Here is a 144,179-nt window from a genome sequence, read left to right on the forward strand (position 1 = left end):
TACAAAATGCATACAGGATGATACAAGAAATAGCACATAGTAAGTAAATAGTTTATATGATTAACTCAATTTTAAACTCATCATTCCTACTCCACAGCTGAGAAGAGACACACACACACACACACAGGTATCTGCCCTCCCAACATACACACCCAGGTAAAAACCTTGAATTACTGTCCAACAGGTCCTATGCATCTAAGAGCTGAGGAAAGACTTGGTACTGTCATGTGTGAATGTGTGGGGACTGAGCATTCATAAGATGATTATTTGCAATAAAATTTGAAAAGCCACTGAGGAAGAAAAAAAAATATTTTAAAAATACCTCCGTCACATGCTCTTTTTTATTTTTGTTGTTTGTCTTATTGATTCTCTAAAAGTCAGACTGTTCAGAAGGCCTAAATGACTCCCCACAATGCCTAGAAGAACTTCCCCCACATGATTTGTTCCTTAGAGTCAGCTTTTACATGACTTTGACTCATAGTATTACCTCAGCTTCATGTTTTTGCAATCTGACATTTAAAGAGGGTTTGAATAGTGAATTATGCAGTTATTTCCCAGTGTGTGCCTGTTGGAATTATGTGGAGAGTTGACAATGGAGACAAGAGGGGATTCACTCATGAATAGATGATAATTATTTACTTGGCAAGTTGTCTTTCATTGCAAATTTGAGGGAATATTCTTCTATGGAGTCAAATTAGAACCATTTTAACAAAGTCTACAACTATTTTGAAAATAGAGAATGGAAATTATGGCACTGGAATGTTGTATTAGTGGAATTGAGGAAAAGAATTGCAGGGTGGAAAATATGAAAAAAGGCAAGACCCAGAATTTCCAAACACAAGGCCTAACTCTCTTTAAAGACTTAGATCAAATTTTTCATTTCAGAGGAAGCTGGCCTCAAATTTTCTCTGGTGTAGTTTTGGACTGTCAAGACCAGGGTGGATAATTTTTGGTTTTCTCATGACTTTTGACCTGTGGCAGCATGGGCAGACAGAGACTCCAGTACCTCCAAGATGATGTGTCAGTGTCACCTATGTTCTTTCCTGGGGAAATGACCCTCCCTTCCTTGACTCCTTTCTGCTACTGACTTTAATATGTAAGCATTTTTCAGCTTGGAAGTCTTCCAGTTATCTAAGCATTCAGCTTGTCACCCTGTAAAGATATGGCAGTCACTCTCAGAGTGAAATAGTTAAGAAAGAGATTTATGACCAGAGGTAAATTGGAAGCTTCCTATCATCACTCTCACCATCATCATCAACATCATCATCATCATTAGCAGCAGCAGCATCACCATTGTTATCTTTGTCTGGTCCAGGATGGCAGCAGTTCTATAGCAGCCACGGGTCTAGCACCTTTATTTTAGCTGGTAATTCTTTCTCAGTGGGTCCCTTGATTGTATTCTTAATTTGTAGGCTCACTCTACCAACTTTGTGGTTTATTTTCTTGCATTGACATGTAGAGTATCCTGACCGCCCTAGTTTTGTTTGGTGCTTTGTGACCCTTGAAATGTTCTTTGTGTGCTTGGTGGTCAAAACTCTGTAGAGCTTAAACTGAACATTGTTTTCTGTGATTTATAACAACATGGGGAGAAGATTAGATCTTTCACATAAATTATTTATGATTTGTAAGATTCCTGAACTGGGTTTTAAATTATTAGAGAAAAAAAAGCCCCCCCCCGCCCCCGCCTTTTAAGGGCCACACCCTCGGCATATGGAGGTTCCCAGGACAGGAGTTGAATTGGAGCTATAGCTGCCGGTCTACGCCAGAGCTACAGCAACTCCAGATCCGAGCCACTCCTGCGACCTACACCACAGCTTATGGCAATTAGCTTGTGCCTTAACCCACTGGGCAAGGCCAGGGATTGAACCTGTGTCTTCACGGATGCTAGTAAGATTTGTTTCCACTAAGCCATGTTGAAAACTCAAAAAAAAAAAAAAGCCCTTTTTGAGCAAAATACTTTTGCACTCAGAGCAGCTAAAATATGTATGTAAATGTATCAAGGAATCCAATATTTCTGAGCTTTTAGAAATCACTTCTTATTTCTCTTCAGCTTTTGAATAAGAGTGCTCCAAAGGGTACTTGACATGATGCCTGGACACACAACTCTAATCCTTAAAATATTTTATGCACTCCAACAATATTCTCTTTTATCACCATGAACAACTTTGATTTCCTTGGCCTCCACTTTGAAATTTTACAACAACCCTAGATGCAAGCGCAGTTGGTATCCATCTAATTGATGAAAAAAGTAAGACTCAGAAGGTGAAATAATCAGTCATTTTTGTCTTCAGAACATACGCTTTTAACTACTAGCATCTCTTACTCCAATCTCTAAATGGGTACAGTTATAACTAAAATGTTAAGAACTGGAAGTTTTTGTTTGTTTTTGTTTCTTGTTTTTTTGTTTTGCTTTTTAGGGCTGCACCTGCAGCATATGGATGTTCCCAGGCTAGGGTCGAATCGGAGCTACAGCTGCTGGCCTATACCACAGCCACAGCAACACAGGATCCGAGCCTCGTCTGTGACGTATACCACAGCTCACGGCAATGCCAGATTGTTAACCCACTGAGCAAGGCCAGGGATTGAACCCGCAACCCCATGGTGTCTAGTCGGATTCGTTTCCAATGTGCCACAACAGGAACTCCAAGAACTGGAAGTTTTTAAAAAAAATTTGTAAAGCACCTAGTGTAATGCCTCTGATATAGTAGGTACCTCATCAAAAAATAGCCATAAAGATCTTTATTGATATGAAAAGTTCTCTGGATTGAGTATGTTTCCATAGCACTTAAAATGAAATAATTGATTGGCCCCTTACATATTAGGTTTTGAAAAGCCAACACAATTCTGGTTTTAGTCTCTTTAAATCAGAGTTACATTCAGCAGGAATTAGGCTGTTAGCCTTTATGATGTGACTATGTGATGCCAATAGGCTAGAGCCTTTTACTGAGCAATATTTTACTTATTTTATAGCTTCCTATTTCCAAGATTGAAGATTCAGTGGTCAAATATATTTTTTCTGCTAAGATTTGGCTGTAAAATTGGTGACCTAAAATCATTCTTTTTTTTGACTATTTCTAACTCCAAGATTTTTTGCCTCTACTGAGCTAAAAACATTGCAGTCTACATGAAATGGAGTGGAAAAAAGGCTTTGGCTCTTTGGGGGATCCTGGCAGAGAGACAGTGGGGGTGGTTTCTCACTTGGCTACTCAAGAGACTGGACAGGAGCATCTCAGTTTGGGGACAGATACTGAAAAGCAGAGTGTGTTGAGAATGGCTTGGATTTCTGAGATCCATGGAGACTTGCGAGAAGGTCTGTCTCAGTCCCACATTACTAACCTGCCCCCACCAAAATCAAAACAGGAGCTGACTCTTCCTTGTCTTGAGTCCAGGGAGGTAGAATCCTTTCAGGTGTTTCTGCAAAAACAGACAACTTCTTACCCACCAGTAATGAGCCATAGGAATTAAAACAAGAACATTATTTCCTAATTAAAGAGCTCAGTAGATAAACTGCGAGAGAAGCTGATCACCTTTGAAGCTTAAATTATCGACTAGGTCTTCGACTTGAAGATCAAGGGTAAACATATCTCAAAACCCAGAATAAAAATATTAAAAAGTTGAAAAGTATGATGGAAGAGAAAACCTACTTGGGAGTACAGATTTATGAAGCCAGGTGAAGTTAACAGTCAACATTTAAAATGGATTTTGTTGATCATACCAACAAAAATAAGACAAAAGGAAATAGTATAAACTAAGCAATAAAGTAAGATGGAAAACAAAATCAATTATATAGGACATTAAATGGGAACAAATCAAACTCTTATATTAGAAGACAAAACCTATATGCTATTTTTAACAAATGACCTTAGAACAAGTGGGTCAAGAAATATTGAAAATAAAGAGTGGATACAGGTAATTGCAAACTAAATAAAAAGAGTGGAGATAGAAATACCAGAGAATGTAGTGCTTTAAGAAGAAAAATACTGGATAGAACAGAGGGATAGTGCATAAAACATTTCTATTCAAGATTGACATAAAAGCACATCCCTCTAATGGGCAAACATACATATTAGGGCTGCACCCACAGCATATGGAAGTTCCCAGGCTAGGGGTCAAATCAGAGCTGTAGCTGTTGGCCTGCACCACAGCCACAGCAACGCAGGATCCAAGCCATGTCTGCAACCTACACCACAGCTTACGGCAACACCAGATTCTTAACCCACTGAGTGAGGCCAGGGATCGAACCCAAGTCCTCAGGGATATTAGTTGGATTCGTTTCCACTGCACCATAATGGGAACTCCCCCCAAATATATTTTTTATATTTAAACAAGTAGTCAAAATCAGCATATGCTGACTATGTGTGCAAATAAGTGTTAGATGCTTCTGTTCATATGTTTGTTTGGGAAATGTTCTGATCCTGCGGGGTCTGATATCCTGGTGTCACTGGTAGCTGGCTCTGGGTATAATATTTCCAGTTTAAAAAACCATGAGTGTTTATGACCAACATTTCAGTGTATTTACTACAGTCAGTGATAAAAAAAATACACAAATACACTGAGTTTCTCCATTCATCAATTGTTTGTCTGTTGAACAGTGCCTTAAACTAATTTGCTGCTCTAGTGACAAAGATCCTGTACATCAGTCAAGACATCTGCACCTCCCAAATAAGAATGGCATCCACCCTCTTTTCCAGTAGCTGAACTTTCTTCTACCTCTGCTGTGGCTTGAGCTGCAATTCAATTGTGACAAGTCCATTTCTAGCTGAATTAGACTGTGTTACACACAATAGTTCTATCAGGCACTGTACTGAAAACAGGAAACATTTCAATGAAACTCATTCCTTTAGTCTGAAGCAGCTGAGATTTTCTTTTTAGAAATTAGCTCAGAAGTTAACTTGTTAAATTTACTTGGCTATGGAGAAAACATTGCAGAGAATATGAAATTACATGGAAATGCCTGGTTTAATACAGATAGAGCTACATGGTGCAGAAGCTTACAAGACTGATGGGTGGGGGCATTTAACACTATTTTGTTCTAGAAAAGCAGGTTTGGTCAACAGGCTGCACGTATGAAAGAACAAAGTCAGCTAGGAAAATGTGAGGGTTGACAACCTGAAAATAGCCTTGCCAGGCTTGATGGGACACACGAGTGAAAAGGTGCTGTCTGAAATATTGAAATTGCATTTCATTCACAATAAACTTAATGGGAAGAAAGAATAATCAGATTCCTTTTGTGATGAAGAAAAAAAGACTGCACTAGGAGTTCCTGTCGTGGCTCAGCAATGACGAACCTGACTAGTATCCATGAGGACACAGGTTTGATCCCTGGCCTTACTCAGTGGGTTAAGGATCCAGAGTCACCATGAGCTATGGTTGGGTTGCAAACTTGGATTTAGTGTGCTTTTGCTGTGACGGAATGTAGGCTGACATCTTCACCTCCGATTTGACCCCTCACCTGGGAACTTCCATATGCCACAGACATGGCCCTGAAAGAAAGAAAAGAAAAGAAAGAAAGAAAGAGGACTGCTCTAAATAGTGTTAAAATGAAAAGATAAAATTAACCTTTGAATGTTTTAGTCTACTGCACAAACACAAAAAATAATGATGAGAAATTTATTAAAATTTGTATCTAAAATCAAGCTTGCAGCTTAAGACTACTTCAAACAATGGCTCCTCAGCAAATGGGCACATGCTGAGGGTCTCAGAAGTTTTCTCAAAAAGTTAAAGTAAAAAAAGAGAAAGACAATAGGGTAAGAAAGTTAAGCAGAATTTAAGATGATTTCTCCTATGGTTCATCCTTCCAAGTATGACTGTTGTTCATAACATTATGTGAAGAAATATGCATAGAAGGCTACTAGGAACAGTATTTTAAACTTACTAGGTTTCCTACAATTTCACTTCTGTTTGGAAAATGTAAATGCATTGTAACTAGAAAAACCATTTCATGGTTAAAAGAGGTCAGAGTTTACATTTCTGTTCCTTTATTATTTTTTATCCTGAGTAAAAATAGACATCACTTGGCTTTTAATCAGACATGTTATTTTGAAGTCTTCTAGGTTTGATAAGCTTAAAGCTGCCACTTAAGGTGAGGGTGTGTGGCTGCAGGAAATAGATGACTAGGGAATTAAAAGTTTCAGAGAAAGTAAGCATGTAAATCAAGAACAAGTAGATGGCCTTGAAAGCAACCAAGAATACGTAGAAAATAATACATATCAGATACGTAGAACAAGGACACACATATGCATGCACACACACACACACATAAATACATGTACACACACACACATACACATGCGCGCACACACATGCATCCAAACTCCACAGGAGGAAATAATTACTCAAAAATATTGGTGGGGTAATCGATTAAATAATTGGGACAAAAGTTAAATTAGGCCATACACTAAAAGAAGTTTCAGATGGTTTAAAAAGTTAAATTTTATAAATGCTATCATTAATGAGCCATCTATTTTTTTATAGTAAGTTTTTTTTTTTTTTGAAGATGAAGCAATTTTCATTTTCTGTCCTAGATTCTCCGGCAAACTTATGTGTGTGTGTTTTCTCCTCTGGGTAGCTTTACTTCCTTCTACCAGATATTCTATTCAAGGAATTTTATATTCTAGTAACAGAGACTGTCCAGTGACATCATCATTGGGGTTCTGGTTCAAAGCGCAGCATCCGAATGTGCCTTCCAGAACAACCAAATGCCATTCTTGTAGAAAGGTGGGAAGAAAAGAGACTTATAATCAGGCTTGCCTGTCCCCTCTCTGAGGAGTACAGATTTAGTTCATATTCCAGCCTCATTCTTCTGATGCCTTATAGATGTTCCTCTTTGATTAAGAATACCATTTTCTCCATCCTTTTCATAATCCTGAAATATCTTCTGACTACTGCAAAGGGAAGGAGGCTTAACATAAATGAAATGAAAAGAGTGATAGGAAAAGAAGTGGTTTGCCTCCATAAAATTTTTGTACAGAGAGACAACATAAACTTCATGACCAGGGTAATCACAAACAAGAAAATAAAATATGTGAACAAGTAGAAAGATCAAAATTTAAATAGCACCTCTGTTTAAAAAGATCATACAGTTTGTAATTAGAGCAAGTCAAAAATTGACAAAATCTGAAGAGGATTATCACAGAGAAATGATTGGTTATTACATGAAAGTATACTCTCCTCACTACTGATGGAAAGAATTACAAGTTAAAATTATTTAAGATATCCTTTTAAGCTAAAAATTAGCAGAAATTCTTTTGAAGATAATATTGAGTTGTGATGGAAATTTATTAAAGCTCTCTCAAAATGGTAGTGAGAGTTCCTAAGGTAAAAATCTTTCCAGAAGGTAATACTAGGACTGTGTATCAAGATTATGTATCAAGACTACATACCAAGATTAATACCTTCAACACCTATGTTTTACACATACAAAGTAGTCCAAGGAAATAAAACCATGACAATAATGAATAAAGAATTATAGATAATTATAATAGTAAGGGTGAAAATTATAAGCTAATTAAATAAATGTTTAAATGTAGTAGAATCATTAAAAATTTTGTTTAGATATAATACATGCTCTCATGCAAATGTGAAACATTGTAAAAGAAAAGAATATATACACATTGTATCATAACGATTATGTTATGGTTTAGCCTGATAGTTTAGCAGGCCACTTTAATTTTCTTCTTTATAAACATTTCTAAAGTTTCTATTATAAATATGTATTTTTTCCTGAAATACGGCTTTTTAAAAGAGACAGGAGATTAAATAATAGCTTATAATGGATATTCTTAGATGGATTCTTTTTTTTTCTTTCTTTCCTTTTAGGCCCACACTTGCAGCATATGGAAATTTCCATGCTAGGGGTCAAATTAGAGCTGCAGCTGCTGGCCTACACCACAGCCACAGCAATGCCAGATCTGAGCCACATCTGTGATGTATGTCACAGCTTTTAGCAGTGTCAGATCCTTAACCCACTGAGTGAGGCCAGGGATCAAACCTACATCCTCACAGATACTAGTTAGGTTCTTAAGCCATTGAGCCACAATGGGAACTCCCCAGATGGATTATTATTTCATGTTATCTGTAGTCTTGCACAGATAAGACTTGCTCCTCAAAATTTAGAATCTGTGATTCTCTTTCTCCTTCTTCTCCTGATCCTTCCTTACCCATCTTCTATCTACCCACAGCAATAAACTGATTCTAGAAGGAAAGATTTTGTGGGATTTGACTAATGGAATCAATCTTTCTCCAAAGGAGTAAAAAAAAAAAATGCAGGGAAAATGAAATAGACTGTTACCTTATGATATGCCTAACCCAAATCATATACACACAATGAATTATATTGAATGAGTATTTATTGAACTTAGGTTGCATGCAAAATCTTCTGTTAGGGCCTTTGTATCGCTGTTGCTTGGAATCTGAACAGCAACACTGGTACTGATACAGATTATGGAACTGAGGCTTTGTGAGGTCAAGTTGTCTTACAGCTTTTGCAGAGAGTCAGGATTCAAACTGTGCTCTTTCTACTTAAACCAAATGAACTTCCATTAGAATGGTTGATTTGGGTCAATCTATTTTTTTTTTTTTTGCACTTTATGTTGACAAAATGAGAAATGTATAACGTGACTTGGGATTATTTAAACGCAGTTTCCATACATGTAAGTCTTTTTCCAAAATGATAAGATCACTTGAATTTTGGGTAACAAGCCATCTTCAAACTTTGAAATATAGTCTGCAACATTTGTGGCTGTCTAATCAAAATTTGTATGGATATGTGTTTTATTTCAAGACCATTTTAGTTCCCTAATTTGTGCAGAGTGAGTCCTTATAGAATAGCTTTATGTGGTTGTTGTAAAATAAAAGTATCACCTGAAAGTTGAATCTTATTGATAACATTTCAGTTTTCTTAGGATTTGTAGCATGGAGGATGGTCTATATTTTTATTAATATTTTAGTAGAGTCCTGTTTTACTGTGAATTTGCCTATTAGTATTTTGAAATTATATAGGCACATACACTTTGGTCTCATCATTTTTGTAGTTGTATATTAAATTTATTACCTCTCTTCCTCCAAGCTATCATAATTCTACACTTTAGCCCTTTTCAGTAAACTCTGTTTTGAACCACCTTGATTAAGGGGTCTGTTTTTCATCTCTTTCGAAGAGGTGCTGTGAATTTCAGTAGGTATCTATACATTTATTTTCTGTTGAGAGAAAGAGTAATAAATTAAATTCAAATCTGCTAGAAGCAGATGAAAATTCCCAACAAGCTATTTCTAAGTTATGGTATTTTTTTTACTCCAACAGCTGTTTAATAGTTACATCTAATCTTACAAGCAAGTTATATATTAAAGACAGTTTTCCTTCTTTGTTCATTTTAAAGCACAGGAACATGATGCATTTTTCAGTGAAATTTTCCAGATCATATTCCCTTTAAAAATGCAGTAAGAACACCCTTCATAGTTAATGTTTATGTGCTGATTTAAACTGAATTTCTAAGGTTTATGCTTAAAGTGCATTTTATTAAAATAAACTCCTATCAAAATGATATGAGAAATTCTTAATCAAATAGACATTTAAATAGAAAGTTTATTTCCAATGTAATGTCATTAATATTTAGAGGCTTTTAAAATTATTTCTTCTCATTTGTTTCCTTTTCTTTCTGTATTTTTTTTACCAAAAAATCCCCATGTTTTTTATTGTTAGAAATGCCCCTCATTCTCAGAACATTTATCTTGATCTTTCTTTTTTTTTCTTTTTCTTTTTTTTGTCTTTTTGCCATTTCTGGGGCCGCTCCCACGGCATATGGAGGTTCCCAGGCTAGGAGTCTAATCAGAGCTGTAGCTGCCAGCCTATGCCAGAGCCACAGCAACGCGGGATCCAAGCCGCGTCTGCGAATTACACCACAGCTCATGGCAACGCAGGATCCTTAACCCACTGAGCAAGGCCAGGGATCAAACCCTCAGCCTCATGGTTCCTACTCGGATTCGTTAACCACTGCGCCACGACGGGAACTCCTATCTTGATCTTTCAAAGCTAGCCTCTAGTAAACTCTTTTACATATTAAGGAACAAAGGATTGGATTGATATATTTAAAGCACAAAGTTTCATGACCTAATTTGACAAAATGTATGATTGAATTCCAAAATGTATTACAACATTGTTTTGTTATAATCACGAGTGGTGATACATTCAGATTCTAAAATTTTATACTTGGCTGAGTCCTGACAATTTCTTAAGTTTTTTCTCTTCGGAACTTTGTTGCAATTTGTAAATGAGGCTAAAATTCTGTATACTTTAATGCTGGGTGAAAAAAGGATTTGGCATTGGAAACTACTAAAAATTATAGAAATTACTTACTGAGGGCTTATTGTGGATTAAGTGCTATTCTAAACACGAACGTCTTTGCCAATTTTGCAACCAGCTGCAACCAAGGAATGAAAGAATTTCTCTTTGAAATCAACAAAAGGGGCTCTGATTCTTGGTCACCCATAGCATCCACATGCTGAATGCAATCACCAGCTTATGTTTTGCTTGAAAAAAATCATTTCTAGATTTGCCACAGTTATCTCCAGATTTCCTTCTGACAAATTAAGAATGTGTGGTGATGCATGAAAGCATCAGATAATGGGATCAACACAGGCTTATTACAATACAGGGTATTCTGATATACACACACACACACACACCCCAGAGAATCAGGTATAACTTGAGTTCCTGAATTAGGCATTTTCTCTACATATCTCCTTTACTTTGCTCTCACACCAGCACCCAACATGATGCAGGCATTCTGCCAAACTTTCTTTGGAGTCCAAATGTTTGATTTGCATTCAACTTTTTCTTATCAATTAAAATTTGCACAGGCTGCAGTGTTCTGAACTGTGTCCCTTCCAGATTCCTACATGGAAGCCCTAACCCCCAAGGTTACTGCATTAGGAAATAGGACTGTTAGGGAGGTAATTACAGTTACATGAGGCCATACGGCTGGGGCTTTGGTCTGAGAGGGCTGGTGTCCTTATGAGAAGAGGACAAGATACCAGAGACTCCATTCCCTTCCAGATGTCCTGAAGAAAGACCACATAGGAACACAGTGAGGATGCATGGCACTGTTACAAGTGAGGAAGAGAGATTTCACCAGGAATCCACCTGGCCGGCTCCTTGATCTTGGATGTCCAGCCTCCAGAAATGTGAGGAAATAAATTCTGTTGAGTATGCCATCCAGTCTGTGGTATTCTGTTATGGCAGCTGATCAGACTGAGATAGGGCAAAGCATTTTTAAAAATGAGCTGAGTTCATACCAACCTGATGACAGAAATTATGCATGTTCAGATGAGGGAGGCTCCCCTTTGTTCACAGATTCAAAGTCCTTGGTGGGACACCTCTTCATAAGGGATGAGAAAATCAAGACTATGGATGTGGCCCAAGAATAATGCCTTGTGGCTGAAGGGGAGCGGTTGATTATCCATCCAACCTAGAGGGTGCTCCAGCCCAGCTCATGTTGAGTTATGTTTGTGTTTTGGTCAAAGGCTGTTCAATGAGCTTAATTTTTTAAAAGCCTGAATTAGAGAAAGAAAAATATCGTATTAGATCACTCATATGTGCAAGCTAATAAAAATGATACAACAGAACTTACAAAACAGAAACATTCTCAAAGATTTTGAAACCAAACTTAACAGTTTGCAAAGGGGAAACATGATGGGAGGGATAAACTAGGAGGTTGGGATTTATTTATACAAACTACTATATATAGAATAGACAGGTAACAAGGACCTACTGTATAGCATAGGGAAATTGACTCAATACTGTGTAATAATCTATATGGGAAAAGAATCAGAAAGGGAATGGGTATATGCATATGCATAACTGATTTACTTTGCTGTACACCTGAAACTAACACAACTTTGTAAGCTAACTATTTTCCAGTGATTATTTTTTTTAATAAAACTGAACCTACCTAGGTTTTCTCATAAATTATCTGTTGTAAGCATCATTTCAACTAGGGCATTTTGCACAGGACTTAAGAACTCTTTCTCTCTCCTGATAAGAGCATACTGCCCTTGCAGCCACATGATGGTTCTTTGGTCGAGGAGTGGCATTTTAGTCCTATAGGCTTTTGGCCAAACTTAGCCACAGCTACTTCTATGGGAGGTGATGGCTTTGACAGAGAGCAAGAGCTTATTAAAGTAATTTAGTAAGGTAAATGTCATATTTTAGAGCAGTTATTTAAAAAGAGAATTTGTAAAGGACTTTTATTAAAAATAAAATCTGGAGTTCCCATTGTGGCTCAGAAGGTTAAGGACCCATTGTGGTCTCCATGAGGACGTGGATTCAATCCATGGCCTCACTTATTGAATTAAGAATCCAGTATTGCAGCAAGCTGTGGCGTAGGCCTGCAGCTGCAGCTCTGATTCAAGCCCAAGGTCAGGAACTTCCATATGCTGGAGGTGCAGCCATAAAAAAAATTTAAAAATAAAAATAAAATAACCCCTCCCAATATCTTGACGTAAAACAGATAAAAGCAGGGCTGCTCTGTAGAATGAAGTCTGGGGGTCTGGTGTCCAAACTAGGAATTGGTAGAACACACATTGGTTGTCATTGTAAACAGTTGCTTGCCCTGTGTTTTTCATGTGGACTCTGTTCCTCCATTGTCTGTCATGGGAGAAACCTTTAGCAGTTCTCCTTTGTGAAAATGAGAGGTTGACTTTTAGAATTGCTAAAAACCCCTTCGAGGTGCGACTCAAATCCCAGGAATTATCTCAGATGCAAAGAGTGGATTGTTCAAGATAACCCTGCAACCTCCAGTATCTCTTCAGCCTTTTGAAGCATCAGGTTCCCCAGAGCAAGGAATGTGGGTACATTCCAGTAGGATCCAGGGGAAGTCACACTCCTCTTTACTGCATCCTGCAAGCCCGTCATTGCTCCCCAGACATGCTACAGGGGAATCAGAGCCTGTCATTTCCTCACACACAGTGTAAACCTGTCACATTACTTGTCAGGAAAAAAAATATCACAACGAAATTCTCACGTGACCTGACATTACATGCAAAAACATCTGCTTTAAATTTAGAGATGAAGAAATTCTTTGTTTCCTCTTGATCTTCTCAAAAGCAATTCCCAACAATAGATGGTGAGTGATGTGAATTCAGTGTCCAGGCCCACAAGTAGAGAGGGAAGTTATTTCATGTCAAATATCTTATAGTAATTGTTTTATTTCACTTTTACCAGTTTTCAAAGAACTGTCATGGTATTCACACCATTTGCTTAGTAAAACTATATTCCAATTCAAGAACTACTCAGCAAGTAGTACAATTTTACCTTTGTCTTCTTGTTCACAAACTGCTGAGTTTTTCTGGTGCATTTTGAGAGTCTGCCACACTTCCATCCCCTTCCTAACAGGTCATTCTAAAGCTTCATTCTTGTCTTAATATTCTCTTGTGCCTGCTTTGCCTGTCTTATTTTCCTTTCTGACCCTTCCTCACCTTTTTCTTGTCCCTCCTTCCTGTTTTCATCTTTTCATCTCCTCCCTCCCTCCTTCTTTTTCCCTCCCTTCCTTTGTCCTCCTTCTTAGTAGCAAATGCTAGTCTGTGACCTGTTCACTTTGTGCTCAAGGAGGAACAGAAGCTTCAAAAACATCAAAATTAAGAGACACCATCTGACGATGGATCACCAGTCCTTCAGTCACAAGCCTGGAATAGAATTGGAGGAAGGTGGGGATGTTGGATTTGACATAACCCACATCCTGCCTCCTTCCTGTGAAACCATATCACTGAGAAACAATTGCGAAAAACACTGTGGAGTAGAAACATCAGAAGATGGGAATAAGAAGAGAAATGATCAGGAGTTAAAGCTTATTGTTTAGGCTAAGTAAGACATGGGGAGCACAAAGTAGTGCCATAAAAAACAAAAAACTGCCATAGAGAGGAAATAAGAAATATAAAGAATGTGACATATGATATGATACATTTTTTTACACATTAGGAAGAGTGCAGTGGAATCTTGATGGCAAGTGTTTCAATATATGACTCAAACCGAAGACAGTCTTTTTAAAATTAAAGTTTAATGACAAAGTCAGCTACATAGTTACATGGTGGAGGTATAATTATATTCTCAAAAAAGAATTTCTACTGAATTTAAATATAATAATTTAAATATAAGGAAATTAATTTTTAAAAAGATTATGTGCAACTGCTTTAAAATGATGAGAAAATTCCACATTAACAAAATACTACAAATATTGTTATAAAGCCCCATAAGGTAGTATGTGTTGAATATAAATATTTTTCTTCTTTTAAAACTATAAATTTATTTGAAAAATTAAGTATTTCAGATTGAGACAGTTTCAAATTCTTATCTAGAGAGTTATTACTGGATTTAAAAGAAGTTGTTAATGATGTCTTAAAATCATTTTTATCAACTCAAAACCATTATGGTTAAGTCTGTGGATAGACTATGGTTACTACTAGATTTGACCTCTGTACTTACAAATGTGTAGATGCCAAATCCTGATGGTGCAGGCCCAGTTCCTAATCAAGTCCTGTCATCAGAACTGCAGATCGTGTTGGAAGTCAGTTTCTGCTGCAGCAGCTTTGCCAGGGTGAGATATGGTACATGCGCCTCTGACTGAGGTTTGGAAACAGTGCATGGGAAGTTGAAATTTTTGCTTGTCTGTGAAAGGTGCTTGGTTTTGTTTCTTTGAGATATTTACTTTTCCAACAGTTGAAAGAAAATTTCCAACGTCTCCATGTGTGACCACCTTTGATATAAACAAATCAGAAAAAAATGATGTTTTGAGTTATCTAAATTAGAATTTAAGAATTAGAATTATAGTATAAGGGAGATCAATTTTTTTCATTTATAATTCTTCCATGAAACATTTTAAAAAGATTAATATTTCCTCTTAACAGGGTCACTAACCTCAGGAATGGGGCATCCCTGAAGTTCTTAGAAATGCTCTTTTTAAATGTAGTTTAGTACAAACTTTGTAAACTTCAGAGATGGGCATCACACACAGTTTAATTCAGCTCCTTCCTTTCACAGTTTAGGAAATTGAGACCTAGAAGATTTTGGTGATTTGCTCAAGGACAAAGCAGAAAAGTCAGGATTAAATGCTTGGCTTATAGTTCCCAGTCCAGCGTGTCTTCTGTTACAAGATGATTTTATAAAGTGATGAGTTGTTGGCCTTGGAATGAAGATAAAAGATTTGTGGAACTTGGGTTTAAGCATTTTTTCAAACCATTAAATCCCATTTACACTTCCACAAGTTGACAGATAGCTTCTTCCCACTTAAAAAAGAGCCAATATATTAAAAAATCAAACATGAACAGATAAGCTAGTACTTACTTTACAACGTACGTGTCAAGGACTTCCTTAAACAATTGCTTTTTAGGATGCCATCATTGGGTTTATTCAGAACTTTCTACAGTTCATCTAGATAAAGAAACATCAGACATGTCAATGCACTGTCTGCTACTGCAGCAGAGGGAAATACTCTTTTTCCTCTGTATTCTCATTTTCAGTTCAATAGGTAAAGTCCCAAAAAAGCATCCTTTGGAAAACCTGCTAAGGGAAAGTCAAGTGTGGATGAAGTGGAGCCAAGGGACCCTTTGGCCCAGCACTTCCTGGGTGGGTGAATATAGGAATGCAACCAGGTAAGGAGGGGTATAAACTTTGGCATTGTGCCATAAGTGCTCTCAGGTGACCTCTCTCACCTGTGGGGTCTGCTTCTTTTCTCTTGCTCATTGAATAAAATTCCTTCAGAGCAGGTGCCCCCAGAGGAAGTCTAGATGATGTGCAGGCTAGTGAGTGATCCTTTTCCCTTCTCTTAACAAAGTACACTCAGGGTATGCCACTGATGGTCACCCTTCAGACTTCTGCTTTTAGTAGTGTAGGTGTGGAGGATAGAGTCTATTTTTAAAAGTCTAATAATGGAATCTGTTTCACTCAAGCAGTTGGCAAAAACCCCTTCCAAAGGCAGGGGGGGGGGGGTGGAAATAAGATCTGGAAGCTCTTGTTAACTGCATACCAAAATATTTTGTTCCTTGAGTTTTAAACAAGAGTATACAGTATTCGATTTCTAGACATAAAATTCTGTTTATAAACTTTCCAAGATTTGGCTAGATGAAGTGTTGCTGCATAGCTTCCAGTGTTTCCTCATCTCTCTATCCTTTAGAATCGACTGGATGGATAACTGGAGTCTTGCAGAGTTTATGAACACACTCACTGTATATTTTAGCTTCTTGCTGAATCCTATTTGCTAATATTTTAAATGACTGTTTAGCTTGGTCTCTGCTCTGTCTCATTAACTGGCACCACAAAACCTCAATTACTATAATGTAATGGAGTGAGATTTTTATGGTCCATGTAAAATTGCTTACAAAAATCTCTGGCAAAGTATTGTCTTTGTTGATGTTATTCTTGCTTTTCACCAAAATTATTACATCTCCAGGGATAAATTAAATGTTATTTTTTCTGGCATGCTTCACGTTTTAAATTTTGGTCAAGTGATTTTTTTTTTTTTTGCTTACCCATATATTCTGAGGAACTAATTGTCAACACATAGTTTAAATTTGTTTAAAGCTGATAACTTACAATGGTCATTGTATCAGGTTCTAATACTCTCTATGTGGCCTCTCAGGGGGCTCATTTGTAACCTAGAATAGATTTTTTAGTTAATTAACTAAAAAAAACTAATATGTTTAAAATGTATCAAGACTAAAATGATTGACCAGATTGACATAACAGATTACATAATGTTTGTTTTACATTCTTGGCTTAAATGTGATGAAAATTATTAAATTGAATCTCAGGTGAATTTCACAGAAGGTCACCATTTTTGCACTAGGAATCATGCCTCTCCATCAGGTGGAAAGATGTTATTATGATTCCATTTTTCTGTTTGTACTGACTCTTGAATTTGTTCTCTCGAAATTTTGATAAAACTGTAGTTGCTGTCAAATTTACTTGTATTTTTCTTTTGTTTTTATTATTGTTGTTGTTTGCTATTTTCAAGTTTGAAAATTATCTAGACCTTAGCTGGTAGGTAGACTGTACAATGTATATATTTTCTTCTGCCTAAAAGCATCAGAGTCATCTTTACTAAAATATAGACAGTCGCTAAATGTATAATGAGAGAATTTTAGATGATGACTTTTTTCCCAATACGTAAGAAATCTGATTTTATGAACTAGATGTTAAAGTTGTGCGGAGCATGTAACTGGAATTCAGTAATTGTTGCATGTAACATTGTTTTAGAAGTCAGTATTGAAAACAGTCAGTGTTGGAGTTGCCACTGTGATACAGTGGGTTCAGAATCTGACTGCAGTGGCTCGGGTCCCTGCGAAGGTTGTGTCCCTGGTTCAGAGTAGTGGGTTAAAGGGTCCAGCGTTGCTATAGCTGTGGTGGGATTCAATCCCTAGCCGAGGAACTTCCGTATGTTGCAATTGTGGCCTTAAAAAAAAGGCAAAAAAGAAAATACTCAGTGTTTCAATATTTTTAGGTCATCAACCTCTTAATCAAATCTTTTTTAAAAATAAATTATTTCATAGTAAAGCATATAGATACTAATATTTTGTGTTGTACTGAGGTAGTCTCCTATACCATTTTAAAATGTTTTTGTTAAATTTGCAAGTTTCAAGAGACTTATTTTTATATAACTCTAAATTTTTTTCCTCCTTTCAGGATGACTTATTCTTATGTATTTGCTAGTGGCGATGTATTTTCATTTGCTAGTAGCCATGTCCTAACCAGCAAATAATCAATTCTCTGTCAACAAGCAAACCACTCTTGTGGTTATATTTATGTAGGTAAACTATTTGTTCCCAGAGAAAAACATGTGTTTTTTAGTGTGCTGCCTTTTTTAAAAAAATGAAACAAGCACTTTGTGTGACTGAAATGTCTCCTTTTTTAAACACAAATGAGCATTTAAATGTCATTTCCAGTTTATTTTGTATGTGTTGGATAGGAGCACTTCAGCTTACAAAAAGTATTTTAGCTGGTCAGAAGCAAATAAATATTTGGAAAAGATTCTTTTGGAGTAAGATATTGTAAAACCATTTTAATATATACTGAGAGGTCTTATTCCAGGCTAAGAATCTGGATGCTCCTAGAACACTGAGTAACTTTCAATCACTCAGACATGCCAAGTAGACTATCTTATAAGATGATATGTTGATTCTTTTAAGATGATATGTCAAATCTCTATTTATTCCCTTGCCTATAAATTCAAAAGTATCATGTGCTAAAATGTTTATACTCATTAAATATATTAAGTTTAAATAAAACGTAATAGCAACTGCTGTCTCCCTGAAACTTCCTTCTACAGGATCAAACTTTTCCATAGCAATCAAAATCTGACATCTTGTGAGAGAAAAAGAGAAAGGGCAGGTGGAAATGAATATTTTCATAATATCAGGTTTTGCCTGTAGCCTAAGATGGTACTGGACTGAACATCTTATAATACAATTTTCATTTTATTTGAAACATGTTTTGCTTGATATAAAAATATTGATCACAGTGAGATTTACCAATTGTTATTGCTATAAAAATGAATGCAGAAACAATATTTTTAGTGGAAATAAATTATATAGTCATTATTCTTTCTTTTTTAAATCACAAGAGAAAAACCTCGGCTGTTTGGTCATTGGCAGGAAACCAGTCTTTTAAAGAGGTCTTTTGTAGATGAACTCCAGTCCATTTCTGTTAATGTTCCACGTGGTTCTGGAAACTGACTTCTGTCTTTGTTACCAGGGTCCCACAAAGTCTCTGTGCTCAGAGTTCTAATGTGGCAACACAGTTTCCCATAAGAGAAAAAATTATGAACTAGAAAAGAGTACAGTCTTAGTTCATATGTGGTCTTTTCCAATATGAAGGGACGCAGCGACATACTTCTTCACTAAATGAAAGTCCCTGTTCACAATGCTTCATTCGATTTGTACACGGTCGTCTGTAACAACTAGGGGAACAAAGAAGGACAGACTTCTGTTAAAGACCATGGTGATGAATTTGTTAGGCTACAAAAGCACTTTTTTTTTTCTAAGCACTGTTTTTTTCTAAGTTTTCAAGCTAGAACAAAGTTACTCTTTTTATCATAAAATTGTTCTCCAGTTTATAAATTGCTACAGTTTGTGCCCAGAATTACAAAATTTAAGAGGAACGGAAAAACTTAAAAAAAACAACAAAAGCCCAGTCTTGATTACAGATATAACAAGTGGGAGAATGAGGTATTATTAGTTCTAGTTCTTTTGAAGTGCTCTGTGCTTCCTGGATGAAAGGAACATAAAATAAATTTTGAAAGTGAATATTTAAGGTCTGCCAATTTCACGTGATCACATAGGCACAGCAGTCTTCATAAGAATCTGGGACTCGTTTGGAACCCAGACTTCTGAGAGATGGAGCCCAGCCCTTCTGGCAGGACCAGGGTCTGCAGCGAGGGCCCCGCCCTCACTCTTGTCTTGGCACGGATGGCAGTAGGCTGGCTGCACCATGGTGGCTCACACTCCCTTTCATACCTGGGCTCTATGTGAAAACAGTACGGTCAGGGGGCAGGGGCAGGGTCAGCAAGGGACAATATTCATTATGGGGTCCCTCTTCTACCCTAGATGTCCAGTTTCTAGTAATGGTGAAAGGCCAAACAACCAAAAAGCCAATACCATTGGCAGCCCAATTGCTACACTGAATGGGAGTCGTGTCTGAGGGGCTTTTTGGAAGGTGAGTATAAGTAACATGGGGCAATGGGGATGGAGGCACAGAGGAAAGTGCAAGGTAGCCTGGACATCAAAAATGCACGACAGGAAAACTACAAGTGTGATTCGGAACTATCATTCCTTTTGCTCCAGAAAAGAAAGCACATCTAGTTAAAGTATTACTTATTTTCATTTCTAATACAAATGCATTATTATAAGGCCACTGGTATTCCTTTACTAAAAAGATGCAATTCTCAATAATCAATGGAAGTTGCTGACTAAGGCAGTGAACCAACCACAGAATGTATACCCTGCCTGCCATACTTTTGGAATAAGTATTAAGAGAAAATGAGGAGTATATATATTTTCAAAATATTAAACTATGGTTTTTTTTTTTTTTTGCTTTAGTAGATGCACAAAACCTGGAATTATATACACTTAGGCAAATGAACATGGGGAGAGATTCAGCAAATAGAAAGCTATTGGGAAACAATGTATGCTACAAGGAGAAATACAATGACAGGAATCTTTCCTACTAAGTTAATATAAGAATTCTGTAGAAAAATATAATAGCTGGTCAGTTTTATGTAAACAAAACTTGTCACTGTAAACTGGGTTCACTCAGATTTAATATACAAAATGTTTTAATGAGCTTTCATAAGATGTAGCATTCTTATTCTTCATTTCTGGATCCTTTTGATAATTAGAGTAGGATATGCAAGTAAAACTGGAATATAGTTATGTTCAAAATATTCTAAGGAGGAAACAAAATGATTCCTGTAAGGTCTTCTGGAATGATAAAGGGAAAAAATGTTATCAGTGAGATACCTAGATTCATGGGAGTCTGTATGCAGAAGCTTATATGCTAGTGTGGGCAGATCATCAGAAACATAAAGTAATCCCCAGAAAAGTCAATTTAATATAATTTTAGGCAAATTTTAGAAAAGAATGTAGAATAGTACTTGGAGTTAATTTCGGGTTGTAAGTGTGCTATGTTATGAAGTAAAAGGAAAATTCTGAGGATTAAAAGATCTAAGAAATTCTGTATACAAAAGACAACTACCCAAAACCATCTGTGTGTATTTGCTATACAGCTATTTGACATTTGGGTTAGTATTTAGTGTCTTATGAACTTGATTTGTATTTTGTATGTAATTGTGTTTTGTAATGCAAAGGGTATAAGACATCTGCATTATTGATAGCACTTTATTACCACCTGGTTGAGTAAATTTGAGCAAGTAGTTTAATTTCTCAGGTCATCAGGTTCTTTTTCTGTAGAATGAAGTTTGGATACTCTGTTTTTTAAACTGAAATACTCCTAATAAGCATTTACACCAGTATATTTATTTGCCTTCATTTATAACATTAAGTGAAATAGATGCTCTAGGAGATTAAAAAAAGAGAAATATAAAGCAAAATGTGAGCACAAACTCTTGAGAATCATAAAGGACAATTTACTGAAGATAAAAGTAATGATGAACATCCATGCAGATACTAAATTGTAAATAAATGAAAAGGTAAGTTTAAAGTCCTGTGAATAAGTCATATGTTGAAAGGGTGTTACCAGCGTCTGCAAAGAGTGGGTGGAAGAAGAGAGCGTGATGGAGAACAAAGGCTGAGAAAACAAAATGGACAACCAGGAAAGCACAACGTTGTTTCAACCAGAAAAGAGGGCACCTGAAGAGAAACTACACAACTACAGAAAGGACAAGTGACAGAAAGGCCACATTGTCCATTGGATGAGGCAGTGAAGGGTCTCATGGACTCCTAGGGCATACACTGGTAACAGTAGGATGAATACATGAGAGATGAGAGGTGAAGGCAGAGATAAACCTCAGATGCCTGGTCTTAGAGCCATTCAGAAGACAAGAACAGGGCTTGGTTGCTAAAGAATGCTCAATATTGCAGTTAGATGCCAATAAAATAGAAGAACTTCAGAGCTTTTGTAAAGTGAGGAAGAAGGACAGTAGAGTTGAGGACATTAAAGGAATGGAAGAGAGGGCATAATTGGTGGAGCCAGGCTAAAGGAAAGTGGGAGGAAACGGCCAAAGCACAGGGCTGGCTTATTCTCAGACCAGAGAGGAAGAAGTTCAGTGGTTAACACTGAAAGTGTTTGAGTTCAAGAGACTCCTATTTTTCTGGGGAAGAAAGGAGGAAAATCAGGTCTAGGAATGTCTTGAGTAACCTTTAACAATATATTGATTTTTTCCTCTAATTTCATTAAATACTTAGCTTAACTATTTTCATTTCTAGATGTGATTCCACAGTCAATGGTACTATCCTATCTTTTGTAAATTGTGCACCTTTTCTGCGCTTGGAACAGCTGTCCAAAATTACATCTCACAGTATTATCATCATTTTTGGTGGGGACACATGTGCACTGCCTGGATGTATTTTGCAAATGCTCCACAGGTGACGATCCTGTGCATCTGTTCTCCAACTCGTGTTGAGAACTACTACCTTAGCCTCTGGGACAAGGACTTAGAGTGCGTTCTGACCTTAGTTCTGGTCTTGGTTCCCAGGGCTCCCATCTTGCTTTTTTGGGAGCAATCACAGTCCCACGAAAGTTTAGCATTGGTTATAAAACATCAGAATTCATTTTTTAGAACTAATCTAGTCCCATTCTAACAATCAATGTTTTGATTGAGAAAATTGCTTTGGGTTGAGAAAACTAGTTCCAGTAAGAGAAATAAATACTCTTTCTGAAGATTTCTTACCTGCATGTTTGATGCTGAAACTTCTTTCCCTTTAAGAAGCACTTCTGTGGGTTTTCTGTACATTCACAGACACATTTTCCAGGGTTTAAGGGTTGATTTCTTGGGCAGGTTTTTTTACATATGCATTGGCATGTGTTTTCATCAAATTCTCGGTTGGCCCCACACGAGTTGGGGAAAAGTTTGTTTTTACAGACACACTGGCATGAGTTTCTGTCTAGCTCCTTGTGGGGTCCACAGCTGGAAGGTCGAAGCCCCCCTCTGCACACACACTGACAGGTCTCTTCATCCAGCTCCTTGTTGGGGCCACAGATGTCATGGAAGCCATCCGCAGAGTCTAGACAAACACAGTCAGAACATCTTTTTTATAACCTTACTTGGATCTAGGTGTGGTGTGAAACAACAAAAAGCATTTAAAAGCTTATTCCTTTTCATGTGGTTCATTAAAGGGTTGTGCACAAAGACAGGCAGGTTCCTTTAAAAAGAAGTTCAAAACAATTCCAGTATGAAGCAGAAAATGTCCTGTGTTGCAGTGACTTAGGTCAAAGCATGAGAATGAATATTGAACATGTGATTTTAATATTATGGTATTTGTTAATCAAAATAGAGACCCTTGGCATTTAGTCTTTAGAACACCATTGGGCTTACCATCTCCGGCATTAGAGGAAAAAATAAAATCTTGCTGAGCCAGGCACCTGCAGAAGTGATTATTCCATATGTAGTCTGTGGGGCAAGTCTTGTTTGCAGCCTGGCACCTGTGGGAGAGACAGGTTAAACAAAAGTATAACTGGTACATGGAAAGGATCATCTCTTTTCTTACTGATGTATTGCAAGATCAATGTGCGCTTGCCAAAAAAAAAAAAATTAAAGTGATTTAAGAATATATGAAATGAAATGCACATGTTCCCTCTCAAACTATCCCATCCACAGGTGCTGTCAAATTCAAGTTCCAGAGGTGCCCACTGTTAGTGGTATGGTCTCATATCAAAGATGTATACCAAAGATGCCAGACTTCTATCTTTTTAAGGCAAATACATTTACTTGTATATCACATATTGTTTTAGTTCATGCAAAACTGGGATAAAGCCTTTTATACTATTCTGAAATTTACTTTTTCCATTAAACATTTTGGACAACTTTACAGGTCATTTCATAAAATTTGTTCCATTATTTTTACTGGTTTCACAGTAGTCCATAAAATGGATGTACTATTATTTATTTTAGTAATCTATTAGTAGGAGATTGGTAGCCACTGGAGTTTCTTCCATTTTTTGGCTTTTTCAGCCAATTCTATAGGAACAGCCTTTCCTGACTTACATCTGAAGCCCAGATGCCCATAACTATAAAGTGTCCATTAATAAAAAATGCCATATTCCTCAGAAAGGAATCAAAGACCATGTTTTTTTGCTGTTGTTCTAGTTTTTCCTTTCTTTCTTTCTTCCATCTTTCTTATTTATTTTACTACAAACTCTGAACACATGGGCTTCAGTCAGGTACACCAAATGTCCCTTTGATGTGCCAGCCATCCCACTGTTTGCTAACTGGGACCTCTTTGTTGGTGCTGTATGCCATGGGTCCTTTAATTTTCCAACTTTTCTGCTTTCTGGGATAAACAGAGGCCATAAGCTCATCCTGCCCATTTTTTCCTCCTCACCTGCAATCACCCACCCCCTCAGGGAGCACTAATTCTCTGTGCTGGAAAATTTGCAAATAAATTATTGGTCTTAAGCAAAAGACACCTGTACATATTTTAGGGGAAAAAAAATTTCACAGTGCTATTTCCAAATCCAACTGAATATTACTGGGTTTTTCAATTTAGCCCTTTGACTTGAAACTAATCTGTTCCATTAAAATCTTGGTTTCTAACCATCTCAATATTTATATTTGCTTAAATATAAGTATACATTGAGATATTTGTTTTATCCTGCATATATGATATGCTTTTTAATGTTTTTGAAAATGGAAAACATTGTGTGATTATCTGAGTTAAAATTATGAGAGAAAGTACACTTAAAAAAGTTTCTTTGGATTCAGATCCCCAGCATGTGTCTTCTTAGGTTTTTATATCATCAGTGTGTCTTTTAGCAAATAAAAGATGTAAAGTATGTGTATGTATTTTTTCTCATTTTGTTACATAGAAGATAGCACCCCTTGTACACTGTTGTAATCCTTTTTTTTCACTTAACAATATTCCTTGGAGAACATTATACCTTCTTAATAATTGTAGGTATTCCCGAGAGCAAGTCTCTATGCATTACATAGTTTTGTTTTTATTTTCTTGGAAAGTGATAAACATATTTGTTCTACATGAACTCTATAAACAGTCTTTATCCATTTGCCAGAACAATATCATTTTTGAATTTACATCCTATCCAAAACTTGAGTGCCCTTCCATCAGATAAGAAGCATTGTGTGTAATTATATCTTAGCAGTGCAATTAATCCTGGCTCAGGAATCACTCTTCTGTCAATGACAGTGAAACCATTTTGGCTGTGTTGCCCCAATATGGACCTATATGTGGTTTAAATAGTATACCCCCATGTGGGCATCAGGCGGGCACAGTGTGATGGAGTCGTAGTAGAAAAGCATCTTCCATTTTGCCAACACATGATTTATACTGCTGTTACTTAAGCCCATGTTTTCCTGGCTGTTAGTTGCAACCCATTAGTGGATCATGAACTGAATTATATGAGGTGGGAAATGCATTTTCTTTCTTTCTTTCTTTTTTTTTGTCTTTTTGTCTTTTCGAGGGCTGCACCCGTGGCATATGGAGGTTTTCAGGCCAGGGGTCTAATCGGAGCTACAGCTGCTGGCCTACGCCAGAGCCACAGCAACGCCAGATCCGAGCTGCGTCTGTGATCTACACCACAGCTCATGGCAAGGCTGGATCCTTAACCCACTGAGCAAGACCAGGAATTGAACCTGAAACCTCATGGTTCCTAGTCAGATTTGTTTCCACTGAACCATGATGGAAACTCCCTGAATGATTTCTTTAAAAACATATTCTTTCTGTTCATTTCTGTGGAAATGAACCATACTCTTAATTGATTAATCTCACTGGAAGCAAGATTTAAATTAAATTAAAATTGTGCTGACCATGGGGCCCCTATAGGCCACACTTGTGTTCTTCAAATAGCTACCTTATGCTGAGTCTTGTTAAAAGCAGGAAGTAATCCAGTAACATTAGTCCAAAAGCATATACTATGAGCTCTCATACACTCCTCCCAAATATCTTTAGATCCTTCAATGGGACATCCAATAAGATGCTCTGTACTCCATTAGGAAAATAGCACGGAGAACTCTGATCACATTAACAATGTTGGAAAAACATCAAAACAAGGTTTTGATTTCCTAATGGCCAACTGCTGATATTGTCTGAACTTCACCCACTATGATCAACATCAATCAAACCTGTGATATATTACAGAGGAATACCAATCCAGATCATTTGTGCCTAAGATTGCTGTCAGCATAGCAGGTAGAGGGGAAAATACCCTCTTTCATTATCAAAGCCACAGAGCCCTGGGTAAACTATTTCAACAGTTTATTCCAAAAGTCTTCGAATTGTTGTGTTCATCTTGAGTTCATCATTTGTGGTCCTTGAATACGCTTTACAATCTATACATATTGATTTGCTTATATTTTTGCAAGAGTGGTTAATATCAAATGGAAAATGATAAAGTAAAAATGGATTTGATATTCAATGTTATTAAGCAGATTTTTCAGTATATGAATAGAAATCAGAATTATATTCATTTTTAAGATTCTAAAATAAAAAAGAACATATTTAACAGATATATCTAAAAATACATATGTTTATCTTCCCTTGTATTGGTTTTTATTGATTTCATGCTAATTTGTGCTTATGTCTGTTGATGTTCCTTTTTGGCTTGTGACTGGGATAATGGGATCAAATGGGGATTTTGTTAAAAAGAATACATGGTGATTGATGAAAATTCCATGGTTTTAATAATCTTTCTAGACAATACTTGAAAGATTAATAAAATAGTTGCGTTAGTATAAAAATGGGCTTATAAATATAATCTTGCAGCCTTTGTGTGAATATAAATGATTGTTTTAAAGCAGTAACCTGCCATATATAAAAGCTCAGCTACCACCTGAAACTGAGATATAGTTACACCAAGTCATCACCAATTGGCTTGCTGAGTACAGGACAGCTTGTTTTAGAGCTGGATGATCACTAGGACTAAGGCATAGCAACATACGATGCTCGAGTAAGTCTAGAAGCCTGTGTGCCTCTTCTTTTAAACTTGCCATTTTTGTGGATTTGCTTGGGTGTACAAGGTTGAGAGAAGTTGATAGGTTGAAACAATGCAAATCTAGTACTTAGTATATTTATCAGCTTGTAAGTTTTATTTCTATATTTAATGTGAACAAACAGATTTATTTAGATCAGAGAAACAATAAAAAGTAACCAGGAATTCAGTAAAAAATGTCCTTCAGTAGCCACTGGTCTATCTCATCATAGCAACATTACATTAACAACAATAACAACAAGAGAATGTGTTGAGGGCATTGGACTATTGATAAGACATCAAAATGACTGGGTGATGGCAGTGTTTCAGGCAAAGGGAGGCAGAGTTGAAGGGATGGTGCACAGAAGAATTCTAGGGCACTGAAACATTCTTTAAGATAATATAATGGTGGATACCTGTCATTATACATTTGTCAAAATCCATACAATGTTTGACAAAAAGATATTAACATAAACTATGGATGCTAGTTAATAATGTCTCAATATTGGTTCATCAATGGTAACACAGGTACCACACCAATGCAGGATGTTAATAACAGAGTAATTGCAGAGGCAGGAAGAGTGATGGGAACTCTCTGTACTTTCTGCTTAGTTTTTCTGTAAACCTAAAATTGCTAAAAAGAAAGTCTATTAAAATTTTTCAAAAATGACTGATAGATTTGGTCTAATAACATGGACATTTATTAAAAATTAACCTTCGGAGTTCCCGTCGTGGCGCAGTGGTTAACGAATCCGACTAGGAACCATGAGGTTGCGGGTTCGGTCCCTGCCCTTGCTCAGTGGGTTAACGATCCGGCGTTGCTGTGAGCTGTGGTGTAGGTTGCAGACGCGGCTCGGATCCCGCGTTGCTGTGGCTCTGGCGTAGGGCGGTGGCTACAGCTCCGATTCAACCCCTAGCCTGGGAACCTCCATATGCCGTGGGAGCGGCCCAAGAAATAGCAACAACAACAACAACAACAACAACAACAACAACAACAACAACAACAAAAAAGACAAAAAGACCAAAAAAAAAAAAATTAAGCTTCACAAAATATTTGATCTAATAGTCCCCCTTTATGGGTAACATCACAGACTAAACCTTAGTATAGAGGATGTACTGATGAAAACGTCTCCATCATGTACATTTTGCTGTAATTTCTACTAGTCAATCAGCAAGCCATAGGAGTGCTGTGCTATCCATTATCATCCTTAAGCGAAAATTAGAGAGGACCAAAAGCAGGCACACTCCAGAATATTTGGCTTCATTTTTGAAAAAATATGCTTCAGGGTATGAAATCTCATACTTGAGTTCCACTGGTAAATCAGTTCATACCATAGGTGCTCATTTGAAGGTGTTAGACATATTTACATAATTAGCTTTGTAGGAAAGAGGATGAATGGACATATGAATTAAGATTTCAAAAATAACTGCATATGAACCAAGGAATTTGAACTTGCAAAGAGACTATTTTCAGGGCAGAATAAAAATACACATTTTAAAATGTTGAAAAAAAAGGTAGTTTCTGATCAAGTGGTGGCAAGACTATGTCCCAGTTTAACTGGCAGATATGTTATCTCTGTCTTTCTGCTCTGATACAGTTTACTAAATTTATCATGCTACTCTGTTTATCTCTATTTTAGTAAAGCAACAATGTGCAATCTTGAAATTAAAAAGAAAAGAATGAAAAATTAAAATGGAATAAAGAAAAACTCATAGTCAAGCTCCTAAGCATTGGGACAGGGGAATCTATTATAGATGCTCAAGTTTTAAATCAGAAGGTGTCATGGCTATAAATCTACTCTATTTCTGGGAGAAGAGATGAGTTCTCACAAGCATAAAATGTTCCTGAAAATCTGAATAACCATAACTTCTTAGAAGATAAGTGTGCATTATTGGGTGTCTTAGTAAACAATATTGACATTTTTGTAAAAGAAATGAAAAATATAAACAAAGTCACAAATTAGCCTTCAGGCTAGATTTATCCATTTCCTTATTTTTTCACCCCTTTTTTTGTCTTTCTTACCACAACACGATTCTCCCCCAAAGACTGATACAGCCTATCAGTCTGAAAAAATGCACATCTGCAATCTATACCATCCATTGAGACAACTCAAAGTACCTTGGCCATGGTGAACAATGCCTTGTCATCCCTCTACTCCAAACTCCCGATGCTTCCCTGATACCTCTACAGAGAGGGTGAAACACTGGAGGCTGGTACTTCAAGCTCTAGAAGCATAGTCTTAGCATCCCCTTTGTAATTTCTCTTCTGTTGCTTCCACAGATTAAAACCCAATTAAATTATTCTACTCTATTGTCTCCAGAATGTGCTGTTTCCTTTAGGAAAACTTTGTAGTCAATAATAACCAATTAACTAACCAATAAATTTATCAGTGAGTAAAATTAACTTTAAGGCACTTGTCTCTCAAATGTGACATCTCTCTCCTTTGATTTTACTCTTTTCCTAATGCATCACTATTGCCTTCCCTATAGTATATTGTCATAGAATAATCACAAAAAATTATCTATCATCTGTCTATCTATCTATCTATCCTTCCAGTGGAATACTATACAGCTATTTATTGAGTAAACTAGTCTGACAGTCATCAATATGATTACATCTCTAAAACACACTGTTGAGACAAAAAAAAGTCACAACTTTAACATAACAATGTGAACACTCAAAGCTGTACTATATAATATCTTGTGGTATGCTAATACATCCACATACTCTAGAAATAGAAAAGCAGGAATGAGAATAATACAGTTTCTGAGTCGTGGGTACTTCTGGGAATGGAGGGTGAAGAACAGTGATTAGGGCTTTGTGTCTTAAGTGAATATTATGAAATAACTTGTTACATTTTGAAGTAGGGTGGAAGATATGATATTTCTGATCCTTGAATTTATTTCTTTTTTAATTTAAAGAAGTTAAAAATGCAGTAATCACTGCACATCCAAAGGAATGGATTGGCTCCAAACTTCGTTTGAATCTTTGCTTTGCTCCATTTTTAGCTGTGTGATGCTAGGTAAAGTTACTTGATCCCTCTGATTCAGCTTCTCATGTGTAAAGGGAAATTTCTCTCATTCTTTTGTTCTCTCTCCCTCTTTCTCAAACCACACCCCCCTCTCTGTGTTCAGTCCCTGGTAGGTCATTAATAAATACCTATATTATCTCCATGTCATGTCCTTCAGATCATGGACTCAGTCCTAATCATTCTTTTTTTTTTTTTTTTTGGTCTTTTTGCCTTTTCTGGGGCTGCTCCCATGGCATATGGAGGTTTCCAGGCTAGAGGTCGAATCAGAGCTGTAGCCACCGGCCTATGCCAGGGCCACAGCAACGCGGGATCTGAGCCATGTCTGCAACCTACACCACAGCTCACGGCAATGCCGGATCCTTAACCCACTGAGCAAGGTCAGGGATGGAACCCACATCCTCATGGTTCTTAGTTGGAATCGTTAACCACTGCGCCAGGACGGGAACTCCAGTCCTAATCATTCTTAAGCACTTTCCTGATATTTGATCCTCTTATCACTGCCTTCCTTGCATTTACTAGCTTTTCCAAAATCTTTTGGATTTGGTAATATATCTCTCGCATGGTTTTTATGCTGAATTTTTCTGACTCTCTGTCTCCTGCAGTCTACTGCCTCTGCAATAGTTTCCTAAATATTCACACCCCCATGATATCATCTGCTGCTCATCTTCTCTACCTACTTCCTGCATTTTCCTTGGTCAGGTTAAGCTCTTCCCATTGCTTTAGGTACCAGTTATGTGCTGGTAGCTTTTGACTTCTTAGAGATACCATGAATACTCAAAGCACACATGGGAACACCTCATTCTCTTTTTCAAGCCCCTTCTTGCCATGAACAGGCAGGTACCCCCATCCTTCTGAATATGGTCCAGTAGATTCATCCTCGGCCTCCCTCTCTATGTCCCACATATACCACCCCCGGTTACAGGCCTTCTTGTACTTCAAATGTCTTTCCACCCTCCACCCCTTCCACTACTGCCAGGGTTCTCACTCTTAGGATATCTCTCTTGGCTTATTTCAGAAGCTTCCTCTCCACTTTTTCCAGCTTCTGTTTGGCTGTTCTAATCCACCCACTACATGGCCACCAGGCTGTTCTTTATATCACAGAAAATGTAAACATCACTTCCGGCCACATCCCTGTTAGTGGCTTCTGAGCAGCTTGAAGAGAAAGATAAAAAGCCTACCCTGGGATGGTATGTGTGATCCTGCTGACCCCTCTGGACTCCCAGAGGTTCTCTCCATCATACCCCTGCTCAGTCATGATCCAGCGGGACCTGCCCCACCTCACCATCCAGTCTTATGTTTACATGTTGGACTCACTTATGGGATTTCTTCTGGAGTAGCAGTCCTATCTATCCCTCTATCTCTTTAGGCTAGTACAACAGTAGTACCTGGATGGCACACAACAACTGATTGGTGAGTGACTGAATGAAGCAGAGTACAGTGTATTATATACTTATTACACTAGATATATTTGTGCTTGTACTCTGGTGCATACGTTGCTTCAGTTAAGGAACTATGTTATCCATTTTTAAAAGAGCCTACATTTCCTAGCAGAGTGCTATGCACATAGGAGACACAACACAAATATCTCATGAATAAACATCAAGGGAAATAAAACTAGGGCACCAGTTCTTAGTCACAAATGGCTCCCTCCATAGAAAGAGAGTCTCCATTATTAAAGGGGCCATAGAAATTCATGGAGTTCAATCTGAAGGAAAATATAAGAGGAAATAATTGAAAAAAGAGAAACAATATGAATATTGATATCTAACCATTTCTATTAGAGAAAAATCTTTTCTACCTCTGGAATTTATGATGAATTTTGGTGCTGCTGATATTGAGATTTGAAAAGTTTTTTGTAAATACTAGAAGTGCTATATGGTATAGGGGAAAGCATGAGGTTAGGAGAAAGAAACACTTTTTATCTCTTTCTGGCACTTTTTAAGAAGCTGTTTAGCTTTGTACATGTTAATTAATATTTCTAAGACTTAATTTTCTCATTTGTAAAATATTAGTAAAAATAGCAGCCAATGTTTACTGAATGCCTATTCTGTGTCAGGCACTGTGCTAATGTTTAACACAGAATACTAATTATTAACATCACTACATCCTGTGAGTTAGATGTTGCCCTCCTCATCATCTTTATTATGCTATTATAATATTAGACTAATATGTAATATAGTATCATGTTATTGAAAGATTGTGAGGATTAGGTTATAAATGTTACACTGCATTATGCTACATATAATTGTTAAATTTATATTTTGTTTTCAAGATGAGGAAATATGTCATCGAATGTTTACAAAACTTAGGCAAAATTCAAAGAGCTGGTGAGCAGAGAACGGATTTTCACACTGGAAAGCCACCTGCAATGAGCACACTCTGTGCTCTGTGGTGGCTGTCATCAGGCAGGCACCTGGCAGCACTAGTTCTGAGCATGAGACCCTGGGAGGCAGATACCTGGTGCACAGTAATATTTGGTAAAATTAAAACAATAACAATATACATATAACCCATGTCCCTTGATTGTGAATGCTCAGAGGTTAGAAGCAGTCAAGCTCATCTCTGTCCTGTCTCATAGTACCTAGAAACAGTCTATCCATTTTGGAGACTCGATAAGTTTTTATTTTATTTTACTTTACTATTTATTTTATTTTATTTATTTTATTATTTGCTTTATAGGGCTATGCTTGTGGCATATGGAAGTTCCTGGGCTAGAGGTCAAATTGGAGCTACAGCTGCTGGGCTACTCCACAGCCATAACAATGTGGGATCCAAGCAGCATCTGCAACCTAAACCACAGCTCAGGGCAACACCAAACCCTTAATCCACCGAGCAAGGCCAAGGATCGAACGCACATCCTCATGGATACTAGTTGGGTTCATAACTCACTGAGCCACAATGGGAATTTCTCAATGAGTATTTTATGAATGACTCATTTTGTGAGCCACTCATTCTTTTAATTACTTAGTTATACTTGTTTGCAAACAACACAAATCAAATGGTCTGCTACTTCATAATAATGTAAATATAACACTGTGCATTTGGAAAAGACATGCTTTGTCCTCCTCCTGACAGGGAGGATGAGAGCAGGGATGGAGCAGAACCGGGATACTGTTGCATCAGATCCACATCTCCATCTCTATATAAGGCAGTGCTGGGAAGCCCTCCCCCTGAAAGGAATCATTATAATCTTCACTTAAAATGTCACCATAAAGATTTTAAGACATCTACCATTTTGAACCTGTACCAATGTCAAAATTATAGTTAATAAAGGGTCTTTTCTTGACATTTCCAAAATCAGTTTTACTGAGGAGTAATTTTCATACAATAAAAAGCTCCTATTTTAAATTCATTGCCTTTTTACAGATTTATGCACTTGTGTAACTATTACCACCATCAACATTAAAGGTTCCCTCTGCTCCTTCCTAGTCAATCCCCACCACCCGCATGTTCAGGCAACTGCTTTCTCTGAGTCTAGACTGTATTTGTCTTTTCCAGGGTTTCATGTAAATTGAACCATACAGTATGTATCCTTTTTAGCCTAGCTTCTTTCACTCAGCTTAATGTTTCTGAGATCCATGTCTGTCGTGTGTATCAATAGTTCATTCTTTTTAGACTGGTCAGTAATATTCCACTGAATGGATACACTGCAATTTGTTTATTCACCCACCTTTGATGGATGTTGGGTTGTTCCCAGTTATTGCCTAATAAAGCTTCTATTTACATTTGTCTACAAGTTATTGTGTGGAAATATGTTTATATTTCTCTGGGATAAATAATTAGGAGAGGACGTTATCAATCATATTCTAAGTGTGTATTTAAGTTCATAAGCATCTGCCAAAGTGTTTTTCAAAGGAGTTGCACCATTTTACAGTCTCATCTGTGGCATATGAGTCCAATTGCACAACATGCTCTCCAATACTTGTTTTTTTTTTCTATCTTTTTAATTTTAGCCATAGTGGTGGCAGTTCCTCTTAACTCTTAACAAAGATAATGTTTTTAAAACATATTTATGTATTCATCATACATACATGATGACTATGGGCATCTTTAATTAAATTGTGGGTCACAATTCATAATAGGTTGAGATAAATGTTTAAAAAAAAGAGAAACAATGGGGAAAAGTGTTTGAGGGCATCACACTAATAAGGCATGCATTCATAATGGGAATAATACCATTTGTAAGGGGGTAAAAACTGGGTATTGGGGAAGAATCATCTTAGATCTGACAATGGTTTCTGGCCCTCCAAAACCAACAAAATCCCACTCCTTTGTATCTAATTTCTACTGGGTTTTATTGGCCCTGGAAGATATCCAAAGTGTGTATAAGATAAGGCTATAAAAGACTATTTAATAAATGGCTGTGATGGGAGGAATTCCTCTTGACCAAGCACTGTATCTCAGAGTCATATGGTGAGAGGTGCCTCTGTGCGCCCATGGGCTGCCTTGTGGCTGCCGCTTAGACTTTTGTGTGTGACTTAAGCTTTAAGGATTAAAAACTAAGAGTTTAAATTTATTTTATTATTTCTATAAAAATGTTATTCAAACCATTAGCATATCAAATGCTGAAATGAAAAAAATGTTGACATGTAAATGAGTAGTAGCTACATAAGTTAAATGTTGTTTTCTCATATGAAGCAGAAGTTTAAAAATATTAATTTCCCCAAAACTTTTAAAGAAATTATCTTTTAAGAATTATTTTTTCTGGAAAATGATTGTTTTGAATGCTTTAAAAATTATTATATATGTATTACACATTTATATCAATTGCTACTCTCCATATGTAATTTGATATATTACCATTTATATAAGTAAATAAATGTTTCTCAGCAGTTATAAAGTTATGTTCAATATTAACAGTTTTTACATTTTTATTTAACTTTTTGCCATAAAAATTTTATTTTCTCCTTTTTAATACCACATTGAATAAAAAAGTAAGCTTTCTACTTCCTTTAATGTATAAAGCTCAGACATACTTAAGGTACATAAAGAGATGTAAATATGTCTGTGGTATTAAAATTTCATGGAGGAGGTTATTAGGAAGAATGTCTATAAAAGAATCCTTAGGGGGTGATAATGAAAAAAAAAAGGTTGAATAGCACTACCATAAAGGAAATATGTTAAAAGTAATACTTTGTTTTATTTTTATAGTTATATATGACTATATAACTACATATAAAGTTATATAGTTATCTACTTTGAAATTACGTATATAGTGTTACATACATATATAGATATTACATATACACATAGTTATGTGCATATTGGCTTGGAATATAAAATACATTTCCTATTGTACAAAATAAAACACACTAAAAAACACAGAGACAAGGAAATGAATCCAACATGAACCTTAATAACAATAAATCTGCCCTTTAGGAATTCCCACTGTGGTGCAGTGGGTTAAGAATCCAACTGTGCCAACTTGGGTCACTTGGAGGCACAGGTTCAATCCTTGGCCTGATGCAGTGGGTTGAAGGATCTAGTGTTGCCACAGCTGTGGCACAGGTCACATCTATGATTTGGATTCAGTATCTAGCCTGGGAACTTCCATGTGTTGCAGGTATGGCCATAAAAATTTAAAAGGAAAAAAAAAAATTGCCCTTTTAGCTGCTGGACCCTATGCTAAGCACTGAAAATGCACTCAGTTATTTACCTCAATACTCTGTACATCTTTACATTTTATAAATAAGCAAACTGATACATAAGCAAACCGAGACATGAAACACCCAATCTTAAAATGCTAATTAGCAGCAGGCCTGAATTCAGATCTGGCTTACTCTAAGATCCAAGCTCTTTCTGCTCTAAACTTTTGTTTCATCTTGACTTGGAGGAGCCTATAGTAGCAGTAACATGAATAAGTAATGATGAAAACATGAGTAAAATATGCAAATGCTATAAGATCTATACAGATAAGTAAGTCTTTTTATTTACAAGCATTTGCTCATCAGTGCAGTAGATCTGTTTAGTCTGGAGTGTGATTACCTGCTTCATCTGTAAAAGAAGGCTAATGCTACTTCATAGATGATTTTTGTCAGGGCCAAATGAGACAATGTGTGTTAAGGGCTGCACATAGCCATGGTTCAATTGTTTTTATTTTTATTTTTTATATTTTATTTATGAATTTTGCTTTTTAGAGCCACACTGCGGCATATGGAGGTTCCTATGCTGGGGGCTGAATTGGAGATGCAGATGTCAATCTACACCACAGTCACAGCAACGCCGGATCCTTAACCCACTGAGCGGGGTCAGGGATCAAACCCACATTCTCTTGGACACTAGTTGGGTTCTTACCACTGACCCACAATGGGAACTCCTCAATTGTTTTTAAGTGTTATAAGTTGGCCATTATAGAAGACATAAGCCTACCTGAAATACTCTCATAATCCAGTTTCACACGCAACTTTTACGGACCCCTAAAAAATCCATGCAAAGACAGAGTAAATGCCGCACTGCTTTGGGTATTCAAGAAGCAGAGGTGGCTGCGGTATTTGGACATGACAAATGCTGAAGAAAGACCTTTACCTGAACTCTGAGAAATGGATAGGGCTTTGGAAGGGCAGAAAAGAAAGGAAAATTATTTTAAGCCAGGGCAGAACAGAAACAAGACACAGAGCAGGAAATGAGCTTGGTGTTCAGGGAATCAGACTTTGCGAAACACAGCATTGGTGAAGAATGGGAAGCCAAACATGAAAGGAAGGCTGATACCAGAAGACAGAGGTGGAAAATTTAAGCCCAGTTCTTTGAGAAGTTGAAAGTCACTGACAGTTTCTGGTCTGATGAATGAAATGATGCCTCTTAAAGCTTACTTGTAACTTTACAGAGGAGTTGAAAGCATATTTGATACAAGAAAACTAGCCCTGAAATCACTGTGTTAAATGAGAAATAGATGCCAAGTTAAGTGGATCAGGATGGCAGCAATGGAAATGAAGTGATCAGTTTAAGTTGGAGCGGGTGTCTCCTGTCCCCCACAAAATAATCTATAGTGTCTGGGTATGATATAAGGAAAAGAAATAATTAATGACAACTATGTGATTTCAAGGCCTACAAGAATATGAGAGGCTATGAATAATGAATAATGTAGAGGTAAATAAAGGGACTTAACACATCTTTGATTTTGTACCCATCTTGTCTAATATAATTATAAACACAGCTATATAAAAGAGATTTAGATAAAATATTATAAATCAGCAATATGCTCAGATCCTGAGCTGCAATTTTGGAAGCCATCAGCCCAGAGATAATGACTGAAGTTCTTAGAATGGATGAGTTGCCAAGGGGGAGAGGTGAAGAGGTGAACAGAACTCCCAGGGCTGCAAAAATTAAATCCCACCTACTGCTTCAGGAGTTACTGTCTCCACTTGCATGAATTTATTCACAGATGTCTGTAAGATCTTTTCTTTTTGTCAGTCAAATGAGGCTAGCCTTAAGTTTTCCCTAAAGTATTCCTGGAAAGATAAAGCCTTCTATCAGTTACACTAAGTGAAGCAGCAGGAGAGTTCCCTGGTGACCTAACAGTTAAGGATCTGGCACTGTCACTACTGTAGCTCAAGTGTGATTCCTGGCCTGGGAACTTCTGCACGCCAAGTGTGTGCACCACCCCACTCCCTCCTCCGCCCAATAAAAAGTAAAGCAGCACAAAGAGATGCAACTGGGAAAACTGCTATTAGCACATCATGTTTATTGCCAAGACCCCTAAAATGCAAGGTTTCTGGAGTTCCCTTGTGACCTAGTGGGTTAAGGATCTGGCATCATTACGGCTGTGGCTCTGGTTACTTCTATGGAGTGGGTTTGATCCCTGGCCCAGGAACTTTCTGGCCAAAAAAAATTATTTTAATTAAATAAATAAGATACAAGGTTTCTAAAAAAAATTATAATATATATGTTGCCCCATCAATTTACTTATACTTTTGTTATAAATGTTGGAGTTATATAATGCTTATTTACATGCACATTCCACATGCACTGGCTATCCTAAAGAACAAAGGGTTGTATCCTCATTTGCTGACAGAAAGCAGAAATTTCCTCACTCTCAGATAGCAATGCACAAGGATTTTTTTTTTTTTTGCTTTTTATGGCCGCACCTGTGGCATAAGGAAGTTCCCAAGCTAAGGGGTTGAAATGAAGCTGCAGCTGCTGAACTATGCCACAACCACAGTAACCCTGTATCCAAGCCCCATCTGCCATCTATGGCTACAGCTTGCAGCAAGGCGGGATCCTTAACCCAGTGAGTGAGGCCAGGGGTAGAACCCACATCCTCAGAGGCATTATGTTGGGTCCTCAATCTGCTGAACCGCAACAGGAACTCGATGCACAATGATTCATTATTAACTATTCACAGAGTCAATACATGATGTTCTATCCAGACCCTTCTATAAGATCTAACAGAGCATATGCTATCATTTATCAAATTAAGAAACAGGCAGAGGAACCTTAGGTTCAAATATTTTCAGTTCTAACAACATCTATGAGTTTGCATACCTGGATTTCCTGACTGATGAATGTTGGTGGCATGTGTGCCATTCCATAGAAATACTTCTTTTATGTTGTAAGCTATTTTGTCTACAACATGGCTTTTCCTGCTTCAGTTTAATTGTATGTTCATGGTACACTTTTAAATATGTCTTATTTTTTCATTTGATGCAGAAGTATAGCAAATTTCACAAAAATTCTTTTAATCAATTTTGTTTACTTGGAAATAACTTTATATTAGCAGAAAATGAAGGAAAAAAACACCAGATTTAATTCATACTCACTGTGGTAGTGTTGCTGGCAGGGAACGTCTAATAATGGAATGGACTTGTCTGTAAACATCCAGCTTCGACATGCATCGGCAGGAAGTGTGATTGGCAAAGCTGATTGTTACTGGTTTGGGGCCTTGAGATAGAGGCACTGTAATTTCAAACAACTACAAAGAAGGGACAAAAAGAAGAAAAAATTACATAGATTCTATAAAGCATTTTTATGGTAAATGTTGGAGCCCAAAAAGAGTGAAATGAACTCTTTATAATTAGGTGGCACCACATATTATATGCAGGATGCTCAAGTTCCTATGATTGCAATGGGAAACTGTTTTGTGTCCAATCAGTATCCTTTATCAGAGTAATAAACAGTCCATATGTTTATGTCATGTCACTATTATAAGCATATTAGAATTTTGATAACCAACCAATGATACAGAGCAGAGATGTGACAGACCGATGTGTTCAAGGAAAAAGGGGCTGTTTCAGAGTTCTAGATTATTCCAGGGGTTTAAAAGTTATCACAGATACAAAAATGTTTGTGATATAAGGGCAAAACTACTGGCCACACAACCTAGAAATGTTTGGTTAAATTCTATTTTATGTAAATGAATACACAGGCATAAAATACACAGATGTAAAACTGATTTTCATTCCAAATTAAATTTCAACTCTAAGTAATTTTGCATTTTTCTGAGATATCTTATGAATTTATTTTTAAAAGCATTATTTGACAGATAAACATTGTTTCTGCTATTTTGACAAAGGCATTATGAAACTATTAGCTTAAGACAGGGCAGTGGAATAGTTTCAATATTTCATTTAAATAAAATATCATGCTGAATGTCTCATTCATGGAGAACTTCAGTTTTCCTCTTCTTTCCCCTTCTTTTTGTTTTTCCACAAAAACAATGTTTTAAGTTGAACATACAAATAAATTAGTGATTAAATAAAACAAAGAGGACTTAAATTCCAAGTTTTCTTAAAATCTAAATTATTGTTATTAATAATGGTAAAAGTGAAATCCTGTCCATTAAGTGCTTGACAAGATCAGTATAGTAATTTAATTTTAATTTAATTTATTCCAGTATTATAATTTTGACCAGTTTCTTCTCTTTTAAAAAGACGTTTGTTCATGTAGTTTGGATGAAGTCTTTTATTAGGTAAAATATCATAATGGCAGAAATCCTTTCCCTATGTGTAACTATTTTAAGAGATATAATTCTGAACTATCTATAAATACTACAATTTTTCTACTTCTTATGACACCTCTGGACCCTACATTAAGACTAGCATTAAAGAATAAATAAAGAGGTTCAGAAAATAAACAACTTTTTATGAACTGCTTATTTAATTTTTGCATTTACATAATTTATAAATTAAACTCTGTCATGGTGGAAATAATAGGAAGATGTACAGGTCTGGTCACAAAAGCCTAAAAATTTATGTTTAATTGGCATTCAATGTATGAACTTAGGGCTTAAGGGAGCCATTTAAATGCCATTGGCACACCCTCACACCATGCACGAAAATAAACTCAAAATGGCTTAAAGACTTAAATATAAGACAAGATACCATCGAACTCCTGGAAGAAAACATAGGCAAAACATTCTCTGACATCAACCTTACAAATGTTTTCTCAGGTCAGTCTCCCAAAGCAACAGAAATAAGAGCAAAAATAAACCAATGGGACCTAATCAAACTGACAAGCTTCACACAGCAAAGGAAAACAAAAAGACAACTTACAGGATGGGAGAAAATAGTGTCAAATGATGTGACTGACAAGGGCTTAATCTCTAAAATATACAAACAACTTACACAACTCAACAGCAAAAAAGCCAATCAACCAATGGAAAAATGGGCAAAAGACCTGAATAGACATTTCTCCAGGGAAGATATACAGATGGCCAATAAGCACATGAAAAAATGCTCAACATCCCTGATTATTAGAGAAATGCAAATCAAAACTACCATGAGATACCACCTCACATCAGTCAGAATGGCCATCATTAATAAGTCCACAAATAACAAATGCTGGAGGGGGTGTGGAGAAAAGGGAACCCTCCTGCACTGTTGGTGGGGATGCAAACTGGTACAGCCACTATGGAGAACAGTATGGAGGTACCTTAGAAATCTATACATAGAACTACCATATGACCCAGCAACCCCACTCCTGGCATATATCTAGACAAAACGCTCCTTAAAAAAGACACATGCACCCTCATGTTCACTGCAGCACTCTTCACAATAGCCAAGACATGGAAACAACCCAAATGTCCATCAACAGAAGATTGAATTAGGAAGATGTGGTATATATACACAATGGAATATTACTCAGCCACAAAATAGAACAAAATAATGCCATTTGCAGCAACATGGATGGAACTAGAGACTCTCATATTGAGTGAAGTAAGTCAGAAAGAGAAAGACAAATACCACATGATATCACTGATATCTGGAATCTAATATACGGCACAGATGAACCTTCCCACAGAAAAGAAACTCATGGACTTGGACAATAGACCTGTGGTTGCCTAGAGAGAGGGGGAGGGGGAGGGAGTGGGATGAATTGGGAGCTTGGGGTTAATAGATGCAAACTATTCCTTTTGGAATGGATTAGCAATGAGATCCTGCTGTGTAGCACTGGGAACTAAGTCTAGTCATTTATGATGGAGTATGATAATGGGAGAAAAAAAACCACATACACGTATGTGTAACTGGGTCACTGTGCTAAATAGTAGAAAAAAAATGTATTGGGGAAATAACAATAAAAAAAAAGAAAAATGAAAAAAGTAAAGGCCATTGGTATTAAAGTTGGAAATGAAGTCTTGAGCATTGATAAGATTACTTGGTGAAATCATTCTCAATGAAGACATGTCTAACAACAGAAACCTGGGCAACAGTAACATTTAAGGGGTGAAAAAGGCAAATGAACTAGTAAATATGTCTGGAAAGAAGTCTGACCTGGTGAGGAGACCCAGGAGAGGGTATTGTTAAGCTAAGGGAAGCTGAATAAAGAGAAGAGAGCTTCAGAAAGGTGTGTGTGGTCACAAGGTCCAATGTTGTCAAGTCCATAAGGACTGAGTGGAGAAAACTGGGTACCAGAGTAGCCTAAGGGGTGGCCAGGCAGGGGCCAAAGGCTGAAAGAAGAGGCCTCACAGACTGGAAAGAAAGGGACCAGATGGCTGAGGCCACAGGGACAAAGCTGCTTACAGAACACTTGTAATCACTGCAGGATTTGGCATTATCTCAAGTGACATGAGGCAGAGCAGGGTCTGATGGTGAACGATAAGGCACTCTTTGAGATAACAGCTATGTTAGAAGAGTTAATGATGTTTTCCCACTCCTAACCCTCAGCAGCATCCTTCCTTCCTTCAAAGACGGCTTCTGTTCCAGATTCCACCCTGGCATGGGAAAGAGATCATGGTGAAAGTTATGAAGATCATGGACAACTGTCGGCCATTCCTGGGTGGATAGCACCCACAATTGGGACCTGCCCCAAAGTACCAGGTGTGTATTCAGGAACTAGGCTTTGGAGAATATTTTAGTGAGATGGAGGTAGGTAAAATGCACCTTACTGGTAAAATAAGCTTGTCCGTATCTTTCAAAAGGTGGAAGGAATTTGTGTTGGTGAATACACTGATCATAAGGATAAAGGGACAGATAAAGAAGCACTAAAAAAAAAATCACTATTTAGAGAACTTCTTTTTTTTTTTTCCTGAATAAACAAAACTATGGTGCAGGTTGATAGAAAAATTATTTATAGTTGAACTTATTAAAGGAAAATAAGATTTTAATTATTTATATTATAGAAATGTTTCCTGTTTGAGTCTAAGAAGGCAATTGGCCAGCTAAATTCAGTTAATTTGATCAAAAGGAATAAATAGAAAATTGAAATAAAAACACTTCTCTTGAAACACATCTTCCACCTCCAAATTTTGACCTGAGTTTTTCAGGTAGCTTCCTTAATTCTCTACTTGACTCCGATAGTGTGGAAAAAATTTGAGGGTCCAGAGAAAAATACCTTTGACCAATATCAAAAGGAATAAGATTTTTGATAACTGAATTTTATTCATCTAAAACTTTAGAAAAATTAGGAACATCTACTGAGAGCGTGTCATATGTGTGGGCATTAAGACTTAACTGTACCTATAATAGGTTGTGTTGTAAATTAAAGGAGTTTCTCCTTTTCTATTTTATTTCCATACTAGTATAGATATTGATTGACTTTTTTTTATCAATAGTATAGATATCAATTGACTTCTTTTTTAATTGAAAATGATTAAGTACAGCTTCTACTCTTTTTTAATAATTAAATTCCATTTTCTTCTTTACGGACCAGTTTGTGAATTTTATAGTTATATTTAATCCCTATATTACTTTTTCTTCCTTCCTTCCTTCCTTTTTTTTTGCCTTTTGTCTTTTTAGGGCTGCACCTGCGGCATATGGAGGTTCCCAGGATAGGGGTCTAATTGGAGCTGTAGCCGCTGGCCTACACCACAGCCACAGCAACTTGGGATCTGAGCCGCATCTGTGACCTACATCACAGCTCAAGGCAACGCCGTACCCTTAACCCCCTGAGCAAGGCCAGGATGGAACCCTCATCCTCATGGATACTATTTGGGTTCCTTAACCACTGAGCCACAATGGGAATTCCTTAATCCTTACATTACTGAGAATGCCCACAGGGTTTTTCTCCTAATCAGGTAGTATGTGATCAGAAAACGCAAAATTTTTTGAACTTAAAAAAATTAATAATTAGAATCATATTATAAATTCACATCTGTCTCAATAAAGAAACTTTTCAAGTAACTGGCAACTTTTCTTTTCTACTAGAGATATAAGAAGAACAAAGATTTCAGTCCTAAAAACAGACAGACATTAACTAGAGTCCTGCCTCACCAATTTGGAAACATTCTCTAACCCCTCTTAGCCTCTTCATCTATATAATAGGTATAATAACAGTGGTGATTTCAAGCCAGTATTGTTCAGATGATTCTTCTTCAAAATTGAATTGAATCTTTGTTAGAAGAATTGCAATTTTTTAATTTAAAATCTTTCCTTGTTTAGCTTTCAATAACTATTGAGAATCTATAAGATACCAAGTGCCTTGCTAGACTCTTAAGATAACAGTTATCAGTCAATGATTCTTGTCCCTATGCAAGTCGTAGTTGTTAAGCAAAACTAACAATGAAGGTAAATTAGGAAAAAACTCTCTCTATATAATGATGCTAGGTTAGAATATGAAAGACAGCAAATAGTTTACCACAAATGGTGTTAGCAAGAACCTGTAGTTTAACCCCTTTAGGAAATCTGTGCTTGTTGTTATACAAAGACCTGAACCAACCCAGTGACTATAATTTTCTCTCAAAAGAATCCAGGTCTATCCAAAAGTATTGGAAACAATGAATAAATTCTTTGTCTTTTAATACAATTAAAACCTTATACTACTGTCAGATTGTTCTGTGCTTTAATGTATACCTAACAGTACTATATATATATATATATATATATATATTTTTTTTTTTTGTCTTTTTGCCCTTTCTTGGGCCGTTCCCGCAGCATATGCAGGTTCCCAGACTAGGGGTCGAATCGGAGCTGTAGCCACTGACTTACACCAGAGCCACAGCAACGGGATCTGAGCCATGTCTGTAACCTACACCCTAGCTCACGGCAACACCGGATCCTTAACCCACTGAGCAAGGCCACGACGGGAACTCCTATATTTTAGATTTAAGCTTATAGAGTGCAAAATGTATGTGCTATGTTCAGCTTAGCTAATAATTCCATGTATATATATATGTACCTAGCGAATACTAAGTGATTATGATAATTACAGCTTGATATTTTGAACACGATTTTCCTAAAATAGTTTTATGCCATAAAGTGAATTGTTCTTGAACAATAGATGACATTAGCTCTATACCAGTTAGGACCTAAATAATAATAGACTTCATTATGGAGACTATGCATATATAGTATCACTATATGCCTATTAAAAGAGTTGCTGGTTTTGGAGAAGATCAAAAGAATTTACATAAAGAAGGCATTTAAACAAGGATGAAAAATCAAAAAAAATTTTTTTGATTGTGTATTCTTAAAACTGTAATAAACAAGAGGAAATGACAAACTTTCCAAATGAGACATTCCCATTTGCTATCTACTGGAATTCTTTAATAAGAATATTTAACAGTCCATTCCCACCAATAAGAATGGACTTCAAATAAAGACACATTTGAAACAATAGGTTGTGTACACCAGCATAGCAACAGTTGTAAAGCAACAATTCCTATTTCTACTTATCTTGCAGTCTATTCAAGAAAAAAGGTGTACACCTTCCCTATTGAGAAGATCCTGGATTACAGTTTAGTACTAAATTCTAAAGATTGTGTGGATACAAATATGACACTAAAAATGCCTTCCTTTACAACATTTTTTTCTCTCAAAATATGAGTAGTTCCTCCCTAGAGCATAACATCTCACTGCCATATTTAATGTAAATATTCTAACCTGGATTCTGTTAATTAAGTGGAGACATAATCTCTAGCCTTCAGAGAGCATGATTAATAACTGTAAAATCAGATAGAAAAACTACACACAACATTTAAAGAAAAAAATCCCTAAAAATTGGAAAAGATAAAAATTGAGGCTTTATTTTTAACATTTCAACTGAGTATACTAACCACATGGCCAGCTATCAAATGTCTATGGAACTTAAATTGGGTCTGGGAAGAACATGAGACAGCTGGTCCTAACAGATTTACATCTGGTATTGAATTAATTTTACATGTTTTTATACATAAAATGTGCATACAGTACTATAATTAAAATAAAAACCCCAATTCAGGAGTTTCAGAAATACTGAATAAAATTGGTGGACATGATCAGCACTGTGATTTGGAAAAACGTGTAACTGGGGCTAATTTTCTTCTTAAGGCAAATGTTATTCTTAAAGAAACTCCTGACAACTGGTATTGATATAGAGCTTTTTTCCACATCTGGATAAAACTTGATTTCCAACAACTATGTCTGCCAAACATTACTTAGTTAAAGATTGAAAACAAATCGCATTCCACTTGTTAAATACATATGAATGTAATAAATTAATCCTTTAGACTGCTAGTGTTCTGTTTAATTAATGGAAGAACTGTCTCTGTTGACAGTGTAAAATAATACTTTTAAATTTAATTCAAGAGTTGCACATTTTACTTAAGTTTAAGTGAATTTTGCAGTAAAAGACAATTTTAGGAAACACTTTAACTCAAATATAATTTGAAACACTTTTGATAATACATATGCTTATAGCATTTACTTATAAAATAGCACAAAAATAGAATAGCTATTTCTTTTTAAGATGGCAACAGAGGATTTTAAATAATGTGGTTCATGTATATCAGAATGAGAAAAGGACGTTTAGTACCCAGACTGAGCTGCTTTTTCCATCCACACAAATGAACACATATAGTTTCTTTGGTCTTAACCCCAAGATGTTCAAGGAAACCCCATGGATTCAGCAGTTCCTTTTTCATTCCTATCTTCAGTGAAATGATTTAACAATAATACCAACATTTAAATAACCTTTTATCCAAATGTTTAGCTTAAAAGCAGATGACTTTCTTCTGTTTCTACTTTTAGCCATCAAATAACTGACATTCTGCAAAATTCACTTTTGGCTTTTTGGTTATATGTCTTAAACATACAACTTCTCATAAGAAAATCCGCTTAAAGCATTTAGGAAAGAGGTCAAGAAGACATCCGATCTGTGTAACTTTTCAAAGTCACTCAGATATTAGTTGGGAAGGTCTTTGAAGCAGTTGTTATCGATTAGCTTGCTCTGGAATGCTTCGTGCATGTGGTTTTACTTTTCAGCTAATGGCTGGCTTCTTCACACACACTGATAACCTGCCCTTCATGGAGCCCCATAAAAACTTTTCTATGAAGTTTCAATAAAAAAACTTGGGTTTTATATTACTTAAGGTACACTGTCCTTATAGTTTACATGATTCTAATTGGTGACTTGTTGCCAAAAGATGTGTCTGGAATTCCTGTAACAAAGAGAAAGCTTTTTTTCTTCAGAAAATATCAGTAAGAATCTTTCTTTCATGTTTGACAGCAATCATCACATGTTCCCATTTATACTACATTGAAAATATAATAAAACTGTCACACTCAGGAAAGAATGTTTGTTACCTAAAGTGCAAGCTTTTACAAGCTGCTATTAGTGCCTGGTGTTTACTATGTGCCAACAACTGCACTGTTCTGCCTCATGGTCATAACAAAACACAAACTTTGCTTTCATGGGAATTTAGAGCCTGGGGAATGAAATAATCTGATAGACAGATTAGGTGAGGATGCAAAAGCCCAGGAAGGATGCTGTGATGGTGACAGTTATGTCTAGGTCCAAGGAGGAGTAGACATGAGCTAGGTAAGTGGAGAAGTGAGAATGAAATATAAGAAGATGTTTCTCGCCCAGGGTACAATAGTAGAATGACTTAGAGGTAGGATATTTTGATATAATTTAAGAGGTAAAGGAGTTCAGGTACTTGCAGAAAAAATATTTGAGAGAAAGAGCAGTGATGATTGAGGCTACAGATTTAGATGGCAGCCCATTATGAAGGACTCAGAAAACCATGTAAAGGACTTAACCTAAAGAAGGCATCTAAAGAAGAGTGCTATTCAAAATATTTAACAACTTGGAGAGTCTGCATCCACTGATCAGAACAGATGTTAGCCTGAGCAATCCAATTAGAAAAGGCCATTTTATTGTACACTCGCTGTGCACTGGTTCAGTTTCAATATGGAATGTTACTCAAGGATTTTGAGCAGTGTCTGATTTATCATTTAGAAAAAACTCACTGCTGTAATGTGGTAAAGGCATTAGAGGGAAGTGAGAATGGAAGTCGGATCCCAGGTAGGCTGGTCCACCTGTAATGGTCCAGGTGATTGATGAATGTGGTCCAGATCAGAGTGTGGTCAGCAGAATAAAGACACTGATGGGTTCTAGAGATGTCTAAAGGTAGATTTAATAGGAATTATTGCCTGGGCTTAGAGTGAAAGGAAGAATAATTGGACTCACCAACTAGAAGAATGACATCATTTACTAAGAGAACACTGGAAAAAGAAAAAGATGTATTGACTTGTTTGTTTTTTTGTGAGGGCTGGGTGGGGGTTTGGGAGCAGGTCATCACTCCTGTGAGACAGGCTGACTCTGACCTATCTGAGAGAAGCCAAGTCACAAGACTGAGCAGGTTGTATGGAAACCGGCTGAAGTCCGAGCTGAAGATAAAGATTTGGGAGTGACCACCGTGAAGAACAAAAGGAGAAGCTGAGGAAGGACAGTGTGTGGAGTCAGAGGAGGGTGTCCTGGGGCAGAACCCTGAAGACTAAGTTCCTCATTCCCAATTAACTTCAAATTTTTAATTCCCCAAATCTGCAAATCTTCAAAAAGATTGAAATGTTAAAATGAGAACTCCTTTATTAGACATTTAAAAATCACTACCTTGCAGATCAGAATTTGTAAGAATTGTGACTATTATAAGTATCAAGTCTATAGAAATTGTCTACTTTAGATCACATGGAATCAGTTCTCACTGTATTTCATCTTCTCTCACCGCCAGAGAAGAGAATTTAGGATTCTCTTTTATAATATGCTTCACAGAATTTAGGATACCTTTTATAATACGTTTGTGATGTTCGTATTATACACATATATATAATTTTCTCCACTTGGCTTTGATGCCACTATATAAACAGAGCTCATAAAGCATCAGTGACTTTCTTGGTGAGATTCTATCATCAAAACCACAAACTACTGAAAAATTAACTTCATTCCCCCCAGAAAATACAAGCAACTCTAAATTGAACTGAACTACTTTAAAGGGACCAGAGTAGAAGCCGTGGCCCCAGGGCTGAGGCTCCAGGCGTGGCTGCATACCTACCGTCTTGCTGAGGTAACTTGTGCTGGTGTTCATGCATTGTAGGCCCTCACTGTTGCAGCAGCCCCCACATCTGTAGACGGACACACATGGAGGTTTAAAGAAGGTGTTTGTTGCTGCTCCAAACTCCTTCCCCACATCTATACACACCTCCCGTGGCATGCATTGAGTCTTCCTCCACTCATTATCAATACCTGTCGAGTCATAGGGAAGGCCATAAGTTATACAGAAGCCACCAAGGTGAAAAACCCACAGTAGTTGGAAGTCACTCACATTTGATTTCAGAGTTTAAGATTTAAGTATAATACACAATTTTAAAGAAAGAGTTGATGGGATCTTAAATTGCCCTGTGAATTGGAATATGACATAACATTTAACGGAGCAGCTAAAGATATTTTCTAATAAAAATAATTTCTACAACATAACAAGCTATATAAGGGTTATGCTTTCTTCATCTACAACAGAATTTCCGAAAAATTTATTGGTGTATAGTTGCCCTACAATGTTGTGTTAGTTTCAGGTGTATAGCAAAGTGAATCAGTCACACATACACATATATCTATTCCTTTTCGGATTTTTTTCCCATATAGGTTATTATAGAATATTGCCTAGATATCCCTGTGCTATATAGAAGGTCCTTGTTATCTATTTTGTATATAGTGGTGTGTACATGTTAATCCCAACCTAATTTATCCCTTCCCCCATCATTTCCCCTTTGGTAACAATAAGTTAGAATATTGATTCTAAAGCACTTATGTTTGGTTTTCTTCACTTAAGAAAATTTAATATATAGATGTTTATAAAATCTGCAGAGAGCATCATGCTCATTTTCTATCATATGTAGTATTTTTGAGGTCTCAAAGCAAATATAAAAACATGTTTAATTTTTCTTTTTAAACTGAGATATAATGAGAAGATGGCTTTGGTTTTGGATTCAATTCAAAACTTGTTTCCAGGCAGGCTATTTGGCACCCCTTGGGTAATTGGGTAATGTGGTGATAGTTACTTGAAATGCAAGGGTGTTTTCCAGCAACTGGGACATGTATCCCAAACTAAGTTTTTTTCAGGAAAGTCAAAGTTTCCTATTCCTTTCATGTCCTCTTCTGGAATTATGTTTCCAATGAGTTGATGCTTTACCTATAGCTCTGCTGACTCTTTAAAGACTGAAGTACAAATGATGTACTTCTTAAACAGTCTAATTTATTTTTCTACCACTTCCCCTAAAATAAAGCTTTTTTTTTTTGGATAAAAGGTATAAACTACCGGTTATTCAATCATGAAATCATTTTGTTTGTTTGCTTTTGTTCTCAAAATAACTTGTGATTTCAAAGCTTAATAGCAGTTAGTATCTAAGAACTGAAAAGAGTTATTTTTAAAAAGTAGTCCACCAATGCATGCTATGCTATTTTGTGCAACATTATACTTTTTGGTGACCCTTTGAAACCTATCAGAAATTTTACCAAAGTCCATCTCTCACGCCAGTTTCCTATGAAGCAACAAATAAACAAGGAATAGTTGATAAGATGATTTTGGATGATTTAGAAATTGAGCATTTCTATATCCAAATCTAAAGAAAATCTGTGTGCAATTATTTTTTATGATACAGAGTGTTTAAGTAATTAAACTGGTATAGTGCGTACAATTTTTCTGTATGTTTTAAAATTTTTGCATCAGGATATCACTTCAATTAAAACATTGAAAGCGTGTTGACAGGCATGCACTCCTTATCTTCTCAAGAAATCATCTTAACCACTAATAGTGAAACCATAAAATTCTATACTTTGAAAATGTCATTTTCTGTTTTACTTACTTTCAGCCCTTAAAGGTATTCAGTTGTATTACACAGGCTGAAATTAAAGGACCAGATTGGCAGTTTAAGAAGATGTAAGAAGCTTATTATATATTTTCTTTCTCACACTTACTTTTCAAGATCTCTGCATTATAATGTGCTGCAGCAAATTTGAGAGTCTCTTCTGTTCTTGTATTGGCACTGGCCTGTTCTTTGTTATGTTGCCAGCCTCCTTTCCTTAATTGACACTTGTACATTTTCCAGTATTCAGGGTAGAGCACAGTCATGAGTTCATCAACACTGGACACCGACCGCAACTGCTCCTCCAAATCTCTGCCTGCATAAGCCTGTCAAAGAAACACGTAATGTCGATTATTTATCAGACTAAGGGATTTGGACACAGATGCACTAGAAAAGCTTTCGGCTTGTTATACACACACACACGCATATGTGTATGCTATACATACTAGATCTCTGTTAAAAATATTACCACTCTTCCTCAAATTACTTAACTTTTCTTGGTAAAATTACATTCATCTTTTAATTAGAATCAATATTGCAATTAAAATCAAATAACACAATTAAAATGTAAAATACATATTTGGTTTTTAGGGCAGAAAATTTTGAGACATAATTTAAATATTTTTTTTTCTTTTTCAGCCACCCCTGTGGCATATGTAAGTTACCAGGCTAGAGGATGGATCAGAGCTGCAGCCGCCTGCCTACGCAAGAGCCATGGCAACACCAGACCTGAGCCACATCTTTGAACTACATTACAGATTGTGGCAATGCCAGATCCTTAACCCGCTAAGTGAGGCTAGGGATCGAACCTGCATCCTCACAGACATTATATTGGGTTTTTAACCTGCTGAGCCGCAATGGGAACTCTGAGTCATAATTTTAAAAATAATTTCTAAAGTAGCTTGTTTTATTTATAGTTGTTTTACAAAACTGGTGAATGCGTAAGTTTGAGAATTTACTCAAGCTTCTACTACCCTCCAATGTAAATAAAATTAAACTGAAATTCACTCAAATGCTTTGCTTCCTTTTCAGTTATCGGCATCAATAAAATACAACTGAGTAGGCTGTTTGAAACTTATTTTTATGGAAACTATTTTACGACAGTCACATTAAGAATGGAATTTCAACAACAGAATCACTGTAAGGCTTAAATTTTGGTGGAAGCTTCCAGTATTTCAAAAAATCTTGATAATCAAGATTGATTCTGTTATGAAAAAGACATGAAATAGTTCAGAGAATATGCATTCTGCTTATAAGCAGTTAACTGTCTATATTATATTACTGTATCCAGTTGAGAGAGCATTCTGAGTTATATTCAAGTAGTCACCATACCTAACAAAAAATACAATTATTTTTCTAAATTATACCTTGAAATTATGGGAAAACTGGACATTGTTCAACTTGATGTACGAAGTGTAATACATCATCAAATGTTTATATTATATAGCAATGATTATCCCAGCTTTAAGTCTAAGTATGTAATTAAATACTTTGGTCATTGGTTCTCAAAGTTTAGCCTATGGTAGGAATCGATTGGAAGAATGTTAAAAATGTAGGAACCTGCCCTCCTCATGTCCCCTCCCTGGATGATACCAGGAGTCTACATTCTAACAAGTTGTAGATTTCCCTTTCTAATTTTTGAAGTACAAAATTAATATATATTTGCTTTAAAAATCAAAATCCTATTTAATTGAAAGTCTTTTCACCACTGTTTTTAATAATCCAATTTATTTTGATGTAGGTAATTTTTATACCACCTTTAAAAATTTTTTATTTTATTTTTTTAGTTTTTTCTATTACTCAATGAATTTATCACATTTATAGTTGTACAATGATCTATTTTTTATGGCCACCCCTCCCTCCTGTGCTAGTGATGGAATCTAAGCCACCGCTGTGACCTACACCATAGCTGCAGCAATGCTAGATACTTACCCCACTGTGCCACACCAGGAACTCCTGTGCTGCATTTTGAGGAACATAATCTAATGTAGTTTTCTTACATCATTACAGATTCTCTTAGGCGATAGATTATGAAATGTGTTCCTTCTCATTAGATAATAAAATTCATCACCATGAAATTCGGCATGTCCCTTTTCCTCTTTTATTGTGTGAATTGAGCATATCACTTCATTTCTTTAGATCTATGTCATAAAATAGTGATATTGGAGTTCCCATCATGGCTCAGTAGTAACAAACCCAACTAGTATCCATGAGGATGTGGGTTTGATCCCAGGCCTTGCTCAGTGGGTTAAGGATCTGGGGTTGCTGTGAGCTGTGGTATAGGTGACAGTTGTGGCTTGGATCCTGCATTGCTGTGTCTGTGGTGTAGGCCAGCAGCTACAGCTCCAATTTGACCCCTAGCTGGGAACTTCCATATGCCGCAGGTGCAGCGCGCCCACCCCCCCCCCCCCCCCCGCAAAAAAAAAGGAAGAAAAAAACATTGGTATTAATCCAGGACTTCTGGGAGATATAACTGATATAGCAAGTGTAGTTCTACTGAATAGATGGAGAGTAGGGTGGAGAGGAGATATTAACTTAAATGAAATCGACAAAATACTTTCACACAGTTTCCCAAATAAATGTGCATGAAATATTTGTCTCAGGGAAATCTCTCATGTGACACAAAATTCAAGAATTAAAAATATTTCCGAATCTAATAGGATTACTACTGAAGACAAAGATGATAAAAGTACATGGGTGTATCTATGGTCCCTGCTACCTGGAGGAAAATGTCATAAATGGGGCCATGCTGGCCCCTGCTTATGTGACTGGCACTTGAATATATGTAGCAAAGTAAGACTATAGTTGGTGGGTCCCTGGAATTCTTTTCCTCAAGACTCTGCCAGAATCAAAGTCAGTTTGTGACCTAAACTGATCACAGGAATCTCACACAAAACAGGCAGGAATGTTTTCTCTACCACAAGCAGCTGCAATACAACATACCAGTGGTACATGACACAATGAAAGGTACACACCAAACTGCTAAGAAAAAAGAGAGTGGTGAAGAGAGACTTTCAATTAAATATTATTTGAAGTTTCAAGGCAAATCACTCTGGTAATTTAAAATTTTAATAATGGAAAGTAACTCTAGCAATAATTATATCTATAAGAGAAAATATTAAGTTACCCAACAGAGGAATAGGAGAAAAACTTAAGCATATAATTCATAATAGAGAAAATACAATATAAAAAATGAAAAAATACTAGAAAATAAAAGTTATACTCTTAGTCTGAAAAAGGGACATTGTAAAGGTGAACATAAAAATAAAACATAAACTATCTTTATGGTAGAAAACACTATAAAAATAAAAGACAGTCAATAAAGGACAATTCACTTTGGGAAAAAAAAAAGTGAATTAAATGTCCTATTCAACAGGAGTGATAATATCATTACGTCAAAAATACATGTAAATTCATCATGAGACTGTCTATGATAGTAAATATAAAAAAACAAGCCATACAGATAATAATGAGGAATTGACTAAATAATATATAGTACAAACAGAAATTAGCACAGAAAGTAGTATCACTATAAAACGATGATACCAAAATATAATTTAGACATGAAAAAAGGTTCATAGTATAGTCTATGAAAAAGGAGAGGAACACAGTTTATACATAGTATAGCCATACACGCAATGTTTGTACATGTAGTAGAATCTTTTCACAAAACAATATTTATATCTAGACAGATTATATATATACGTATACATAGTCTCAAGAGTAAAACATATGCAGCAAAAAAAGTTATATCATCCAAATTTCAAGATTAACGTAATTATTATGTTCTTTATACATTTCTATATTTTAAATTCCCCCCCCCCTTTTTTTCTTTTTAGGGCCACAAGTGTGGCATATGGGAGTTTCCAGGCTAGGGGTTGAATTGGAGCTGCAGCTGAAGGCCTATGCCATAGCCGCAGCAACATGGGATCTGAGCTGCATTTGCGACCTACTCCCACAGCTGGATCTTTAACCTACTGAGTGAGGCCAGGGATTGAACCATCATCCTCATGGATACTAGTTAGGTTCTTAGACCTCTAAGCCACAATAGGAACTCCTATATTTTAAATTTTAAATAATGAATATATATTAAAATTTTATTATCAGAATAAAAATTTAAAAGTAATCATTGCTAAGCATACTGGGAGGCTATAACATTAACTCCCATCTCAGCCTTCTATTTACTCTTATTTCTACATAGAACATGACTTTGATGTATTATTTGATTTAAAACAACCATTGGCAAACACAGAAGCTATCACAGACAAAATGGTATAAAAAGAACTTGATACTGAGGGACTGATTTACTTATTCCCATTAGATTTTAAATATCAGATTTGTGTTGAAGAAAAACAAGCTGTAGTATCAAAAGATCCATATTTTCATCCTGGGTACAGACCTTATTTTAATTAACATTAGACTTCATTTATTTGAACCCCATTTTTCTCTGTAAAATGGCAATAACGTTATCTTTTTCATGAGTTTTTGTGAAGATTTAAATAGTTGATATGTAAGTATATTATCTATCTTGTAGTCAGGGGTGGGAATACTTGTCATTTTAACATCTTTGGGAAGCAAAAGCACAGTACAGAGACTGCTTATTAAGTAAACTGAATCTTGAACCGTAACTCTGAGTACTGCAGCACTTCAGCGGCAGAATTTCTTTTGATCTGTCCTCTGCATTTTTGTCCTGTATGAGCAGCAACCTTGCAATTGAGCTTTGTCATTACTATCGCACTGTTTTGTGAATCCCTGGAGGACCACAATCTTGAGGATAGATATTATCAAGCTAACAATGGCACATTCACATATATAATCTATTCTGAAAATGCTGAAGAGTTCCAGGTAACTGAGACTGAGTTCTCAACCAGAGACACACCAAAATGTTTAGGGCAGAAGTTGTATCCAAATGAATATCAGGTTCTTTTCAATGCTTTCTGAAGTCTTTATGTGCACCAATGTTTTCCAGAATATTGAGGTCATTTGCTTGAATGTTAATATATTCCTTTTATTTTCCAAAGGGATTTGGTGTGTCTTAAAACAGAAATTATCTTAACATGGATATTCAATTGTTATCTTTAAAAAAGCCTACAATAATCTAAAAATGAATCTCATTTTGAATTCTATCTTGGAGGGCTCATTTAGGAGGTTCCAGTACATAACTTCAGCATGCATGAATTTGCAAACAGCCACCTATGTGACATTCAGTGATTCTGAGATGCTATGGGAGTCAAAGCGGAGTGTGCAATGTTGAAGGCAGTGAGCTACAGTCAGGAATAAACCCCTTCCCTGGATGATTCATACATCTAAAACACATCCCCTTCTTACTCTACCAGAAGAATGAAGCCAGATCTCTGAGTCTAGAAGTTGCATGGTGAGAAAGAGCTTTGGAATTTCACCTGCGTCTGTAATTCTCTTTGGTTTTGTAGAATCATAACATGAAATGAACACTTGACGTGACCTTGAGAGTAGCTCTTGACCAACTACATTTTATACACATAGCTTGAAAAACAAGTTTTCCTCTTGTTCCTCTGTGTGAATAAGGGCTGTTCAGATGTAGGGACAAAGCACAAGTGCACATGAGCTGTCCTTCCTCCCGAGAACTTTGATAACCCGGAGAGTCCATGAGAGGGGGGAAGCCATGCATTCATCTAGGATTAATGTTGGCAATGGTGCTGGAATGCCAATGAGTAGAATTTAGTTTCTAAAAAACCTATCAATTCAATGTCAACACCACTTCAAACAACAATCTTAAGTTAGTCACCATGTTGTATATAGGTGTGGCACTCGTTTAAAAATTTTTTGAAGTTGAAAATTCCTAGGGAAATGCACATAATTAAATTGCAGAAAATTTCCTTTCACCTAAAAGCACTTATCTTATAGCATAAGTCTCAACTAGGGATGATTTCCCCCTCTTCCAGAGTCATTTGTCAAAGTCTGCCGATGTTTTTGGTTTCAGAGCTGTGAGGGTGATGCTACTGGTACCAGTTAGCAGAGGCCAAGAACACTGCTAAATGTTCTATAATGGACAGGACAGTCACCACCCCCACAGAAAGGAATTATCCAGGCAAACATGTCAAGTGCCCTGCTGTTGGGAAACCCTGCAGCTTAGTTAGAGTGGACTGTCATTTATTAGCCTCTTAAAACACATCAGAAGATGGAATATTTGCATGAATTTCACTTGGTAAAATCCCTAGAGACATCAAAAGGAGTGAATAAATAGGCCTAAAATACTACCAGCAGATGGATGTGGTAATTGTTACAATTTTAGGGAGATTGATATATTAGCCAAGATACCCTTATTTTTCTTTTTACACAGTAATTTCTCAACCGCTTTCCTTTGTTTTACAAGAAGAAAATATAGCACTTTAGACATAGTGTTCCTAGGTAAATTATAAATTCAAAATGCTTCATAATTATTTTCCTTTGCTTATGATTTTTTTCTGCTGAAGATTCAACTAATTTCAAAACAAGTTTTACATATTTTTTTCCAAAAACGCTCATTCAGAAAGCTACCTCGAAATTTAAAAAATGTAATGGGTTATATGATATCACTTCTACGTGGAATCTAAAAAATGATACAAAGAAGCTTATTTACAAAACAGAAACAGAGTCATAGAAATATAAAACAAATCTACGGCTACCAAAGGGCAAAGGTGGAGGGAAGGGATGGGACTGGCACATGTACACTATTGTATGTGGAATGGATGGTCAACAGGGACCTGATGTACTGCACAGGGAACACTACCCAATATTCTGTGATAACCTATACGGGAAAAAAGAATCTAAAAAAGAATGGCTATGTGTACATGTATAACTGAATTATTTTGTTTTACAGCAGAAATTAATACAACATTGTAAATCAACTGTACTACAATAAAGTTTTTAAAAAATGAAAAAATGTAATGGGTTATTATCTCATTTCTTTTTTTGTTTGTTTTTCTAGGGCGCACCTGCTGCATATGGAGGTTCCCAGGCTAGATGCTGAATTGAGCTGCAACTGCTGGCCTATACCACAGCCACAGCAATGCCAGATCTGAGCTATGTCTGTGATCTACACAGCAGCTCAGGGCAACGCCAGATCCTTAACCTACTAAGAGAGGCCAGTGATCAAACCCATTTCCTCAGGGATGCTAGTCGGGTTTGTTACTGCTGAACCACAACAGGAACTCCATATTATAATATTTCTTTTAAGCAAATTTATTTTTTCTTCTTTGGTATTTTAAGACCAATTTATGTTAATGCTATTTAATATTACTATGAAAGTAATATTAATAATACTTTAAAAATAATAAATAATAATCACACAGAAAAGTGAACAGAGCACAGGACACAGTTTGATGGATTTTTCTAAAATTGAATCAATCCTTGTAATCATACCCAGATTAAGATACAGAGCTCGAAACTTTTTTTGTTCTCCTTCCCAGTTATAACTCTCCACCAAATCTTACCATTTTGTTACATTCCTACATTTCTGTTTTTTACCAACATAATTGGTTTTTCATCTTTTTCAAATTTTACATAAGACATCTTACAGCATATACTATTTTGTGTTGGGTCCCTTTCTCAGTATCATGTGTGGGACATTCATCTTTGTTGTGTGAAGCGGTTGACGTCACTGCTGTCAAATATTCCACTGTATGACCTTCTGCAATGTATCCGGTATATTCTCTATCTGTTTTTTGATGGACAGAATATGCATTTGGAGGGGCAGATAATTAGAAACAGAATTGATGGTCCATACCATTTTCCTAAGTAGTCATTCCAATTTACAACGTACACTCCCGAGAGATCAACAGACCAGCCCCCTGGCTCCCAATCTTTGCCAACAACTAGTAGCGTCAGGTTTTTAATTTCAGCCATTCTCACAGGTAGAGGATAATATCTTGCTGTGGTTTTGACAGGCAGTCCCTGGATGACTGACACTATTGAATACTCTTCCATGATATCCGGACTCTGAATTACCCTCTTTCAATAAGTGCCAATAAAAAGCTTTTTATTTATTTCTGTTGGCTCTTTTATTTGCTGTTGATTCTTAAGGGTTCTTAATGCACTCCGGATATAGTACTTTGTCAAGTATGTGTACAGTAAATGTCTTCTTCCACTAGGAAAGCTGTAATTTTCCTCTCTCAGTGGTATTTTTTAATGAATAAAAATTCTCATATGAATGATGTCTGAATTTTTCTTTATGGTCAGTGCTTTTGGTGTATTAAAAAACAATCTTACCACAAAGTCATGAAAGTATTATGTTATCTTCTGGAATCTTTATTATTTTACTTTTCATACTTGGACCTAGAATTAACTTAGAATTGATTTTTTAGTACAGTGTGAGGTAGAAGTCAAGATTCTCTTTTTTTTTTTTTCCATATCTAATTGATCCAGCATCTTTTGATGAAAAACCTGTATTTTTGCCATAGCACTGCCCTAATTCCTTTGCTGTGGATTATATGGCTCTTGATGTTGGGCGAGCTTTGGGACTTTTGTTCTATTGGTCTTTTTATCCATCCCTATGCCAATACCACACTACAACAGTTTTGTAATTCATCTTGATACTGAGTGTATTATTTGGCTTATACCAAAATGTCCCTAATTTCAGTATCATTGACATACAAAAACTACTTGCAACTTCACTTTTTCCTTTTTGTGAGTAATTTCAATTACGATTTTTGTATTTGATGGCATTAAATAATATAAATCAAATACATAGTTGAATATCTTGTTATATTAGGCACTCAAGGACAGCTATGATTTAGTAATAGTAATGGTAAGAGCAGTTAACATGGGGGCAACAAATATATCAAGAGATATTCATTAAACTATATAAAAGGTTCAATATACAAAGCATACTTTCATATTGTTATTCACTTAAATAAATAGTGAAGGACGGAAAATTTTATTATTTTGTGACTTTTATTGAATGACTACTATGTGCCAAATACTGTTCCAGGCATGCTATTTTTTTTTTTTTTTCGTCTTTTTCTAGGGCCGCACCTGCAGCATATGGAGGTTCCCAGGCTAGGGGTCCAATTGGAGCTGTAGCTGCCAGCCCATGCCAGAGCCACAGCAACGTGGGGTCCGAGCCACGTCTGCGACCTACACCACAGCTGATGGCAACGCCGGATCCTTAACCCACTGAGCAAGGCCAGGGATCGAACCCTCAACCTCGTTGGCTCCTAGTCAGATTTGTTAACCACTGAGCCATGACAGGAACTCCTGGGCAGGCTATTTATAACCAAGGTTTCTCCTTCCATTGAGTTTACATGCTAGAAACTATATATATATACACATATATAATTTTTGAGAGCTGAGAATGTTAATTATAAGATCCTCAAATTTGTTTTTTTCAAATAATTTGCTAATTTCAAGGCATACCTGTTTTATATATTGCAATTAATTCCAGAGCATTTCATGTTGCTTATGTGCTTCTGTGTCTAAAAGATTCCAGATTATTTACCAAAGTGTCAGGGAAGGGAATTTGTTGCTATGAAAGAATGTTGAGTAAAACAAAGTTGAATTATTTAACCAGAAGTACTGTGTCTGAAAACACAAAAATTCCATTTTGCATTTTTAACTTTTGAGCTGTTAAATTTCTCTTTATAATTAAAACTTATTTAAGGATTCTTTTCAAAATAGCAAAAGCATAAACGCTACACATTTTTTAAAAAAATAAATAAACTCTTTATTCATTTATTCAATTACTTATTTTCTTTAGTACTGATTCTGGCCCTGGAAGGGGTGTGCAGGTGTGTGTTTATGTGTGTATGACAGATGGCTGGTGCATGCAAAGGCTATACATTCATTAAATAAGCAAGCTAGGAAAATGATACAAGTTTACTGCTACATCTAATTCCACATTAAGAATTTGCAGTGTTCCTGAGGGTAGTCTCTCTTAGCTTTGGGTAAACCACAGACACTTCCTTACCAAGCCAGGTCCCAAACTACTTACTTAAGAAAAGCTTTGCTCAACTCTGATGAAGTTCTGCAGAATAGCCTTCCTTAGCATTTTAACAAGTGTCAGAGTAACAGTTTCTTTAACATTGCTCACCACTGGTTCATTTGTTCCATGCCGATTCACTCCCATGCCCACTTACTTCGATCCTTCATTCCTGCAATCTGTGGACAAACCTGCCTCTACTTCATTAAAAAAAAAAAAAATAGATGTTAAATAGCAGGTCATTTAAAAACAAAACTACCACCACCAACGAAAAAGCACTTCTCCCTCATCTCCAAAGCTAGTAATGCTACAGGTGCTTGGTCCTTCCAGTTTTAGCAACATTCCTCTTGTTCAGCCTCTCTCTCTGTTTGTCTACCTTATCTGTCTTCTCTTTCTTCCTTTCCTCTCTCTTCCTCTCCTCTCCTTCTCTCCTCTCTCTCTCTCCCCCCTCTCTTTCTCTTTCCCCCTCTCTTTCATTTCCCTTCTCTCTTTCCTGTAGTGTTCTTATTAGCATAGGAAACAGTGGCTCTCCCAAATTAAAAAAAAAAAAAAAAAGTCACACAAAGCCATCAACAAGCTGAAGAAAACCCTTCCTAAGTCCACAGCCCTAACAAGCTACTGCCATTTTCCTGCTCTCCTTCAGAGCCTCCATTCTTGAAAGCGCTGTCTAGATCAGCACTCTTCCTCACGTCCCAGTCACTTGTCAAGGCTCCCACAGTGACTCCACCAGGACTGGGGACTGGGTCCACACAACTTCCTGGAATGCTCCTGTGCCCCATCACACTTCACCTCTGTCCTGTGGCTCACCCTGCTCTCACTGCATCAAAACTGTGCTCTTTACTATCTCTCGTTCCTCAGTAGCTGTTATTACCAGTAACCTTTGCTGACTTCTCTTATATATAATCCCAAACGTTTTGAGTTCTCAGGGCTTCTTATACGCCTCTATATTCTTCTTATACTCCTTTCTGAGCATCCTCATCCATTCCCAACCCTGAAAAAAATGATCTAGGTCTGCGGACTCGAATGTGTGCATCCACATCAAACTCTTCCCCAAAGGTATCTGCCATTACATTTCATGAAGTGTCCCTCTTAACATCTAAAACGGAACTGATGGATTTCCTCTCCAATTCCTCCTCGGTTTTTGCCAGGTCATTAAAACTTACCAACCTATTGCTTATTCAAGAGTCTGGGAATTCACACTTACTATCTCTTTTATATTACTACCCTGAAATATAATCTATCAGCAAGTGCTAATAATTTCCCCTCTAAAATACACTAATTTTTCTCCATGTCCACTCTTGACCTCCTAGGTTAAGCTGCCAATAGCTCTTATCTGATTTACTGCATTACCTTCATTACTGATCTCTTCAGCTGCTCTATTTTCCCCTCCAACTGACTCTCCACTCACAAATCAGAAGAATCCTTTATAAACACTCATTGATTCAACCAGGCTCCTCACCTGAGTTTCAGTGGCTTAGACTTCAAATAAAATCTAACTCCACACTCTAAGGTCCTGATGACCTGACTTCCCATTAACGCTCCATCTCATCTCATACCATTCCTGCCCTCACTAAGATAACTTTGCTATCTCCCAAAGGCCAAGCTTTATTCAAGTTTAAAACCTTAGAAAATCTGTTCCATTCCTAGATTACACGTCCTGGCACTATACATGGCCAGAGCATTCTATTCACTGAAGCTTCAACTAAAGTGTAACATAATCAAAACTTAATCACTGCAGCATTCCATCAGAGGCAATTAAAGAACTGGATTCACATGAACTATGTTAGCACCTTTTTTGTTTCCTTCATGTGATTTCAGACATTGTAAACACTAGCTTATTTACTCTCATTTACTCCCCTGCATGCTTGTTTTATTGCCTACTGTATACTCCCCTTTGTAGTATATCTGGCATATGGTATTTGGTCAAAAAATCAATGAAAGAGCAGGATTGGTTACAAGCAGTTTCCTGTCATTTTTCATATCATGGAAGAACTCTATAAATATGCTTTCCTAAAACCAAAAAGAAACATTAGCAAAATATTTAAAGATAATTTAACTCAAATCTTATTAAATTGCCCCAAAGTAATTATTTGGTATTAATGTGGTTATTTTATAAAGGTGACTAAAGGTTCATTTAGGAAATTGTTCCCTGTTTAGTCTGAATCAAGAAATAAGAAAGGCAAAACAATTTTATTTTTAAAAACAATATTGAAAAAACTGTACAATATTTTTATTTTAAATATTTCAACATGTTATTTAAACCCTTTGACAAGGTTAAGTCAAGAGTAGATAGTAAACATAGGAAATCCGCATCCCTGTAATCTGAATATTTTTCTCTATTTTCACACTTAAAAGTCAAATATGGATAGCCAGATTTTAGGAGAAGTTTTAAAATCCTATCTTTTAAAAACAGGAACACAACAAGAAAGACAGAAAGAAGGAAGGACAAAAAGAAACAAAGAAAGAGTGAAAGGAAAGTCTGATCCAAATCGGCCTCATAAAAAGTAATAAGCATTTATTCATGCAAAGATTAACTAATGAAAATTGGATTAATGAAGACCCCACTCATGTTATATTTTAAATGGAAATTTTTAAAGCACTTAATTGCATTTTCTTCCTTTAGGTAATTCAAGGTGAATTAAATAAAGCACACAGCTTCAGAAATGTACTCTGAAAGTCAGTAGTTTGGGACAGGAAAGAGAATTATGTTGCAACTAAAACATTACACCTTTGGCTCCCTTCCCCTCATATCATAAAAGTTATCAAATACATCACAGAGGTTGATAGGACTGCCATTGATTTACCGCCTTTCCCTCAGACTCAGCAATCTAATGTCCAGGGTGTTGGAGCATTGTTTTCCTTTCACTCCTTTTGTATCTTAGTACACAGAGCCTTACCAGATTGGCCTCGACCTCTTATTAGCTCAAGAAAAACTAATAGTAGTTCACAATTATCCCTGTTACATCAGAATGGAAATCCTACCATACTAAAAAAAAAAGGTGAAAAGGACATAGGGATCCAAGTGATTTCAAAAGACCCAAAGCAAAAAGGCACCAAATGAAAAAGTAAAATTGACAACTACCAAGTTCACAGAAAATTCAGGGGTAAGGACCATGAGTTCACTATCAGTGAGGATTAAATATTTAACTGATATAGCCTTCCCCTTGTGATGATAAAACATCACTGACATTCATAATGTGTCAGTTCTTCTATCAGTTGATGAGCAAAAGCAGTCATAGGTCATGACAAATGTACCGTGAAGTGATATAAAAACTTGTATCTAGCTGGCTTTACATTTTCCCCTATAGAATGGATGCTTCTACATGCATTTTTCAGTTTGTTTATAATATATGCTGGCATCAGAACTAAAACCAAGTCAGTCATGAATGAAAACTTGATCTTTTGACTTCTATTTAAATTTGGCAGATTCAAAGCGGGTGTATAGCTCTGCTCCCTCTGAAAATTTTACTAAATAGGGGTAATGTATTATAACCAATTAAATGGAAACAACAGGAGCAGAGAGAATGGCAGGTGAAAGATATTGATGCACTTTAAAGATAAGTAAAAATGTTATCAGAGGAGACACAGCTGACAACCATGTGCCTATAGCTGGGAATGGCTAGAAAAAGCAGGTCTTTATATGCCTCAGATCAAATATATTTACTCACAGGTACTTTGCAAAATGGAGATGAAGAAACAAAAATGGCAGGATTGGTTGAGGTCAACTTTAAGATCAAATCTGGCCCTCAAATATTCCTTTACCACTGCCATCCAATCAAGCAACTAAATCTTTGAAACCGTAGCCTGATCCTAGAAGCTCATTCTATGGGAGAAACTGAAAGAGAGGGTCAAATACAGGGTCACTTGGTACAGCAAAGAGCAGGACAAGACTTATCAAAAAGAAGAGAGGATTAAGAAAAAGCCTACACAGAAAACAGTACATTTTCAAGTTCCTTGCCCTGCTTGGTCCCATGCTGGCTGGCAGCCCTTCCACCATTACTACCCATCCCCAGCCCCTGCCAAAAAATCCCCCCCCACCCCCACCCCTCCATTGGAGAGTCTTTGTGGACACAAGGAAAAGAGATATAGCTGCTTACAGAGATGTTTCCCCCAGTGGGGGAAAAAAATAGACCTCTACCCACTCACTCTATAGTAAATTCTATCAGTTGACTTTATCCACAACTCAGAGAGGGAGCTTTTATTGACATTTTTTATGTGACTTTGCCTGAAATATAAATAGTAACAGCAACAAAAGTTAAGAAATTTGAGGGAAATTGCCAATGTAAAAAAAAAAAGAAATAAAACAAATGGGATCTAACAAACACAGAAAATATAGAAAATAGATGATCACTTACAGAGAAAGCCTAGCATATTTTCAGATATTATTAGAGAAGACATTACATTTATGAGATGTGAACATCAGAAGAAGTAATACCAATATTACCAATATTACACAAACACTCTGAAAAAATTAGGTAAAACAAACAAAAAAAAAGCAATTTATTTGATGAGGCTATTACTACTGATACCAAAGTGAGATAAACACGTATAGACAAAACAATTTCTTGGAGGCATATTTTTCTTAGACACATAGAGGCAAAATATTTTTTAACCAAACAGAAAAATAAATTCAACAACACATAAGAAATGAAGTCTATATCATGAAAAGGCAGGATTTATCTCAGAAATATAAGATTGGTTTAACACCTGAAAATTGGTTAATGTAATACATTAATTATATTAATAGTATAAAAACGTATATGTCATATTAACATTTCGATAAAAGCACATAAACAGCATCTGGCAAATCCAACATTCACCCCTGATAATATTGATTAAAAACTCTCAGTAAAATCAAGATAGAATGGAATTTCCTCAACCTAATCAAGGGCATCTATGAAAAACCACAATGAATATTGCACTTGACAGAAGATGGAATGCTTCCTTCATTTTGATATAGAATAAAGCAAGGAAATCCACTTGCGCTACTTTTTTTTGCTTTTTCCTTTTTTTTTTTTTTTTTTTTTTGCTTTTTAGGGCCACACTTGCGGCACATGGAAGTTCCCAGGTAAGGGGTCAAATCCAAGCTGCAGCCGCCAGCCTACACCACAACACCACCACCAGGTTGGAGCTGCGTCTGTGACTTATGCCTACACCACAGCTCATGGCAACAACGGATCCTTAACCCACTGAGCGAGGCCAGGGATCAAACCTTCATCCTCATGGATACTACTCGGATTCATTTCTACTGAGCCAGCCACAATGGGAATTCCCACTTGCACTACTTTAATCCAAAGTGGAGGTAGAGGAGTTTCCGGTGTGGTGCAGAGGAAACAAATCTGACTAGCATCCATGAGGACACAGGTTTGATCCCTGGCCTCACTCAGTGGCTTAAGGATCTGATGTTGCCTTGAGCTGTGGTGTAGGTCACAGACTCAGCTTGTATCTGGCATTGCTGGGGTGTAGGCCTGAGGCTGCAGCTCCAGTTTGCCCCTTAGCCTGGGAACCTCCATATGCCATGGGTGCGGCCTTAAAAAGAAAAACAAAACAAAAACAAACAAACAAAAACCAAACAAAATGGAGGTAGAGGTAGTTCAATAACATGTTAATTAAATACATAATCCTATATGTGATGTTAAGGAATTTACCACAATTTTTTTTATTAGAATTAAAATGAGTTTAGCAAGGTCAGAGAATGTAAGACCAATATGAAAAATCAATTGCATTTCTATATACTAGCAATAAACCATTACAAAATTTCATTCACAGCAGCACCCAAAGAGATAAATGATTGAAAAAATATTTAATAAAAGAAGTATGAGACCTGTATACTGAAAATTATAAAACTTTGTTAGGGGACATTGGCAAAAATCTAAATAAATGACTGAAACACTCAATATTATTAAGTTGACAATTCTCCCTATACTGATCTATAAATTTAATGCAGTCTCAGCAGAATTTCTAGTAGAAATTTCAAGCTGATCTTGAGACATCTGCAAAGAATCTAGACTAGCTGATTAAATTTTGAAAAGATCAAAGTTGGAAGACGTTATCAGGTCTCAAACTTTTTCTAAGCTACAGTAAACAGGATAGTGTGACATTGGCTTAAGAAGAAAGTGATAGGTAAGAATAGAGAATCCACAAAGAAACAAAAAACACCTACATTGATGGTCAAAACATTTTTGACAAAAGTGCCAAGGCAAATAAATGGGGAAAGGATAGTCTATCAAATAAATGGTGCTAGGACATGCCAGAGCAAAAACAAAACAAAACAACCAAAACTAAAAGAATAAAAACAATAACAAAAAACCCCCCTAAAACCCCACTGAGAATCTTATTTCTCACCCTACCCATAAATTAACACAAGATATATCCATACCTAAAGGTAAGAGTTAAAACTATACAACTTTTAGAACAAAATGTAAATACGTCTTTGTGACCTTAGATTAGGCCCAAATTTCTTTAGTATGGCATCAAAAGCACATTAAAAAAAAAAAAAAATGGGCTAGCCTTCATGAAAATTGAAACTTTTGTTCTTCAAAAATCAAAGACAACCCAAAAATAGAGATAAAATGCTTGCAAATCATATATCTAATGAAAGACTTGATTCCAGAATATATGAAGTCTTCCAAATAAGTAAGAAAAACAACCCAAGCTAAGAGAGGCAAAAGATTTGAATAGGTTTTTCACCAAAAAGGATATTCAAAAGCCTAATAGGCACATGAGAAGATGCTCAACATCATTAGTTATCAAGGGTAATTTATGCAAATTAAAACACAATGAATTACTGCTATAGGCACACATAGAGTAAGTGCTATCCAAAAGAATAATAATATCAAATACTGATGAGCATGTGGAGAAATTTCAACCATCATACACTCCTGCTTATATGAATGTACAATATATACTGTTTTGGAAGCTAGTCTGACAAATTTCTTAAAAAATTAAACATATCATATGACCCAGTAATTCCACTGCTCATGAAACATCCACCAAAGACTTGTATGTGACTGCTCAGTGACTTAATTCATAATAGCCCAAAGCTGGAAAAAATTTTTTAAAAATCCATCAAATCGCTAAAAGGATAAGCAAAACGGAATACTATTCAGCAGTTAAAAGGAATAAAACACAACATGGATGAAACTCACAATATTATGCTAGCGAAAAAAAAAACAGACACAAAAGACTATGAGTACATGATATTACTTATAAGCAATTTCCAGAAAATAAGCACAGATGGGTGGTTGCCTGAGTCTAGGAGTGGGAGCAGGGATTTACTAAATGAACACAAGGAAATTTTGGGGTTAGAAAAGTTACTATAAAACTGCATCATGGTGATTGCTGTGTGTCTATAAATTATTACATCCTTACAGTGAGTAAAATTTATGGTTTGTAAATTATACTTCAATAAAGCTGTTAAAAATTTGCATTCTTCAATAAAACAAGGGAATAAACCAAGAAAGAGAAAGATGATCCAAAAAATAAACAGGCACCATGAAGAAACCATGAACCTAAAACGTCTGTTTAAAGGGAAAACAAAATCTTAACACTACTGAATTATTCAGCAATAAAAAATTTCAAATATAGCCACTTTGCTGTGCAGCAGAAATATTTTAACTAAAAAATTTAAAACCTTCAAATATATAATTAGGATTTTTTTTAGAAATAAATTTTTTTGGTATACACTGGACTTCTTTTCTTCCATTTCAAATAGTATGATTTTATCTTCTGCACTGAAAGCAAATTGTATTTTCTTGAGAAAAAATGGTAATCTGGTGGTCAAATTTGGGCTTTATTTCTAGTTACTAGCTAAGCAACTTTGGAAGAGCCACAAAAACTCTCTGGGTTTGCTTTCCTATTAATAAGGTACTGATTTTAATATTTGTATACAAAGATGTTCTACTGTTTTATTTTTATGGACACTTGCATGTGCAATAAATAAAAGACTGAATAAGAAAGGCAAATATACCTCAAGTTTAGAAGAAAGCTACACAGCAGCCTGTTACATTATTATTTGCAATTTTAGCAAATATTTTATAATTCAAAGCTTTTAATAGTTATTGTAATAAGTGAGTTATACAAGCACTCAATAAATAGTAGGAACTATCACATTCTTATGAGAGCCACATTTAGACTGGGAGGAGAAAAAATACACAATAATTTCTAAAACAAACAATGTTTATATTTTTAAAATGAAAACAAGTGCTTTTATAAAACCAAATGTGAAGTCATCATTGACTAATTGCGGAAACTGAGTGAAAGGAATTCGTAAACTATAAGAAACTGGTAAAAAAACTGCAAAAGGGAGTTCCCGTTGTGGCGCAGTGGTTAATGAATCTAACTAGGAACCATGAGGTTGCGGGTTCGGTCCCTGCCCTTGCTCAGTGGGTTAAGGATCCGGCGTTGCCGTGAGCTGTGGTGTAGGTTGCAGATGCGGCTTGGATCCTGTGTTGCTGTGGCTCTGGCGTAGGCCGGTGGCTACAGCTCCGATTCAACCCCTAGCCTGGGAACCTCCATATGCCGCGGGAGCGGCCCAAACAAATAGCAAAAAAAAAAAAAACAAAAAAAACCTGCAAAAGTAGGAGAAACCCAAAGGAGCATAAAAGTATTAGAAAAAGAAAATGTTTAAAATGAATATAATGTTTATGTGTATGTATATGAGTAAATACATATTCATTATAGATCACATACTCATATGCAAAGTTTAGGATTTCATTTATAAAATGGCTATGGAGAAATGTTTACCCAACTTCTATGTATGTGATCTTGTAATAATGATTTTCAGAAAATATTAAAAACAATGATCAGTTTACGACTGCATAAAAGCAGAAATTTAATGAACATAATCTGAGAACTGTCAATTTTGTCCTTTTTCTTTAAATGACTGGCAGGACAATTTCCAATTTTGCTAAAGATGTCATGTGTATCCATTGAGGCCATCCCCTGCTTGGAATGTTTCCAGTGGATTCATTTATAATGGAACCTTGCTGTTTACTTTTCAATTTATGGGGAATTTTTTTTTGCAATATACAATTCTCTCTTCTCTCGGATATTCTTCCTACCTCACTTACTAACTCTAAATGTATTCAAATACCTTTCAAATCCCCAAGTTCTATTAACATTTCTCAAAACCTAATCCTCAAGGTCCAAATGAAAATCTTTTATACTTTATTTTTCTGAAGATATTTTTCAAACATCCTTCCTGTTTATCCATCACTTTCATCCACACTTTCGGATTCAAATATAAGACTGCTTTGCAATCTTGTTCCTTCACCTTGGTAAGATTGGTGATTGTGTGTATTTTTACTTTAATATTTAAATTATTTTAATAATACTTTAACAGTATTTTAAAAAAACTGTTATTTAGAACGGTGCAAATCTGTTCACCCTTTGGATGGCAAGCGAAAGAATTCTGATTCATAGGTCTTTGACCTGGTTCTATTCTTTACACGTTACAATACAGAAAAAAAAAAAAAAGAAACGACATATTAGTAGGTATATACCACTATTAACTTTTCTTTTTTTCAGCACTAGAGGCTTTGGACAGAGGCTCTTAGAGGAAATCTTTCCAGGAAACTAAATTCTTATCTTTGCCTATTTTGGTGGATAGGAATTCAATGGAGCAAAGGATTGTGAAACACTTAAGAGCTTACAAATGCAGGCTTCTGAACGCTGACACTTTGAGTAGAATATCATGAGGTTTTTCTCTTGCAGGACCTAACACTGACCTATGATTGCTCATTGGGCCAAGTAACATCACAACTACTGGTGGGTACTTGACATTTGGATCATTTCAAAAATTACTATTTGAAAGGGCTATAAATTGTTTCAGTGAGGTAAGTAAAATTCTCAAAATCTTTTGAAATCTATCATATATAAACTTGGACATTTAAATAGCATCTGTAATGTCTAAAATATCAAAGGCTTTGGAAGTTAATCTGCCTTAATTCAGATAGATATACCTGTCCATTCAAAACTGATTTATCTCCATTGCTTCCTTCTAGAAAAAAGACAACATCACCATCTTGCAGTATCACCTCCTCCACAGAGATTTAGGCCTTAATTTTTGTAAGCAGAGAATTCTGCAAGGGATCCATGTCTGAAAATTATTTCTTAAATGAGAAGAAGAAAAGTATTGGAATGATTTGCACCTATATCACTGATATGAAATTAAAGAGCTGTATGGCCAGCTTTGAATTTCACTATTAAAGTTCACCCATATTTCAAGCAAGCTTTTCATAATAAGGTGACTATATTTCATTTAATTATTCTATGGTTAGATTTTGTGATGTTTTCTTTTGAGTCTAACTTTAAATAACTATTAGTCTGTCTACATACTCAACACAGAACCTTAAAGCCTAGATTTTAGATCTAGCTTCAGAGGTAGGAACTTAGTTTGCATATACGCCTTTTAGTCTCTTTGTGCCTCAATTCACTCAGTCGTAAAGAGGATAAAATAAATACATCTGACTCATGACTTCTTGTGCTGAGCAACAGAAATGACATGTATACAGAACACAATATAATTGTCAATATACATAGTAAACACTGTAAGTGTGAGACTATTTTCTGAGTCTCTGAGAGGAGTTTGCATTTTAAAGTTAAATTCATACACATATAAAGAATGAGACTCTATCTTACATATAAATATTAGTTCCAATGAGAATATCTCTTGTGATTACTTTTTATTGGCCAGGCCCGTGGCATATGGAAGTTCCTAGCCAGGGATCGAACCTGCACCACAGCAGCGATCTGAGCTGCTGCAGTGACAATGCCAGATCCTTATCCTGCTGAGCCACCAGCAAACTCTTTGTGTTTTTGTTTTTGTGGGTTTTTTTTTTTTTTCTTTTTAGGGCTGCACCCATGGCATATAGAAGTTTCCAGGCTAGAAGTCGAATCAGAGCTGTAGCTGCAGGCCTACGCTACAGCCACAGCAACATGGCACCCAAGCCACATTTGCAACCTACAACACAGCAACACCAGATCCTTAACCCACTGAGCAAGGCCAGGGATCAAATGCATCATGGACACTAGTTGAGTTCATTACATCTGAGCTAAAATGGGAACTCCTCCTTGTGATTTTTAAAATGTTTCTTCTTTTATAAAATTATTAAAAATTTCATACTTGCTTCAATGTTTTTTATATTCCTAAATAGAATACTGTTCACTAAATTAAAAACAATTCTCAGCTAAACACATAGAGATAGAAGAAAACTACAGACAAAATATTTATCACAGTGAAGCACTTATTTATCATAGAGAAGCTAACTCATTTTATTTTTAAGGGTGTTTTTTAAAATAATGATTCTTCTAGTTCACAAATTAAAAAACTATTCTTAAAATATCTAATGTATCAGTGTACAAATTTTACATGGTTATATAAAACATGCAATTATTTGCACATCTGAGTGGTAGTATTAATTAAAAGACCACCGACTTTGTCATATTAAACAATAAACATCCAAAAATAAAATGTAAACCGACACTGAAAAAGAAATGTAAATGACCATAAAATTTTATTAAAGGGGTGGTGATTGTTACAAAAGAAGTTTGAAAATATTCTGTAATTTTTAATGTAACATAAAATATTACATTTGAGATTTTTTAGATCAATAAGATATAGCCTTGTCCAGAATTTATTCAATTTTCTCTGGAAAATCACACGAATTCTTCATAACTTATTTTATCATATTTTATTCCTTAGTGACTATTTAAAAATAAACCATCCCTTTATATGTAATTACATTACCAAGTTTAGCTTCAAATACACTTCTGTACCTTTACAAGCTGGAGACACAGAAAGCAGATAGTGAGTAGAATGTTGTGCAGACTTGGAGAGATCCTGTTCCACATTCTGCACTGAATGAATAAACATTTAGGGTTTTGAGGATGTTAAAAAAAATTGAATTCAAGTCTCTCTAATGTCCACTTAATAGATGTTAGGCAAAGGCAGAAATATACCACGGCTAGAAATCTTGAGAAGAAGGCTTTAAAATATTTTAAGAAATAAAATAGAACAAGGTAAGTAATTGGTTGAAAGGTTTGAATCTGGATGGCAGGCTAATGTGAGGTTATGCTTTGTAGTTGTGGCAACTTATGATGGACAAGTACCCTAGCACAGATTTTGCACAAAGTCTGCTCTGGGCCGAAGTGCCTCTGTATGGAGCTGAAATCAAACTTTCAAGAGTTTAAAGTCACTTTGTGGATCATCCTAGTAAAACAAATCAGACACGGGAGTTTTTATAAATATCAGATGTAAGTTACATGGTGGCTTGGTAGTGTCCACACTGATTTATGACACTAATCATTTGTTTACAGCTTGATGATGGCAAGGCTTGTGCTTAAACAAATGAACCCCAAAGGCCTTTAATCTTGCCCAAGAGAATGTATGTAAGTCCCAGGCGAGGATCAGAGTTTCTCTGCTTATAAGTTGTTGGGGGATTTTGTCTTCAGAGACTGTGAAAAGGGAAAATAAGCCCCAATCATCGGTTTGAAATTGTTTTCAGAACACAAATGAAAAAATTATCTCATCATTTTATAATTATACAGACACTCTGATCAAAACTAGCCTTCCATAATAACTGATATATTCACACTGCTTACCAGACTTGGCTCCAAACGATTTGGCTGTTATTATATTTGGCATCATTTAGATTATTTACAGTATGTCTTTTTTCTTTCATTTTTTGGCCAGGCCTGAGGCATAGGGAAGTTCCCCAGCCAGAGGGATCAAACCCATACCACAAGATATCCTTAACAATTGAGCCACCAGAAAACTCCATAGTTTTGATTATTCAAAAGAAAAAAAAAAAACCTGCTATAGCTCATGGAGATATTTTCAAAAGTTAATATTCCAAAGATGTCTGAAGAAGCACAAGAAAACGTTTGTCCCAAGTCAGGTAATTAGTTTCCTTTGCACCTTAAACAGTTAATTATATATAGTAGGACCTCTATTAATAATTATTGCTTTACTTGATAATATACTCAATGATCAAGGATTGAACCACATGTCCTCAACATATGTTTGCTGTATAACGTTATTAATCCATTAAATAATGATGTCAGTGAGAATACCCTCAATTTGAGAGATAACCCCCCGGCAAAAGCTAATAAAGATTTAGATTTACATCCTTAATTTATCAATGTTACTATCCAATATCTACTTTAAGAAGGATCTTTTTTTAATATACCACATAGAAAAGTCTAAGTGCTTATTTAATTAAATTAATTAATTAATGTTATGGTTGCACCTGCAGCATATGGAAATTCCCAGGCTAGGGCTCAAATCAGAGCTGTAGGTCTATACCATAGCCAAGTCAATGTGGGATCCAAGCAGCATCTGCAACACACATAGCTTGCAGCAATGCTGGATATTTAACCCACTGAGCGAGGCCAGGGATAGAACCCACATCCCCATGGACACTATGTTAGGTTCTTAACCCACTGAGTCACAACCAGAACTCCTAAGTACTCATTCTAAAACAAAAGATCCATTTGATGTACTGTCTATATAAAATCATCTTATAGTAAATTGTAAAGTTATAGAACACAGAGAGGGTTGTGTTCCTTTGACTTAAATCCTAACAGTATAGCATGAGAATATTCTTAACATAAGAAACAGAAAGAAAAATGCTTATGATAATTCCAGCTGATTTAATTGTTGGAGTAATGACTTTAGTTTATGTAAATCACGCTAGTGCCCAGGGCTGTACCAGCTGGACAATCAATGTTGATGAAGATCTCACTGGGATACTCCATAGGCACATTAAAATGTGAGAAATCCAGGCCAGCATCTACTTGGGGGCTTGATTTATCTGGCATGGTTGTCTTTAGTATCACGGCAATTGGGAAACTGCCAAATTGCTACTGAATTATGCTGTGCATGTGATGCTTTAGACCTCCAGTTCTTAATTTTACACTAGTATGAATGTGCAGTGTTCCATATATCCTAAAACACATTATGCTGTGGAGAACAAAAAAGATAAAGTGTAACCTTTACTGAAAACCCATTTAATGTATTTTATTTATTTATTTTTACATTTAAAAAAGTTTTCTTGATGTATAGTTGATTTACAATGTTGTGATAATTTCTGCTGTACAATAAAGTGATTCAGCTATACATGTATATAATACTAAGTGCAGTTAGATAGCGAAAGACAAACATCATATAATATCACTTGTTATGCCAAATCTAAAAAAGGATAGAAATTAACTTCTTTGCAGAACAGAAACAGATTTAGAAAATCTTGCGGTTAAAAAACGGGATGTGGAGGGCGGGGAGGGATGTATTAGGGGTTTGGGATTGGCATATGCACACTGAGGTATACAGAATGATTGACCAAGAGGGACCTGCTATATGATGTGTATTTTAAATTGAAGTGTTTGGTGCAACTGTTACCTATCATACTGTTCATTAGAAAAAAAAAATTTCTGGACTGTACCTAAGATCTACATAATGAAAAGGAAAAGTGAACTAGAGTGATCATTATGCTTCTTCTTGGCATGTATCCATATGTAGGAAGAAATACTATAAATGCTGTAGCATTAAATCAATTATCTAAGTGTTTCCTCTTTTTTCTTCTGCTCTTTCTCCATTATCTTTATTTGCATGGTTTAAGGGAAGATCATGAGTTTGAGATCAGAGAGACCTTGGTTCAAATCCTAGTTTTTCTACTTACTTTTTTGAGTTATCTCCAAATCATTATTAATAATCATTCGAAGTCTCAGTTTTATTATGTTTAAATGTGCTTCATAATAAGTATCTTCAGGATTGTTCTGAAGATTAAATGTTCAACACGTTCCATAATTGTGTATCACCCTCCTCATTCATTTCGTTGGCTCTAAATTATTGAGCAGTTTCTAAAAACAACTCATGTTAATTCTACTCAAATTCTTTCATGGTTGGTGGTCTAAGTTTTGCCTCTAATGATGTGAAGGGTTAAACATCACGTTTATCCCAATGAATACTTATTTGTCAAGAACAGGACCAGGTGCTAGAAATGGCAGGTGGACAATGTCTCCTAATTTGAGATAGCGATGATGCTGACATCAAAGCAATCGAGGTCAGTTAACCTCAGAAGAGGCCTCGTCTGGGTGTCGGATCAAGGGAAAACGGAGAATCAGATACTGAAGGGCACCTGGATTCAACAAAGGACTGGAAGCCCAGGGGAATGAGAAAAGTAAATCAGATGAAGGAAGGCAAACATGGAAACTGGCCATGAGTCCTGGGCACCCAGGCTGAGCACTGCTGCCCATTCTCACTCTATCCATCCCCTCCTTCTTGTCCCTTGGAGGCCCACTTGCATTCAAACAACTGAAGACAGAGCAAACAGTAAGAGCTTGGATCTATTTTCATGCTGAAAAAATACCAATGCTGAAAATATTTGAAATAAGAAAATCTTCTAATAAAGTATGTATGTCATATTAACATGCCTTGCTTCCTAAAAAATTAAAATAATATCCAATAAAAATTGCACAATAGAATCATAAAACAAGGATAAATGCTGAAAGCCCTTAGGATGACAAAAGAGTAGAAATAGGATGTATCATGCACAATTATTTAGCCATCATATATTCAATATAATATATAAATAATATATATGTATAAAATATATAGAATACATACTACAATGATACAATATTCAAATTACATACTATATATTAAAGTTTATGTGTATATAAATACAATGTTTCAGGGTTGAGAATACCTGGTAAGACCTTTCTAGTATCATGGATTTTTTTTTTTAATTTATCTTTCTACAGTTTTATTCTTATGAATGACCAATGTGTATAGGCATTTGTACGTTATTCAGTGATTTAAAAATATTTAAACATTTAAAATGTGATGTCCTGCCAAAGTTGTACTAAGGCCCTCTCGAGTCTGTCCTGGGTGGACCACAGATGGAGCACTGTGCTCAAATGTAGACACCTCGGAGTTGCCATTGTAGCTCAGCAGTTAAGAACTGACATAGTGTCTGTGAGGATGCAGGCTCAACCCCTAGCCTCGGTCAGTGGGTTAAAGATCAAGTGTTGCTATGGCTGTGGTATAGGCTGGCAACCTCAGCTACGATTCAAACCCTAGCCCGGGAACTTCCATATGCTACAGGTGCAGCCATAAAAATAAAAAAAAATGTAGGCACCTCATTTTAAGACAGAAGAGAATGACCCAGATGAGGATAGCAGTGACAGTAAGAATACTGAAAATCAGGCCTTATAAGTGTTGTTAAGAGATATGGAGCATGGGAAATACATATCCAAAGGAAGATATATCTTTTATGCAAATAGCTATTGTGTTGACATGTGGAAGACTTTCTATTTCCTATTACTCAGGGGACAGAGCTAGAACCAGTGTACAAAGGCAATTTTTTGGTTCAGTCTAAGAAATAATTTTGTAAAATCTAGAGCTTTCCAAAAACATAATAAAGTAGTGAGGCTAACAACATAAGAAGAGAGGTAACTTGTGAAGGATGATATGGAAGAAACCTGGCCAGAGATGGTGTAGAAAATACTAACAGCAGAAGAGGACACCACAGAGCACTTTCTATTTATTAGTAACTAGTTTTGCTTTGCTTTTTTGTTGTTGTTGTTGTTGTTGTTTTAACCCACCATTTATATAAACAGACAAGCAAAAATAAGGTCCCTCCCCCATGAAGTCTCTGATAACTTTCTGCTCTGTGCCTTGAGAAAATGAACCCACCCACACTCCTCCAGTAACTTTACCCTCTGGGAATTCCAAGCTTATACAGAAAATATGGAGGAGGATGACCTTTGGAACTGAACCACCTGAATGTAAATAGGTCAGAGAAAAATATGGAGTTCTACTGCTGAAACCCAGAAGCAGCTAGGAACCTTTCACAGTCTTGACTATGCAGTTTTTACTGGGTCCTCTGTAGTATAACAGTAACATGTTTTTTAAGGAAAAAAAATCCTTTTACCTAAACTTAAGTTAGCAGTTAGTAAAATTCAGTTGCTGAATAACATACATCTGAAAATCTCCCACTCCTCATTATTATTCTTATATTTTATTGACTTGTTTTCTCTCTTGGTACTTATATTTAGGAAAGTAGTACAAGACAGAGTATATGTGTTAAAACTGAAGGCTATATAGACTTTGGGTGAAAGATGCTGTGATATCCAATATGAGTAAGTCAACCAAGAGGGTGACAATATCAAAATTCACAACAGCACACCAAAAATATTAAACCACTATTGAAATTCCAAGCAATGCTCCAAAACATCAAAGGTCACTAGGCATCAATTACTCAAACAAAGCCACTAAAGTAAGGCAGATGCCAGATGTTGATAAAACTTGTTTGCTTAATTTATTACCCAGATGCAGAAATTTACTTACTGCTTAGCTTCCAAGGAGACATGCACTTTAAGAATATGTAGATAGGGAGATAAAGAGCACCATTTCACTGAGCCTCATGCTGCCTGGCACTGCATGCTCAAGAAGGGACATGCTTCTGCTTCATGGTTCCCATTTCATAAATCAAAGCTTTGACATCATGAAATGTATCATGGGATTGGATCCTCTAATATCATGTGTGAAATTTAACAGCATGGTTATCTATGCTTTGAAAGTGGAAGCACAGGGAAATGAGACACACTTTTAAAAAACTAATCAAAATGGATGAAATTAAAGTTATGAACTGAATATAATATTCCTTACTAGGGTGCTGCATTGAAATTGAGTGATTTACACACAAATGATTATGTAAATCTTATTTTGAGTAATTTATTACAGTAAAAATAAGAGAAAAATTAGATAAAAGCAAATTCATTGTTTTTTTGCTTTGGGTTTATTTGTTTGTTTGTTTGTTTGTTTTGTCTGCACTTGCACTATGTGGAGGTTCCAGGCCAGGGATGGAATCTGCGCCATAGCAGCAATTCAAGTTGCTATAATGACAATGCTGGATTCTTAACCTGTTGTGCCACAAGGGAACTCCAAATCCACCATTTTAAAAAAGAAATATCACAATCAGGCTTCATTCAAAAACTATTTAAAAAATGTGATTGCAAACTCTGGGTCAAAAGCAAGGATTGGACATAAGTACACCATGCAAATAACAATCAAATTCTGTTTCATTAAGCAGTTTATAAGGAAAGTAGATGAACTGAGTCAGGGAGGGAAAATCTGGCTTAGATCAAACAATATTTACTTTGCCTAGATATATCTTCAGTTTAGCCTAATTTTTTTTTAAACATTAAAAAAACTTTTCTTTAGATATACAGATGGCCAGCAAACACATGAAAAAATGCTCAACATTGCTGATTATAAAAGAAATGCAAATCAAAACTACCATGAGATAGCACCTCACACCAGTCAGAATGGCCATCATTAATAAATCTACAAATAACAAGTGCTGGAGGGGTTGTAGAGAAAAGGGAACCCTCCTGCACTGTTGGTGGGAATGTCAACTGGTACAGCCACTATGGAGAACAGTTTGGAGATACCTTAGAAATCTATACATAGAACTTCCATATGACCCAACAACCCCACTCTTGGGCATCTATCCGGACAAAACTCTACTTAAAAGAGACACATGCACCCGCATGTTCATTGCAGCACTATTCACAATAGCCAGGACATGGAAACAACCCAAATGTCCATCGACAGATGACTGGATTAGGAAGAGGTGGTATATAGACACAATGGAATACTACTCAGCCATAAAAAAGAATGACATAATGCCATTTGCAGCCACATGGATGGAGCTAGAGAATCTCATACTGAGTGAAATGAGCCAGAAAGACAAAGACAAATACCATATGATATCACTTATAACTGGAATCTAATATCCAGCACAATGAACATCTCCTCAGAAAAGAAAATCATGGACTTGGAGAAAAGACTTGTGGCTACCTGATGGGAGGGGGAGGGAGTGGGCGGGATTGGGAGTTTGGGCTTATCAGACACAATTTAGAATAGATTTACAATGAGATCCTGCTGAGTGACATTGAGAACTTTGTCTAGATACTCATGTTGCAACAGAACAAAGGGTGGGGAAAAAAAAAAGTAATTGTAATGTATACATGTAAGGATAACTTGATCCCCTTGCTGTACAGTGGGAAAATAAAACAAACAAACAAACAAACAAAAACTTTTCTTTGGGATTGGCAAAGGCTCTTTATGCATGTATTGAGGTATTTAATACAGGAACAAAAAATCCTGGAAATTTTAAACTACACTAACAGTACACTAGATTAGTTTTGCATAAGTCCCAAATGAGTCACATTATCATGTGATAACATATGTAAAATTTAAGAGAAAAATTTCTGTTTTAAAAACAACACTTAGATAACTGTTGAAGTGATGAATAATCACCTTATAATACAATAACAAAGCAAATCAACACTGTAGATAAAACATGATTCTGGAATAAACAAAGACCTGAATCTGAATTCGAGCTTTACAAGGTTAGATGCTATAAATTTTACCATACTTTGGACTGTAAATGAACTCCACTATGTCTCAGTTTCCTTAACTATAAAATTGAGAACAGTAATATCCATATATTTAGGTGGTTTGTGGATTAAATATAGAAAAGCAGGTAGTAAAGTCTCTGGATATTTAGGTACTAGATAAATAGCATTAATACAGGTTGGAAGAAATAAAGAAAAAAGAGAGGGAGAAAAAGAGAATAATTAGGTGAACTGATTTCACATTTCACGTGATGATTTTCTGCTTTAGTTTTCTCATCTATAAAATATGACAAACAAGAAAAAGCCCAATTTAACTTGTGTTCTTTAAAGTGTGATATAAAATTATTGTTAAATATAATAATTTTCCTTTAAAATTTCCAGTAAATTGTGTTAAAAGTTTTGAACTGGCTCTTTCTTCAAAGTGGAGGCTTCCACATAATTAATAGAGGAGGTCTTAGACATTTTAATGCTTAACAGGTAGAAAATGTCAGACAGACTGTCTAGAATCCTGTAAGTTCCAGGAAAAGACAGAGCACAGTTTATGTGGAATACAAAAGCCTGAGGAGTCAGCCCTCTCCTAAGGGTGACCGTGATGCTTTTACACAGCTCACGCTGGTCTTCTAAGGCCACCTGATTTTCCATAATCCAGGTGTAATAGAGACAAGATCTTCTGCCTCTAAAGATAACAATGGTGCTGCCAGCAAAAGACTATCTTCCCCTTCGCTCTGATACTTTAGGACAGTGAGCCTAAAGGCATTTAGATACAAAGGGATAAAATGCAGAGAGAATCATTCTTCCCACTCACTATTAAAATGGAAATTTCTTCTAAATCTTTAGGCAGTTCAATAGTGTTGTAAAGAGAAGACATCTTCTAATAAAAGTTTCCCTTTTAAGATGTTAATCTGGGGAGTTCCTGTCCTGGCTCAGTGGTTAAGGAATCCAACTAGGAACCATGAGGTTGTAGGTACGATCCCTGGCCTTGCTCAGCGGGTTAAGGATCCGGCATTGCCATGAGCTGTGGTGTAGGTCGCAGATGTGGCTTGGATCCCGAGTTGCTGTGGCTGTGGTGGCTACAGCTCCAACTAGACCCCTAGCCTGGGAACTTCCATATGCCGAGGGTGCGGGCCTAAAAAGACAAAAGACAAAAACAAAAACAAAAAACCATGTTAATCTGTACATTTTATGTAATCAAAAAGATTGCTTCCCATACATAAGTAAGAAACATGACTTTCTCACAGAACTGGAACTTGGCTAATTTAAAAAGAGAGGAGGTGTACTGAAAGAGCTAAGACATCCAGTTCCATCAGCTCTGCCACTTACTAGCTAGACTGAGGACTAAGAAGTCTCACTTTTCTCATTTGTAAAATGAGAACAGTAATATCTGTGTTCCGATGTTACTTTAAGGACCAGAACTACAGTGCAAGGCATACAGTGTGTTCAATGAATGGGTTATGCTACAACTTATTGATGAAGGGCAGGAACTCAACACATAGAAATAAGTCCCAAACAGCTCAATGGTACTGACTGCAATGAACTCAAATCCATATGAAGGAGGAATTTTGACATATTCTGGCCTTCCCTGCCTCTTTGTTCTGCCTCCAGCCTGATCCTGCTAAAATACTAAGTAACAGGGTGCAGCTGTGGCATGCTTAGGGGTTGTTTGATGGTGGTGCTGTCTAAAAATCAAACAAGTTGTTTATTATTGTTTTGTTTGGGGCTTATTTTTGGTAGAGGTGGGAAATGGCAGGGAATGTCAAAGAGGGATGCATAGTGTACAGGATAAAAAAACCTGAGCATCAGTGCTTTATGTCTAGGGCTTAAGAAGATAGAAGCCAGCAACCACACCTTCTGGAATTTATTAGTGTGTGGATTTCTCACCCCTGCATCCCAGTCTGTCTGGAGCATTGCTACCGAGCTGCTCAGAGGGCACCTCTTTTGGTCACTGGCAGCAAGGATGACCCTTTCATCAAAGATGGTTTGTTCTTTTCTGTGCCCCCAAAGAACCTCTGCTAACATTATGACAGAGGCAAAGTGAGACTCAGAATCCAATTCTGCCAAAGTTTTAGAAAAGCTAGAATCAGAACACAGTCTTATAACCCCTCCAAAGAAGATACAGAGTTCAATATCTGATAGACCATTGAAATGTTTTTATTCCAACGTAAATGAACTATTTTAAAGTGAAAGGACAGAAGAAATGCAAGTAAAAACGTATGACAGAAAAATGAAATTTTTCACTTTCAGTAAATAGCCAGTCTTTTAACAAAGAATGTAAATATAACATATACTTATCATTTTGACTCAGAAACACTAAGAAATCTGTAAATTGACTAGAATTATGTGGCTTAATGTATATCTTTTGCATTTGTGATTTCTGAGATTAACTCTTTGGCACTACCATTTACTAGCAAAGACAATTAAGGCTGGGTGTACTATTTCATGGTCTAGAACATACTTCATGTCACTTATCTAAACAGATTCTTGCAACAAACTCCTAAGAGAAGCAAGAATATTATTACTGTTACTACATTCCAGATGATGAACTTAAAGTTAAGAGAAATTAAACATTAACTGGGATCAAATAGAGAATAATCAGGCAGAATTTCAAACATTTTTTCTTCCTCAAATTCCATATCCTTTCCAATGTTCAAAACAGCATTTGTCACCACATAGATATTTGGAAATTGATATGATTTTAAAAATTCTGGCCAACATTTTCTTCATTTGATTAGGTAGCATATGATTTTCCTATTGCTGCTGGAATAAATTACCATGATGTAGGTGCATGTCCTCCACTGATTTCCAGAGTTCCCCAGTGGGATTAAACTCCAAATACTCACAGTGGTGGTCTCTTTGACAATGGACCATTTATTGGGTCATCTCTCAACCTGTCTCTTCTTATCATTATCTCATCAGTGTACCTGGGGTCACCTCCCAAATAAAGCCCTTGCCTCCAATCCCCATCTCAAAGTTACTTCTAGGGAAACCAAATTAAGACAGAGAGAACATGATCCCATTTATACACACATATTCATAGGCATATCACTATGAATAGCCAACCCACAAGTTCATAGCTCTGTGATGAACATGTGACTGCATAACTGAATGCAGTCTGATATTTTATGTTGACAATTCACTGAACAGATACATTCTGTATCCAGTAAATTTATCCATGATTCATTGTATAAATAAATGTTCCTGTGCCAAATATTATTTTGTAGATACATACTTTGGTATTATAATTTAAAAGAACAATAATATAATAATAAAATAGAGGTCAGATTATAGGTAAATTCTATCTGATAGAGATGAGGTTAAATTCTGTCACTGAATCCACTTGATAACCCTTGGAAAGGGTCTTGGTACTCAAATCTTTTTTTTTTTTTTTGGTTTTTTGTCTTTTTAGGGCCACACCTGGGGCATATGGAGGTTCCGAGGCTAAGGGTCTAATCAGAGCTACAGCTGCCGGCCTACGCCACAGCCAGATCCCAGCTGATCTGAGCTGCATCTGCAACCTAAACCACAGCTCATGGCAATGCTGAATCCTTAACCCATTGAGCAAGGCCAGTGATTGAACCCACAACCTCATGGTTCCTAGTTGGACTTGTTTCCACTGCACCACGACAGGAACTCCAAATCTTTTACATTTAATCTATTATGTGACAATAACAGAATTACACTGATCATTTTAGAGGAAGAGAAGACTTGATTTGCTGATAGATTGTTGGAGGTTTAGACAATGAGGTAAAATGAAAAATCCAGGATGTTTCCTAGATTCATTACATACATAAAGCACTTCACTTGATGACCAGGACATATTAAGCAACCAGTACATAGTAGTTAGATGATAATACTTGGTGAACAGACAAGAGAATTTAAATGAAGATAGGTAAAATGGGAATAAATGGGCAATATATGCTAGTAAGCAGAACAACTAACACGTGGATAGAACAATGGATTTTTCACTAACAATGCATTTTTTCCCTGAGCACTATTTATAACCCATGCCTACATAACTAGTGAAGGTCAAGGGGTGTAAAGAGACATTCATATGATGCCAATCTTGAAGGTAACATATTAAATGCAACATGAATGGAATAGGCAATAATGGCCACAAAGAATTCAGAGGACAGGATCACTGGATCTGTGATACCAACACAGAATATCATATAGAAATGACATTATTACGCATTTAAAAGTCACATCATGCCATGTGCATGGTATTCAACTGTAATGGACAGTTTGATCTATTAACAACTATTTTAAATAGACAATAATAGAAAGCAAGACTCATACTGCTAATATAAGAACATTAGTGAAATCCAGACAATTAAATTCCAATGTAAATTCTAAAGTATGAATTATCAAGACAAAAGAACTCTTGAAAGAGTATCAAGCAGTCAAAAAACTTCTCACTTTTACATTTCATGCTCTGTATTAACATTTCTTAGGATTATTTATGATTTTGGGTTTGATTTTTAATTCTCTCCTCTAGTCCAACATACTTTCTATTAGCTTTCTTCCTTATTTTCATCAAGTTCTAATTCTTTTTCAAACATTTCATTGGCATCTAATTAGTCCTATGATTAAAATGCAACACTGCTCTTAAGTCTACTTAAAAATTACCTAGTTATAGATTTAGTATCTTTTTAGGAAATATTATTTCATTATATTGAATATATTGCCTTTTCCTTAATTTCCATAAAAGTGAAAGCATAATTTCACTGGATATTTTCTGTATGTCATAGATCTGAAATTATGTATTCTATGGCACTATCACATGGCCATTCCTACAAGAGACCCCACTGCCTTTCATGTATGAGTCTTGCTGGCATTTTCTGTGTGCCATCCCAACCTTGTAAGCTCATCCCACTGCCATCAAAACCTAATAATGACAGAATCAAGGTCTTCAAATTCATTGTTACTGAATTAACATTTTAAATTCATTAGAAAACTTTCCTATTGAAATGACTTGGAGACTTCTGAAATGCTAAGAAACTCCCTCTAAAAGGACAATTGCCAATGTTCTGAAAATTATCTATCTTCCTACAAGAAAAAAACAAGAAAAGTCATGACTGAACAGCAAAATTTCACTAAGTAAGAAAAAGCTAAAATAATATTTCATGAAAGTAAAACCTTGATAACTACGCTGCTTATTGAAATTTAGAATTATCAGGATAAGAAAGATTTCTTACACCTGGCATTTTGGAGGTTGAGCCAATTCATTTAGGAGAGTGGGGAAATAAAAGATACTTGTGGAAAAAAAAAAATCTAACCATTAGGATGTTTTGCACATTATTTGAAAATGAGTGAAGTATATTGAAACAGTTCATACATATAAATACCTGGCTTTTGGCTTTATTTTCACTTTACAATAACATATGTAAATGGTGACTTGAGTGCATATGTTCAACACCATTCCTCCAAGATTTTCACTGAATGTAATTATAGAAAGAGTTTTATTTTATTTTATTTTATTTTTATTTATTTATGTATTTATTTATTTATTTAAATTTTCCCACTGTAGAGAAAGAGTTTTAATTGCATAAAACAAGGGAGAGAAGATGAAAGAATTCAAACTCTTATAGCTATATTTTTGGATCTAAAATGTTCTATTTATAAGAAACTCATATATCCTCTAACACAACCCACCTCAGCTTCTACTACTGGTAATTTTATTTATAAAGGCAGAGATCAGAGAAAAATGATCAGTTGTAAAAGTATAAAACAGCTTCAAAAATTCACTTTGAAAATTAGATTAAATGACTTTATAAAACTACACAGTGTAGATTATTTCAAAATATTACACTGTATCCACACAAAAGGGCCGCAAACACCTCATAAATGAGGAAAGTTGAAATTGAGATAAGCATCAAATTACTTAATTCAAAATTGCTAAGGAGGCACTCTGTGAAAAAATTCAGTGATGTATAAAATAATTCCTGCAAATTCTTTCAAATTCAGAGAAAAATGATAAAATTATAAAAATAAGAAAAAATTAGAAATATCAAAATCAATTCCAGGATAATCAATACATACAAGTAGAATTACATAGAAAATAAGAGGAGCTAAAGAAGCAGCATAATTTGAGGAACTAACATAAAAGATAATGATGTCATTAACAGTAGCTCCAAGTTCATGAAAGCTACGGGGTAGAATGTTTACTTACTACCAGTCTGAGCTCCAGTCACAATTTATGAAAACTGAAAAGTATATAAACACATCCAAATGGAATATTTAAACTCTAAGGATAAGAAGAGTTTTCCATAATATATAAACAAATAAAAATAAATAAAAAAATCCCCCCTAAAATCTGGAAATAGAATAATTACACAAGTAAAAGTCTATCCTTAGATTTATCTTCTTTAACATAAATGCCAAAGAGCAATTAAAGAACGTTTATAGAGTTGTTGAAGTTGTTGGGGAGGTGATATGGGGGATATTGCGTGCTATGAATTCTACTGGATATCATTTTTTTCATTAATGTGCGAATAAAGGAAAAATGGAATATCTTCACATTATAAGGGTTAAAAATTTTAATCCACATATTCCTATAATTTTCTTAACATTTGTCTCAAAGATATCATTTAGCTGACTCAGAACTGAATCAAAATAATGGACATTGTAAAATAATTACTAGTGAAATTGGTAATCATTTCACAGAGAACTGAGTTTAAGTACATATCAATGAGGTTGTAAATACATGTATAGCAAGGCTATAAAATGCACTGACATGTAAATTACATGTGACTGTAAATTACATGTGGTCATATGTAGTGTAAATTACATGTATATGAAATACATGTGCAATGTGGTTGTAAAACTTTAATTTTTCATGAAGAGATGAAATGTAAAATATAATAAATAGTATAGTTAAAATATGTCTTGATTCTCCAATTAAATCACCAAAACTGGACATGCTTTTTGGAGATAAGCGACGCAGCAAATGTTTTATATTTTGTTTGCCAGTGATATAAATTTTACTACTGGGATTGTGAGAATAAACTAAATTAAGATATTTCTTAAAAGGAATTTCACTGAAAAGGACATACCTTTCAAATAAGTAGGGAAAGATGTGGAAATAAGTATATTTACAGAGAAAAATGAAAATAACAGTAAGGAGGACACAATTAAGACTAGCTAAAATGTCTTCAGATGTTTTTAGATTCTACTGTCTATGCATTTTAAATAAGCATTTTAAGGCACCACACTAAAATAGTGTGGGAGTAGCAGGTAAGAAGGAAATGTAACAAGAATTCCATGTGAGTTTTCTAGGTAACAAATATATTGTTTTTGTAGATGCTCCCTAAAAACAAACAACCCCTCAAATTGTCACAGATTTACAAAGATGATAGATTTGTAATGTTGAAGATGTATCAATTCAAATAATGAATTAGTGTGTGTGTGTGTGTGTGTGTGTGTGTGTGTGTGTACTGTCTCTGACTTTGCCCATCAGCTTCTTCATGCACATTACATACAGTCCATGTAACACTGGAAAAATAAACATGTACTTGGCATTTATGTTACTTATATCTTATGGGACACAAAAGTAAGACATAGAGAAGTGCTTGCAGGCTCCTCATAGGCAGATGGAGAGATCAAAGGAGAGAGAGAAGGACATGGAGTATAAAATGAGATGACAGAGAGTACCAGAATTCAGTTCGAATTGGACAAAGTCATTGCCTGGGAAGAAAATCTAGTCAGAGGCAGAGAAAGTTGAGAAAGTGATAGGGAGTAGACCCAGCTGTTTCTGACCCATTTAAAAATTTATTTAGAAGAAAGTTTTCACTATGACCAAGCAATTTCCCATGCCGTTGGGCCAGCCAAGCTCAGAGAAGTGAATTTTTTTTTTCTTTTTCACCCTGTATCCATGATTAAAGATGCTCATGGCTGTGCAATATGCAGCTGCCCACTAGAGTTGATGTCGGAGGCATGGGAAAGACACTGAGATAGTTAGACATCCAAATGAAAAAAACCCTGATTCACAGTCTCGTCCTTATACAAATATCAAGCCTAGTTTCATTATAAATCTAAACATGAAAGGTAAAACAATAAAGCTTCTAAAAGACTGTCTTCATAACACTGAATAGACAAAGATTTCTTAAACAGGATAGGGAAGGCATTAACCATAACGGAAAAGAAGCAAAATCAATCTATATTAAAATTTAGAAGCTCTAGTCATTTAAAAAAAAAAAAAGAAAAACAAAAAAAGGCCAGCAGAAAATGGAAGAAGATACTTGCAATGTATATATCTTATAGAAGTCTGGTATACAAATCATATAGAGGTCAATTTAAAAAAGATAAAAATTAATTATAAAAAGATATATAGCCAAAAAGAAAAATGAACAAAATGCCCAAATAGGCACTTAGCAAAAGAAGATATTCCAACAGGCAAAAACCTTATAAGAAGATGTCCAACATCTTTAGTCACACGGTAAAGGCAATGTAAATCCTTTTACAATGCAAGGCCATATATAACGACCAGCATGGCTAAAATGAAAAAGACTGACAAAACCAAGTGTTTGACTAGGACATGAACAAAAAAATGCATTGGGATATATATTCCCCTCACTCCCTCCCTGCCTCACCATAGATATGAATGTGTACGTTCCACAGTTTCAGATCCTATTTGGCAGCCCCTCTGCCACGGCACCCAGCAATTTCCAGGACTGATGACACCATTCCTTTTACCTTGTTCCTGCAGGTGTAGGACTTCCCACCCTTATGGCTCTGGGTGCTCCATGAACACCTGCAGCTCTCTAAAACAGACCAGTCATTAAATTCTCTTCAACTAAAACATTTTCAGGATCCTGACTGCTATTCCTTTGTGGAGATTTTGGCTTTTAGTTTATATAAAATAGGGAGCTATTAATAACAAAGGGATGTAATGTGACTTATAGTCCAAAGGGATTATTTTGTCTGCTCTGTTGAGAACACTCCTTGAAGGGATTAAGGACAGTGGACAGACTATGGTGTGATCCAGATAAGACTATGGTGGATCAGATAAGAGAGGTGGCAGTACACATGCTGAGAAATGGTTAGATATATGGAGATATACTAGAAGCTTAGCCAGGAGGACTGGATTCCCTGGTGAATTTGGATATGGGATAGGAAAAAAGAAAGCCAAGAATGACTCTATGAATTCTGACTCGACCAACATAAAGAAATTTATTACTATAGACTAGTCAGGGCAGGCTGTGTACAGAGCAAATCTGATTGGGGTGAAGGAGGTCAGAAGTTCAATTGCTGAATATGTTAAATTCTAAATGCTTTTTTAGCCCTGTAAGTGTAAGTTCAAACAGGAAGTTGAAAGGAGAGCAGTTATATTCTAAAGTTCACAAGAGAGATCTGGAGTCAAGACACAAATTGGGAGATATTTACAACACAGGTCTGGGTTACGTCACCAAGAGAGTGAGTGGATATCAGAAAGAATAAAGGACACGGGGTGGTGGTGGAGCCCTGGGCACTTCGGCATTGAAAATTCTGGAAGAAGAACAGCTGGCAGTGGAGGACAAGAAAGAGAACCAGTGAGGCAAAGAAAACCAATGGAGACAGCAAATGCGGAAAAGGAAAGATCAACTATTTCAAATTTACCAAGTCAAATAATAGGACATTTTGCATATATTCTTAATTTCCTGTGTAGTCTGATGTTTTGACATCTGCAAATTTAAAAACCTTTCTGGCTGGGAAAAGACAGCTGCTGTGAGGCTGGCCAATTCTCAGAACTGCTCATCTGGGAACGTGCCTTTGACCTAAAAACTAACCCACCAGAGCTTGGCCTCCTCTTTTGGCCCCCTTTATTCTAGGAGGTAAAGTTCCTCTGCCTTAACTATCCCAGGGCCAGTTACTGGGCAACTAGAGACCACCTCTCTAGTTTAGAACCACGAAAATTATCCAACTCCCCAGTTCCCAACTGTTCAAGGTGTCCTGCGTTGTTGTCTTTTCCTGGGAAACCCCAATAAAGGCTCTAGTCTCAGCTTTCCCCTCGTTCCTTCTTTCTGCCTCCTTACCAAAGCTTCCTGAGACCCCACATAGCATGTGATGAGAGTGACCCCTTCCTATACATCTGATAGACTCTGTTTTCTTGTGCCTCTCTTGTGATTCCTCTTGTGACCACACCTGGCCAACTACTGCATAAAAAGACAGAGAACAAGGAGTTCTGATCACTGTACACAGGCTTTGGCAATGGGGAGGTCACTGCTACCTTGAAAAGAGCAATGTGTTATTTATATTTAATTAATACGTATTGATTGATTAACAAATTGATATTGAGATGAACTTTCTTCCTTCTGTGGGCCTTGAATCTCAAAACCTCAATTAAGGACTCTGAGGTCAAGAATGAGCATCACACTGATGGATTTAATGATTTTGACAGGCCCTGGTTAGGGAACTAATGCTTTCTCAGTAGCTAACATGAGGCAGTATTTCACATGAGTTTACCATGCCCTACGGTATACACTATTTCTCCCAGTTTAGAGTTGAGAAACTGATTCAGAAGTGTTAAGATCATATACCTCCTAAGGAGCATGGTTAAATTCAAATCCAGTTCTGACCCCAATGTCCATGCTGTTTCAACCATCTTGTGCTCTCTAAAAATAAAATAAAAGAAGGCATACTTAAATTATCTGGGAATCAAATCTGGGCTCCAGTACTCCCTTAAAACACTATTTCATGGTAACCTATGCTAAAGAAAATCAAAACATATGCATACCATGCTTGAGAAGAAATGTTTATTTATTAGAAAGAGGTTTTCAGGCAACTTAAAAAAAATATCTGATAGTTACATATGATTTTATAAACAACAATTCAGAAAAACAGAATTCAACTAGAAAAAGAATGTATATATGTATGGGTGACTGGGTCACCTTGCTGTACAGCAGAAAATTGGCAGAATATTGTAAACCAGCTACAATGGAAAAAATAAAAATTATTATAAAAAAAGGAATTCAACTAGGTTAAATATTCAAATTTCCAATTGTAGTTGGATTTTATTCCACTTTTCCCATTAAACTGAAATTATTCAGAAAAGTTAAATGAACAAAAGCCAAGTTAAATTCTCTCCCAGGCTACCTAATGACTTCAAGCAGTATTATTGCTTAAAATTAATAGGCTCTATTAAAAAAAATTTCATATTAGTAAAAAAAAAAAAATCTTCTAAACACTTATATTTGACTACCCATAAAGTCTTTTTTCAGACTCGAAAAGTCATTTCCAACGCAGAAGGGTAAATCCTAACCTTACTGCCACTGTTATTACGGAAACAGTTTAAGATATTAGTCACTAGAATGATCTTCTAAATATATTAAGCAGGTTTATTTGGCTACCTATGAAGTCTCTTTTCAGAACTGACATGTTATTTCCAGTGACCTGAATAGGGTATTTCCCCGAGGAAGCAGAATGGAAAAAAAGTCTCAATGCAGACTTTCCAAATAGAGAATAAAAACCGTATCTAATATCTTCAATTTTGAAATTACCTATTTCAGTTAAAGTGTTCTCTGGACCACGGCCCCGGAAAAATAACTGAGCTGCTATTTTAGCAATAGATGCTCTGTTGAGGTGGTTTAAAGGGATCAGGATACAGAGTTCAATAAAACCTATGAGAATTTCACTGCAGCTGGTGCATATGAAGGTCTGGTTTTTCTGTTTGATAAACCTGCCCTCTACTATCCAAGGTAACCTCCTGACTGGACTTTTCAGGGACCTAAGAGAATATCCGTTTCTTCTTTCCCTCTGCCCTAATACAACACACTCTCATCTTTCATTCAAATGAAAGTGCAAATAACCAATAAACATGCAAAATGTACTTCTCTAAAGGAAATTCACTTAACAAAAAAAAAAAAAAGAAAAAAAAAACCAACCAAACAAAAATCAGTGCTTGGAATCAAATAAATAAACTCTAATGTGGACTACTTTGAAACATCAGCATGTATGACAATTGCCCCTAGGGCAGATTAAGAAGAAGAATTCAAAACATTAACAATAAATAAGCTAGTTGCAGGGGGAAAAGTTTAAAATAATATAAACTGGTCCAATCTCATTAGTGTATCAGATGATGATCTACGGAAATTAAACAAGGTAAACACTTGGACTTTTCAAGCACTCTTATAATAGCCGTTTTCATCTGTGTTTGAAATATCTTTCCATGTCCAATGTCCATTATGTTTGATACATGGTTTGCTTACTAAAAAAAATATATATATATGCTTAACACATAGAGGATAACAAATTTGAATAATAAAATCGATAGGGAAACATATTAAAGATAATAAGAAAATAGAGAAATGAGCCCAAGGTTTCCATTAGCATCAGAAATGCATGAAGTATGTGTTTATGAGCTTAGGTTTCCTGTTTTCCTTTCTCAGTGAGTAAATGTCTAAGAGAAGAGGTGCAGGCAGAAACACTAGAGAACACATGTGACGATTCTTGTATCTGGTAGTTATACCAGAGGTAACCCGTTTTTCCTTTCTGAGGACAACACAGCTGAGTCTGTACCTGAAGTTTCATTGGCAGTGTGAAAAAACTTGAATCATCTGTTTCCCTCTTATGCTTACTTTTTGCCATTATCACATGGAGTATGATGTGAGAATCAACACTGGAAGCTCAAGATGATGGCATTCTCTGTTACCAGGTAGCCTGTGATTTGGCAGGAACTACTACCTACTTTCCATACAGACACTGGACATCCCACCAACAGCAAACTTGTCTCACAAACCAATGCAGGAAAGAATGAGCATGTCTGCTGAAGAAAGCCCTACTGACTTCATTTAAGCATTAAGCAAGGGAGATGAATCCATGAGAAAAAAGTCAAGTAAAATTAGAAAATTTCGCTTCCAACCTCACAGAAAAAATAGTGTAAAAGGAAAACCAATACCTATATAAATATAAATATATATATATATATACACACATATATATATATTTTGTCTCTTCTAGGGCCGCACCATGGCATATGGAGGTTCCCAGGCTAGGGGTCTAATTGGAGCTGTAGCCGCTGGCCTATGTCTCAGCCACAGCAACGTGGGATCTGAGCCGCGTCTGTAACCTACACCACAGCTCACGGCAACGCCAGATCCCCAACCCACTGAGCAAGGCCAGGGATCGAACCCACCACCTCATGGTTCCTAGTCGGATTCGTTTCTTCTGTGCCATGACAGGAACTCCTAATGCCCTTATAGTAAAGAAAAATTTTAAATTAAAATAATGTTACATTTGCTTAATTTAGTATTATTTAATTTGTCTTACACCGAAATCAACAATTACTTTGGATATTTTTCAAGGGCACTTGCTTTTTCCAATTTTTCCCTTCTGTTATTGCACCTACTTTTGACACAACAAAATTAGAAAGTTTAAATTCTCATGTTCTATAAATGCTTCCTGTAAGAATAGCTCTCCAAACTAAATTTTAAAATCTTTTGCATCAAAAGATCTCATGTAATAACATTCATACAACCTAAAAATCAATACTTCAATAGCACTAACCTTTCAGAGGAGTATACAAGGAAGGCACCAAATTTGCAAGCATGAGAAAAACATGGGAAATATGGGGAAAAAAGAAATCAAAATTAGAAATCATATTGATACAATGTTACAAACAAAACACTGCTACTCAAAAATCCATTCTCCTTTTCTTTCTTATAAAGGGATTTCCAATCTTGTTTGAAGTTGCCTATTCTTGATTTCGCAGCTTCTCCTGTAGCTATAGACAGCCAAAGGGCAGTTTTGGCCAATAAGAGAAAGTGCAAATCTTCTAGAGATTTCAAAAAAGCTTTTGCTTTCATGTTAAGGCACCAGAATTCTGACTCCCAATTCTTCCTTCCTTGAAATCATGCACAAGGCTGGAGAGGAATCAGCCTTGATGCAACTTCAGGAGAGAAAATGTAGCAGAGCCTGGGATATGGATAGCATAACAGAGCTTCACACACCAGTCCTTAACTACCCACTGATGTGAAAAATAAACTCAAATTTGCTTAAGCTACTGCAGTTACATTCTTGTTACAGACAGCCAAATCCCATTTTAAATACTACTCTCAAAGTAGTTGGTGGGATCACCAGAGGCTGAAATAAAATTCTTTTGCACTGGGGCCACAGATATAAAACACAAAAAAAATTCCTCCATAGCATCAAAGAACAGAAGTATAAGACCAGCCTTGGGGAAAGAAGACAAAAGAGAGAAGAATAAACAGCAAATTTTTAAAAAGTGCAAAGGCACATAGCAGAGGTGGTAAATAATGGTGGTAGGAAGAGCAATGGGAATATGCAATAATTCTTTTTTTAATTATAGCTCTGTCATTAAGATGAAGTTATGTATAACATATTTTAATCAGTGCAATAAATTTGAGTTATACTTAAAAATGCTAACTTTCAGGAGTCCAGAAAATTCACTTATGAAGACAACCTCATTTCCTTAGAATATTGAACAAATGGCAAGTGCCTTTAAAAATAAAATTGGTAATACATATTTCATATGGTTGACTTAAGACTTGCCATTACTTGCAATTCTTGAATAATTTGTTATAGAACTACATAATATATCATTAGCATATAATGTTAATAGACTGAAACTGCACGTAAAATAAAAATTCTAGTTGATATTTTGAATTATCACACTCAGCAATAATTGTGAAGATTACCTCTAAGAGTCTTAGATTTTAAATATGATAGAAATTAGTATGTCACTAATAACTTCAGAAGACAAAATCAAAGAATTTTTATTTTAGAAAACTGCATGGTGACTGAACAACTGTATTTCATTATACCCAATGGTCTTCATATGCATAGTTTGTGGAACACTTATTTTTGCGGTAAAAAAAAAACTATCTTTGCATATATAAAATGACTACACATGTTAAAACAGAAGAATAGGAAACTGAAAATTTAAATATCGAAGAATTCTGATATGAAAAAAATATGACCAATTCTAGAAATCAAAATGATCTCCTTATGTAAACGCATTAAGCAAAAAACACTTCATGGTCCAGATTATGTCTTGAAGGAATACATGAAAACACATGCTTTACTTAAGGTTGCTTCCTGCACATGACTTATCTTGATTCGAATTCTCTAGATTGCCAGGTAAGTGTATCCTAACTGGTCCAGCCTCAGACCCAAATCACGACTGACCAGGTTTTAATAACTAGTATGGCCAAAACGCTTGAGCATAGGGAGTGAACTGCGGGAATACTGCTCACTCACAGTCAATCTACCAGATGAGCAATCATGTGGCAGAAAGGAATTTAAGACATTTACCCTGGGGTAGAGGAAAGTAAGTCCACAGGTCCAAGGGGAAGCCAGCAACCCTCAGAGAGAAGGCTTGCCAGGTATAAAATCCTGAATCATTCCACATTACTACAGCTCCAAAATCTTTCAGCTGAGAAAAAATATATATCTAACTGAAAGAAAAGTGTGTTTATAAATAAGCTATTATTATATTTTTGAAAAAACTTAAACTGAGGTTATATATCCTTTATTTATTATTTGACGGTGATTTTTTTCCCAAAAGGTTAACCTGAAAAACTCTTCATTAGTATTAAAGAAGTTGCATGGATTTAAAATTTGTGTTGGAAAGAGTATTTCTTAAGAACCGACAATCTATGTTAGCCAGTCACATATTTTGAATCACCTCACCACATTCCACTGAATTTTATGATGGCAGTCAAAAGAGTTCATGTGGCATCTGTAAGCACTTGTTGATAGATGAGAAGATAGTCGTGTACACTATGCATTGTATTTCCAGCTGTTTTAAATTTAAATTAGCGTTCTTTGCTATTTTCCCATCTTGATGCTATGATGACAAAATTCAGGCTTGTAAAAGCCTAGACTCAAACACAATTTTTAAATAGTCCAGGTATTTAACTATTCATTAATCTGAATGAAGACATGAAAATACTTTCTTGTTTGCACATTTTTTTCCAGCAGTTCTGAGATTTCTCAGCCAACTTTCTCTCTAAATCCCATGAGAATCCTCTCTCCCTGTTCACTCTAGTTACCATTTTCCAAACCATTTGAGTTGGCCAAGGGTCATTCCCAAGGCATTAACACGTTTAACAATGAGGAGGAACAAAAGGTAGGACCTTCCTAATAGAACATTTATTTATTCGGAATGTGGTTACTGAACAAAATACAAACATAACATTTAAAAAAAATCTACCAGCAAGGCAGAGAGTGTTAGCTATAAAGATTCAATTGGAGTTCCCGTCGTGGCTCAGTGGTTAACGAATCCGACTAGGAACCATGAGGTTGCGGGTTCAATCCCTGGCCTTGCTCAGTGGGTTAAGGATCCGGCATTGCCGTGAGCAGTGGTGTAGGTTGCAGACGTGGCTCGGATCCCTTGTTGCTGTGGCTCTGGTGTAGCTCCAATTAGACCCGTAGCCTGGGAACCTCCATATGCCACAGAAGCGGCCCTAGAAATGGTAAACACACACACACACACACACACACACACACACACACAGATCCAATTATTTTGGCTCTAAACTCAACAGATTGAGGACATAGTACAAATTTATAAAGTCTCTCTATTGTCACAGGCTCATGTTAATAATTATAAAAAATTTAGACCATATAAGTCTAAAAGTGTTCTGATAAGCATAATTTTTTAATTATAAGGGATTTTCTGATTTTTAGGGGAGAAAATAAAACAGGAAGATTTTGTCTTTTGGATGTCACTGACCAGAAGTGCCCTATGGCAATGACAGCTGCAAAGAAATCTAGGAAATAAACTTTTTAAAACTGGATACAGGAGACCTCGACCACAGTTTGGTCCCAACTACATTTAAAATTTCCAATTAATCCTTTGAATTACACAAAGAAAAGGAATATGAACCAGTAGAACCGAGGCCTAAACGACAAAGTCTGAAAGGAGAAAAGCAGTACTTCTGCACCCTGTGATATTTCATAGATGTTGCCAAGGCCACCCACTGACCTATCTTCCAAGAGCTTCAGCAAAAGGGAAAGGGAACATGTAAAGACAGAGAAGAGTCATCTCTGCCTGATCTTGACCCTCACTGGACCAAACCCTAGTAAAGGGCTGTCTTTTATCAAGTAAAATATGACGCTATGCCCCAATCGTCATCATCATCATCATTACTGTTATTATGGTTTCATTATATTTTATTTGGTTTTGTCTTTTTTGTTCTGTATCAAAATGAAGAAGTTGGATTTAAGTTGTAAAAGATTAACAAAGTATCACTATTTATAGTTATTAGATTATGTACCTTTAATTAATGTTTTCAATTATGAATAACCCAGTTAGTGTTGTTCATTTCATTAAAAATATTTCATACTTTGATCCTTATTATTTGGCATTACTGGACAGGAGATGTATTAAATTTACTGAATTTTAAAAACCACTGCATGAGCATCATAATAGCTTTTCCAAGTAGCTGTCACTTTTTGTTTAAGTTCTTGCCTATATTTATGTCCCATTAAAAAAGTCACTCTTATATTGACATAAAAGTTTTAATGATGTAAAAAGTTTACATCTTGGAATTTTATAGAATTGTTTTTCTCAGATTTTATTCAATACTTTAAACACTGGCACACAGAAGGGAATAACTTCTTGGTGAACAAATTAATAAACCTTAGAAAGTGACAGATACAGTTATAAAAGCTACTCTTGGTATGCCTGAGGTATCTATTTCATAGCTGGAATATGCCTAGAAATTTAATTCTTTAGCTCATTCTGCTTGAAGTTATAATCAAGGTCTAAATAATTCTTCAGATCTAAGAACTCGTCTTTTCTGTTTATAGTTCAAAATCAAACCGATTTTTATTTTACCCACAATTATAATCAGCAAAATATTGAATTTTAATCAGAATGGGAGCAAAATGACAATTGGGGAACAGAAGATACTAATAATTCACAATCTGATGGTCAAATTGTGGCCAACTTTTCTCATGGTACATGCATTTGCTAGTGAGCTTTGATGACTAAACCATGCTGGAAGTCATAAAGCATTTCTGTTGCTATTTGCTCACAATCATAATTGGAGATAAGAAAGACAATGCCAAAAGTAAAGAAAAAACATAAGAAAAAATAATTTAAAAAGCAAATAAAAGGACCCTCTTCTACAAAAGGATGTTATTAGAGAGAAAATTGTTATTTTTAAGATGCCCTAAATAAAAAAGGAAAAGTATTCTTCCCCCAACAATCAGAGCCTGCAATCCCAAATTATTTAGCACTACACCTATTAAAATCAAATGTTGATTAAATAGAGATCACCTAATTAAACCATTTTGATTAAATCATCTAGCCTTGAGAACAAGTTATTTTGGTGGACAACTAAAGACTTATAAGGACTATTGCAAACCTGTTCGTCTCTTAATTACCAGTCTCATCAAGTAGAAGTCAAGTTTTGATAAGTAAACATAACCCAGATGTATTTTAACTATGCTTCAACTCCCTGCTGCAAAACATTTGCTCTGAGGCAAAACACCCTCTGCTCTACATGCATAAGAACTTACCTTTTCAATGTCCTGAGTGTCTCATTTTCAAATATTCTTTCTCCTTAAATACCTTAGATATATCCTGAAAACTCTGATTTCAAATTGTAGCCAAGGGAATGAATTGGTCTGACAAACGTTATAAATTTTACATGGTCCCAAAGACTGACTTCCTTTCCTACCACTAAAACCAAAAAACAAATAAAACAAAAACAAACAATCTAATGAGAATTTGGAAAAAATTTTGATTCTTCACACTAAAACCAAAAAACAAATAAAACAAAAACAAACAATCTAATGAGAATTTGGAAAAAATTTTGATTCTTCACACTAAATGCATTATGGTATATATATATAGAGAGAAGATAGATATAGCACACTTCTATATTTATGAATGCAATATATGCAGTAAGTTTTTCAAGCCGTCAACCAGCTAATATTACACTAAATTTGAACCCACCATAATATAAAAACATCATTTATGCATCAAAACAGTGGGAAGAAGTATTGAGGTGAAATGACGACAGGCCTGTGGAATCTGATTTTCAAAAGAATTTAAGTTCAAATTTAAATTACTCTAAGAAATTCCAGAAATGCAAATCAGGTGAGATACTTTGCTTGGGAAGGAAATATTAATTCCTAAATCAGGAGTCTTTTTAACCTTCAAGGGAGACCATGATCCTGGAATTACTGTATATTTTTCCTATAGCACATAGGACAGACCAGCTCATATCAGTGGGAAAGCAAAGCACCTACATAGTTTTTAAAAAATGGCTTTAATGAACAAAAGTGATAGTAGTTTAGGCTTAGCAAAGTAGAAACTGTTCTGAAAAAGAATGAACCTAAATATGGACAGATTGCAATATTCCAATGAACTACTGGTAAAATCATGCAGCATTGGGTCCCAACGAAACTCATAGCAACACATACAGAAAGCCATGTTTATGATGTCTTGGTGATAGTTTATCGAAAATTGAAAGGCTTTAAACATATATATTTTTAACTGAAGCTCTTAAAGTTCAGATTGATGGAAACTGACTGGTTGGCATTTTACAGAACTAGCTATTAAAACTGTTATAACCCACTCACTAAACTAGTATTTAATATCCATGTGTCACACGCAGTGCATATGCCACAGCTTATAGTTCATCTGAATATCACAGATTTAATTTTAGTATGTATCTTAGTTGATAAATTACCATTCCAATTTTGAATAGGAAGTCAAATTAATATTAATCTAAGTCAGACCTGGAAGTGGGAAACACAGGTCCAGCTCTAAGAGAAGTGAAACTAATAGCTAATATGTGAGGCAAAACAGGCACGTGTGCTCCCCTCCCTCCTTCCACTGTAGACACAGGGCAGAGGTGCAATAAAACTAAAATCTACATTAAGGGCAAACCTTTAATTTAAAAAATTGGCATACAAAGGCAGAATCTGAATCACAGGTGTTTTCTGCTAGAGGAAGCTTGAGGTCCTCAGTGTGACTATGTTCCCAGTCTAAGACAAAAAGAGCCTGCAATGTCAGGTAAGCATGATGCAAAAAGGTAACACTGATTATAAACATTTTTATCCTTAACTCACGAAGTTATGTGTCATGGTATCCTAGATGACAGTGAATACAGTTCACCCTTAGGTATCAGGGGGGATTTGTTCCAGGACCCCTTCAAATACTGAAATCCATGGATGCTCAAGTCCCTTATTCTATAAATAGTGTAGAAGAGTCAGCCCTCCCATATCCAATCAACTGGCTGGGTTGAATCTGCAAATGTAGAACCCATGGATAAGATGGGAGGTGGTGTGCTATGCACATGTGGCCTTGACACAAGGGTGAGTTTCCCTAAAGTAAAACAGAATAAGTCTCCAAGAGAGCAGGCTTCAATATTTAGGAGGAAAAGAAAATCATTTGCACTAAAATTTATGACATCATTATTTGCTTAATCTGTGTGTCTAAAGCAGCTTCAAATTACCAACTTTAAGTATAATGATCATGACTCATGAATAATTTGGGCCTTGATAAAATTCTAATTTGTCATGGATGGACAACAAAATTAGAAGAGTTAAGATTCAAACAGAACAAACAATGAATCACTATTATACCAAAGCTAAAGCTTTGAATCTGAGACATAAGAATTTGTTTGTTTTTTAGGGAAATCATAAATGTCATGACCCATAAGCAAACATGAGTCTAAACAAGTGTTCCATTTTTCAAAACGTAAACTTGGAAGAAGGCTTTCAAAAGGATAAAGTAACTAAATACACAGAGCAGACACAAACAAAAAAGAAGGAATTAAAAATATTCCAAGTAGGCAATGCTATTGTAGTAAAGTAAACCATAGTGGTTTAATACAGCTTCACGTCTGGCATTTAATATTAACTATTTCCAAGGAACTTTGAGTGAGAGGAAATAACAATCTCTTTTACAGATTATAGGAATTTAATCATAAAATTCATGGCAGCTGTGTGGTCACCCCAATTAAAAGAAAATCAAGACTCGGAGTTGCCGTTGCGGCTCAGCGGTAACGAACCCAACTAGTATCCATGAGGACACAGGTTTAATCCCTGGCCTCACTCAGTGGGTTAAGGATCCAGTGTTGTCGTGAGCTGTGGTATAGGTCATAGACTCGGCTTGGATCCTGCATTGCTGTGGCTATGGCGTAGGCCTGCACCTGCAGCTCTGATTCAACCCCTAGCCTAAAAAAAAAAAAAAAAAAAAGCCATTTTCTTTAAGATTAATTCTATTTAATTTGCCAAAAGTATCCATTCTTTGTTTGAACTTGGGGAGTTGATAATGGGGTGAAGAGAAAGATTCCATTTAAGTGTAAACAAAGAAAAGAAAAAAAATGTACTATTTTCTTAAGGAAAGGTTATAGGGCCAGTACCAACACATCTTTTAAAATAAGGTAATTACCTCTGCCATTTCAGAAAAAGGTATTAAACCTTTAAATACCAGGTGCCTGTGGAGGTGATAAGCAGTCACCTCCACACTCTCAGCCAGTTCCCAAAAGGGAGTAAGCCTTGCTTGTCTCCAAATAGCATCGGAGAATCTTCCCAAACAACTACAATATCAAAAGAGTACTCTTTTTTTTTTTTTTTGGAAACTTTTCATCTGTTTCAAGTATTCAAGCAAGTTGAAGCAAAAATATTATTTATTTATGAATCTGTTCTCTACATACAAAAGAATATTAAATAAGCAATATTACTTTAACTGTTTCTGACCCCCCCAAAAAAATAAGTGTAGCATTTTTATTAGAAAAAACAACAGGAATAAAAAATTACTGTGAAGAAAATTAATTAAAATTTAAAGCTGAATACAATAACTAGAGAAATACAACAGTACTGAAATATAAAACTTCATTTTATATAATCATATACAGTTGTATTCCCAAAATAAAAATACAAAAATCAATTTAAAAAAAGATCATACCAGTCTCTGCATATGGATTTGTATGGATAATATACATGAATATGTGTAGATTTATATAATGTATTATCTAATTCTTTATTCATTTCCATATTGGCTGAGTGTCAATTTAGGGTTCCATTTTTCCTTCCAAATTCAGTCAGAAAAAAATAATCTGTTTAGAAATATGGTATCTGATCAGAAGTTCCTAACACACTCCAACTAACATCCAAGTTGGAATCCTAAGAAAGAGAATACTTTCAAGATGTTATTTTGTAAAAATATGTTCTTAGCTCATGGAGAGCTGGGCACTACGTCCACCACTTATTTTGAATGTCCTCTTCACATCTTCTCACACACTTCCAATGGCACTCCCATCACCATCAAGTGTTCAGCACCAAGAAATTCTGTGTTTACTGATTGTCTGGCAAACTGGCAGCCAGAATCATCAAACAAAATCAACTCTTATGAGCAAGTCAGGGAACTCAAGCAGCCCAGACTTACCCTATAAGAAGGAAAGTATTTGCTCTAAGATTCATCTCAGTGATAACATAGATGGGATACTTTACTGGATGTCATTCCGGAAAAGCACCCCAAAGGAGCAGGGCAATCATACTTCCTGGACAAAATTACACAAGTTTAACTCATACATATAAACTTCTATTACACTTTAATTATAGTTTATTTGGTGAAAGTATATTTTTCATCTTTTAGATATGCTGATTTCACTATAAATTTGGAACATACATTTCTCTCTCTCCTATGCTGACTAATAACATAAAGACTTGAGATGTCTACAGATTAAAGTAGCAACAACAGTCCTTTTCTTTAATGGAGAATTAAACCTGAGAGTATTTAAGCTCTGAAAGTATTCTGGATGAATTCATGTGAAATGATGTGCCATCATAATACCCTGTGTACCAAAGTCTTTTTTACCCAGTGACTTAGGTATGGAGCACTTTAGGGCATGACCATCACCCTCTGTTTCTTGACTTTGTGGCCTATGGCCAGAGCTGTCACCCTCAAGGATAGACACAAATCCAGGCACACAGGAGAGGCAGAAGTGTATTATAAGCAGATGTACAATACACAGCCTCCCTACATGGAATGATTAAACGCCTTGGATTTTTCCCAACTGTCTCAAAATCAAACATCAATATTATACCCTATTCCCATACTGCAGAGATCAGGACAATTGCCAGTATGCTTATAATTTAAAAACATGTGATGTATTAAGTGGGAAGGTGCTGAAGAATCACTCTGAAGAACATCAGTTACTTCACATGTCTAGGATACAGCACTTACGGCTATGGTATTTTTCTGATGATGAGAACTATCTATTTAACAAAAAAAAATGTACAGAATGCTTACTATATGCCAGTCATAGTTCTAAGAGAGATTTCATATATGTGTGTATATATACATATATATAAATAAATATATGTACACATATAGGTACATATATTCATATATATATGAATTAAAGTATAAACAAATATACATATATATTTGTTTCCAGCTCCCACCACTTATCAAGCATGTAATATTACTGCATAAGAGGTGGAGAAAATGATAACTTGGGGACCAAGTTTTAAGGTGAAATAAATTACAAAATAAATGACTAATTAAAATCTTTACAAGTATAGAAATGACAAACCACGTCTGATATACTCCAAAATATTCATCTTCTCCCCACTTGTCCAAACGAGTACAATGTTGAAATTGACCTTGTTGTAAAGTCTGACTTTTAAACTCTGAAATGTTGTTATTTACACAAGGCTGCACATCTAAATATTTCTTATTTCATTACATTCATTTTATAATAGTTGTCTTTTGAGTCTGATTTTTCCACCACATTAAAAAAACCCACTAAAACAGGGAGTTTCTGTTGTAGTGCAGCGGAAATGAATCCAAGACTGGTATCCATGAGGATGTTGGTTCCATCCTTGGCCTCTCAGTGGGTCAAGGATCTGGCATTGAGCTGCGGTATCACAGACATGGCTTGGATACTACTGCATTGCTGTGGCTGTGGTGTAGGCCCGCAGCTATAGCTCCGATTCAATCCCTAGCCTGGGAAATTCTGTATGACGCAGGTGTTGCCCTAAAAAGCAAATAAAATAAAATAGCAACTACAAAGTAATTATATGATTTACTTGATAAATTTCCGCCCGATTTCTGGTCTTACCTTTAGTAGGAATACTTGCAAGCAGATCTGAAATGAAGAAACTGCTAGGACACTTTAGGATTATCTCACTCTTTAAAAAAAAAAAAAAAATACCAGCTGACTTAGAAGTAAGAGTATAAACCATGGATAAGCTAATCTCATATATTACAATTTTTATAGTCTTTCCATAGGTTGTCTAATAATATTTAGCTAGTCAAGAAAGAACACATAAGTCAATGATGGCAATTAGAAGAACCATTACGAAGTAAGTGTACAGGAGATCCTGCTGTGGTTCAGTGGTAATGAACCCGACTAGTATCCATGAGGATGTGGGTTCGATCATTGGACAGGATCAGTTTGTTAAGGATCTGGCCTTGTGGTAAGCTGTGTTATAGGCCGCAGATATGCCTCGGATCCCAGTTGCTGTTGCTGTGGCGAAGCCGGCAGCTACAGCTCTGATTCAACCACTAGCCTAAGAACTTCCAAATGCCACAGATGCAGCCCTAGAAAGACAAAAAAAAAAAAAAAAGAGAGAGAGAGGAAAAAAAAAGAGGTGTGGTGAATGTGTGTGTTTGTACACGTGTGTATCTAAGCATGACCACGGTTTACACTGCTTGCTGTGTTTGGGATTTAAGCCATGAGAGCAAAGATGACCATTATTAACATATTTTATAAATGTTTCTGGTGTTACAGTGATGGGTGCTTACATTACTTAAGTGGTCATCACTATCATCATCAGAAGTCCGGAGCATATAAGGAGTTCAAATAACACACATGGGTGGCCACTGGAATGAGAAGAGCAGTCACTGCCAGATACCTCAAAGAAGCCTGCTATTGAAAATGGCATCTGGGAAATTGTTGACCAGCTTCTAGTCCACTTTTCTAGCCACTTCTGCACAGGGATGCCAGATTAAGCTTCTTAAAATACCACTTTCAACATATCATTGAAGAATCTTCAGTGGCCCCCATTGCTTTCAACCCACTTTCAACCATGGGTCCTGCTCTTTGGTTTCTTACACTTTCTACAATGTTCCCTTCATTTCCCTTAAAGCTCCGAACCCTTCAGCCAGTTGTTTGGGCAACTGGGTCTGCTCCCAGTTGCCGAAAAACCCCTTAACCACCTCACTGACAACATTACCTGCCTCTATACTTGGCTCCCACACTTCAATATCTGGAATATCTTCCATCCTTTCTTTCGTAACAGCCCCATCCAACCCCATTCTGACTCAGCCTCATCCCAACTTTCCCATGCTGGCCCATCCAACCCCCAGAAAGCTCATCAACAACTTCTGGTGAAGCAGGAGACTCTTACAAAATCTCATACTGTCTGCATTTATAGTTTAACTCATTTCCAGTTTTGTTTTTATTTATTTGTTTTTTGCTTTTTAGGGCCACACCTGAGGCATATAGAAGTTCTCAGGCTAGGGGTTGAACTGGAGCTGCAGCTGCTCACCTATGTCACAGCCACAGCAACTTGGGATCTGAGTTGTGTCTGAGACCTATTCCACAGCTCACAGCAATGCAAAATTTCCAACCCACTGAGTGAGAATAGGGATTGAAACCATAACCTCACAGATAACTAGTTGGATTCGTTTCCCACTGTGCCACAATGAGAACTTCCCATTTCTGTTTTTTTTTGTTTTTTTTTGTCTTTTGTTGTTGTTATTGTTGTTGTTGTTGCTATTTCTTGGGCCGCTCCCGTGGCATATGGAGGTTCCCAGGCTAGGGGTTGAATCGGAGCTGTAGCCACCGGCCTACGCCAGAGCCACAGCAACGCGGGATCCGAGCCGCGTCTGCAACCTACACCACAGCTCACGGCAATGCCGGATCGTTAACCCACTGAGCAAGGGCAGGGACCAAACCCGCAACCTCATGGTTCCTAGTCGGATTCGTTAACCACTGCGCCACGACGGGAACTCCCATTTCTGGTATTTTTAATGAGTAAAGTAAGTGTCTTGTTTCTCAAAAGTGATGATACACTTGTTACAGACAGGAATCACTCTACGTTTTTTGTACCACTCACTACATTTGCAATTTCCTGCTTAGAACTGAAGCTACTGCTAGAGACAATTAATTAAAATGCTCCTGAACTGAAGTAGACTTAAATATGAGAATGTGGAGTAAAAAGTACATTAACCTGGTTCTAATGGGTAAAGTGGAGGTTGGGGTGTCCACAGGAACTCCTTCTTAAGTCCTTCAATTTCCCTTCCAGGCTGTCACTGCAGCAAGGAAGCCGTTTGGAAAAGAACAGCTCTTCAATCCAGTCCATTACCATAAGCCCCTGGGACTGCATGAACTTCAGATCCCAGAATTTTTCCAGAAACCCACTACATATACATACATTTTAATTCTCTTCCCCTGACCCCCACAGCAGGGTCCTTGGTCACATCTCATAAATAAATACATTACTATTTCTTCAATGGAGTTTAGATACAATCAAACTTAGAGGATAAGTAAAGACTATAAAGAGCTTTGTGTCAGATCAGATCAAAGGCATAGCACCAAATAATTTATGAAAACAAGCTCTGGGTTTTCAGAACTGCAAAAAAGGAAGCATCATGGATCCCTTCCAACATCTGAACGCTACTAGGGCACCAACAGTACCAGAAAAAGTAGAAGAGAACACCAGCAAAGGCATTTTAAGGCACCTATCTGGTTCTGTGATGGGTGTCCAATAAAGCAAGTTAAATAGCCATAATTCCTTCTTCTTTCCCATGGTTAAACTACAAAGTCTGAACAAAAGCAAATTGTTTGAGGATAGGAACCACCTGAATAATCTGCATGAGTAAATCTCAGAACAAACAATTACATAGACAAATCTAAAATATTTACAGTAAATTTTAGAATTACACTATAAATCAAATGAACTATTATCTCTCACTGTTTCAAGTTTTCTGCTACATCTGTTTTTTCTAATGTGAAAAATCAACATTACCTTGATTTCCAATGTACAGATCTGAAATGAAAAATAAATGTTCTGCAACAAAAGTAGACCTGCACGGTGTTTAGAGAATGTGTATCCACCAGATATAAGGTGTTCTGGGACAGGGGGTATGACGCATGCTTAGAGGTTGGAGGAGGTATAATGCTTCTGCAACCAAAGTCTGTTTTTTCCAAATTCAAGGATTCCTGAAAGGTCACTTGACATAGGTAAGACCACAATCTTTCACCTAAGTCACATTAGTGCAACTTAGAAAACCTGTTTACTTATGGTCAGGAATTCTTGTTAAGCCTCTAATATGCAGCCATTCTTGCAAAAGTGCTATGGATTAGGCCATTTATGATCCATTTTAATCAGGGGGCACCTTGTAGTAAAACCTGGAAGAAAGTCCAAGTTCCTTTCAGATTGTTCCAAGTGGGGTATTGAGGCCCAAATAAATGTGACCAAGGGCCCTGGCTGCAAAGCAATTCTTCTCTCTGTCTCCCTGCACACCACTGCAACTCACAGAGGGAAGGAAGTGTGGACTGTGGGTCTTTAGCAAACCCTGAAGGCTCAAACCCATTACTGCACTCTTCTAAAATAATATGCTGCAAGAGTTGTTCTTTGAATTGTTATAAAGCTCTATTCTGGCTCCTGGTTAAGATCTTAGATTCATCATCTTTAATGAAATATAATGACATTCATCTCATTGGACACAGTGAAAAACAAAAAGAAATTAATGTATAGGTACTCAGGACATTGTAGGTATAACCTAACTGCATGTTATGTAAACACCTACTCTCAGCATAGGGAAGTATAGTAGCCAGAAGGTGATCTGAACCTGTGAGATCCCTATGTTGCCAAAGATGACAGCAGTGGTGGGGGCACAGCAAAGTCTCATTCCTCTCACACTAGTCCCTGTGTCCTAAAACAACCCAGTTGTTAATTTAGTGTAATTCTAAAATTTACTGTAAATATTTTAGATTTGTCTATGTAATTGTTTCTTCTGAAATTTACTCATGCAAATTATTCAGGTGGTTCCTATCCTCAAACAACTTGCTTTTGTTTGGACTTTGTAGTTTAACCATGGGAAAGCGAGCAAAGCAGAACCCAAGGCAGCACCCATGCAGATGACAAGGAGGCCAAGACCTCCCTCTAAGGAGCCCCTGACCTGGGGAGCCCGGAAGAAATCTTCCAGATCCACCACCCTCCACCCTTTTCAGATCAACTTAGAAGGACAAGGAAAACTGCTTCCTTGCAAAGAGTTGTGATGATTATTCACTGGCTAGTGAACAAATGGCTGCTAGCAGGTGTTCACAATTCCAAAGAAAGAATGCAAAGAAGTGGAAACCAAAATGAAAGATGAATTGTGCTTTTCTTGTCCAAAGCCATACATACACTCCCAACATCCTTCAGAGGAAGACAGGAGGTTGACTAAACACTTAGTCATATAATTTAAGGAACACTGTAAACATAAGGGCTGTGGACTTGCCATTAAAGAATCAGCTACCTAGAAAAAGGGGACAAGAATCTAAAGCTTCAGTTGCACCATCTTCTGCCCTTGTCCTAGGGAGTAAAACTCTGTGACTCTAACAGAAATTGATGCAGAGTGAGGTGAAGAGAGCAAGAAGGTTCCAAGGCTTCCACTTTCACAAACACTTCATGTGTCCCCAGTACTGAACTTCCTTTCCAATGCCTGATGGTTGGTTACTGACAAAAAGTATGGGAATTTGGAGTGCATCAGAGAAGTTGCTTCATGATATGTCTCTGATGTACACCAAGCACAGAGCAGGCTGCAAGTAAATGATCAAAAATTACAGCTACATCGATGGCCTGTTTTACCTGAATAAATTTACCTTCTCATTTATAATTCAGGGTGATAAGGTATGCATACTGCTAATTTTCCTAAAAGGATTGAAATAATACTTGTCAAGAGCTCAAATAGTTCTAAGTCCGGTGGATACCAGACAAATATTTCCCTTTAATGGGATATAAATTTGTTAAGCTTATTTTACTTCTCTAAGAGTCTTAACTCTAATAAAATCTTTTTCTTTTTCCTTCTTTTTTTTTTTCTCTTTTTAGGGCCACATCCTTGGCATATGGAGGTTCCCAGGCTAGGGGTCGAATCGGAGCTGTAGCTGCTGGCCAACACCACAGCCACAGCAACTCAGGATCTGTGCTGTGTCTGTGACGAACATCACAGCTCACGGCAACACGGGATCCTTAACCCGAGGTCAGGGATTGAAACTGCCTCCTCATGGACGCTAGTCAGATTCGTTTCCTGTGAGCCACAATGGGAACTCCCAAAATCTTAAGAGACTTATGGAATAATGCCTTCAGCATCCAGCATCCATCAATGAAAACCAGTCTCTTCCCTTCTCTGAGGGATTCCTTTCTAATCCCAGAAGTAGGACCAATGTTTTCCTATAACACCGATGCCAAGGTTAATTTCTCCCACTCCCTTATACCTCTCATTTTAATCAATCACCAGATCCATGAGTTCTTCCTCTGCAACATCTTTTTCTTCTAGTCCCACTGCTCTTGCTTTGTTCTATTTTTCACTTTCCTTTTGTTTTTCAATTACATCAGGCCCCCAGCAAAAGTCCTTCTGACCGCTAATCGATCCCATAAATGATTCCAACAGCCTTCTTACTACCTCTTGTTTTTCAGGTGCTTAAATCAGGACTCTCAGATCAAGACTCACAGCATGACACCAAATTCCTTAAACTGGTCCAGGCCATAAACATTGTGGCCCTGTCCGCCTCTAAAACTTATTCTTATTTAAAAGTCTATCTTGTTCCTCTAAAGAATTCCTCCGGAGTCAGTTTTACTTGCTCTCTCATCTTCTCACTCCATCCAAGACATGTAAGGGATGCCTGTATTTGATGTGGTTATCTGCTGGAAATTCCCACCTGAGTTGCAGCTCAGGCTCTGCCTTAGGTCAAGGCACCCAGATCAACTATGCTGCATGGATGACTCTCTTGCCCAAACTTGGGGACACAGGCAATGCCTTGGTACTCTTTACCTGATCACTCATAGTACTTTTATGTTTCTGCCTTTATTTTTTTCTACCTGAGGTGCAAGCTCCTTGAGGAGAAGAAAACTGGTTTGTGTCTTATAAAATGCTCCATGCTTAACAGATTACCCTGCAAACTCAACACTTATAAAATGAATATAATAAACCAATGAAATTAGTCATAATTATATACCATAGATCAATGAGTCTAAGACTGTCATTGTGCATGAGAATGTCTTAGGATGCTAGTCCAAAATGTATATTCCTAGACCTAAGTCCAGAGACTTGGTTGGTCTCAGGTAAGGGGAAAAAAAATTAAAGATCTGTGGGGACTTTAGATGCAGTTAGCACAAAAATGGTATTTTGAGAAATATCACCACTGATTAATTTGAAACAGTAAATAAAAAAACAGATACAAAGGTATGCATAATTATAAATATGGGGAAAAAAATATGGCATGTTACAAAATAGCTATTAGGAAATTTTTGGTGATAATCTCCATGAACCTTATTTTTACTATGTTAAATAAAAGTAGCTATTTCTCATTAAAGTAACAAATGCTAATACTAAGCTAATCACTTTCTAACATTTCAACTATAAATGTAGGGATATTTAAAGTTATTTATGTAAAACAGAAAACAAATTATTTTTGGCTATGCAAATATTCACTTCTAGATTATTCTCTTAATCGATACAAGACCATAAAATCTTTAAGCTTTCTTTTGTTGAGTTCAATCTTTATTAACAAAGGCATCTGCAATATGAGATAGCTCTCCTTGAATTTATTACTCTAAAACTACATACATCTATACATCTAAGTATTGATATTCCCAGTTCAACTCACTTTTTGGAATAAAAGTATACTTCATGATATGAAGTAACTCTTCCATTGGTTTCTGAATCATAAACCAACTTAAAAAAAAAAAACTATTTCAACTCTAAACAACCAAAGTAAACTCTACCTATTCTCTTGTTGGCAAATGGCTGTAGTTAGTAACTAGCAAAAGAGCTACATTTCTACATTTTTGCAGTTTTCTTTAGTTTAATGATAATTTGAAATATTTTCTCTTCTCATCATGTCTAGTTAATTTTAATTATATACTTAGGCAATACTTTGCTTGCCTTACTTTTCTCATGTTGACTTGCCTGCTCAAGCATCCTTGAGAAAAACACTTTAGGAGGTTTTAGTAAGTCATACAACCAGGGATAATTAAAAAGGCAGTTACAGGTGAAAGAACAAGGAGATCTTGTTTCCATCTGTGATTTTACATTCAATTTTTAGTATAGCTTTGGGGGTGGGGTGAAGAATGGGATGGCTAACCTTAGTTCACAGCTTGTGGGCTGTTTTCTAATTTAATATTAAAAAATACTTTCTAAATGTAAATTACCAAAAAAAAAAAATCTGCATTTATTGGGGATTATGTACATCTAGCATCTTCTCTTAACCTTCTGAAATCTCTTCTTGGGAGTTATGTGGATCACAGAAAATTAACAATCAGCTCCTGTTCAGGGCTTACACTTGCTTAGTCCACTAGGGAGAGACATGGAGTCTTTGGACCATGTCTCTTGGTACTTTCACAGCAAGGACACAGCAGTTTTGTGGAAGGCATTAATGACACATGCCCTCTCAAGCTTCCTCTCAACCACTGGAGAACACTTCGGTGCACTGCCTTGTGGTCTGTGGAACAAGTCTTCAAACGATGTTCATCACATGGAAAAAGAGTTCTTACCGCATATAGAAAACCGACCCATATTCACCATACAGAATATATAAAAGATGGTCAAATATGAAAAGCTAACCAAAAAACGCTTAAACACCTTGATAGCAGAGGGAAAATTTGATCATCACTAATGAAGACAATTTTGAAAATTAAAAATAAATTATCCTTCAACCACACACCTACACAACACACACATGCTTACATAAACACAAGCGCATGCATACACAGGGGCCCAACCATTCAGGATCCTTCTGGAAGTGAGTGACTCTCTCACAGGCTCTTGGCTTATCAGTATAGGCTTCTCATTTCACCTCCTATTTCACACTTTCTTACTGTAAACCAAAATAAGTTATAACAGGCAACAGAGAATAATTGCCTTACTAAGTCATACTTTAAATAGACTCTGCAGAAATAAAAAGTGAAAAGATATCATGAAATCCAAGAATTTCAAATTATACAAGAAGTGTTAATGGGTGCAAAGATACATTTTTTTGTGGCATCTGAGGATGGGAAAACATTCTCATGACAACAGTTATACCGATGTAAATATTTATGTTGAAAATTATTGTACAGTTCACGTAAGCACTCTTTTCTGCACTTGAATGTTTATGTTTTTACTCAGTGCTTTTTTCCCCTTGACCCCATTGAATGACAAATTCCAATTCCAATACTTAAAATGTTTTCCTGGAGGTCCCGTGGTGGCTCAGTGGTTAACAAATCCAACTAGGAACCATGAGGTTGCAGGTTCGATCCCTGGCCTTGCTCAGTGGGTTAAGGATCTGGCTTTGCCGTGAGCTGTGGTGCAGACAAGGCTTGGATCCTGGGTTGCTGTGGCTCTAGCACAGGCCTGAAGCTGCATCTCCAATTCAGCCCCTAGCCTGGGAACCTCCATATGCCGCAGGAGCGGCCCAAGAAATGGCAAAAAGACAAAAAAAAAAAAGTTTTCTTGAAATTTAAATACAAAAGTATTTTGATTTTTAAAAATCAGTCTCCTCAATCTTAAAGTGTATTTCAAAATAAACCTGGGAAGGCAATTTAATTTCTACGTATTTAGTATAGGCTGATCAATAAAGTCAACTTAAGGTTGGCAGTTACACACTACTGGGCCTTCACTTGCCATCAAAGTGCTATAATCTAGTTCCAGCCAAGGGTACTGTAAGTGTGTGAACTGAGACTTCCCATCTTATGTGGAATATAAATCCTCTTCAGGAGTTCAAGAACTCTAGTAAGCCTACTCTCCAACCTTAGGTCAGATCAGAACTTTTTAGGTCAATATATACTCTTTCAGAAGAGCAAACTTTTTTTTTTTTAAGGCAGAGTCAAACATCTCATTTAAAATCAAGCAAAAATCCAACTTCCTTTTAAGTATTTATGACCAAGTTTCAGAAGTGCTTAGTTTATGAAGTTGAAAAGCCATGCCCGACTGTGATCCTGCTGCATCTCAAGTTTGACCAACTTTTCCACGGGAAGTCCGATGCCCTCCAGCCCCGTTACTGGATTCCTCTGCACTGTTTCTAAAGTTGTGCACAGCTCTCAGTGATCCACACAAGGACACCACTCCGGGAAACAAGCCTCGGATGACTGGTCCTTCAAGCCCCTGGGCTGTCTGGATCCACTCCTCTGCTGGGAAAAGAAAGAGCTCTCCCCAAGGATGAAACCCGGCTCCCAGCCGCGCTGGGCACACAGGCGGGGGGCTGCCTCTAAGTGGGTTAGACCATCTCTGTCACCAGCCACCTCTCTGGGCCCTCCACTCGCATAACTTACTTTCCTATAGAGTTAACAACTTTCTATGGAAAACGGAGAAGAAAAGTTTTCTCTCAGCGAACTTACACTCAGCTCATTCTGGATCCAATGCGTACAAGGTGAAACACGATCCCACCCTCTGCACAGGTTCTAGGTGCTCTCAGCACCCCGAGCCCCGCAGCCCCCCTTGGCCCCCGCGGTCGGACCCGCAGCGCGCGGGCGCGCACCCACCTTGGCCTCGCCTGCGTCCGGCTCCGCGTCGGAGAAGCCGAGTCCCGACTCGAAGGCGGCGGCGGCGGGCGCCCGCCGAGGACCCAAGAGCAGAGCAGCTGCGAGCAGCAAACACGCCAGAGAGCAGAAGCCCAGCAAGTGCATGGTGGACCCACGGCGAGCGCGCCCGGCCCGGCTGCGCTCGCCGCTCGGCCCTGTCCCCGAGGACCGCCCGGGGACCCCGCGGCGAGCCGGGGCGGCGGGAGCGGGTCCGGGCTCGGCGCTGCCGACGCTGCGCGCCGCTCTCCCGGCCGGTGCCCAGAGGCGGCGGGGTCAGGGGAGAGCCTCACAGGAAACCGGACATCCGAGCGCCCCGCGTCGGCGGCCCGCGAGGTGAGGCTCGGGCTCGGGCGGACGGCGCCTTGCTCGGCGTCCCTGCGAGCGCTCCGGGGCGAGAGCGGGCCAAGCCGAGACGCCCCGCGCGCTCCGGGCTCTGCAGCGCCCCCGGGCCCCCCGCCCTCCCCTTCCCCGCAGCGGGGCGAGCCGAGCGGCCGGGGTGGCGGGAGCGGCGGCGGCGCCGGGGCGGGAGGAGGGCGGCGGGGCGCCGGGCGGCAAGGCGGGGAGCTTGGGGCGCGGGGCTGCGCGGCGGCGACGGGCGCAGGGGCAGGGCATGGCTGACGCGCCCTCTGCCTGCGCTTATGTGAGAGAAAGCGGCCGAGGGAGGGAGCGTGCAGAGCCCGGCCGCCCTCCCCTCGCACTCGCCTCGGAAGCCGTCTCCCCGGAGCATCCCGCGGCCCCGCCACCCGGCGCCCCTCCTCCCGCCCCCCGGGAGCGCGGCCTGGGGCGCGGCCTAGGCTCAGGCTCTGAGGCGCCGGCCACGCAGCGCACAGGGGGAGTGGGAGAAAGTAGGTGCGCTGGGAGGACCAAGCTGCCCCTTTGTCCCGGGCAGCCCGGGCACCCGTCTGACGCTGGGCCGCCTGGCTCCTGGCGTCAGGCTCCAGGTGTGGAAGGAGCCCGCACTTGCAGAAGGTGCGAGAGAAAGTCAGCACCAGGCGAGACCCCCGCCAGGACCTGGGAATCAGCAGCTGCCCCCTCTTTCCCCGCGACGGGCAACTGGGGGTGAGGGGGAGCAAGAGTGAAGTGCAGGCCGTGGGGTGAATGCCCAGGGTCCCTAAGGAATCCAGATCCTGTAGCAGGGCGGAAGAAGGGCCAGACTCTCCAGGAGAAGCTTCTGCAAGAAGTTGAGAAAGGGAGTGAGAGAGAGACCCATGTCATCTTACCCATGGTAAGATGTCACTTCTTGGTAAGAAGTGACATCCGTGGAAAGAGAGCATCTCTGCGCTGGAACACCACCAGGGGCTGGTTGCCCTGCTAGCCCACTTTTTCCCAGGCAAGGTGGCCTGAATGCAGGCGACCCAGCTCCAGGCTTTTAGCAGCTCACAGAACAGAACATGAAAAGTCCCGCGTTGACTCCCTAGTTCCTTTAGATACACTGATCATAAAATCTTAGGTTGGAGAAGACAATGTCCTACCGATTCACATGTACAAGTTCTGAAACTCCCCTCACCCACGACTTACTCAGAGCCTCAGATGCCACCAAGGACAGGGAGCCCACTGTTCTGGGTGTCTGCCCATTTCCTTTCTGATGGTCAACTTGGCTGACAAGTGATTCCTTCTATCTGTCCATGGCTTTGACTTCTGGATTTTCCACCACGAATCTGGCCTAACTTTCTTATGTGAGTTCTTCAAATACTGTGAAAAGATCTGGCATGATGTTCTCCCTATGCTTTCCTCCCAGCTAAATAGCCCCCCACCTTTTTTGAAAGACGGCTACAAGTTCCCTCATCGACCATACTCTGATTTTCCATCTTCTTCAGATAGTATACTCCTCAGAACATGACTCACTACTTAAAGTGTCCCAAGAAGCATGCAAAAAGGGTCTTTCTTGTCCAAATATCATACATTGGTTGATGCAGCCTTGGATGGAGTTTATTTTCTGGCAGCCAAATTAGTGTTGACTCACACACACTACACTTCAATTAAATTACTCAAGATTTGTTCATGTGTACTGCTGTTTAGTCACGTCCCTTGTTACCCTGCATTTGTGAGGTTGGTTCACTGTGCCTGAGATTTGAGCTGTGTTTTGTTTTTGTTTTTAATCTTCATTAGCTGCTGTCCTCTCAGAGTTAGTCCATCCACACAGCTTATTGAGATGTTTGGGGGTGCTGTGCTCTCTTTGCTCTCCCTATCTTCCTGCTGTATGCCCATTTGATTAATTTTCCATATTTGTCTTCAGATACTGATCAAGCCTAGAAGAGGAAGAACTAAGAACTGACTAGGGTAGGATTTAAGTAGATGCTGAGCATCCTTTTAAGCATTCCCTATGGCAGTGATTCTTAATTTCGATTGCACTTGGAACACCAAAAGGAGGTTTCTAAAACACACGTGCCTGAGTGTACCATAAGAGACTCCACGTAATTGGTCAGGGGTAAAATGTGAGCATACAGTTCTAACAGGCAACCAAGTTGAGAATCCCAGGCATTTTCCACATTCCTGGGCCTAGCATAGGGTGGAGACTGCAGAATCAACAGAATCAGAATGTATCATCAGATACATGTATATCAATCAGAATGTATATTAATTTGCTTTATTTGAGATACATCACTAAAGACATACAGGCTCTGGTTTTTTTTCCTCTCGAAAAATGTTATTTTCCTGCACAGTTATTAGTTTAAAGGAAATGCTGGAAAAAAAAGTATATTTGAATAAAAAAAAAATCAACGATATCTGAAGCAGTCCTGCATTAGTTGTTTCAAGGCTTTTTTGATTTGTATTTGTTTGTTTGTTTTGCTTGCTTGCTTACCCCTTAGAAAATGCATTCTACCACCAGCATATTTTGAAGCTTAAGAAGGTCCTTTTTCCTGATTTGTGAATCTGTCACTAACTTCATACAGGATCTGTTTTTTACAACAGAGCTTCTGAAACAGTGATTTTTCAAAATGTGTTCCTCAGTGGGAGGAAATCAAGGAATAGGAGTTAGGGAGCAGGGCTCCTGTTGTCTTTCCCCCAGACCTCAGCCAGAGTGACACATCTTATTTGCTTTACATATTGGGTGTCTGTTTTATTTGAAGATAGTGTTTGAAGGCGCATAATGATAATAGTACATTCAGTCTGTGCTCTCCAGTGTGCATTCTGACCTTCTTTAGTTCGTTTATTTCTGACTTAAGTTATCCTTCCTTCTTGCTTTAATTTTACTTTGTTGCTCTATTTCAGACTTCTTTAGTTGAATGCGTAGATTGTCTTTTCTTTCTATTTTGTGATGAAAATGTTTAAAAAAATAAACATTTCCATCTAAATTCTGCTCTACCTGTGTATTTGCCACTTTTGCCCTATTTTGCTTTCTTTGTCAAACAGTTGTAAATTTATCTTAATTTCCTTATGATTTTTTTCTTTAAGAGGAAAGCTATTTTATTTATTCTTTTTGGTTTACAGACTTAATAAAATTTTGTTATTAATTTTTAATTTTATTATATCTAGTTGTACTATTAATTATGTTGATTTTATGAATGCATTGAGGCTTTCTTTTGTGACTGTATGGTTGATTACAGGAACTAATTTCCTGTATATTCTCTTTTTGTTGGATATTAAGCGAGATTACTAATTATAGTATTCAAATCTTATTTGCAAGTGACTTGTTAAATCTCCAATTGTAATTATAGACTTTATTTTCTATTTCTAATGGTAATTCTTTCAGTTATTTCTATTTAATTTGATGCTATATTGCTAATCTGAGATGTTCATGATGACTATAGCTTTTGATCTAATTTTTCCTTTCACTAGTGTTTAATGTCTATTTTTGTAACCTCTGATGATTTTACTTGAAATTCTGCTTTCTCTAATATTAAAATATCAGTCTTTGAGAATTGAGACCATATGATCATGACTTAGATAAGATGATAGACCACAGGTCATGTGATTTAGTTGTTCCTCCTAGGAAACTTTAGCCTGGGACTAATAAGATTGCAAACTGATAATTAAGTCCACTGCTTGCTTCAGAACTGCCCACAAAGCTATATATTAAAGACGGTAATCTCAGTTTGGCAAACAGCCTGCTTATCAATAACAGTTTCCTTATCAAGACCCCTCACTTCACAGTGTCAACCAATACTAAACTACTACATCATGAACTTTGCCCAGTCTCTCTCAGCTCTCCATTTGTGCAGACCCACTTTAACCTACTCGGGTCCAGACCCCAAAGTCCTACAATTATCCTGGTTCTGACTTAACTCTGAGACACTGCTTAGACTCTGTCAAGATAGTATTCTCCTTGACTGCAATAAGTTCTACTAAATATAACTTTCATTTTCTTAAATGTTTTTTTCCTGATATTTAGGGGAGTTCAACAACCTGGGCACCCTACTAAGATCCTCCTGATATGTCCCTTGCTGTCAATTCAGAAACAGGAAAACACTGAGGCCTACAAGTGATGGGGTAAGTGTCAAGTCAGATCTCAGGTCCAGTTTCTCTTCATCAGGCTACTGAATGCTGAGCGTATTTTCTCCCATAAGATCTTCTTTCAGGAATGCTTTGCTTTTTTGATTGGATTTGAAAACAGTGTATCCGCAGTGGAAAACTGCCTTGCTACTAGCAACATTGCTTGTTGTCACTGCTCTTTTCATTATTTTCTGTTGGTAGTTTTTAGCAGGAAGCTCATGTCCAAACTTTCCAAGACCTTAAGATTTGTCAGGTTTGCCATAGGTTCCCTAGCAGTTAGAGTCCAGCATGTACGGTGAACAAACCATTGATTGAACTTGATGTTCATTGATGTTCATTGATGAACATTGCCAGACTGTCATGTGTCTGTCTCAGGCTAAATCCAAGTCCCTGTCTCCTGCAGGCCAGATTTCTGCGCTGCACATATATGTAATAGATGTAACTCTTTTTAAAATGGTGTAATTTTACCAACAGTGGTTTAAAATTCCACTGGTGGGAGTTCCTGTTTTTGCTCAGCGGTAATAAACCTGACTAGTTCATGAGGAGGAAGATGATTGAGGAGGAGGATGGATTGCCATGGTCCCTCTCAGTGGTTAAGGATCTGGTGTTGTCATGAGCTGTGGTGTAGGTTAAAGACATGGCTCGAATCCCAAGTTGCTGTGGCTGTGGGGTATGCTGGCGACTGCAGCTCTGATTTGACCCTTAGCCTGGAGACTTCCATATGCTGCAGGTATGGCCCTAAAAAGCAAAATATTATTATTATTATTATTATTCTGGTGGCCATCTGGGGAAATGTTTCATAAGAGTAGAATTGTTCATTTGAGAAGTGCCTTAGAGTGGAAATGAAGCAGATCTCCAAACATTCAGTGAGCTGTATTTTTTTTTTTTGTATTGCTTCAAGAGAGCTTGCAAGGGGGATTCAGATTCCACAGTTGCCTCTCTAACTATTCTGTGGAAGAGACAAATGAAAAGTATAAGAGATCACCTCTCTTTTAGATCTGCCCAAATCACAACTTGAATTTAAAAGCTTTTTTCTTACTATCTGTCTTCCATACTTTGACCCTCTCTTTGCCCCAGCAATACTTCTGAGTAACTTCCTTTCCCTCTGGCCAGCCAGAAACTCTAAAAGTTGAATTGGCTCTGAAAGTTAACCAGATTGGAATAGCCCCTTTGGTGGAATTTAAACTCTGATCATGGTCTGACCTGAGAGTGATTTTCAAAGACTTTCTAAAGCCCAGCAGGGTTGGCAGAAATTTAGAGGGCAATTTACAATAATTCTAGGACCACGTGATCCTGGGCTCCCAGAGCTACATCAGTTCATTTACATGTTATTAGGAACTACATGTGCAATAAAATTGAATGGAAAAGGCACTGTGAATACCTTGAGTCTGACTTAAGAAATCTCAAATTCTGTAATAAAACCAGAGGAATTTAGAGGAACTATAGATATTAGACAACATTTTTGGAGACCACACTCCAAAATAAAAAAGATGAACATATTGGACACTTTAAGGATAGGCTCTTTAACACATTTAGCAAATGTTCAGGTGTACATCTTGGACATGATATGACTACAGCTCTTGCCTCACTTTTTCTGAATGGTGTTAAGTCACAGATATGGGATTTAATACACAAACGAAGGCTAGAATGGAAAACAGTCCCATTGCCAGACCTCCAACTCCTTGAGGAAAAAAAGAAGTGGGAATCAATGAAAGCTACTCTAATTTACTATCAAGCACTCAATTTCCATATACCCTTCAAATTCCAAAGACTCCTACTGAGGAATATTCTTTGTGACACAGCCTGATTTGGAGGATGAAAAGAGTTATGAAGAAACATCATGTGGGGTCATCTTTGTCACCTTCAGAGTGACTGTTTGGTGTCACCAGAAGGCTTCAGTTGGAACCTTGCAAGCATTTTATCCCAAATTACCCAACCCAAGGGGGGGAAAATTGATTACTATACTTTATCAGTGTTTTTGGAATAATTGTATTAAGTTTGGTGAGGCTGTCTCTTGTTGCATGCCTTGCCTGTACCAGATTAATCCCGTAAGTCTGTAAAGATGGGACTTGGAGGAGAACTCAAGTCTAAGGACACCTTTGAACACATACAAATGGGTTTGACAATTATACTTTGCCATGGCATTTGGATATCCTACACACCAAGTGCTCATTTGTAAGATGGAACCAAACTTTTGTTTGCTGGAAAAGCATGGTTGTGACGGTAGCAAAAAAGTTGCCTGACTTTATGTTTCCAATCTGGAAAATCTAACTTGTTTTTCCACTAATAGATGCACTCACTGTACTGGACTAATTACTATAGAACTTTGCAAATCCTTGCTCTTTACTCAGAAACTGTATTGTCTCTATCACTTCCAATCCTCAGGAAAGCAGAGAAAGTCAGTGGTATTTCTGAACTTAAATGAGTGTTCATTGACTCTTGCAATAAAAACATGTCCCAGGGAGTTCCTGTGTGGCTCAACTGGTTAAGGACCCGACAGAGACTTCATGAGGATGTGGGTGTAATCCCTGGCCTCACTCAGAGGGTTAATGATCTAGCATTGCTGTGATCTGTGGTATAGGATACAGCTTGGATCCTACATTGTTGGGCTGTGGTATTGGCCTGCAGCTGCAGCTCCGATTCATCCCCTAGCCCTGGCACTTCCATGGGCCACAAATGTGACCACAAATGTGGTATTGTGCAGGCCAATACCACAGCCCAACAATGTAGCCCAACAAACAAAACCCACAAAAATCATGTTCCAGATCTCCCTTTAAGGTTGCATATTCTTCTGCCAATTTGGGGCTCTACCTCTCTTTGAGCTGATGTGGCAAAACACTGTCAGGGGATTCCTGCACTATAACCAATCTTATCACCAACAGTTACGAGTTGCATTTCCTCCATCTTCTCAGAGGTGGCCTCTGTATGACCTAAGAAACAGAGACTCTGTCATATGGAAAAGACACTTAAAGGGAAAAAAAAAAAAGGTCTAGGACTCGCAATGGAAACTCTTGGGTAATTTTTACCACTGACAAAGCAGTTAAACTTGAAAAACTAAAAACCTAGGTTTTTCATGTGTCCTAGCTGAAAAAGACATGCAACTTAACCCACTGACAATAGAACTGACATTCCTTTAGGAGATTTAAAATTAGGGATTCTTAAGAATTTTTTAGAGGCAAATGGTCTTTGGATGGAAAGAGCTTCTGCCACAGAGTGCTTTGGTTCAAGACGGCAATTGCAGGGCATGACCAGCTTCCATCCAAGACATATAGAACTAGATTTAGATGACTCTGGCCATGCTTGAATCTGCACACTCTTTTCTTTTTAAGCTACCTTTCCTTAGCTATTTTGTTACTTGATTGCAGTCTTCTGGCTAGTTAACCAACCATTATTATTTCTTAACAAGTGAAAAGTCAAGGCCTCTAACTTTGATATCCCTCTCTCTCTCTTTAATCATTCCTTGATGTGACTCACATGCTAGGAGAAATGTGTGCATGATTTGTCTGAGAAACAAACTATAAAGCTCTATGTTTTGTACACATTTCCTTGTGAGGGCCAACCAGCTAGTGCCAGTCCTTTTAAAGGAAGTATCTGGTTTTATCCACAACTGGACTCAACCAGGAATTGACTTTTTTTTCCTGTGGGAGAGAACACAAAAGGACAGGTGACCAAAATTAAAAACTCCTTAAAAATAGAGGTTTCTACCTCCACTGAAACAACACTCAAGGACCTTTTCTCAGAGATAACGTCTGTAAACAAGCTTTCATCAAGGAAAGACTCAGAAAGGTAACAAGGAACAGATGGTTTGTATTTAAGACCTGTCTCACATTTATCTTACAGAAGGCTTACTATGGAGGTAGCTCTTGACTGCCTATCAGATCTACTTTGGTGAACCTCTCTTCTCCATGTAGGATTGATGTGAATAATTTATTAGTATATAAAGAACTTAAAATAATACTTGGTGTTTAAAATTATCTCAATAAATTTTGGATAGAGCATGAATAATAATTAGTATAATGTAATTATACTAATTATCAATTATATCCATTATTATAATTGGGTATTATTAATCTGATACATTAACTTTTCTTCTATTCATTATATTTTTTCTGTTTTTTTTTTTACCATTGTGTTAAATGATTATTCAAAAGGATATAAAATTCTAACGTGGACTATCTTAAGCACATTAAAAATGTTATTCTCTGGTATTGCTCCATCAAATATTGTGACCAAGAAATCTGAGAACCATAATCATTTATAGCTGTGCCATGCCTCCTACTGTGCCTGTCTATATTTTTAAGGGTTTCATGTATTCTAATGTATTTAGTACTTCCAACGATCTTGAAATTATTATGATCTATAATATATAAATGAGGAAACTGAGCTATGGAGAAGTTAGATATCTTATTTAATGTTCGAGCTACAGTTAGTGTTTGCTGGACTCTGGATTCAAAGCATTCTGTCTCCAGCCTGCAGAACAAGTCCTGTCCCCTACTGCCTCCTAAAGAGTCTAGATATGATGCATTTCCTGGTTAGATGATCTGCCATGTCTCCTTAGGAACATTCAGAATGCTTGCTTTGTCTTTTATGTTAGTAAGTTTTACTGTAATATGTCCATAGTGATTTATTTATCACCTCTTGGGTATACTTTGGGAATCTATCTGTCTGAGTTCATGTTTGTTTATTTGCGTCCATGTGTGATATTTTTGTGAAATTATGGGTCATATGTCTTCAGATGACTTTGCAAACCATTTCCCCTTATATTTTTCTAGAACTTATGTACAGATATTGACATTTTACCTTTATTTTCTTGTGTTAAATTTTCTTGTATTGATTCCATTTATTCATCCTTTCCTAATGCACTCAGAATTTTTCATATGATTATGAAATTCCCATTGATTGTATCACTGATTCTCCTCTTTCTTTCTTTCTATATATACTTATAAAATTTTCCTGCCCTAATTAATACACATGTTTTATAATTCACTCTTTCTGACTCCTTCCTGTGATTTTTAAAGGATTGAGATTTCACACCTCACCAACCATAATTATGCATACAACCCTCACACTGTAGAAAGAATGTTGGAAAATAGGGAAAATCTTGATGGCCTTTTAAAAGTATATAATTTACAAAAATGAGTGATATAATCATTACAATTAACAAATGACTCGTGACTCCTCTCATACCTGGTTACAATTGGTGACCATACTACCGTTTTAAAATATCTATGTGCTTATAGAATTGGTTCCAAACCACTTCCTATGGGATGAAGTTTCTTTCACAGTGTTATCACAGCCCCATTTTTCTAGCTTAATTTTCCACTACTTTCCTTTTACATTTCCTATTTGCCAACTTCTTGAAGAATTTTTATTTTCCAGTCACACCGGATAAACTATCTCATGTCAGGGAATTTTTCATGCTCTTCCAATAGAAGGAACAATTCTTTGCAGTCTTGATATCCATTGAAATACTTTTTTTTTTTTTTTTTCCTTTTAGGGCCACACCTGAGACATTTGGAGATTCCCAGCCTAGGAGTTGCATCGGAGCTGCAGCTGCCAGATGCCATAGCCACATCAATACTAGATCCTTAACCCACCAGGCGAGGTCAGGTATCAAACCTGCATCCTCATAGATACTAGTTGGGTTCTTAACCTGATGAGCCACAGCAGGAAGTCCCATGGAAATACTTTTTTTAAGGACATGGTAAACTGTTCCTTTCTAATGCATCAGAGTGAATTCTTTTCTCCTTTGTGCCATCAGAGCATTCTTTTGTAATTCTTCCTTTTTGATGTGTATTTCATGATCTACATGTATGTTTATCTCCTTGTACATGTACTTCTTAAGAGTATTTTCTTATTAATTAGCATAGTGCCTGGATTATAAACTTTTAGTAAATGCTGGAACAATAGGTGAGTCTCTTGTTTCTCTGGTTAACCAAATCATAGTTGTTTATTCTTTTCATGATCATTCTCTTTCTTTTTCCTTCTCCTCCTCTTCCTTCCCATCCTCTCTCTCCACCTCCTTCTCCAAATCACAATCTGGTAAAAATTATATTTTCCCTGCCTCAGCCCTTGTGTTTAACTGTAACCAGCTTGAACATAGGGACTGGATCGTACTCATCATTGTCTTTCTTGTAGCATTAGCACAATAGTTTGTTGAATGTCATTAAAAGTGAGCAAAGAATTTGAAACAAAAGGTTATTTATCTGTCTCTTCATTGATTGATTGATTCATTGATTATTTTAACGGCTTTTTGAGATATAAGTGACCTACAGTAAACTGCACACATCTAAACTATGAAATTTGATACATTTTGACATATGTACATCCCATGAAATAATCACTGTATCCAAGATTGTGAACATATCCATCACCCTCAAAGGTTCCTGCATGTCCTCACTTCTGCTCCCTCATCTTCAGGCAACCATTGATCTGTTTTCTATCAAGTAGGTAGTGTGTATTTTCTAGATTTGCATGTAAATAAAACTGTAGACTCTTTTGGGTCTGACCTCTTTTTTTTCAGCATGAATATTTTGAGATTCATCCATGTTATTGAGTATATGTAAGTTCATTCCTTTCTGATACTAAATAGTATTCCATCCTGTAGACAGTGGTACTATACTTTGTTTATCCATTCACCCATTGCTGAACACTTGTATTCTTATTTTCAGCTATTGCAAACAAAGTTTATATGAACATTCATATACAGATCTTTATATGAAAATAGGACAGAAGTTTTCATAAAACATCATATGGTTTTTCTTTTCATTTCTTTTTTTTTGTCTTTTTGCCATTTCTTGGGCCGCTCCTGCGGCATATGGAGGTTCCCAGGCTAGGGGTCTAATCGGAACTGTAGCCACTGGCCTATGCCAGAGCCATAGCATCATGAGATCCGAGCCATGTCTGCAACCTACACCACAGCTCATGGCATGACCCACCGAGCAAGGCCAGTGATCGAACCCACAACCTCATGGTTCCTAGTCGGATTTGTTAACCACTGAGCCACAACAGGAATTCCTGGTTATTCATTTTTAGCTGCTTAATAAGGTGACTTACATTGATTGGATTTTGAATGTTAAACTAACCTTCTGTTGCTGGAATAACCCTAAGAATTTGCATAGAACTGGTATTCTTTCTTAAACGTTTGATAGAATTCATGATTGAGGATGGAATTAAGATGGCAGAATAGAAGGACTGGAGCTCATCTTCTCTCCTAAAAACAACAAAATTCACAACTAAAGGCTGAGCAATCTTCAAACAAATGGATCAGAAACCTTAAGGGGGTTGTCCTACTCCAAAAGACAAAGAGGAGGCCACATCAAGAGGTAGAAGGGGCGATTGCATGAGATAAGCAACCCACTCCTCCTGGGTGGGAAGCCCCACAGACTGGAAACTAACTGGTTCACAGAGACTCACCTACAGGAGTGAGAGTTCTGAGCCCCACATCAAACTTCCACATGTGGGGATCTGGCACTGGGAGAAAGAGCCCCTGGAGCATCTGGCATTGAAGGCCAGTGGGGCTTGTGTGCAGGAGCTACACAGGACTGGGGGAAATGGAGACCCCATTCCTAAAAGGTGCATACAGACTTTCATGTGCACTGGATCCCAGGGCAAAGCAAAGTCTCCGTAGGAATCTGGGTCAAACCTGAATGCAGTTCTTGGAGGACATCCTGGGAAAACAGGGGTGAATGTGGCTTGTTGTGAGGGAAGGTCATTGGAAGCAAAGCTCTCGGGAATATTCAGCAGTGTGCCTTTCTCTGGAGGTGGCCATTTGGGGAAAATATGGCCCCACCCATCAGCATTGAGAAGCCCCAGGGCAAACAACAATCCAGGTGGGATCACAGCCCTGCTCCTCAGTAAACAGGCTACCTAAAGACCCCTCAGGCACACAGCTGCCTCTAATCCCATCCAGAGACTAAGCCACACCCACCAGAGGGATTAGAATTGGCTCCACCTACCAGGGGGCAGGCATCAGCCCCTCCCATCAGGAAGCCTACAGCAAGCCCCTATACTGATTTCAGCCACAAGGGGGTTAGACACCAGAAGTAAGAGAGGCTACAACTCTATTATCTGTAAAAAGTTCACCACACTAAAAACCTATAAAAATGAAAAGACAGAGAACTATAACTCAGGTGAGGGAGGAAGGAAAAAAACCCAGAAAATCAGCTAAGTGATGAGATTCTCAGCCTCCAGGAAAAAGACTTTAGATTGGTGATGCTGAAGATGATGCAAGACATTGGAAATAAAGTGGAGGCAAATGTGGATAACTTACAGGAAACACTGACCAAAGAGATGCAAGATATAAAACTTAAACAAGAAGAGATACAAAATATAATAACTGAAATAAAAAATTCACTAGAAGCAGCTAATAGCAGAATATAGGAGGCAGAAGAACGAATAAGCGAGGTGGAGAACAGATTAGTGGAAATTACGGATGCAGAACAGAAAAGAGAAAAAAGATTGAAAACAAATGAATAGGGTCTCAGAGAACTCTGGGACAACGTCAGACACACCAACATCTGTATTATAGGGGTGCCAGAAGGAGAAGAGAGAGAGAAGGGGACAGAAAAAATATTCCAAGAGATAATAGCTGAAAACTTCCCTAACATAGGAAAGGAACCACTCACTCAAATCCAGGAAGCTCAACGAGTACCATATAAAATAAACCCAAGAAGGAATACACCAAGACACATATTAATCAAACTGACCAAAATTAAAGCCAAAGAGAAAATCTTGAAAGCAGCTAGGGAAAAGAAATAAATAACATACAAGGGACCCCCAATAAGGTTATCAGCAGATTTTTTAACAGAAAATCTGCAGGCCAGAAGGGAATGGCATGATATACTTAACGTGATGAAAGGAAAAAACCTCCAACCAAGATTGCTCTATCCAGCAAGGCCCTCATTCATATTTGAAGGAGAAAGCAAAACCTTCACAGATAAGCAAAAGCTAAGAGAATTCAGCAACACTAAACCAGGCTTACAATAAATACTAAAGGAGTTTCTCGAAACAGAAAAGAAAAGACAGCAACAGGAAACAAAAATACCACAAATGGCAAGGCTCACCAGTAAAGGTATATATACAGTTAAGATATGAAATCATCCATGCACAATTATGCCACCAAAAGCAGAAACCATGAGAAGAGGTGGGTACAAATGCAGGACACTGGAGATGAACTTGCAATTGAGATAACAACAACTTAAAACAATCTCATATACATATAGACTCACATCAAAAATTCAGAATAACTGCAAACCAAAAATCTGCAATGGATACACAAACAAAGAAAAATCAACTCAAATACAACACTAAAGTTAGTCATCAAACCAGAAGAGGAGAGAACAAGAGAAGAAGGGAAGAAAAAAGAGCAACAAAAACAAATCCAAAGCAATTAATAAAATGGCAATAAGAACATATATATCAATAATTACCTTAAATGTTAATGGACTAAACACCCCAACCAAAAGACATAGACTGGCTGAATGGATACAAAAACAAGACCCATCTACATGCTGTCTCCAAGAGACCCACTTCACTTCTAGGGACACATACAAATTGAAAGTGAGAGGGTGGAAGAAAATATTTCATGCAAACGGGGATCAAAAGAAAGCTGGAGTAGCAATACTCATATCAGACAAAATAGACTTTAAAATGATGAATATTTTAAGGGACAAAGAAGGTCACTACATAATGATCAAAGGATCAACCCAAGAAGAAGATATAACAATTTTAAATATCTACGCACCCAACATAGCTTCACCACAATATATAAGGCAACTGCTAACAACCTTAAAAGGACAAATTGATAATAACACAATAATAGTGGGGGACTTTAACACCCCACTGACAGCAATGGACAGATCATCCAGACAGAAAATCAATAAGGAAACACAGGCCCTGAATGAAGCATTAAACCAGATGGACTTAATAGATATTTATAGGACATTCCATCCAAAAGCAACAGAATACTCATTCTCCTCAAGTGCACATGGAACATTCTCTAAGATTGATCACATCCTGGGCTACAAATCCAACCTCGGTAACTTTAAGAAAATTGAAATCATATCAAGCATCTTTTCTGACCACAACGCTATATAACTGGAAATCAACAACAAGAAAAAAAAACTGCAAAAAACACAAACACGTGGAGACTAAAAAACATGCTGCTAAACAACCAATGCATCACTGAAGAAATCAAAGAGGAAATTTAAAAATACCTAGAAGCAAATGACAACAAAGATATGGCACTCCAAAAGCTATGGGATGCAGCAAAAGCTGTTCTAAGAAGAAAATTTATAGCAATGGAAGCCCACCTCAGGAAACAAGAAAAAGCTCAAATAAACAACCTAACTTTACATCTAAAGCAGCTCGAGAGAGAAGAACAGACAAGACCTAAAGTTAGTAGAAGGAAAGAAATCATAAAAATCCGAGCAGAAATCAATGAAATAGAAACGCAGAAAACCATAGAAATGATCAATGAAACAAAAAGCTGGTTTTTTGAAAAGATCAACAAAATTGATAAACTCTTAGCCAGACTTATCAAGAAAAAAAGAGGACTCAAATCAATAAAATTAGAAATAAAAAAGGAGAAGTAACAACGGACATCACAGAAATACAAAGGATCATAAGAGACTACTATATGCAACTATATGCCAATAAAATGGAAAACCTAGAAGAAATGGACATATTCTTAGAAAGGTATAATCATCCAAGACTAAACCAAGATGAAATAGAAAAGATGAATGGACCAGTAACAAGAACTGAAGTTGAAACTGTGATTAAAAAATTTCCAACAAACAAAAGTCCAGGACCAGATGGCTTCACAGGCAAATTCTATCAAATATTTAGAGAAGAGCTAAAACCTCTCCTTCTGAAACTATTTCAAAAAATTTCAGAGGAAGGGATATTCCCAAACTCATTCTATGAGACCACCACCACCCTGATACCAAAACCAGACAAAGATACCACAAAAAAAGAAAACTATAGGCCAATTTCACTGATGAACATTGATGCAAAAATTCTCAACAAAATACTAGCAAACCACATCCAACAATACATTAAAAGGATTGTATATCATGATCAAGTGGGATTTATCCCAGAGATGCAAGAGTTCTTCAATATCCATAAATCCATCAGTGTGATACACCACATTAACAAACTGAAGAATAAAAACCATATGATCCTCTCATTAGATGTGGAAAAAGCCTTTGACAAAATCCAACACCCTTTTCTGATAAAAACCCTTCAGAAAGTGGGCATAGCGGGAATATACCTCAACATGATAAAGGCCATATATTATATGACAAACCCAGAGCTAACATCATTCTCAATGGTGAAAAGCCGAAAGAATTCCCGCAGAGATCAGGAACAAGACAAGGATGTCCTCTCGCCACTACTCTTCAACATAGTTTTGGAAGTCGTAGCCACAGCAATCTGAGAAGTAAAAGAAATAAAAGGAATCCAAATGGGAAAGGAAGAAGTAAAACTATCACTATTTGCAGATACCATGATACTATACCTAGAGAATCCTAAAGACTCCACCAGAAAACTGCTAGAGCTCATCCACGAATTTGGCAAAGTCACAGGATACAAAATTAATACACAGAAGTTGATGACATTTCTATATACTAACAATGAAAGATCAGAAGGAGAAATTAGGGAAGCAATCCCATTTACCATCACATCCAAAAGAATGAAATATCTAGGGGTAAACCTACCTAAAGCGCCAAAGACCTGTACTCTGAAAACTATAAGACACTGGTGAAAGAAATCAAAAAGGACACAAATAGATGGAAAGATATACCATGATTGTGGATTGGAAGAGTTAATATTATCAAAATGACTATACTACCTACCTAAGGCAATATACAGATTCAGTGCAATCCTTATCAAATTACCAAGGACATTTTTCATAGAACTCGAACAAAATATTTTAAAGTTTGTTTGGAAGCACAAAAGACCCAGAATAGCCAAAGACTTCCTGAAAAAGAGCAATGGAGCTGGAGGAATCAGGCTCCCGGACTTCAGATCATACTACAAAGCAACAATCATCAGAACTGTATGGTACTGGCACAAAGACAGAAATATAGATCAGTGGAACAGGATAGAAAGCCCAGAGTTAAACCCATGCACCTACAGCCAACTAATCTATGACAAAGGAGGCAAGAATATACAGTGGAGAAAGGACAGCTTGCTCAATAAGTGGTGCTGGGAAAACTGGACAGCCACATGGAAAAGAATGAAATTAGAACACTCCCTAACACCATACACAAAAATACACTCAAAGTGGATTAAAGACCTAGATATAGGACCAGACACTATAAAACTCTTAGAGGAAAACATAGGCCAAACACTCTCTGACATAAACGAAAGCAACATACTGTCAGATCCACCTCTTAGAGTAATGACAGTAAAAACAAAAATAAACAATTGGGACCTAAAAAAAAAAAAGAATTAATTATTGAAGCCATCTGGAGGTTAAGTGCCCTTTGTGCTAAGATTTTTTAACTGTGAATTCAATTTCTTCAATACATTGAAGTCTATTGAGATTCTTGATTTCCTCTTAAATGAGTTTTGATAGTTTTTGCCTTTTAAGGATTTCTTTCATTTCATTTAAGTTGTCACACATTCATTGGCATAAAATTTTTCATATTACCTCTTCCATTTAAAATATGTATGGTCTGTCATGATGGGGCTCATTCCTGATATTAGGAGCTTGTTTCCTTCCTCTCTCTTTCCTGATTAGTCTGGCTAGAGGCTAATTGGTTTAATTGTCTCTCAAAGAACCAACCTTTTATTTCACTTTTTTTTTTTCAATTTGTGTTTTCTATTCCATTGATACTCCTTTTTATTATCTTCTGTTTGGGGTGAGTTTAATGTATTTTCAAATTTCCTAAGGTAAAAGATGACATTGACTTGAGACCTTTTCTCTTTCATAATGTTTTAGTGCTTCAAATTTCTAAGTACTGCTTTAGCAGCATACCACCAATTTTGATATATTGTGCTTTCATATCCATGCAGTGAAAATTAAATTTGTAATTTGCCTTTTGATTTCTTCTTTGACACAGGTTATTTATGATTGTATTCTATAAGTTCCAAATATTTTCAGATTTTTCAGAGGTCTTTCTGTTACCTCTGGTTTATATTGTGAGCAGAGAACATAAGATGGCTTTGAATATTTTTAAATTTGTTAAGCCTTATTTGCTGGCTCAAAATGTGATCTACTTTGGTAAATGTTCTGTATGCATGTGAAAAGAGTGCATGCATATTCTTCTGTGGTCGGGTAGGATTTTCTGTAAATGTTCAATGTCTGTTCAGCCAAGTTGAGTGACAGGGTTGTTCAGTTCTTCTGTATTCCTTCTGATTTTTGGTCTACATGTCCAATCAGTCATTGAGAGAAGGGCATTTGTATCTGCAGCTGGATTTATCCACTTCTCCTTTGCAGATGTATCAATTTTTGTTTCATGTATCTTTAAGCTCTCTTATGTTTGTTGTATTTTATCCAAAAAAGACCCTTTTGATAATAAGGGGGGTTCTGATAATTATTGCACTCTAACAGTAGACATAAATCTCCATTGTCCGGAGAATACTGGTACATTCATAGTCAATCTACTTAAAAACTGACGGGGTCTTTTTTTTTTTTTTTTTTTTCCTGATGTACTATGAGTCTGTAGGTGAAAAGTATGAGGCTCCCCTTTTCCCAAGGTGAGAGCCACTCTTTCTGCTTTGCTGTCTGTCCCAAGATTTCTCTCTCAAGGTTGCCCTGTTGCTTGCAAGATAGGTACTAGAACTTCAGGCTTCATCCTCACAGCCCTTGATTGCTAATCTGCACTGGTCATTCAGTGACTAAGTTCTGCATATTTGCCTTACCCAAACTGGTGCATTGAATAAGAAATAGTCACAGTGTATAATTAGAAATCCCTACTTTTTTCACTTGTACCTGCTTAAACTTACACCTGCCAGTTGCATGAAAATTAAGGCAGGTTCAATAAGTTTCTGATCATTTTTAGACAGTACAAAGACTTCCAATTCCTTCTAGACATAGAAACAGTCTGAATTTTGTAATTTATTGCTCTGTTTCATAATAATATCAGAAAAAGAATTCCTGTCTTTGTTTAAAATTGCAGCCTCCCTCCACTGTTGGTTCTATTGCAGTCTCATTACTCACAATATCAGGAAGGGGTGCTTAGAGTTGCTTTATGTTACTACTCCTCAGCCTGCTTCTTGCTAGCTGCAGTTTTTGATGCTTTGAAGTCAAGATAAGGGAAGGGAAAGGAAGGAGAGGAACGACTAGGGATAGAAGGAAGAAGATTACCCCTTGACTTACTGGCCTGACAGGTACCCTCAGTGTTCTCTGAACTTGGCAGATCTTCAGAAGTATCTCTCTTTGTCTAATGCAGTTCTTTTGAAACCCCTTGTGCCAACGGGGATGGTATACCTCCAATTTGCTTGAACTGCATTGATTCATTACCTTTCCAGCTGACAGCATGTGAATTAGTTCTCAGTCAGATCACATAATACCTTGTAAGAATTCATGATGATGTCAAACATTATTAGACTTCTCTTGAATTAATACTCTTACTACAGTGCTGAAAATGGCATGGAAGAGTTTATGGGCAAGTGAGAGGATATAATAATGATAGTTCAGTTGAGAAAATACATTAAGCCTAACTAGGATCATGGCAAAAGAAGTGGAAATGGCTGGATAGATTCAGGAAAGTCAAGGTTTATAGAACTTTGTGTTTTATTGGACATAAGAATGAGCAACAAGAAAGCTAGGGCTAAATCTCAGGTTTTGGCTTTTAGCATTGAACTGATGATGGTACCATTCAGTACAATATGAAAGCTAAATAGCACCAGGTGTGCACAGGTGATTGTAGGCTTCATTTTAGATATGTGGAGTTTCAAACACCAATGATTCACCCACATGGAAATGTTGAATACTTAGTATACAAGACTAGATCCCAGAAGAGAAGCCTGGACTGAAAATATAAATTTGTGAGTCATTACCATATAATAATTAGAGCATCAGAGTAAAAGTGATCACCTCCAAATAAAGTATTACGTGAGAATAGAGAAGCCTGAGGCCAAGCCTCAGTGAACATTGTCATAAAAATTCAAGAAGAGGGGGCTGAGCCTTTAAAGAAGCACAAGGGGTGGCCTGTGAATTAGAAGGAAAGCTGGGAGAACAGATTGTCACAGAGGTCAAGAGAGGAGAGTTATTAAAATCAAGGTACCCACTGGCAAGGTCAAATCCTACCAAGAGAGTAAGGTGGTCTCTGAGGAGTACACATTGGAACATTCTGCTGACCTGATGGAACATTTTGGTGTCATGTTGGAAGCATAAGGAGTATTTAAGTAGGTTGAGAAGACAAAGGGAAACAAGGAAACAGAGACAGTGAGTATAGATAATGTTTTGGAGAATGTGTAGAGGAAGGAGAAGAAATAGTTCAGGGGTACTTAGAGTGGGAGCTGAGGTCCAATTTTGCTACATTCATCCTAATTAAATGTTATGGATGCCTAAGAGATTATGTTTTCAAAGAATATAGGATTTCATGGAGAAATGTTCAGGATAAAATAGACATAAAATAGGAACCGTCTCATACACACACTCATACACCACATGATCACTGGTTTGTTGAATTTGAGGATGAGGAACCTCAGATATGAGGTGGGGTTGTGTGACTATAAAGTTGTAGGGCTGCTCTGAAGTTGGTGCCCTAATTCCCACACTGTTCAAGGATCAACTGTATAAGTACCTTAGAGATGATTTAAGGTATATGGGAAGATGTGTGTGGGTTATGGGCAAATATTAAGCTATTTTATATGAGGGTCTTGTGCATCCATGGGTTTTGGTATTCATGAGCATTCTGGAACAGTCTTCCTTGGTAATTTTTTTCTTTTTTTCTTTTTAGGGCTGTACCCGCGGCATATGGAAGTTCCCAGGCTAGGGGTCTAATTCAAGCCGTAGCCGCTGGCCTGCACCACAGCCATAGCAACACAGGATCCAAGCCACGTCTGCCACCTACACCACTGCTTATGGCAACACCAGATCCTTAACCCACTGAGCAAGGCCAGGGATTGAACCTGCATCCTTGTGAATACTGGTTGGGTTCCTTACTGCTGAGCCATGACAGGAATTCTGACACCTGTAATTTTTTAAATGGTTTTTCTGTAATCCAATTCAAATATCTTATTGCCCATAATTATTGATGGAAATTCCTTCTTTCTTTCCATCCTTCCATTCTGCCCCCCCTTCCTACCTTCCCTTTTCCCTGCTTTCTTCTATAACTCATTGTCTCTTATCTGTCTCTGTATGGCCATCCATCTGCATGGACATTCATCTATCATCTATTTTTTTCTCCCTTTTTTTCCTGCAGAATTTATGTCAGTTCACAATATTTAAACAGTATATAAATTAAAATCAACAAGAAAAGTAGCTTAGAAAAATACAATGAAGGGAGTTTCCATCGTGGCTCATTGGGTTAAGAACTCAGTGGGTTAGTATCCATGAGAATACAGGTTTGATCCCTGACCTCACTCAGTAGGTTAAGGATCTTGTGTTGCTGTGAGCTATGGTATAGGTCCCAGATGCGGTTCGGTGTTGCTGTGGCTGTGGCATAGGCTGGCAAGTGAAGCTCCAATTTGACCCCTAGCTCAAGAACTCCCATATGCTGCAGGTGTGGCCCTAAAAAGAAAAAAGAAAAAAAAAAAGGAAAATACAGTGAAGAATGACTAAGGAAGACAATAAAAAGAATGTGAAATAAATGTTGGTACAGCTGAGTGAATTACTTGATCAGTGATCATTATTTGTAGTCAGTCAAATGGCTATTTTTGTTTAAATACAACTTTAAGTTTATGACAGAATATATTTAGCCGTCTGTTTTTTTCATGGTTATTTTTGAGGTTTTGGCTTTAAAGACAACAACAAGAACACTTATAGGAATTTCATTATAACAAAATGGCATGCACATAAATATATAGTTGTTTTAGAGTTGGAATGATTTCATCCATAGTTATGTTTTAGGATACAGATAAGCTGCAAAAGAAATAATAGGAAATGCCTCTTTTCTGAAAGAACACTGTAAAACACTATAGATAACATCACTTGCTATTTGTGTTGAATAGGTCCTTTAGAGTTGACGGCATACATGAATAATTATAGTTTACCTTATTTTTTTCTACAATAATCTATTGTTTAGTAAAATAACATTTATTTTGAGAGAAATTCATGTAACATGTCATGGTAAAAATGATCATATCTAAGAAGGCATTAATAATTCTGAATGCCTATAAAACATTTTAAACAGAAGTTGAACTGGCAAATAATTCCCTTAAAATTATTGCTTTGCAGAAAAATATGGCATGAATTTCATAATTTCAGATTACTTTTTTAGCTTGTGCCCTCTCACTTCTTTTCCCTCAATAATCTGAGCTCCTAAATTCATTTGGATAGAACGAAAGAGCAAGCAGTGGACAAAAGTACAGGTGGAAACTGCAAATGTCACGTTCATGTTTCCTGGGAAAATCTGTATTCAAATGCTTCTAGAATTAAGATATATAAATACTATGCCTCAAGACAACCTTCATAAGCTTTTTCAAATCAGAATCCTTGAGAAGAATTATGTCTTATATTTGTCTAAATTGTTCATCAGCATTTCAAAATAAATTTCACTTTGAATTGCCCTGTAGAAGATATGAGCCCCAAGTAACATTCTTTTAAACGGAGTTTACTCAGCTTGCTATTAATCACCAGAATAGCTCCCATTCAACTTCTTAATTTTGGCCTCTTGAATTTACTATTATTTATCTGATCCTTCTATATTTCTATTGGGCCTTTATTTTATTTTATTTCATTTTATTTTATTTTTTGCCTTTTTAGGGCCGTACCCATGACATATGGAGGTTCCCAGGCTAGGGGTTGAATCAGAGCTGTAGCTGCCGGCCTACACCACAGCCACAGCAAGGAGGGATCTGAGCCATGTCTGCAACCTACACCATCGCTTGTGCCCACACCGGATCCTTAACCCACTGAGCAAGGCCAGGGATTGAACCTGTGCCCTCTTGGATGCTAGTCAGATTCATTTCCGCTGACCCACGACGGGAACTCCCTATTTTTTGGCCTTATGGCTTATATCATTTAAACGTTCACAAGTGAATTCAAAACTGCTCTATTTTCATATCAGCCAAAGCAATTTTTATTTCTAATAGTATAGCACCTATGGCATTATTTAATTTTAACTGTCTAATGGGACTTTTAAGTCTCTTTGGGGCAATAGATTTCAAAGTACCATCCCCATACCAACAGCAACATCTAAGAACTTGCAAATTCTCAGCCTTGCTCTCGAAGCCTGCTAACTCAGAAACTCCAATAGGGGGATGGCTTAGCAACCTTCAGCAAGTCTTACAGGTGAATCTCATATACAGTAAAATTTGCGAACCACTGATTTAAAAATCCCAGTACCCAAGTTGAACCCTAGACCAGTTACACCAGAGTCTCTGGGGATGAGGATTGAATATCAGTGTTTTTTAAAAACTATTCCATTGGCGTTTATGTGCAGCCATGATTAAGAACCACTACTCCGAGAATAATCCCTAAAATATGAGATACTGGGCTTCTGATCATAGGATATATCTGTGTTTCTGTTTGTTTCGTGTCCTTTGCACCCAGCAGATGTCAGGGAGATATCAAGGAAATGAACTAGCGTGTTCAGATAGTTGTATCAGTAAAGCTTAGAAGCAACAAATTCTCAGAACTTAAGTTGATTTTAATGATCGAATTTGGAACCCAATACCTGTCATCAGATCATTTTTACTTATCTCAATAACCAAATCAGTTCCCAAATTTTACCTCCTATCTTTGATTTCCTCTTCTCTCCAAACACACGAATTCTGTTCTAGCTTATCTTTTTACCTGTAGCTTTTACTCTATAAATTTCTTCATCCATACAAAAATTTGTATTTGCTTGTTTCTCAAAGAGCTTAAATCCCATCAATAGCTCCTTATCACCTATGAGATAAAATGCATGCATAGTTGTGCAGTTATCTTTCTAAATGCTGCTCTCTGGCATGCCCTGTGTTCTAATGATATTAAATTACTTGGAATTCTTTGAATAAGCCTTGCCTTTGTTAATGTGTAGCACATTTTTAAGTTCTAATAAATGTTTCTTTAATGAATGAATGGAACTACAATTTAGTGTTTGCAGATAGAAATTATAAAATCTGTATCATTCCTTACTCCCTCAAAACTTATTTGAAGTCACTGAGAGAGTTTCCAAAATCAGAGGGAAATTGGAGGAACATTTACTCTTAAAAGACAAAATGAAACAAATCTTCATTGTAAGAAATAGTAATAGGAGCTTGTTAAGCTAGAATGAAATTATACAGCAGATCAAACTTGGCTCTTTGGGAAGGAATGAAAATCACCAGAACTGTAAATATGTAGTTAAATATTTTTTTAAAAAATTAAAAATGTGTAGGAGTTCCCGTTATGGCTCAGTGGTTGATGAATCTGACTAGCATCCATGAGGTTGCAGGTTTGATCCCTGGCCTTACTCACTGGGTTAAGGATCCAGCATTGCCGTGAGCTGTGGTGTAGGCTTCAAACATGGCTTGGATCCTATGTTGCTGTGGCTGTGGTATAGGCCAGCAGCTACAACTCCGATTTGACCCCTAGCCTGGGAACCTCCACATGCCTTGGGTGTGGTCCTAAAAAGAAAAAAGTAAAATAAAAAAATTAAAATTAAAAAAAATAAAATGAAAAATAAAAATATTAAAAATCTGTAAATATACACTCTCATATTTATTTTCTTAATTTCTTTAGCAAAGCAATAATTGTGATATATCGAGGGATTTATAAAGTAAATCATTGTAGCATATGTAACAAGAAGAACAAAAAGGACATATGTAAATATAACTATACTATAGCAAGATTCCTTTACCTTATGTGAAATAGTACAATACTAACACTAAGTAGATTGTGTTCATTTAAAGATGCATATTGTAAACTTTAGAGCAATTAGCAACTACTATCTTTTTCTTGGGGGGGGGGGTGCCTGTGGCATGTGAAAGTTTCCAGACCAGGGATTGAACCTGTGCCACAACAGTGACCCAAGCCACAGCATTGTAGAGTAACAACTTTAAAAAAATTTAAAGATGTGCCAAAATGATAATAGAAAAATCAAAATGAAATACTAAAAAATAATTGGATTATCCCAAAAGAAACCAGAAAATGAGGAGGGAAGGATTAAAAAACAGATAAGACCATAAAAGAATAGCAGACCTAAAACAAATCATAATAAAAATTACATTAAATGTAAATGACTAAACAGTCCAGTTACAAGGCAAAAATTTTCAGACTGATTAAAGACGCAAGACCCAATTGTGTTGTCTATAAGTGACACACTTTAATTACAAAGACACAAACAGTTTGAAAATTAGAATTTGAAAAAAAATGCCATGCAAACTCTATTAATAAGAAATCAGGAAAAGAGACTTCTAGACAACGAGTTCTACCAAAGGTAATGAGGGACATTGAAGTGGTAAAATTATCAGTGCCTCAAGGAAACATAAAAGTTATATGATTCTAAAAACAGAGAGTTCAAAATACATGAAGGAAAAACTAAACAACTAACGGGGTGAAATAGAAATAGACCAATCCACAGTTACTATTGGAGACTCCAATACCACCTTTTCAGGAGAACAAGGAGATAAAATAATCTGTAATTATATATAGGATGCGAATGGCGTCATTAATCATGTTGAGGTATATAAATATTTTTCCAATATATAAATATATTTCCAACAACTGAGGAATACAGATTATTTTCAAGTGAGTATGGAACATTCATCAGGATAAATCATATGCTGAGTCCTAAAAAATTGTCCTAATACATGTCAATAAATTTTCAAAGATTGAAACCTAGGCTGTGTTCTTTGATCATGATGGAATTAGACTAGAAATCACTAAAAATTGGTATCTTAAAAAATAAAAAATCCAGGCAAATTTGGTAATTTAAAAAATAGTACAGGGAGTTCCCTCTGTGGCATAGAAAGTTAATGATCTGGCACTTGAATCTGTGGCAACAAAGGTTTAATCTCCGGCCCAGCACAGCGGGTTAAAGAAGATCCAGCTTTGTCACAGCTATGGTGTAGGTTGCAGCTGTGGCTAGTATTTGATACCTGGCCTAGGAACTTCCATATGCTCCAGGTGTAGCTGAAAAAGAAAAAAATAATAAATTAAAAAAAATTTCAGGATAATTCATGGGTCAAAGATGAAATTAAAAGAGTAATTAGGAAATTATTTGTCATTAGCACAATGGGTAAACAAATTGTAGTATATTCATACAATGGATACTTAGCATAAAAAATGAATTACTGATGAATAGAACAGTATGAATGATTGTCTCAGGCCTCCTTTGAATGAAAGAAGCTATTGTAAAATAATTTTGAAAAAATAGATTCTGTGATTCCTTTATACGAAATTCTAGAACAAGAAAAACTAATTTAAGGGGAAAAAACAGATCAGTGGCTTTGGTGGAGTGGAGGTTGTAATTTGGAAAGGGAACAGATATTTTCTATGTCATGATAAGTTATGTAGCTGTATCCATTTATCAGAGTTGTACTGCTAAGTTTCCAATATCTTTTTGTTTATGTATCTTATACTCAAATCAGACCTATGATGATAATATGAAAAGCCCTTATTCATACCATAAAATAATTGTCGTTACCATTATTATTGTTAATTATTGAGCAAGAAGTAGGAAATCAATCAAGGTATAGATATAAGAGAGAGAATTTTTATAATTATTGAAGCTGACTCATGAAAGGTAGAAATTCATTATATTGTTCTCTTTACTTTTTATGTGTATGATATTCTCTGTAACTAAAAAGTGAGAGAAAATAGAAATGGTAACCATCTCAAACTCTTCTAACAACATTCAATAATTAGATCATGAGAAAGATAGTCTCAAAATCAACACAAGGGAACATTAATGGTCCTTCTCCCCTAAATTCTTTCTGTGGGTATTTTTTCTGTTTTGTTTCAGGAAGGTATTTTGTTGCTAGTGATGTGAAAATCTCAATAATAACCACCAAAATAATGTTAATTAATAATCTAAGAATTAACCATCCACATTTATTATGTTGAGATATCTCAGAATAGACCACATACGCATTATATACAAATCCATCTATGCTTCACCCAATATTTCACAAAGGTAATTTGACCTTGAGAAAGTGCTGGAGTAAACTTTTTATGACATTTTTTTCCATTTTGTAGAGACTAGTATATGATACAGAAGTATAACCACTGTGAATGTTAATGTCAGGATTTATTGAATTTATCACCAAGTCCTCTAGGGACTTCATTCTATTATAAAAGTGAATTAGAATAACTGACTTTCTTGTTCCTCACAATTCATAATAATTGCTTCCCAGTATAGGATTCTATGAAAGATCATGTCAAATTGAATCTGTAATTCCAGTTTGCAAAATTTGAGAGTATGTTTTATGGTTTTTGATATTTAGCGGTTCTTATACTCAGCCACAATCACTGTTTTCTACCTTATAACTTAAGGACTGAATTGTAAAGTTAGTTACCAATGACCCACCTTAAGTAAAAGAGTAGAGGCACAAGATGGAGTGAGAAAATAAATTGGCACATAATAGAACCAGAACCATTTCTGTAGCACCTAGTGGGTCACGATCATTATTTGTAACTTCCTCTTATTTCTTTGCATTTTGTATTTGTTTTGCCCCCAGGTAGCACCCCAGCTGGTCAGGATTCATTACAGATGGTGTAACCTAACTTTTATTCTGACGAATTCTGAACCCTTTTTGGTTCTGCCTATGTGGGTTGAAGTCCTCTTTTTCTTTTAAAAAATATTTTTAGAGCATTTTTAGGTTTGTAATGAAATTGAGAGGAGAGTACAGAGGTTCCCCGTAGATGTCCTGCTCCTGCCATGCACAGCCTCCCTATTAGTAACATCATTCATCAGAGTGGTACAATTTTTGCTAAGGATGGACTCACATTGATACATCATAATCACCTAGAGTCCATACTTTACATTAGGGTTCACTTTTGGTGTAGTACAGAGGGTGAATTTAGACAAATTTATAGTGGCATCTGTCCACAATTGGAATACCATACAGAGTATTTTCACTGACTTAAAAATCCTCTGTTCTCTGCCTAGTCATTCTTTTCCTCTCTTCATCCCTGGAAACCACCGAACTTTTAATCATCTTCATTGCTTTGCTTTTTTCAGAAGGTCATATAGCTGGAATCATACAGTGTGTAGCCTTTTCATACTGGCTTCTTTAACCTAGTGGTATGTATTTAAGGTGCCTCCTACCTAGTGGTATGTATTTAAGGTTCATAGCTTGATAGGTCACTTCTTTTTGCCAATGAATAATATTCCATCGTCTGGATGTACCACAGTTTATTTATTCATTCACCTTCTGAAGGACATCTTAGTTGTTTCTTAGTTTTGACAATTATAGGTAGAGCTGCTTTGAAGGTCTGTGTGCAGATTTTTGTGTGAATGTAAGTTTTCAACTCCTTTGAGTAAATACCAAGGAGTATGATTGATGGATGTGTGATGAGGACTATGTTTCAATGAACTTCTTACCCTCGGATAAAGTGTTATCAGGATATTTCCTAGAGCCTTGCTTGTCAAAGGGTGGTCTTCCAACCAACAGCCTGAGCATCACCTTGGAGCTTGTTAGAAATATGGGATCTAGTGCCCCACTCCAGAACCACTCTAAATCTGCATTTTAACCCAATTCTCCAGGTGATTCATACCATGTTAGCTGTTTCTTAAATATCACCCTTAGAGAATCATTTGAATTCTTAACACAGAGCTCCCTGCCTTTACTATACAGCAGCAAGGCTGTCTCACCTCAGTCATCCTCACATACCCTCACCAACATGGTACCTCCTAGTGGTCACTTTGACTTTATATTTCTGAGACACTGGTGTAGCATATACTCAGAGGCCATTATATTACCTGCACTTCTCAGCAAAGGTAACATATTAACCTATTATCACTTATTGCTTCCAGGAAATATTCAGTTTTTCAGATTCGTTACTTAGCGATCAGGGTGCTGAAAAATTAGTTTAGAAAGTTAATTTTTAATGGGAAAAGCCATGATAAGATGAGACAAACTGTAATATTAGGGAAACCTGGACAGTCAGAGAATTGTCTGTGGGGCCAGGTAGAGTTAAGATAAACATTAATGGGGATTGTGTGTGTGTGTGTGTGTGTGTGTGTGTGTGTGTGTGTGTGCGTGCGCGCACGCGCATACACGCACATTACAGATTACATTGCATATTTTTTTAGAACTGAATTTCCTCTTGGACTCAAGAAACAATATCACATAGTATGTTCTTTTTTAGAAAACCAGAGCAGGAATTTTTCATTAAGTTCACTGTTACAAAAAGACAATTTGCCCAAAGTAACTGGTTTCTTATCTTTTGGTCACTATGAATATTTCATTAGATTATGTTTCTCCCCTTTTCTTTGCTATAAAACTCATTGCCTAATATTTGGCCTACCTCCAGCAATGATGAAATAAATCAGGTAGTGTTGGTCCAGCTTTTCCTTAGCTGCATATTATTTCACTATTATTGTTTTCTCTTTGGCCACTGGCCCTCCTTGGCCTGCTCTCAGTCTGATGCTGTTTGTCACCTTAGATATTTACCATACCTTATTTTATCAATATTTCTCTCTAAAGAGTAATTATGTCTGAGTAAAAAAAAAGCAGTGACTGCTTCTAAGAAAATATTCTATGAAATTATTATTTTCAGAAAGTATAATTTTTTTTTTGTCTTTTTGCCTTTTCTAGGGCTGCTCCTGCGGCATATGGAGATTCCCAGGCTAGGGGTCTTAATTGGAGCTGTAGCTGCTGACCTATGCTACAGCCACAGCAACGCTAATTCTGTTTTTAATATGAAAAAGAACATGTAAAGAAAAAGCAAGTTTGTGTGATTAAAAAAGGGTCGGGGGGATGCACTTTCTACCCTTTGTGAATGTGAGACTTGGTTAATAATTGTGGAAATTGTTTTAAAACACTGGATGTATTGGAGGTTACAGCTTCAAAATGAGTTCATATCCTAAATCAGACACATGAATTCTATTCCATCAGATTAACTGGGGTTGTATACTTAGTAATATGTAGTATTTAAAAATTTAGTTTTTTAGGAGTTCCCGTCGTGGTGCAGTGGTTAACGAATCCGACTAGGAACCATGAGGTTGCGGGTTCGGTCCCTGCCCTTGCTCAGTGGGTTAACAATCCGGCGTTGCCGTGAGCTGTGGTGTAGGTTGCAGACGCGGCCCGGATCCGCGTTGCTGTGGCTCTGGCCTAGGCCAGTGGCTACAGCTCCAGTTAGACCCCTAGCCTGGGAACCTCCATATGCCATGGGAGCGGCCCAAACAAATAGCAAAAAAGAAAAAAAAAATTAGTTTTTTAAAACATTTAAATCTTACATTAATGTTTTAAATTCTCTGAAAAATGATATATGACCCAGCTTGACATCTTCTTCATGGGAACAGAGAAGCAGGCACAGAAACCAGTAGAACAGTGCTATTTATAGTTTGCATATCTGATTTATAATTTTATAATCCCACCCCAGTGCAAACCCAGAATCTAGGAAGGAAGGGGCTTGAAACCTTTCCTTGATATTCTGTCCTAGCCGGTCCTCATCTACTTTTAATAACTTTATATTTTCTTACTACCTATCAAGGCTACCTATTAAAACTATGAAAATAAACCAGCACTGATGTTCTCATGTATTGTCACATGGTAAGAAGAAAGGATAGAATATCTGAGGCCATTTAAAATTCTAGATCAACCTTGTCCTGCAAAATATAATATAATGTAAGCCACAAATATGAGCCACAAAGGTAATTTTAGATTTTCTCATCACTATCTTATAAAAAAGTAAAAGAGGACTCTTAATGACATATTGTATTTGACTCAATATTTCGAAAATATTCTCATTTCAACCTGAAAATAATATAAAATTATTAACTGGATGCTTATTTTATAGCCTTATTATTATTATCCTAAATCTTCAGTATCTGGTGTGTCTCTCAGTTACAGCACAGTCAACTCAGACTGGCTACGTTTCAAGTATTCGGTAGCCATATCAAGTTGGTAGCTACCATAACCCAGTGCACAGTTTCGTCTCTCACCCCAAGTCTGAATTAGATACAAACTTTCAATGTTTATTTGGATGAGTAATTTACATTCTAATTTTTAAGTTCCCTGGTCCCTTCAAGTCTAACTCATTTCATCTCTTCTATATTTCCATTACTACCACTTAGGACCAGACAGTGGACTGTACATTCGAATGAACCATTATACCTCTGAAACTGTGAACTTTGAGAGGCTTCTCAGACCACTGCCTCCCACCTTTTCTACTTGGCCCAGTCCCTTGTCTTTGTTCTTTGGCTGCATTGAGAACACAGCCCCTCAAGCCCTCCATGCCCCCCCTTTCCTCCCTCTCTTCTGCCTTCTTGCATTTATTTACCAAGCTTGGGAGATCCAAGTTCAAA

The 144,179-nt window shown here is 36.8% G+C and overlaps 1 protein-coding gene across 3 annotated transcripts; it reads right to left on the bottom strand.

Annotated features, from left to right (window-relative positions):
• Positions 1–18,440: 18,440 nt before the first annotated feature.
• On the bottom strand, positions 18,441–113,406 carry VEGFC (vascular endothelial growth factor C). 3 transcript variants are annotated; one of them, XM_047772291.1, is made up of 7 exons: positions 113,152–113,406; positions 50,272–50,485; positions 48,353–48,543; positions 38,430–38,581; positions 23,034–23,140; positions 22,389–22,722; positions 18,441–18,941 (listed from the first exon to the last, which is right to left on the bottom strand). In XM_047772291.1, the coding sequence occupies exons 1-7, from the start codon at positions 113,293–113,295 to the stop codon at positions 18,827–18,829; spliced, it is 1,257 nt and encodes a 418-aa protein (XP_047628247.1). In that variant the 5' UTR covers positions 113,296–113,406; the 3' UTR covers positions 18,441–18,826. The 3 variants fall into 3 exon arrangements, with proteins under 3 accessions (XP_047628247.1, XP_047628248.1, XP_047628249.1); XM_047772292.1 differs by lacking the exon at positions 113,152–113,406 and adding an exon at positions 60,205–60,282; XM_047772293.1 differs by lacking the exon at positions 113,152–113,406 and adding an exon at positions 60,106–60,178.
• Positions 113,407–144,179: the final 30,773 nt, after the last annotated feature.

This window comes from Phacochoerus africanus, chromosome 3 (assembly GCF_016906955.1).
Source record: "Phacochoerus africanus isolate WHEZ1 chromosome 3, ROS_Pafr_v1, whole genome shotgun sequence".
Classification (NCBI taxonomy): Eukaryota; Metazoa; Chordata; class Mammalia; order Artiodactyla; family Suidae; genus Phacochoerus; species Phacochoerus africanus.

Excerpts from the sequence above, each read along its gene's own strand:
- VEGFC (XM_047772291.1), bottom strand. The coding sequence starts at position 113,295 with ATGCACTTGCTGGGCTTCTGCTCTCTGGCGTGTTTGCTGCTCGCAGCT. Across the intron at positions 48,544-50,271 it reads TAATGCAGAGATCTTGAAAA|GTATTGATAATGAGTGGAGG; the intron begins GTAAGTGTGAGA and ends ATGACTCGACAG. Across the intron at positions 23,141-38,429 it reads CTGCCAGCAACACTACCACA|GTGCCAGGCTGCAAACAAGA; the intron begins GTGAGTATGAAT and ends TCTCTCCCACAG.